We start from the raw sequence: 135,668 nt of genomic DNA, 5'->3' as shown, positions 1-135,668 counted from the left end.
AATAGAATCTCAATTTCTATGAACATACCCTTGTAGCTGCTTGTATTCTTATGTTAATTTTGGTCCCCAAAAGTGCTCACAAAAGTGTCCATATGTAAGATGCTCAGGGATGCTCCAGGTTGATTCTGACTGGTGAGTAAGATGCTGACAACTAATGGCTGGGCAGGGCAGGAAGAGGAGAGAGTTTTATGATTCACAGGCCGGGGAGAGATAAGGAGGAAGAGAAGGAGATTTGGCATGTGCTGGGGAGGGTCAGGAGATACCACCCATGAGAAGGTGAGGAATAAAGAGCATAGCCGCCATGTAGGAGACAGAGGATAGTGGCCCTGAAAGGGCTGCATGACTGTATAAAGGACAGCAAAGTTGGAATATAGAGTTTGGTAAGCAATAACTTAGGAAGATCAAAGGGAGATGGATTGACAATATAGCAGACAGGAAATGGCCCTGCCATTGAGTTGTTTTAGGCATGTAAAATATAACTGCTGTGTGTGTGTGTGTGTGTGAGTGTGAGTGTGTATTTCATTCAGGAAAGTAGAACATTGGGGCTGGCAGCTAGTAACTCAGAGCAGCTGCTGCCACTGGGATCAATTTGAGTAGTTTAATTGGGAACAGCTACAGTCCTTAACCTCTCCAACATGTTTAAAATTAGAAAAAATAAGGCTGCCACTCATCCTGGACCTGACATGCTTCTTACTGAGATAATGAAAAATCATCAATTCATCACAACTACAAAAACAAAGATCAAATGAGCATGTTATTGTTACTGATTAAGATATTGTTTTTATTATTCGGTATCCTGATACTAAGGAAATAGTTGCATTTTTAGCTTCATGCTCTCAATGGTCAAAGATCAATGTCCTTTGGAATCTTTAAAATGTAAGTTAAAAAATTATAAGAATGTAAACATGAGGCTTGGAAATTAGGGGCAAGTCTTTAATCTGACCACCTCTGGAGCACAAGCAGGAGGATCATAGACTTCAAAGTCAACCTGGTCTGTGTAGTAATGAATTCCAGGACAGCCAGGGCTACATGGAGTAACCCAGTCTCAATAATAAAAAACAAAAAGGAGAAGGAGGAGGAGAAGGAGGAAGAGAAGGAAGAAGAGAAGGCAATGATTGAGTTTTAATAAATAAAGTTTTATCTATGAAGATTGGAATGGCTGGATTTTTCCAGAATGGAAAGAGAAATTAGAAAGTTTATGCAAGTTGCAAGTGTCCAAGTAAGTTATTAAAGATATGTAAATGTTAAACCTTAGAGATGATAGACAGGAGCCGGGTATGGTGGCACACACCTTTAATCCCAGCACTTGGGAGGCAGAGGCAGGCGGATTTCTGAGTTCAACGCAAGCCTGGTTTACAGAGTGAGTTCCAGGACAGCCAGGGCTATACAAAGAAACCCTGTCTCAAAAAACCAAAGGAAAAAAAAAAGAAGAAGAAGAAGAAGAGATGATAGACAGGATATTTCAATTTGTAGCCAAGGACCAATGCATTTATGTCAAGCCTCTACTTAAATCAACAGTTTCCATTAGCTTTGACCAATCATGGTAACAGTTATAAACTCTTGCTTCTAAAGCTTTATGTGAGCTGTTTCAATTATCACAGATACAAAACAAAGATACATGCAAACAATCTAATTATTGTGTTTTAAACTTTGTTAGATTAAACGACTAAAAACAAAACCAACCCAACATTCATTTTAAAATGTCTGAGGTTCATCTGCATGTTGCACAGAGTTTAAGTGACGACACTGGGAAAGCTATGGTATTTCTATTTTTTTTTTTTTGAAACAGGGTTTTTGTGTATATCCCTGGCTGTCTTGGAACTCACTTTGTAGACCAGGCTGTCCTGGAACTCAGAAATCAGCCTGACTCTGCCTCCTGAGTGCTGGGATTAAAGGTGAGTGCCACCATGTCCGGCTGACTATCTTATTTCTAACAAACCTTTAAATATACAGCAAAGAGGACATAATGTTCAGAGAAGACATGTAGTGATTTTCCTTCCTAGTTCAGTCAAGATGGAGGACAATGACATCCCTCTGAGAAATGGTCTGTTTTAGAGAGGCCATGGAGACTATCGAGAGAATAAACTGTAACCAGCCTACACTTTACAGGAATTGAACTGTGGACCTGGGGCTATGTATGGGTGGTGCAATACATAGGTTATAATTGTGTGGGATTTGTGCTGGGTACCTTATTGTCAACTTGACACAAGCTACAGTCACTTTGGACTTTGTATAAGAGCAGACAGGAATTCACTGTCTCCTGGCTGAATGAAGTTCTTGTTCTCCTCTGGTCTCAGGTGTAGAATTCATTGCTTCCGTTCTTGTACATGAGTGTCTACTGAGTAAGCAAAATGCTGACACCACGTTAATCTCCTTGAAATATCTGTGTCATTAGGAAGCTGTGGTTTTCTTCTACAGGAGTAGCAATATTTGATCCATACTTTTCCCCTTTGTAGAGAGCAGCATTATAGATTGAGAAATGAACAACGTTGTTGTGCCTACATAGTTGGATCACAGGGTTTATCTGAGAACTTGCCAAGCTTATTAAGACTACTTCCAGTATGCTTTTGAGAAGATGTTGCAGCTATCCTCATTTGTTTTTGAAATAAACTAAAGTACCAGATTCAAGACAATTGATGGATTGGCATAATGTATAACAAAATTGTAATCATATTATGACTACCGTCAATTAAATAACAGGAAATGTTTAATAATGTGTTTTAACTATATGTTTGTAAATGGAAGCAACAGTAAAAATCCTGAATTAACTTTGACATTACCTTTGAGTGTGTTGTCTTAGAGATGTACTGGTGAAGAATTCTTGGAGACCCAGGGTTTCCATCTCTCATCATGGGGCTCCAACTCTTATCATGGGGTTTGTGAGAGAATCACCTGTCTTTAGCTTGTATAATGATTATCCTCTTAACAATTAATTATGTACAATTGCTACCTCTTCAGAAAAGGATTCATTGTTAAATTATCATTTTTGATGGTTTCATATTTAAATTTCTGATTTGTTTGAAAAATCTTGACAAGAAACTATCTTCTTTTTTCTCTTTCTATTTTGTATTTTTTTTGTACTGTAAATCCAGCAAATAAACCTGCAACTGACATGTACAATCGTGGAAATTGTCTAAAATTATTTAAAGAATTGTGATTCCACAGTATCTTCTGAGCATTTATATTCATACTCACAGACACTTTCTTGGTACCAATGAGCATGGGGCGGGGGGAATTAAAGGAGCTTGCAGCAGTGTTTAGAGACCTTGCACTCTTTCTTGTCTACTCCAGAAGTCTGTGTCCTTGACTCTCTGTCACCTCATGTCTAACACACAATGGCAGGTAAGGTCAGCAGGGACTTCCAGGGGACAGGAAACAATGGTAGTGTCGTGGATATGTCTTTTGAAATGGCATTTAGTTGTTTGTTTTTTTGTTTTCTCCTTTCAATTGTTCCTTCCTGTTTTAATTATGGTTTTACTGCTGTGAACAAATATCACGACAAAGGCCACTCTCATAAGGACAACATTTAATGGGGGCTCGATTACAATTCAGAGGTTCACTCCATTATCATCCATGCTGATGCATGGCAAAGCCCAGGATGGCATTGGGCTAGAGGAGCTGGGAGTTCTACATCTTGTTACAAGGTCTGTCAGGAGAAGACTGGCTTCTAGGCAAGTAAGACAAGGATCTTAAAGCACTGTCATTCATGGAAATGAATGAACAGAAAAAATTCATGTCATCCTCATATAATAGTTTCACCATGGGAAGGCAGAAAGAAATTAACAGAGGCCTTGAAATACATTTATGGTGGATTGAGACCCAAAAAGAATAGATTTGCGTTTGTAAAAAGGCTTTAGAATTTACTCTTTAGGAGGCTAAAATATTGTCAAGACAATATGGTCACATAATTAAAAATCATATCACACAGGTATGTGCCCCAAGGGCCCTGACTCAATTCTTGGGACTCCCAGCTGTGTCTGGATAACCAAGAGTCAGAACCTCACCCCCACCCTCCAGCCCAGGCCCCGGACCTGTCAGAGCCCAGGAACTCCCCAACCAGCTCTGGCCTGCCCCTCATCATGGACTGCATTTCCCATCCCTGAGCAGAGTCCTGGCTTCCCCTGAAGCCCAGAACCAGCCACGCTGCAGAAACGAAAAAAAGTCGGATATTCTCAGGTTCAGAGCCCAAAGAGGCTGAGCCCAGGGGAAGTGAATAAATGAATTGACAGATTCACTGACCAATTAGAGCCCCCATTTGCGCCTGCCAGTCAGAAAAGGAGGAGGGTTCTTCCGGAAATCACTTGGCAGGTTCCATGCCATTGTGAGAGTTTAAGTGAATTGGTGTGTTGTGCTTCGACCTCAACTGCTGAGTACTGAGGGAAGGCTAAGCAAGCTCTGAAGTTGCAGCATGGCGAGCACATGCTCACTGCCCACAAAGGTGAGGAGCGGGAGCCGCTGTGGTGGGTCCTGCTCAGGGCTGGGCGGGAGCCAGCAGCTTTATGCAGCCACGTGTGAGGTCTCTTAGTGTTAGCCATTCCTGGACCCAGCAGTGGCATCTGAAAAACTTCCCTGTCTGGGCTGAATCTGCGCAAAGCCTTTGAAGCAGGGCCTTGTGTATAGAAACATCCTTGACAGGATGCCAGTGGCAGACAGGCTTGATTCCTCTAGTAGAGTCTACAAGCTCTACTCCTCTATCATTTTTTGTTGCGATTCATTTGGAGTTAATTTTATCTAGTTGTAAAAGTCATCCATCCCATCTGTTGGGTGACTGAGAGCACGTTCTTTCAATATGTCTCAGTTTTTAAGGAAACAAAAAATAGATCCGTTAATTTTTGTACAGCTGTACAGCTGAAAGAGTTACAGAGATAAAGTTTGGAGCTGTGAGGAAAGGATGGACCATCTAAAGACTGCCATATCCAGGGATCCATCCCATAATCCGCTTCCAAACGCTGACACCATTGCATACACTAGCAAAATTTTGCTGAAAGGACCCAGATAGTGCTGTCTCTTTTGAGACAATGCCGGGGCCTAGCAAACACAGAAGTGGATGCTCACAGTCAGCTATTGGATGGATCACAGGGCTCCCAATGGAGAAGCTAGAGAAAGTACCCAAGGAGCTAAAGGGAACTGCAACCCCATAGGTGGAACAACATTATGAACTAACCAGTACCCCAGAGCTCTTGACTCTAGCTGCATTTGTATCAAAAGATGGCCTAGTCGGCCATCACTGGAAAGAGAGGCCCATTGGACTTGCCAACTTTATATGCCCCAGTACAGGGGAACACCAGGGCCAAGGGATTGGGGTGGGTGGGTGGGGCACTGGGGGGGGGGAGTGTATTGGGGACTTTTTGGATAGCATTGGAAATGTAATTGAGGAAAATACCTAATAAAAAAAAAAGAAAAGAAAAGAAAAGAAAAATGTTTCTGAGACGACAAGCTGTGTTGTCACGTGCATCCCAGTCCCATGCTCCACAGGGCAATGACCCTGCTTTCCTTTTTATTAGACTTCCTAAGTTCGAATGTTAAATGTATGTACAAGAGCGTTTTTAAAATCACTCATTCATGTTCTGTAATTAACTGTCCTTTGCAATGAAAGGAAAAGTGCGTTCCTGTGGAACATGTCTTCTGCCTTCAGACTAGAACAGGAGGAATGGTTTACTGTGTACACAGTAGGGTGAAACAATGTAGACAAGAGCTAGCTCACAGACTAAAGTTTAAGGGAGTCATCTGCAGGGGTCATCATTCTGAGGCAAAGTGAGTGATTGTTTTAAATTCCTCAGCATTTATTAATTCATGCATGTTTATAGAAATTGTACAGATTGGTGGGTATACAAGTTGGGGAGGTTCTGTGGGATCAAACTTTGTTGATGTAATTATGTCAGCTGAGAAGCTGTGTGTGTGTCAGGTTATAGATCAGCAGGTAATATTACACATAAGGACAAGATCATACATCATCTTATTGATGGCATTTCCTCAGCTGGGAATGGCCTGCTCTTCCTGAAAGTCACTATTGTTATGCATTTGTCCCTTGTTTTATTACCACCAGCCACAATGCATGTTTCATGGAAATTAAGTCCAGGGTTCAAAAGTAGATTTGAGTTTCAGAGGTTTTTCATGTGTTCATGGTGCTTGGCAGGAAGCAGACACTAAATTGCTCTTCCGAGTTGTTTTCTTTGTGGGTTTCAGAGGTCATGGGTTTCCCTAAGTCTCAAAGAGGCATGAGAGACTGCAGAGCCATAGCCACCATTCTGATCATCTCCATGCAGAGAGATCTGTAGAGCATGGGTCTCACTGTTTGAATGATGAGTAGTAGATTGACTGTGAGAGATTTAACAGTTAAAGCCACTTTGAGTTATTTTTGTGGGAGTTTGTGGGGGTTTTTGTTTTGTTCTGTTTTGTTTTTTAAGTTTCAATACACATGTGCTCATAGGTAACATTGTTCAAGTTCACATTTAAGGGACTATACCCTTATAAAGGATCCCTACAACCAATGCCCTATTGGTCATAAAACAGCACAGAATGACAGCTTAAGCAATGTCCTGCTGACTCTTTCTCCCATCTGATTTTAATCTTTTATAACACTGTTATTTCTCAGATGGATGTGAGAGCTTCAGCTGACTTGTCTACATTACAGGTTGAAATTGAAAATTCGGGGGCGAAAGCACAGAATGTAGCATCAGCTTTCACGTTCAAAATGTTTTTATAATATTCTTCTGGTTGGTATTTAGGGGAGAAAGAGTGAGTGTCAAGCTTTTTACACCAGAGTTGCCAGGTTATTGAGAAGCAAATAGGTCACATAGCAGACTGGAAGAATCCAGAAAGTTGTTCTATGTGGCTGCAAAGAGAACATTCTGCCCGTGAGTCACAGTGGATCAAAAAGTAAAAATGAGGTTAAGAATCAGACTGAATTGATTTTGCTTGAATTTAAATAATGGCAATAAATGATCATTGAGCAAAAGTGCAATACTTTAGACAAGTGACCCATTTCAATTCTTCTGAGTAAATAACCAGGCTTAGGTGGTCACACATTTTTGCTCTGGAGAATATGTTTGTAAATATTTCAGAGTTTTTTAAAAGATGTTATTTTATTTATTTATTTATTTATTTTATTTCATTTATTTTTTATGTATACAGTGTATTGCCTGCATGTATGTATGCAAGCCAGGAGAAGACTCCTGATCTCATTATACATGACTGTGACCTACCATGTGGTTGCTGGGAATTGAACTCAGGACTTTTAGAAGAGCAGCCAGTTCTCTTCTCCTCTGAGCCATCTCTTCAGCCCAACATTTAAGGTTTTAGCCCAGGAGTGTCTGTTAAGTGTAATATATAATTGTAATATCAATACCCTATAATTTATGTATGCATTTTTAATTTTTTGAATAGTTAAACATAATTTTTCATATTGGTAAGAGTGGTTGTTTAGAAATAAATGTGCAATTATTCTTCTAATTTCACAGTCCAAACTTATGAAAGACAACACAAGACAATGACCTGAGTCTCTTTCCTGTTTTATGTATGTGTGTGTACATTTTTACACGGGAGAGCGAGGGCGCGCGCACACACACACACACACACACACACACACACACACACACACTACTTGGCATGAACTCTTCTGTAACGATCATCCTCTTCAGAAAGAACATGAGAAATGTATCTGTCAAAAATCATGCTTTCCTAGTCTTCATCATTTTGAATTTCTTTCTTCATTGTATCTCTCCTTTGCATTTTCCTTTCTTTTTACTTTTCATTTTTTCTTTTGTTCTTGTTTTTGGAGATATTGTTTCTCTGTATAGCCCTGGCTGTCCTGGAACTCACTCTGTAGACCAGGCTGGCATGGAACTCAAAAATCCTCTTGCCTCTGCCTCCCAAATTCTGGAAAAAAAGGTGTGTGCCACCACATCCCAGCTCTTTGCATTTTCATTCAAGTAATACTTTGATTAATTTTTCATTGAAAGTAGATTCTTCTTCCCTCATACAGTATATCAGGTCTAAAGTTTCTAGTCCCTGAATTCCTTCCAGTTACACTGCCACCTCTTCTATCCTCCTCTCCCACAGATTTCCTCTCATTCTGTTTTCTGTTTAGAAGAGAGCAGGTTGCAAGGAGAGGAGAGCCAAGCAAAACAAAACAAGACAGAGAAGGCATGTTGAAAGCCCTCATTTTGGGGCTGTCCATGGCAAGCCAATAGGAAGAAAAGAACATGAAGTTCAAACAAAGGGGTCAGAGCCATAATTCCTCCCAGTGTTAGGGTTACCACACATCACCAAGCTAATCACCATAACACAGAAGCAGAGGACCTGGGTGAGACCCATGCAATCCCCATTTTGCCTATTTAAGTCTTTAAGTCTTTTCTGAAAACCCTGGCCATGTAAGGATTGCGTTCCCTCTGACAGCTCCTCAAGTTAAACCAAATAATGATTGGCCACTCAAAAAGGTTCAATATCAATTAGGCTCAGCACACTTTACAGACAAGAGTGTGTATATGGAGGTTTTATAGCTTGTATTGCTTTGAAGATTTTCTTTTTTGGCCTGTGGACTCTCTTGTCTCCACAAAGAAACTAGAACATAGGGGTGAAGGCTCCAAACCTACACAAACTTGATTTTCACATTTAGCTGATTGTGTGAATGTTGTCCAAAACAATGTGTCCCTTTGGTCTGGTTGCAGAGAGCAAAATGTTTTAGATGTATTCAGCATGGGTAGTTTTGAGCCATCCATGGCTCACAAATCAGTGAAATATAACCTGTTCCCAACACAGAATCCATGCTGCCTATAAAGGATGACCAGTTAAGACTTTGTCCTGAATTAGTAGGAATGGTCACCAGTGTCACCCTCAGAGTTCCCTGAAAGTTCCCAGGGCACTTTGCTCCTTTACAAACCTGCAATTGTCCCCTAATTCCACCTCTGTCTCCCTGAACTCTCTCCCTACATCCCCCCTCCAAATGATCCCTACCACTTTTTTTTTGCCATTTGCCTCAGTCTACCAAGAAAGTCTCTTCTATTTCTGCTTTCCAGAAATGTGTGTTTCCCCTCTACATCTCTTCTCCTTACATAACCTCTCTGGTTCTGTGGAGGATACGTAGATTAAACTTTACCTAAGAGCTAATATCCACATGTCAGGGAAAGTATAACTCTTCCGTCATTCTAAGTCAGGGTTACCTCAGGTAGGATGCTTTTACTGTAGTTCCAGTCATCAGCCTGTTGTCATGGATTCATTTTAAGTTACCATAGTTTTAGCAGCTGATTCATACTGTGTTATACAGACAAGCCACATTTTCTTTATCTGATCTTCCTCAGGGGGATACCTGTGTTGTTTTTACCTCCTGACTAGTACAAACAATGCTATTATGAATATAGGTGAGAATGTGTCCATCTGGGTTGCTGCATGGAGTACCTTTTTCATATGTGCCCAAGACTGATATAGCTTGGTCTTGAGGTAGTTGGATTCCCAGATTTCTGAGGAGTCATGATACTGATTTCCACATTGGCCATATTTGTCTGTACGCCTACAAGCAGTAGAGGGCCGCACACTTGCTTTATATTCTAATATGAAAATCATTTGTGTTATTCTATGTAACCATTCTGGCATGTTTCATATGGAATCACAAATTAGTTATCACTTGCAATTCCATAATGACTAAGGATGGTGAATATTTCTTTAAGAGTTTCTCAGCCATTTGAGATTGTCTGTTGAGAATTCATGGTTTAAATATGTATCCTATTTTTATATGGTGTTTTTGATATTAGAACATCCAGTTTTGTGAGGTATATATATATAAACATTATCAGACAATGTGGATATGGTAAAATTACTTTTCTCAATCCTTAGGTGGTCTTTTGTCCAATTAACTGGGCTTTTGCCTTACAGAAACATCACTGTTTCATTAGGTCCAATTTATGAATTGTTGATCTTAGTTTCTGCACTATTAGTATTCTGTTCAGAAGGGTGTCTCCTGTAACATTGAATTCAGTGAGGTTCTCCCTTTATACTTCTGTCAGGATCAATATGTCAGGTTATATTTTAAGTCTTTGGAAATCTATTTGGAAATGAGTTTTGTGCATTGAAAGAAGACAAATCTCTTTCCATATATCTCCATGTCGAACTACAGTGTAACAAGCACCACTTTGCTAAGGCAAGTGTGGCCCTGGTTGGCACAGGTAGACATGGTTCATGGCCTCCCCCCACCCCCACCCCCCCCAGGCACTGATGTGAGCTGTCATGAGTGTTGATGGCTGTTGTAGGTATAAGTAAGGCTTATTTGTGTAATCATGTACAAATTTTCTGGACCCACTCACAGAGGACTCTTTTCTCTGAAATCAGAGGATTTCATTTTCAGAGGAATGTCTTCCCTGTGAATGCTAATGACTCCATGCTGGTTAGAAACTGCTGGAGTCCTGGAGGTGAGGGTGTGGCTATGTCACAGCAAAGTTGTGAAAACTGAGATTTCAGGACAGCCTTTAAGGCTATGCAAAAAAGCTCTAAATACATGAGCTTGAAAATATATAATTTCTCAACTCTGCCAAAAATAAGGATGCAATATGAATCATATGAGGGGCTCCTTAAGGATTCTAAAGTAACCAAGTCAGTTACCCTGTGAGCCAGCAAGTGAGAAAGATGCAAAGGCAGGGAGATAAAAAGGCACGCACATTCCAGAGTTCAAGGCCAGTTTGGCAAGGGGAAAGGCCTTTCCCTGGAGAGGTAAAAATGGTAATTTGATGACTTTGTGCAATTGAACTGGCTTCTAAAGTATGCTTAAGAAAGGCTAATGGATCCCTGAATTCTTTTGCATTGTTAAGAAAAAAATGTATGCTTCTGGTCCCTTAAGAATCTAAGAACTTGAGCCGGGCGTGGTGGCGCACGCCTTTAATCCCAGCACTTGGGAGGCAGAGGTAGGCAGATTTTTGAGTTCGAGGCCAGCCTGGTCTACAAAGCGAGTTCCAGGACAGCCAGGGCTACAAAGAGAAACCCTGTCTCGAAAAACCAAAAAAAAAGAATCTAAGAACTTGTGCCTTGTGATGGTGATTCCTGAAATACTCAAGGAAACCTTGAATAAATGATTGGATTGATATGTAAAGTAATGATTAGATCTGGGTTTTACTGGAGTTGCTGTATCCAGACAAATGTTAAGGATAAAAAGAGAAAACTACTTGGAGATCTCTCTCTCTCTCTCTCTCTCTCTCTCTCTCTCTCTCTCTCTCTCTCTCTCACACACACACACACACACACACACACACACACACACACACACACACACAGAATAAGCATGACATGGACAGAGAGATCTCCAGGGAAGAAGCAGAAGAGAGAGAGCAGCAGACTTAAAAAGATGTCTCAAGCAGAACACAGGTCTTGAGCTAGAATCCACTGTTTGACTTCTTGTCATGTTTTTGCTGTTCCCAGGCACCCCTTGTCTCAGAACCCCTATCAGAGCCAATGTGGGTCATTGGCACCACTTGTTTAAGGTCCTGTTTTTCTCATTGTGTCTAGGTGGGTTCCTTTAGACACTCCAGGTGTCCATATGTGGTTTGAATTGTCTCTGGGTCTTCAACTCTATTCCATTATTCAAGCTGTTTGTCTGTATGACAGTGCCATGTAGTTATTTTCCTGATCCCGATTGTTGTAACTCTCCTGGGTTTTTGTCCTGGGAGCTGGAAATTGTCATTTCATGGTCTGTAAACTTTTTTTGGCATTTTTTCAGGGATTGTGTTGAATTTGTAGATTACTTTTGTGAAGATTTGTATTTTGACTGCATCAATCCTACCAATTCATGAGCATGAGAAAGTTTCCCATCTTCTTATGTCCACTTCAATTTCTTTAACTAATTCAACTTGTCATGCAAATCTTTCATTTGCTTTTTTAAAGTGACATTTCTTTTTAAATGTTACTCTTGACACATTTTATATGTTATTTATTATACTGTTGCTCTGATTTTTTTTCTCAGTCCATTTGTCAGTTTGATATATGAGGTAATCAGAAGGAATATTGATTTACTTTACAGTTTTCAGTTAATCTTGTACCAGCCAGTTTCCTGAAAGTGTTTATAAGCTATAGAAAGTTGGTAGTAGAATTTTTTGTATCAGTAAGGTCCTATCATCTCCCAGTTAGGATAATTTGAATTTTTACTCTTCAAATTATATCCCCTGGATCTCTTACAACATATTGAGTACAGATATAGAGACTGATCAGCCTTGTCTTGTTCCTCGTATTGAGGAATTCTTCTGAGTTTACCTTAATTCAATTTTATGTTGTCTGAATTTTGAGAGTTGATTTTCCTTAGTATGCTTTTTATATCCCTTGTGTCCCTAAAGCTTTTCTTAAATTCACAGAGGTCTTCCTCTCTTTTTGTTCTGAGTGCTGGGACTGACATGCACTTACATTCCCAGCTTAACCCCTCAGGTTTTATGATACTAATCTCTCTCTCTCTCTCTCTCTCTCTCTCTCTCTCTCTCTCTGTGTGTGTGTGTGTGTGTGTGTGTGTGTGTGTCTGTGCCTCTCTCTTTCCCTCCCTGTCTCTCCTAGCAAAAGAATTTAATCCTTATTTGTAGGAATATTTTGTCTATACACATGGTTTTGTACAGTGTTCATGCCTGTTGAGCAGGAAGGCAAGGAGGTTGTGTTAAAGCCCCTGAACCTGAGTAATATGTAGTAGTGAGATGTTTTGTGTCCTGGGAATGAAACATGGATGCTCTTGAAGAAACTTCTTTCTGCTTAGATGCTGTGGTTTTTCCATCCCCAATTTTTTTTTTTTTTTTGCATAGGCTATTGGGCACCCCCAATTTTCTATCCTTCATGTTTTCTACCCAAGGCGTTCTAGGTCACTTGGGCATCCAATCTTCTTGAGGGGCTCCCTTTAGGTATCAGACGGGGAAGCAAACCATGCTAAGAGATGAGAATGAAAATCTCATGCACAGTGACTTTGTCAACCTGGTGCAGACATGGGGGAATCTAATGCCAGCCAAATCATTGCCTACATATTTAAAATGCAATACAATTTTGGTGAAGATTTCCAGGAAACAAAGAGTCCAATCAGCCCAATTCTAGTTGTACAAGATGTTTTAAGTTTTGATGGCATTGAAATCATTTTAGACAGCAAATGATTTAGAAAGCAAGACTGGATTCTATATGTAAAATACCCAGAATTCAATGTGGTCTGTGACTGATGGCAGAGGTCATAAAGTACATTGGACAGTTCCCCTAGGGATGGTTAACAGTGTAGGGAAGAGTGTGGGATAATTGTTCTGCAGAAGTTGGCTAAGGTCTGCTTCTACAGCTAAAGGTAGGTAAGGTCAGTCTTCAAATAGCAGAGGTCATGAGGTCTTTAAAAAAATACATCTGAGCATTTTGAAATGAACGAAGGTTTTTTTTCTATCTCCTTCATTGAGTTCTGTCCTATGTGTGTTTACTATTCCTAGATTTCCTAGTGAACTGTGGGTGCAAAGAAATTTACCCCCAATGTCCTGTTGGTCATTACAGAGTGAAATTCTCCAGCAATCGGAAGAATTGGCGTTAGGGAATGATGACCTCCGCATTTGACTATGCATTGGAACATAGCCAGTCCTGAAGTCATTATACAGGCAAAACAAAATGTAGTCAGAAAATTTTATTCATATATTTGTGTATACTTAATCACACATTCTTTTTTATGTTTATTTATTTATTTGTTTTTATTAGATATTTTCTTTATATACATTTCAAATGGTATCCTGCAAGTTCCCTATACCCTCCCTCCACCCTGCTCCCCTACCCACCAACTCCTGCTTCTTGGCCCTAGCATGCCCCTGTACTGGAGCATATAAAGTTTGCAATACCAAGGGGCCTCTCTTCCCAGTGATGGCCAACTAGGCCGTCTTCTCCTATTTATGCAGCTAGAGATACGAGCTCTGGGGATACTGGTTAGTTCATATTGTTGTTCCACCTATAGGGTTGCAGACCCCTTCAGCTCCTTGGGTGCTTTCTCAAGCTTCCCCATTGGGGGCCCTGTGTTCCATCTTATAGATGACTGAGAGCATCCAATTCTGTATTTGCCAGGCACTGGCATAGCCTCATACGAGACAGGTGTAACAGGGTCCCTTCAGCACAATCTTTCTGGCATATGCAATAGTTAATCACATCTTTTTTTTTTTTTTTTTTTTTTTTTTTTTGGAGACAGTATTTCTCTGTATAGCCCTGGCTGTCCTGGAACTCACTTTGTAGACCAGGCCGGCCTCGAAGTCAGAATCCACCTGCCTCTGCGTACTGAGTGCTGGGACTAAAGGCATGTGCCACCATGACAGGATTTAATCACAGATTCTTAATAAGGAACAAATTACCTAAGGAAATTTGGGGAAGGGACTTAGTGAAGATCAAGGGGAAAACTGATCTAATATATTTTAATTAAAATATATAATTGTCAATGTTATATAAAAAGTGGCTGTCAATTTGAGTTTTAATTTTTTTGGCATTAGAGCATATTTCTTTGGAATTCTATTATTTTTGAAGATTACGTGAAATTTTCTGCCACCTGGGGCAGTTTAAACTAAACACTGTTGTCTTTTCGGCTTTCCATTGTTAGGCACCAATTCTTAGTCTACTCAACCACAGCCTCTGAGCCATTTAGAACACCCACCTTCTACATGCATCCTTTCATTTTATCAGTTCTCCTGATCTTTACTGGAACAGTAGTGGGTTGTGGTTTGTTCTTTAATGTTTGTTTTATTGTTCCTGCTGTTTGTATGTTTTTTAACCTTCCCATTAAGGAAGCTCTGTTCAGTAACAATAGTGCTCCACGGGTCTTTCATCTGTCTCCTGCTTTCCTCCCAGGGTTGTCTCATACATACCAGGTGAAAATGAGCTACAGTTTACCTCACCCATCATGAAGTTACAAAACTACAATCTCTCCTTAAATGGCAATATTCTAGGAAACAGCTCACACGCAGGACAGATAGGGTTATTTGTTTCTCTGGAGTCTTAACTTTTTATTTTTTTTATTATTTTTTTTTCTTTTAGTTTTTTTCGTTTTTATATAGCTCTGGCTTTCCTGGAACTCACTCTATAGACCAGACTTGCCTCGAATTCAGAGATGCCTGCCTCTGCCTCTCAATAACTGGGATGAAAGGCGTGCAACACCAGTGCCCAGCCCATTTGTCTATTCTTGATTTTAGAGCATAAGCCATTGATGTTTTGTTCAGGAATGTTTCCCATGTGCCCATGTGTTCGAGGCTCTTGCCCACTTTCTCCTCAATAAGTTTCAGTGCATCTGGTTGAATGTCCTTGATCCACTTGGACTTTAGCTTTGTACCAGGAGATAAGAATGAATCCATTCCCATTCTTCTCCAAGCCAAGCAACATTTGAAGCAACACCATTTGTTGAATATGCTGTACTTTATCCACAGGATGGTTTTGATGTCTTTGTCAAAGATCAGGTGACCATAGACCTGTGCGCTTATTTCTTGGTGTTCAATTCTTTTCCTTTGATCTACCCGTCTGTCTCTGTACCAATACCATGCAGTTTGTACCCGTCTTGCTCTGTATTACAGCTTGTGTTCAGAGATGATGATTCCCCCAGACGTTCTTTAATTGTTGACAGTAGTTTTTGCTATTCTGGGTTTGTTTTTGTTATTACAGATCAATGTGAGAATTGCTCTTTCTATCTGTGTGAAGAATGGAGTTGGAATTTTGGTGGTGTTTGCATTGAATCTGTAGCTTGCTTTTCGTAAGAGAGACGTTTTTACTATGTTAATCCAGTCGATCCATGAGCATCGGAGATCTTTCCAATTTCTGAGGTCTTCTTTGATTTCATTCTTCAGAGAGTTGAAGTTCTTGACATACAGATCTCTCACTGACTTGGTTAAAGTCACACCAAGATATTTTCTATATTTGTTTTGATTGTGAAGGCTGTTGTTTCCCTAATTTCTTTCTCAGCCCATTTATCCTTTATGTAGAGTAAGGCTACTAGTTTATTTGATTTAATTTTATATTCAACCACTTTGCTGAAGTTGCTTATCAGTTGTAGCAGTTTTCCTTCTTCCTTTTGCCTACTGACTTTTTTCTCCTTTGGATTGTTAGTTGATTATCTTTATTATTATTATTATTTTATTTTTTGCATTCCAGTCACTGCCCACCTCCTATATTTCCTCATCCTATTCCTTCTCCCACAGATTTCTCCTCTCTCCTCCTTCTGGCCAGTCCTCCACACTCCCTGGGCCTCAAGTCTCGGGGGGTTAGGTGCCTCTTCCCTTACTGAGCCCAGTCCTCTGGTCTCTATGTGGCAGAGGCCATGGAGCAGCTCATGTGTGCTGCCTTGTTGGTAGCTCAGCGAGATCTCAGGGTTCTGGGTTATTGGAGACTACCAGTCTCCCTATGGGTTTGCTCTGCTCCTCAGCTTCTTACAACCTTTCCCTAATTCAACTACAAGGCTCCCTGACTTCAGTCCAGTGGTTGGGTGGAAGTATCTGCATCTCTCTCAATCAGCTGCTCATTGGACCTCTCAGAGGACAGCTATGTTGTGCTCCTGTCTTCATTGATTATCTGTTAGGTAATAGCCAATATCCAGTTATAAGTGAATGCCTACTATATTTTTCATTCTTTGCCTATATTAACTCATTTAGTCTGATTTCTCTAGTTGCATTCAATTGCCTGTACATTTTATGCTCTCACTTTTTAAATGACTACCATTTTTGTAATATTCAAATGTGTTAATGTGCCTCATTTTCTGAATGCATTCTTCAGTTCCTTGACATCCAGGTTGTCTCCAGTGACAGTGTGGTGAATGTATAATTCTTTTCAAGCCCTTTAATAATGACCTCTGAGTTCTTTGTGGTTTGTTTGGTTGACTTTGCATGGCATACAGGTTCTTAATATATCTCTTGCTGTCCTATGATCACATAGACCAGGCTAACATCCAACTCCATAAAATATGCTATTTTTTTGTCTACCTAATGCTGGGATTAAATGCCTGAGCCATTCTAACCAGCGTGCTCATTATGTTTTTTCTTTCTTTACTTGAATTTTATCTTTTTAAGTCATTCAATTTACCTCATGCTTGTTGCCCCCTCCTGTCACCCCCTCTTATAATTCTTCCCCCATGCCCTCATCCCATTCTCCTCTCACTGGTGGAGATAACCCTTTGGTTATCCTGCATCTCTGGCAACTAGTCACTGAAAGGATACACACTTTCTATTGCACTGAGGTCAGACAAGGCAGTTTGGCTACAAGAACCAATCCTATATATAGGCAACATCTGTTTGCATATCCCCAGTTTCAGTTGTTTAGGACCCACATGATGGCAAAGCTGCACATCTCTGACAAATGAGCACGGAAGCCTAGATCCAGCCCATGTATGTTTTTTAGTTGAGGGTTCAGACTCTGAGAACAATAAAAGTTATTTGACTCAGTTGGTCTTCCTATAGAGTTCCTGTGTCCTGGGAAGACTGTAATACTGGCTCCTATTCTTCCAGTAGAATCCCCAAGCTCCATCTACTGTTTGGCTGTGGGTATCTGTATCTTTATGAGCCAGCCCCAGGGTGGAGCCACTCAGAGGACAGCATACTCCTGACTGTAAGCATAACAGAGTACTATTAATAGTGTTCGGGACTGGTGCTTACCCATGGGATGGGTCTCAATTTGTGCTGGTAATTGTTAGGCTATGCCCTCAGACACTCCTCCATTCCCCATGCACACATTTATTTTACACAGGGTAAATTTTGGGTTGAAATTTTTTGTGGCTTGGTTGGTGTCTCTAATGCTTCACTGGGGTTCCTGCCTGGCACCAGGAAGTGTCCTCTGCATGATCAATATCCCCATTGTAGTGAGTCACAGTTGAGGTCATCCCCATTGATTCTTTAGTTAGTTAGTTTGTTTGTTTTGTTTGTTTTCCGAGACAGGGTTTCTCTGTATAGCCCTGGCTGTCCTGGAACTCACTTTGCAGATAAGGCTGGCCTCAAACTCAGAAATCTGCCTGCCTCTGCTTCCGGAGTGCTGTGATTAAAGGCATGTTCTACCAAGCCTGGCTATCCCCATTGATTCTTGAGAGTTTGTGTTACACCAGGTCTCTGTCTATTTCTGGAGATGCCCAGCCACCTCCTCACCTTCATCAGTTGCAGATTTCTTTTTTGTTTTGTTTTGTTTTGCTTTTTTGAGACAGGGTTTCTTTGTATAGCCCTGGCTGTCCTGGAGCTCACTTTGTAGACCAGGCTGGCCTCAAACTCAGAAATCCAACTGACTCTGCCTCCCAAGTGTTGGGATTAAAGGCCTGTGCCACTACGCCCGACTCAGCTGCAGATTTCTAATCATATTCTTGGCCATCTAGTCATTTCTCCTGTCCTTCCCCAAAACTGATCCTGTACAGACTGTTCCATTTCCATGCTCTGCCAGTCTGATGTCCATCCCTCCATCTGGCTTTTATGACTATTATATTCCCCTTCTGAATGTGATTCAAAGATCTTCCTCATTTCGGCCTGTTTTCTTGCTTACTAACTTTTGGTTCTGTGTGGTATAACTTGGTAACTGTATTTTTTTGGCTAATATTTACATATAAATGAGTACATACCACGAAAGTCAATTTGATACTGTATTCCCTTGATAACAATGCTATTCTCAAGTTTCCTACATTTGGTAGCAAATCTCATGATATCTGTCTTTTCCATCACTGAATAGTACTCCATTGTGTAGATGTACATTACTTTTTTCCATTCTTTAGTTAAGGGACATCTAGGTTGATTCATTTTTCTTGCTCTTATGATTAAAGTTTCTGTGAACATAGTTCAGCAAGGGTCTTTGTAGAATGTTGGAGCATCATATGGGTACCAAGGAGTGGTATTGCTGGGTTTTGAGGTAGTACTCTTCTCAGTTTTCTGAGAAAGTGGCAAATTGATTTTCACAGGGGTTTTCTAAGCATGCATCCCCACCGACAATGAGCAGGTGGTCCAGGTTCTCCACATCCTTGCCAGCATGTGCTATATCTTGAGCTTTTGAACTTACCCATTCTGGCTGGTATAAAATGGAATCTCCGAATTGTCTTGCTTATCGCCTAAAGCACTGTAAAAACCTTTGACATAATCTAGCATCCCTTAATGTAAAAGGTTTAGAGAAATTAGGGATAAATATCAAAATCCTAAACAGAGCAATAAAACAACTCAAGGAGATGAAGGGGATACAAATTGGAAACGAAGAAGCCAAAGTATCGCTCTTTGTTGATGATAAGATACTATACATAAATGACCCCCCAAGATTCTACCAGAGATTTCCTGGGATTGATATACGCCTTCAGCCAAGTAGCTAGATACAAAATTAACTCAAATAAATCAATAGCTCTCCTTTATTCAAATGATAATTAGACCAAGAATATAATAAGGGAAATAACACCCTTTCTAGTAACCACGAATTATATAATATATCTTAGTATAACTCTATCCAAGCACTTGAGGGATCTGTATGAAAAGAACTTCAAATCTTGAAGAAAGAAAGTGAAGACTTAAAATTATGGAAAGATCCTCCATTCCCATGTATAGATAGGATTCCCAAAGCAAAAATGGGCATTTTACCAATAGTTTACTGCTTCTATTTTTTGACAGCCTATGAAATTATATAAAGAAAACTTTAAAATATACTTATAAAATATACTTACTGTAAATCATCTATCTTTGTTAATTTTTTTGTAGAACATGATTTTAACATTTTCTTTACTCTTTCTAAAATATCATTGGATTCATGTATTTTTCTTTTTTGTTAATCAAACATATTAATGATATTTAGAATTTTGATAAATAATATGTAAAAATTTAACTTTTATGTTTATATCCTTTCATACGCTAAACATATAATTAATGAATGTTTAATATTATTCATAACTGAGGATCCTAAATCTAATATTGAATACTACATTGTTTCAAAACATATATAATATTTTGTGGGAATTAACCATAGTAAAAGAGCATAAAATATTAAAAATGAATCATTAAAAATATTTTCAAAAGCCCTTATATGATTCCTCCTGACAAGTGGGTGAGTAGTTAAAATGCATTATATATTGGTGTATACTATGGAACACTCAGTTTACTTACAAAAGATTATCAGTGTTTCTAGGACAGAAATTATTTTATCAGTTAGTATATTTTGAAAATTTCGCCTGGAGTGGTGGCACATGCCTTTAATCACAGCACTCGAGAGGCAGAGGCAGGCGGATCTCTGAGTTCAAAACCAGCCTGGTCTACAGAGTGAGTTACAGGACAGCCAGGGCTACACAGAGAAACCCTGTCTCGTAAAACCAAAATATATATATATATATATATCAGAATAGGAAAAACTCATTGAAGTTAAACATTAAGAAAATGGTAATTTCAAGCACAGTGAGAAATATTATCAATGATACTTTTATGTTGTTTGTAAGAATGATTTTAATGTTTTCAACTGTTAATACTCAACAAACAGAATAGTTATTTTAAGGTATATTTTGTTGCTATGTTTATTTTTTATTTTTTATTTTATTAATTTGGATACTGTCTATGCCCTCTGGTTAATTTGACTAACACTTTATCTATCTTGTTGATTTTCTCAAAGAACCAGCTCCTGGTTTGGTTGATTCCTTATATAGTTGTTTTTGTTCTGTTTGGTTGATTTCAGAACTGAGTTTGATTATTTCCTGCAGGCTACGCCTCTTGGGTGCATTTGCTTCTTTTTGTTCTAGAACTTTCTGGTGTGCTGTCAAGCTGCTGGTATAAGCTCTCTCCAGTTTCTTTATGGAGGCACTTAGAGCTATGAATTTTCCTCTTAGCACTGCTTTCATTGTTTCCCATCAGTTTTGGTATGATGTGTCTTCATGTTCATTAAATTCTCAAAAGCCTTTAATTTTTTTCTTTATTTCTTCCTTGACAAAGTTATCATTGAGTAGAGTGTTGTTAAGCTTCCATGTGCATGTGTGCTTTCCTTTACTTTTGTTGGTATTTAACCATCATCAGTTATGATCTGATAGGGTGCATGGGATGATTTCAGTCTTCTTGTATCTGTTGAGCCTGTTTTGTGACCGATTATATGGTCAGTTTTGGAGAAGGTACTGTGAGGTGCTGAGACGATGGTGTATTCTTGGCCTTTAGGATGAAATGTTTGTTTCATAACTTCTGTTATTTTCACTGTGTCTCTGTTTAGTTTCTGTTTCTGTGATCTGTCCATTGCTGAGAGTGGGGTGTTGAAGTCTCCAACTATTATTGTGTGAGGTGCAATGTGCACTTTGAGCTCTAGTAAAGTTTGTATTATGAAAATGGTTGCCCTTGTATTTGGAGCATAGGTGTTCAGAATTGAGAGTTCCTTGCTTTTTGTAGTTTGTAATATTCATACAGAATCTATGGTGTCTACTTAGTGTTGTTGATCTGTTTACTTGTCTCTTCATATCTCTTAATTTGTACTCTTCTTGCAAATGCATGTCTCTTTCAAAAGGTGAGGAAATGCAAGATTGGAACCTCATTATTCAGTTTCTGTGTGAAATGACATTGAGATTACATTATAACTTCTGTGTTAGGATGGAGGGAAATGGTGAATAATTTGAATACATTGTTAATGAAATATATGTCCAATAAGTGAGCACCATGCTTTCTATTATGAACATGTATGGGATGTTCTAGAATGCAGTGACATATGAGGATGTGCATGTGAACTTTACTCGGAAAGAATGGGCTTTGCTGGATCCTTCCCAGAAGAGTCTCTACAAGGATGTGATGCTGGAGACCTACAGGAACCTCAGAGCTATAGGTAAGACTGTTCATGTGGTTTTCCTTTATAAGTTAGAGGGAAACTGTTTCCTTTGGTTTGAATGTCTGTTTGTCTTTTTGCTTGCTTCTTTTGTTGTTGATGCTCTTCTATAATTTACATTGAGAAGGAAGAATGAGGTGAATGAGTCAGACATGGTTCTAAGGTTCACTGAAGATAGTACGTTAAACTTTGCCTCAATTCCAATAATACATCATACATTTTCTGGTACTATGTTTTAGACTCTTATTGGGAAGACCACAGTAATGAAGAAAAGTCTCAAACTTCTAGAAGAAGTAGAAGGTAATTTTTATTTACATGCTGATCCAAATGTTCCTCAGAAGAAATCTTCATGTGCATGTGTTCTTGAAATTTTAGTTCGAGGCAACAGTGTATGTAAATAAGCATAACTTTGAAGATACTGAGTATTAAATTCTCACAAATGCATTTACCCCTATGTCATGTACTCTATTTCAGTTGGCAGGGCATTCTTCAATGTCCAATACTGCCTTAACAGATAGAACTATTTCAAGCACAGCCCCATTGGCACTAAAATGCAGACTTGCCACTCGGTTTAGTCTTATACTTCTTAGATATTGCAAAAAAGTATACACTTTGATCATATGATATGTTTATATCCAGAAAGTTCTCATAAACAAATAGTTCACAGTAACACATATGGAACTCATGTAGTTGTAGAAAGGTGCTTAAGTCTAGTGATAGTGGACGTTTATGAGGCTTGAGAAAGTTGAATAGAAACTTAATAGAAATACCTCACATGTCTCCGGAGAATAAAAATTCAAAATTTGTAAATGTAATGTTTTTCCATTTTATTTGTTCTTGTACCTTTCATAGGTATATTATAAGGCACATATCTATCTGTCTATCTATCTCTATCTTATATAAAGTTTCAGGACCCATTTACTAAACATATTAACAGAAACACTGAGTATCTTTTTGTCCAAGGACATTTAGAAAATATCTTGTAATCGCCACTTAGAGTATATTTATTGAACTAGATATCATTTTACAGTTAATTGATTTTCCAATCATTCGGAGTAAATCAACAAAATCGCACTACAAAAGATTCTTAGGTGTATTAGTAATGTAGAAATTTTCTGTTTTTTACTGGTTCACTGTCCAAATATAATATGGCTTAATCTACAGGAAAATTTATGAATGCAGTCATTGTTATAAAACTCTGAGTGCGTGGAGATTTTGTTACATATGTGAAAAAGCCCATATAAGAAATGATTGCCATGAATGTGAGCCATGATATAAATGATTTTACAATCACCATTATCTTTAAGTATTTAATGGAACCCATAATGAAATAAAACACCATGAATATAAACAAATTGATGAATCCTTATTATTTCTGATTTCTATTTCCATTTAGAAAATACTATACATTAATTCATACATATAAAAAGGTTCATTACTATAATACATGGGTAAACCTTTCAAAAGTGACAATTGCATCTATAGGCATAAAAGAATTTATAATGTTCAGAAAATTTCTGAACATATGCAAAATGCTAACGATTTTGTATGTCATAGGCATCTGCAAACGGAAGACAGAACTCACACTGGAGAGAAAACCTATGAAAGTGTGCAATGTAATGAAGTGCTTTCAAGTCACAATCATGCTCAGATATACAAAGGAATGCTTACTGGAGCCTTTGTACCTTATACTGGTGTTCAAATGTGTAGAAGAACACAGACAGGGGATAAACCCTGTGACTGTAACAAACACGGTAAAGCCTGTGCATGCAACAGCCATCTGCAAAGCCATAAAAGAACAGATACTAGAGAGAAGCCTTATAAATGTAACCAATGTGGTAAAGCCTTTTCATGTCACAGTTATCTTCAAAAGCATAAAAAAACACATAGTAGAGAGAAGCCCTTTGAGTGTAGCCAATGTGGTAAAGCCTTTGAATACCACAGCCATCTCCAAACACATAAAACATCACATACTGGAGAGAAGCCCTATGAATGTAACCACTGTGGTAAAGCCTTTACATATCACAGCCATCTTCAAAGCCATGAAAGGACACATACGGGAGAAAAGCCTTATGAATGTAACCACTGTGGTAAAGCCTTTGCTCGTCACTGCCATCTACAAAGCCATGAAAAGACACATACAGGAGAGAAACCCTATGAATGTAACCACTGTTTCAAAGCCTTTTCATATCACAGTACTCTTCAAAGGCATAAAAGAACACATACTGGGGAGAAGCCCTATGAATGTAACCACTGTGGTAAAGCCTTTGCTCGTCACTGCCATCTTCAAATCCATGAAAGGACACATACTGGAGAGAAGCCCTTTGAGTGTATCCAATGTGGTAAAGCCTTTGCATATCACGGTGATCTTCAAAGGCATAAAAGAACACATACTGGGGAGAAGCCCTATGAATGTAACCAATGTGGTAAAGCCTTTTCATGTCACAGTTATCTTCAAAGGCATAAAAGAACACATACTGGAGAGAAACCCTATGCATGTAACCAATGTGGTAAAGCCTTTGCATACCACAGCCTTCTCCATATACATAAAAAATCACATACTGGAGAGAAGCCTTATGAATGTAACCACTGTGGTAAAGCCTTTGCTCGTCACTGCCATCTACAAAGCCATGAAAGGACACATACTGGAGAGAAACACTATGGATGTAACCATTGTGGTAAAGCCTTTGCATATCAGAGTACTCTTCAAAGGCATAAAAGAACACATACTGGGGAGAAGCCCTATGAATGTAACCAATGTGGTAAAATCTTTTCATGCCACAGTTATCTTCAACAGCATAAAAGAACACATACTGGAGAGAAACCTTATGCATATAACCAATGTGATAAAGCCTTTGCATGTCACAGTAATCTTCAGAGTAACAAAAGAACACATACTTGACAGAATTTCTATGGATGTAAACAACGTGATAAAGCCTTTGCACATTTGGTCTTCAAGGGCATTAAAAACCTAGATTGCAATGAACTCTTATGAATGTAGTCAACTTGATTAAGACTTTGCATATCAGAGTCTCTTTTTGCATGAAAAGAATCATACAGCAGAGAAATTGTGTGTATGCATGTAACTCTTTTGTCTAATCGTCTCATGCTTTTTCTCCTAGTTAATTACCTTGCCTAGTTTTGAAATGAGAATTTGTGCTTTTTTGTTGTCATATGTTATTTCTTGTTCAATTGATATCCACAAGAGGCTGCCCTGCTATTTTTTTGAAGGGGGTTGTCAAGGAGTGGATCTTGGGATCATGGTAGGTTGGGAAAGTCAGGAAGAACTGAAGGGGAGGGGAAACAACCCAGGATTGGAACCTTCAGCCTATAAAGTTTCCTGCTTGCAAGGTGTACTGGGTCAATAGTAGCACAGAACTTGTGGTGGTAACCAAACATTGACTGGTTTAATTGGAGGCACATGAAAGATGAAGGAGCCTGTAAGTGACACTGGTTGATCAGAAAGTAGAAGCAAGATAAGCAAGGATCATACTTTAGAACCAAACATGACTGCCCCTTGCCCATCACCCACCCCCTCCCCCCCAAAAAAAGCTAAAAGATATTCTGCTCTTTTTATAGATTGCTATTTCAACTGTCATTAAAGTCTGCCTTCATCAGGGCCATGGGAATAGTATAAATGACCCACACCTAAAGTAAGCACATCATGACTACTGCCATGTAAATAAAAAGGAGAATTTTTTTATTATGCTAAAGAGCAGATTTTATTATTTTCCCAAAACACTAAAATAGCCCATGGCATAGTAATTTAGGACACAATATGAATGACATGTACAGTCAGGTCCCGCCAACTCCCCCATGATTCTTTTTAACACTGTCTGGGGTAGGGAGGCTTTAAAATGTCCGCTCTCTTTAAATTTCCTTTATTAAAGTTATCAAGAAGCCACAATGGGAGAGTTATTTTGGAGAAAAAAAAATCTTAATGTAAAAGAAATCACAAGTCCTGGGCCAGGATAAAGGAAAATTCTTCACTTGCCATCTGTGTTCTGTCGGCAGAAAAGTCTCAAACTCTTCTGTAATTTAAAATTATGCTAAATGTAATATTGCAACTTCTCCAAAGTGCCTCCATCAAAAACTGCAACTCGGGGAAGGAGAGGGGCATGTCAGAAGTGACCTCTAGCTTCAGGTCACTGAGTCAGTACAATGCAGAAATGGCAAGCAAGGCTCTTCATGACTGAAGCAAGGCTGACAAGAAGTGGAGGGCATAGCCTACAGGCCTCCACTTCCATCAGATGGCCAGAGGTGAGCTGAGGCAGGCTGCATCTCGATGCTAGCCCTTGAGGATGGGTCTCCATGATTTAGACCCCTGTGCTAAATTGTTCCTGTCTGATCATATATGGGATAGATCAATCATTTTCCCTGGGGGAGAGGTTTTCCCAGTTCTGAGAGTCATTCCGAAAAGATTGAAAACATGCTTGAAAGTGTTCTTCTGCATCAACCAGCGAGTGCCTGGTTCACAGAAAACAGCAAGAACTGAGCGGCTGCAGCATATGCCAAACTTAATGCAAAAGAAACTGTAAGACAACCTTTAAAATTAATCTGCTATTATTTGTTCTGCTTGAACCTTAACTATGGCATCAGAGACTTGCTAATCTGGAAGACTGCAGAGCCAGTGACCCCACGACTATGTGCAGACCACCTGAAGTACTTGAAAGAATTTTCTCATCTTCTACTGCTTCCTCTGAAAGCACGGGATTGAATAGGTCAAGGGACATACATCTTGTCTTGTCTTCTGGGAGAGCTTCATAATAGGGGTAAGCATATGGCAACTGGCACAGCTCAGAGTATCGGTGAGACTGTTATGAACCGATGCCTAGCCCTTGGGGACAGCACTTAGGGGTCCCACTTCCCTTACTTTTGGATGGCCTGGCTGTCCTGACACCCAGGACTCTCCTTTGAGGTACTGTTCACGGTTGTCTGTGGCTCTGGACTCTATTCCTGGCCAGTCACTTCCTAGTGCATCCCCGATGCCATGGGACACCCCGGCTAGTTGTTCTTCTGAAGGAGCAGAAGACAGAGCCACAGCCTTGCCTAGGGAGGCTGCTGGAGCTGAAATTCTCCCCATTGATCCCTTCAGTGACGGAAATACTTGAAGCCACTGTGAAGAGGTTGGCTTTGCTCTGACCATGCTTCATTTCTGAGGATGCTGCCTGCCTCCATGGCCCGTGACTTTCCATGGCTATCTACTACAGGCTGGTCTGTCCAAGAAGGCTCAACTGAGGGGCTGGGGTTCCTCTCCTGACTTCTTTTCTTAATACCACATGCTGTTTCTCCGGGTCATCTCCTTGTGACTGCTTTACACTGGCCAGGCAAACACTCAGGGTCCCTGTCCCAGCCGTCATGCTTTGTGCCCTCTGATGCAGTGAGTGGGGTGAGGCCTATCAGTCAAGGATGGACTTCAGTGGATCTCCATATGAACCTGCAGGCCACGTTGAACATCATGGACACCATGATGTAGAGGTAGGGAAAGTTGATGCACAGCGGCCAAGCCAGGTCAAAGAATATGAGCAGCAGCCCCTTGCAGACGACCCCATAGGAGCGGGCAGCAGCTGAGGGCAGCAGCTGGACAGACAGATCCGTGTAACAGAGCCAGGATGCTCCCACTACCTGGCTGCCCTCCCTCTCTGTACCCCATTGCCTAAGACCTCCTCCCCCAGGGCCAGTGCTCAACGATCTCAGGGACCAAGGGACACCAGCAGGTTGGCAGGCCACTTGGGAGCTGAGTCTGCACATCACTCTCCACAAGCTACCACCTGCGTTCCCAGGTGGGCTTCAGAGCCTAAACGGAGAAATTTTTAATGATGTGTTGAAAATATGAGTTATAAAAGAGAAAAAACAGTAAATGAACAAATTTTGACATTGGCTTTGTGTGTGTTGAATTACAAATGTACTGATTTTTTAAAAATATTTTCTATAATCATTTATTTGCTTTATGTATATTAGTACACTGTAGTTGTCTTCAGACACATGAGAAGAGGGCATCGATTCTATTGTAGGCGGTGTGAGCCACCATGTGGTTGCTGGGAATTTAACTTTGGAAGAGCAGTCAGTTTTATTTTCATTTTCTATTGATTTATTTTTGTAGAAAATGATTTTAATATTTTCAATTGTTAATATTCAATGAACAGAATAGTTATTTTAAGATATAGTTCCTTGTTATGTCTCCCTTTTCTTTTCTGATTTTATTAATTTGGATACTGTCTCTGTGCCCTCTGCTTAGTCTTGTTAAGGAATTATCTGTCTTGTTGATTTTCTCAAAGAACCAGCTCCTGGTTTTGTTGATTCTTTGTATGCTTCCTCTTGTTTAATGTTTGGTTGATTTCAGCCATGAGTTTGCTTATTTCCCATGGTCTACTCCTCTTGTACTTGCTTTTTTGTTGTTGTTGTAGAGCTTTCTTTCCTTTCTTCCTTCCTTCCTTCCTTCCTTCCTTCCTTCCTTCCTTCCTGCCTTCCTGCCTTTCTTCCTTTCTTTCTTCCTTTCTTTTTTTTTTTTTTTTTTTTTGGTTTTTCGAGACAGAGTTTCTCTATAGCCCTGCCTGTCCTGGAACTCACTCTATAGACCAGGTTGTCCTCCAACTTAGAAATTTACCTGCCTCTGCCTCCCAAGTGCTGGGATTAAAGGCATGAACCACTATGCCCAGCATTCTAGAGCTTTGAAGTGTGTGGTCAGGCTGCTAGTGTAAGCTGTCTCCAGTTTATCTTTGGAGGCACTTAGAGCTATGAGTTTTCCTCTTAGCTAGCACTGCTTTCATTGTTTTCCATAAGTTTTGGTATGATGTATCTTTATTTTTATTACATTCTAAAAAGCCATTAATTTCTTTTTTGACCAAGTAATCATTGAGTAGAGCGTTGTTAAGCTTCCATGTGTATGTGTACTTTCTGTTATTATTGTTGGTAATTAAGACCAGCCTTAGTCTGTGGTGATCTGGTAGGGTGCATGGGATTATTTCATTCTTCTTGTATCTGTTGAGGCCTGTTTTGTGACCAATTGTATGGTCAGTTTTGGAGAAGGTACCATGAGGTGCTGAGAAGAAGATATCTTCTTTTGCTTTAGGATGAAATGTTCTATAAATATTTGTCAGATCTATGTAGTTCATAATTTCTGTTCATTTCACTCTGCCTTTATGTAGTTTATGTTTCCATAATTGGTCCATTGCTGAGAGTGGAGTGTTGAAGTCTCCCACTACTATTGTGTGGGGTGCAAAGTGTGCTTTCAGCTTAGTAAAGTTTCTTTCATGAAACTTTACTAAATTCCCTTGCATTTGGAGCATCAATGTTCAGAATTGAGAATTCATTTTGGTAGACTTTTCTTTTGGCCAGTATGAAATGTCCTTCCTTATCTTCTTTGACCACTTTTGGCTGAAAGTTTATTTTCTATTAGAATTGCTACTCCAGCTCGTTTCTTGGGATCACTTCCTTGGAAAATTGTTTTCTAAAATTTTATTCTAAGGTAGTATCTTGTCTGTCTTTGTTACTGAGGTGGTTTTCTCGTATGCAGCAAAATGCTGGGTCCTGTTTACCTACCCAGTCTGTTTGTCTATGTCTTTTGGGGGGAATTGAGTCCATTGATGTTAATAGATAGCAAGGAAAAGTCATTGTCACTTCCTGAAATTTCTGTTGTTAGAGAAGGAATTATATTTGTGTGTGTCTTAGTCAGGGTTGTACTGCTGTGAACAGACACCATGACCAAGGCAAGTCTTATAAAAACAACATTTAATTGGGGCTGGCTTACAGTTCAGAGGCACAGTTTAGTATCATCAAGGTGGGAGCATGGCAGTATCCAGGCAGGCGTGGTGCAGGCAGAGCTGAGAGTTCTACTTAATCATCCAAAGGTGTTGGTGGAAGACTGACTTCTAGACAACTAGGGTGAGGATCTTATGCCTACACCCACAGTGACACACCCACTCCAACCAGGTCACACCTATTCCCACAAGGCCACACCTCCAAATGGTGCCACTCCCTGATCCAAGAATATACAAACCATCACATTCCACTCCCTGACCCCCATAGACTTGTTCAAATCCATGAGTCTATAAGGAGACCATACTTAAACATAGCATAATGCAAAATGCATTTAGTCCAACTTTCAAAGTCCTCATAATATGTAGCAGTCTCAACAATGTTAAAAGTCCAAAGTTCAAGGTCTCTTCTGAGATTCATCCCATCACTTTACTGTAATCCCCAAAGAAAGAAACGGAAACAGCTGGGCAAATTCCAAACTCTGCATCTCCATGGCTGATGTCAAAGCAGTCTTCAGATCTTGACTCCTTTTTCATCTTTGTTGACTGTAACAATCTGCTTTCTCCTGGGCTGGTTCCACTCCCTGTTAGCAGCTTTCCTCAGCATGTATCCCATGGCTCTGGCTTAACATCTTTGAGTCTCCAAGGCAATGTCAATGTTATACCTTCTTGTTTCCATGTCTGGGATTCCACTTGTTCTTTTGGACTCCTCCCAATGTCTGGCATCACATCTCGAGCTCTGCCCTCAGTAGCACTCTAAGCTCAGGTTGATCCATTCCACTATGGCTGCTGTTCTTGGTGATCATCCCATGGTACTGACATCTCCAATACACTGGGGTGTTCCACTCCAACTAGGCTTCACCAATAGCCTCTCATAGGCTCTCTTCATGGTGCCAAGCATCAAATCCTTTGCCCAACCCCTTCAGTGCTGGGCCATCAACTACAGCTGAAGCTATACCTTCTCCAATGGCCTTCCATGACCTCTCACAGTGCCAAGCCTCAGCTGTTCTTCATGACACCTTCATGCCTTCAAAACCAGTACCACCTGGGTGACTCTTACACATTACCAAGTCCAGCTGCAGCATGAGGTACTGAAAGACCCAAAGAGGAGCTCCTCGCTCAGGCCCCAGGACAATAGCGGACACCTAAGAACTGATGATGGACCAAGCTTGATGCAAACCACATGAGGCTTTATTCAGGGAAAGCCAGAGCTCTGGGGATGACTCATATCCCACGCAGGGGTAGAGGAGTCGACCTCGAGGTGAAAAAGGTCCCAGTTTTTATAGGCCCTCAGGGGAGAAAGAAGAAGGGGGGAGTAGGGGAATTCCAGATCTAAACAATATCTATTCTCAAGAAATGGGTATGGGAGGGGTACAAGGAAAGAGTCTGGTGCAGGTGTAGCAACTCCAGATTGGCCGGGCTGTGGTTGCTGGGGAGATTTTCTGACTTTTTCTCAGCAACCAATATCACAAACACCTACCTGGCAATGGGCTTTTTCAGTGGGCACAGACATGGGTTCAAGGAACGGTCAAAACATTGGCAGACACACGGTTCAAGGAGTGGCCAGAGCATTGTGCGCCTCTATTTTTCTAAATCAATGAAGCTAATTCTACTAACAAATCTATCTTGCCAATTTCAGGGCTTCTGTGACCTTTTACATTCTGTCAGGATCTTTCAGTACAACCTTGGCTATATCTGGAACACAGCTTCTTTGTGCTCCCAAAAAACAACTCCCAGATTTCAACTCAGTGATGCTGGTCTCTTCTTAATCATTGCTAATGTCTTAACTCCAGCTAACCAGCATCAATTGTCCCAGTAGTTCCTTCCATTCTTAACTCTAGAGCCAGAGCCACATGGCTGAAGCTGCCAAGTTCTGCTGCTTACAGAAACTAGAACATTATCCCCTTATACTATTACATTATCACTGGCTTTATGTTTTCCAAATTCTTCACTGCCTAAACTTGGCTATGCTGGTCCTTGCTCTGTAGATTGACCTTGAATGCAGAGATCAGCATGCCTGTCTCATGGGATTAAAGGTGTGTACCACCATGCCTTGATCTAAATTAAGATGGGTAGGATCTTGCCCCAAGGTCCCACTCCCTTAATTTGTTATTTCCTAGAACACAGGATTTTGCTCCATTTCACTTCCTGGTATGCCTTTAATACTCGAACCATATATTTTATATTTGGCCTTTCTAACCTTGCTATGCTTGTTCAAACTTCTCTTTGTGAGACTTAACCAGAGAACAAAGTCTCTGCTGGGCTTTTTTGAAGCTTCCTTTGTCAATGCAATTAATCCAAGTCCTTTCACCTTAGCCTCAGGCAGACTTTTCAGACAAGGGCAAAAAGTAGCCACATTCTTCACCAAAATACCACAAAAATAGTCTTTATGCCACATACTGAAAGTCTTCTCCTTTGTCATCTCTTGGGCCAGGTCAACACGGTTCAAGTTACTCCCAGCAACAAGTCTTCCATATTCCTACTAGTATGACTCATTAATCCCCATTTAAAGCATTCCCACTGAGTTCCAAATCCAAAGTCCAAAAATCCACATTCTTTCAAATAAAAGCATGGTCAGGCCTATCACAGCAATACCCCACTCCCAGTACCAATTTCTGTCTTAGGGTTTTACTGCTGTGAACAGGCAACATGACCAAGGCAAGCTTTATAAAAACAACATTTAATTGGGGCTGGCTTACAGGTTCAGAGATACAGTCCAGTATCATCAAGGAGGGAGCATGGAGGTATCCAGGCAGGCATAGCACAGGCAGAGCTGAGACTTCTATGTCTTCATCCACAGGTGCTACTTGAAGACTGACTTCCAGGCAACTAGGGTGAGGATCTTATGCCCACACCCACAGTGACACACCCACTCCAACCAGGTCACACCTATTCCAACAAGGCCACACCTCCAAATGGTGCAACTCCCTGATCCAAGAATATACAAACCATCACAGTGTGGCTATCTTCTTTTGGGTTTGTTGAAAGGTCACTTTCTTGCTTTTTCTAGGGTGTAGTTTCCTCCAGTTTTCCATCTATTATTCTTTGTAGGGCAGGATTTATGAAAAGATACTGTTTGTCATTGAATATCTTGGTTTTTCCAACTATGGTAATTGAGAGTTTTGCTGGGTATATTACACTGGGTTGGCATTTCTGTTCTTTCAAGTCTGTATGACATGTGCCCGGGGTCTTCTAGCTTTCACAGTCTCTGTCGAGAAGTCTGGAATAATTCTGATAGGTCTGCATTTATATGTTCCTTGACTTTTTCCCTTACTACTTTTCATATTCCTTCTTTGTTTACTGCATTTGGTGTTTTGATTACTATGTGACTGGAGGAATTTCAATTCTTCTCTATTCCATTCTGTTTGGAGTTTTGCATGCTTCTTGTATGTTCATGGACATCCCTTTCTTTGGGTTAGGGAAGTTTTCTTCTGTAATTTTGTTGAAGATATTTACTGGCCCTTTAAGTTGGGGGGAATCTTCATTCACTTCTATATCTATTCTCTTTATATTTGGTCTTCTCATTGTGTCCTGTTTTTCTCGGGTGTTTTTGGTTAGAAGCCTATTCCATTTTGCGTTTTCTTGGACTGTTGTATCCATGTTTTCTATGTTATCTTCTGCCCCTGAGATTCTCTCTTCTGTCTCTTGTATTCTGCTGGTGATGCTTGCATCTATGACTCCTGATCTCTTTCCTAGGTTTTCTAACTCCAGTGTTTACTCCCTTTGTCATTTCTTAATGTTTCTATTTCTATTTTTAGATCTTGGATGGTTTTGTTCATTTCCTTCACCTGTGTAATTGTGTTTCCCTGTAATTCTTTAAGGGATATTTATGTTTCCACTTTAAGGGCCTTTACCTGTTTACATGTGTTCTCATGTATTTCTTTAAGGGTGTTATTTATGTCCTTCTAAAAGTCCTCTCTCATCTTCATGAGAAGTAACTTTAGAACTGAATCTTGCTTTTCTGGTGTGAAGGTGTATCCAGGACTTCCTGTGGTGGGAGAATTGGTTTCTGATGATTCCAAATGACCCTGGTTTTTTTTTGCGTATGTTGTTAAGCTTGCCTCCTGCCTTTTGATTATTTCTAGTGTTTCCTGCCATGGCTATATCTGCCTGCAGACTGTTTTACCTGTGATCTTGGTTGTGGTAGAACTCCTCAGAGTTCAGCTATCTCTGGCATCCTTTGACCCTGAGATCCTGAGTCTGTCAATGCTCCTGGGAGTCAAGCTGCCTCTGGGACCCTGAGATCCTTGTGTAACCAAGCTCCTGGGATCCTGGGATCCCTTGTTCCTGAGGATGTTAGCACTTGGAAGTGGAGCTTCTTTGGGGTGTTGTGGGACTGGCTGCAGATTTTGCATCCAAGCTCTGTTTAGGGCACCTGTGATCTATTATCCTGGGCATGTTAGAGCACCTGGGAGTGGAGCTTCCTGTTAGTGTGTGGGGCTGGCTTTGGAGTTTGTGGCCAACATCTGCTCAGGGCACCAACCCAGACCTGAAGGAACCTGCTTCACTGGTCTGGCAGAGTTCCTTGTTGCAAGGGTTCTATTGGTCACAGTTTCTCCTGGTGTTGGGGCAGATGTTGTGTCCTCCTCACCTCTGATCCTGTGATCCTGGGAGTGTTAGAACAACTGAGACAGGATCTTCCTGTGGGTATTGTGGGATTGGCTACAGAGTTTGAACCCCAGATCTTCTCAGTGCACCATCGCAGACCAGAAGGCACCTCTGCTACTGCTCAGGTGGAGCTTCTGGTTGCCTGGGTCCCCCTGATACCCAAAATCAGTGCTCTTAATCACTGAGCCATCTCTTTAGCCCTGGTGAAGATCTCTTTATGATCCAGGTCATTAGACTCTCATTGGCTTCTGGGAAAGACACCTGTCTTTAGCTTGTATCATGATTATCCTTTTTTTTAAAAAAATTTATTTATTAGTTATGAAAACAACAGTTTTGTTTACTTTCTCAAACCATACTAATATTCTTTCAAGGACAAACACACAGCCAAGGATGCTACAGTGAGCGAATCTTATTTTTACAAAAGAGAATTCCCAAGGTGCTACTTCTTATCATTATTTTGGAAATCCAGGAAATATTCAGTCCCTCAAGCTACCACTTATGCCGCAAACTCCCATTTGAATCCTTTTAATATTACACTCGTGAAGGTGATGTTGCCTGCAAAGCTGCCCATGTAACTGCAAGCCTCATTGAGATCCTATGGATCCCTCAGCCCTCAGGTAGCAAGGTTCTTCCGCATCGTTTATAATGGCTTTCCTCCAATTTTTTGTTGTCTGTAATCTGGGAGTTCCATTTTCCCATGGCCATGGCCAAGTTCATGTTCATGTCCATGTTCATGTCCGTTCCCAGCATCCATGTCTTACCTCAATCTGAATTCCTGGGACACTCAATATTTAACCTTCCAGCTGGAGCCAACTGGAAATGGACAAATTAATTACCTGTGTGCAGTTATTACAGCTTAAGTTATTAGAAGTTCTTAGTTCCTGGGTAGGAACTTTTAACAGTTGTTTAAAAAGATGTAATTCTAAACTATCCACTGAATGTTTGTAATGATTCTCATGGACAAAGGTTACAGCCAACATTAGCCAGAGAGGTTGCCTATGCTATCAACTATGGTGAATGCAGAGACTCATGTCTGCTCACAGTATCATGCTACAGAACACCAAATTGCTTAACTCCAAACCAGAAACCTGAAAGACCCCCTATACAACTAAGTGCATTATAGAATATAGGGAGAAAGGGTGCAGGAGCCAGAAGATAAGAAGAAGGAATGGAAATGCAATATTGTGCTCATGCACAACCAAGGAAACCGTGGTCTGTCTCTCAACTCCGCAGGTATCTGCACAAGAGTGGAGACTTCACCAGCACAGTAAGGAACAATGAGGGGCTCAGTGGGCCCATCCCCCATTCTAGTGAACTTTTGGCTACTGACAGATCTTTGGAAAGAGGTCAGCATTGATTGGGCTCAAGTGGAAAGACTGAAACCCAGGATCCCACAGACAGCCTTGTTTAAACTCTGTGGGCTACATGATAAGACCTAAGATGTGACTGTAAGAAAGATCCTTGTAAAGAAGAATAATTTAAGGGATTGTAAGGGAAATAAAAGGAGTGATGGAGGGGGAAATCACAGAAATGAATTATACGTGTGTCTTAGTTAGAGTTTTATTTCTGTGAACAGACACTATGACCAGGGCTACTCTTAACAGGCTAGCGTTTATTTGAGGCTGGCTTACAGGTGCATAGGTTATCTATTATCATCAAGGCAAGAACATGTCACCATCCAGGCAGACATGATACAGGAAGACCTGAGATTTCTACATCTTCATCTGAAGGCTGCTAGCAGAATACTGGCTTTCAGGAAGGTAAGTTGAGGGTCTTAAAGCCCACACTAACAGTGACTCACCTATTCCAACAAGGTGACACCTCTAAGTAGTGCCAATCCCTGCGCCAAGCATTCCACTGCCTGGCTTCAATAGGCTCTTTCAAACCCATGAGTCTATGTGGACCACACCTACACACAGCATGATAAAAATATGCATTTAGTCAAACTTCCAAAGCACACAAAGTGTATACTATGTTTTATCAACAATGCAGTATGAACAATGTTAAAAGTCCAATGATAAAGTCTCTTCTGAGATTTATTCAATCACTTAACTATAATCCCCAAAGGAAGACAGGAAACCACCTGTACAAATCCAAACTCTGCATTTTCATATCTGAAGTCTAAGCTATCATATTCAAATGTCCAACTCCATTTTGATCTTTGTTGACTACAATAAACTTCTTTCTCCTGGGCAGGTTCTTCTTCCTATTAGCAGCTGTCTTCAGCAGGGATCCCATGGCCCTGGCATCTTGAATATTTTTGGGTCTCCAAAGCACCTTCAACCTCACAGCTTCATTCTCCAATGTCTGAGATCTACACATGATTTTCTGGGAACCTCCAAAGGGCTGGTATCACTTTTTCTTTTCTCCACTCTGTAGCACTTTAAGCTCAGGTTGATCCACTGACACTGCTGTTCTTGGTGAACATCCCACGGTACTGGTATCTTCAATACACTGGGGACTTCTGCTACCACTTGGATTCACCAAATAGCCTCTCTTCATGGTGCCAAGCCTCAACTCTTTTTCATGACTCCTTCAGTCCTGGGCCATCAACTGCAACTGAGGCTGTACTTTTCACCAATTGCCTTCCATGGTCTCTCACAGTGACAAACCTCAGCTGTTGTTCATGATGTCTTCATGCCTTCAAAACCAATATCACCTTGGCAATTCTTTCACCTAACCAAGTACAGCTGTAGGACAAGGTACTATCTTGGCTATCTCTAGAACAGAGTATCTCTGAGCTCTTACCGAACACTTCCCAGAAGATTTCACCTCAGTGATACCAGTCTCTTCTTAATCAACACCAATGTCTTAGCTCCAGCCAACCAGCATCAATTGTCTCTGTAGACCTTTCTATTCTTGATTCTATATCCAGAGCCACATGGCCAAAGCTGTTGAGTTTTGCTGCTTATTTGGGCTGGAATATGGCCCCTTTTTCTATCACATTATCACCAGCTTTCTGTTTTCCAACTCTCTCACTGCCTAAGTTTGGATTTACTGGAACTTACAGCGTAGATTGACCTTGAACTCTGAGATCTACATGGATCTGTCTCCTGTAATGCTGTCATTAAATGTGTGTACCACTATGCTTGGATTTAAGCATTTCTTTCCCTAGAATCTGCTTTGTACCAGATTGGCCTTGAACCTAGAGAACTGTTTGGCTTTGTTTTCTGGGATTAACGGTGTGTCCCACCATGCCTGGATGTAAATTTAGCTGGATGGAATTCAGTTCCAATTTACTTCCTGTTGCTTCTTTAATACTTGTATCCTGTATTTTATATTTTTCCTTTCTAAGCTTGCTATGTTTGTTCAAAATGCTCTTTCTGGAACTTAACCAGAGAATAATGATGACTCTGATGGGATTTTTTTTTTCTTGAGACTTTTTTATCAAAGCATTTAATATAAATCTCTGTACCTTAGACTCATCTAGACTCTTCTGACAAGGGCGAAAAGCAGCCACATTCTTCAACAAATTACCACAAAAACAGACTCTAGACCACATACTGAAATCCTTCTCCACTGAGCCCTCTTGGGCCAGGTCTGCACAGTTGAAATGAATATCACCAAAAAGTCATTCCTGTTTTTCCTAGTATATTGTGTTAAGCCGAACTTAAAGCATTCCACTGCTTTCCAAATCCAAAGTCTCCAAATCCACACTCTTCCTGACAAAAGCATGGTCAGGTGCATCACCCTAGTGATAGGCAAACCCTAGTCCCTGGTACCAGTTTCTGTCTTTTTAGTTAGGGTTTTGCTTCTGTGAACAGACACCGTGACCAAGGGCACTCTTATAAGGGCAATGTTTAATTGGTGTTGGCCTACAGGTCCAAAGTTTCAGTCCATTATCATCAAAGCAGGAACATGGCAGCACCATAGTCTAGGAGGAGCTGAGAGTTCTACATCTTCATTTAAAGGCTGGTAGCAGAATGCTGGCTTCCAGTTTGATATGATGAGGGTCTTAATGTACACACAGTGACATATCTACCCCACCAAGGCTGTACATGCCCATAGTGCCAATCTCTATATATATGCTAAACATATATAACTGATCACACTATGGAACTGTGTATTTTAAAAAATAAAAATTATATATATGTAACAGAAATATTTTTAAGATTTACTTATTTTATGTGAGTACATTTTAACTCTTCAGACACACCAATAGAGGGCCTCTGATCCCATTACAGATGGTTGTCAGCCACCATGTGTGTTGGTATCACCACATCTGAAACCCATGGCATCACATAGGGGGAACCTGCAGAGATGTTGCCAAAGCAACAGCCACCATATTTCCAGAATCTACTTGGCTCACTTCCCACCTTTACCTGTGATTACATCATCATCCATATATGAAGAAAGCAACTACCCCTTTTCTCTCTCTCTCTTTCTGCCTTTCTTTCCACTGCCACGTTGCCTCTCTCTCTCTCTCTCGATAAATCTCATGTGGAACGTTTTAGACTGGTGTCCTTCTGAAGCCATGCAATGTTCAAGATCATAGCAATGAGGTTGCTGGAAATTGAAATCAGGACCTCAGGAAGAACAGTCAGAGCTCTTAACCTCTAAATTTTTATGTAAAGTATGTAATGAAGAAAGTTTTTTTTTGTATTTGGTATCTGTCATATTGTAACTCAGCAATTATTTCAAAAACAGAATATAACAACAAACTAAATTATAGATACCAAGCCCCACACTAAGATCAGTACTGAATGTAGTTCATCTCATCTCTAATAATGATGAAAGGTAACTAATATTTTTGACCCAAAAATGGAGAATTTCCCCAAGATAATCTTACATTCATTGGTATCAATTTCTTCATCTTTTATTTTTTTTTTTCCTTTGGTTTTTTTTTTTTAGGATCCACTTTTTATTTATTTTTTTTTTATATTTTTATTACATATTTTCCTCAATTACATTTCCAATACTATCCCAAAAGTCCCCCATAGCGCCCCCCCACTTCCCTACCCACCCATTCCCATTCTTTTGGCCCTGGCATTCCCCTATATTGGGGCATATAAAGTTTGCAAGTCCAATGGGCCTCTCTTTCCATTGATGGCCGACTAGGCCATCTTTCGATACATATGCAGCTAGAGACAAGAGCTCCAGGGTTCTGGTTAGTACATTATGTTGTTCCAACAATAGGGTTGCAGATCCCTTTAGCTCCTTGGGTACTTTCTCTAGCTTCTCCATTGGGAGCCCTGTGATACATCCAATAGCTGACTGTGAACATCCACTCCTGTGTTTGCTAGGCCCCGGCATCATCTCACAAGAGACAGCTATATTTGGGTCCTTTCAGCAAAATCTTGCTAGTGTATGCAATGGTGTCAGCGTTTAGAAGCTGATTATGGGACGGATCCCTGGATACAGCAGTCTCTAAATGGTCCATCCTTTCATCACAGCTACGAACTTTGTCTCTGTAACTCCTTCCCTGGGTGTTTTGTTCCCAATTCTAAGAAGGTGCACAGTGTCCACACTTTGGTCTTCATTCTTCTTGAGTTTCATGCGTTTATCAAATTATATCTTATATCTTGGGTATCCTAAGTTTTGGGCTAATATCCACTTATCAATGAATACATATTGTGTGAGTTCTTTTGTGATTGTGTTACTTCACTCAAGATGATGCCCTCCAGGTCCATCCATTTGGCTAGGAATTTCATAAATTCATTCTTTTTAATAGCTGAGTAGTACTCCATTGTGTAAATGTACCATAATTTCTGTATCCATTCCTCTGTTGAGGGACATCTGGGTTCTTTCCAGCTTCTGGCTATTATAAATAGGGCTGCTATGAACATAGTGGAGCATGTGTCCTTTTTACCGGTTGGGACATCTTCTGGATATATGCCCAGGAGAGGTATTGCTGGATCCTCCGGTAGTACTATGTCCAATTTTCTGAGGAACCACCAGACTGATTTCCAGAGTGGTTGTACAAGCTTGCAATCCCACCAACAATGGAGGAGTGTTCCTCTTTCTCCACATCCTCGCCAGCATCTGCTGTCACCTGAATTTTTGATCTTAGCCATTCTGACTGGTGTGAGGTGGAATCTCAGGGTTGTTTTGATTTGCAATTCCCTGATGATTAAGGATGTTGAACATTTTTTCAGGTGCTTCTCTGCCATTCGGTATTCCTCAGGTGAGAATTCTTTGTTCAGTTCTGAGCCCCATTTTTTAATGGGGTTATTTGACTTTCTGGAGTCCACCTTCTTGAGTTCTTTATATATATTGGATATTAGTCCCTTATCTGATTTAGGATAGGTGAAGATCCTTTCCCAATCTGTTGGTGGTTTTTTTGTCTTATTGATGGTGTCTTGAGCCTTGCAGAAGCTTTGTAGTTTCATGAGGTCCCACTTGTCAATTCTCGATCTTACAGCACAAGCCATTACTGTTCTATTCAGGAATTTTTCCCCTGTGCCCATATCTTCAAGGCTTTTCCCCACTTTCTCCTCTATAAGTTTCAGTGTCTCTGGTTTTATGTGAAGTTCCTTGATCCACTTAGACTTGACCTTAGTGCAAGGAGATAGGAATGGATCGATTCGCATTCTTCTACATGTTAACAACCAGTTGTGCCAGCACCATTTGTTGAAAATGCTGTCTTTCTTCCACTGGATGTTTTTAGCTCCCTTGTCGAAGATCAAGTGACCGTAGGTGTGTGGGTTCATTTCTGGGTCTTCAATTCTATTCCATTGGTCTATTTGTCTGTCACTATACCAGTACCATGCAGTTTTTATCACAATTGCTCTGTAGTAGAGCTTTAGGTCCGGCATGGTGATTCCACCAGAGGTTCTTTTATCCTTGAGAAGAGTTTTTGCTATCCTAGGTTTTTTGTTATTCCAGATGAATTTGCAGATTGCACTTTCTAATTCGTTGAAGAATTGATTTGGAATTTTGATGGGGATTGCATTGAATCTGTAGATTGCTTTTGGCAAGATAGCCATTTTTACAATGTTGATCCTGCCAATCCATGAGCATGGGAGATCTTTCCATCTTCTGAGATCTTCGATAATTTCTTTCTTCAGAGACTTGAAGTTTTTATTATACAGATCTTTCACTTCCTTAGTTAGAGTCACGCCAAGATATTTTATATTATTTGTGACTATTGAGAAGGGTGTTGTTTCCCTAATTTCTTTCTCAGCCTGTTTATTCTTTGTGTAGAGAAAGGCCATTGATTTGTTTGAGTTAATTTTATATCCAGCTACTTCACCGAAGCTGTTTATCAGGCTTAGGAGTTCTCTGGTGGAATTTTTAGGGTCACTTATATATACTATCATATCATCTGCAAAGAGTGATATTTTGACTTCATCTTTTCCAATTTGTATCCCTTTGATCTCCTTTTGTTGTCGAATTGCTCTGGCTAGGACTTCAAGTACAATGTTGAATAGGTATGGAGAAAGTGGACAGCCTTGTCTAGTCCCTGATTTTAGAGGGATTGCTTCAAGCTTCTCACCATTTACTTTGATGTTGGCTACTGGTTTGCTGTAGATTGCTTTTATCATGTTTAGGTATGGGCCTTGAATTCCTGATCTTTCCAAGACTTTTATCATGAATGGGTGTTGGATCTTGTCAAATGCTTTTTCCGCATCTAACGAGATGACCATGTGGTTTTTGTCTTTGAGTTTGTTTATATACTGGATTACGTTGATGGATTTCCGTATATTGAACCATCCCTGCATCCCTGGGATGAAACCTACTTGGTCAGGATGGATGATTGTTTTGATGTGTTCTTGGATTCGGTTAGCAAGAACTTTATTGAGGATTTTTGCATCAATATTCATAAGGGATATTGGTCTGAAGTTTTCTATCTTTGTTGGGTCTTTTTGTGGTTTAGGTATCAGAGTAATTGTGGCTTCATAGAATGAGTTGGGTAGAGTACCTTCTGTTTCTATTTTGTGGAATAGTTTGTGAAGAACTGGGATTAGATCTTCTTTGAAGGTCTGATAGAACTCTGCACTAAACCCATCTGGTCCTGGGCTTTTTTTAGTTGGGAGACTATTAATGACTGCTTCTATTTCTTTGGGGGATATAGGGCTGTTTAGATCATTAACCTGATCTTGATTCAACTTTGGTACCTGGTATCTGTCTAGGAACTTCTCCATTTCATCCAGGTTCTCCAGTTTTGTTGAGTATAGCCTTTGGTAGAAGGATCTGATGGTGTTTTGGATGTCTTCAGGATCTGTTGTTATGTCTCCTTTTTCATTTCTGATTTTGTTAATTAGGATGCTTTCTCTGTGCCCTCTAGTGAGTCTGGCTAAGGGTTTATCTATCTTGTTGATTTTCTCAAAGAACCAGCTCCTTGATTGGTTGATTCTTTGAATACTTTTTCTTGTTTCCACTTGGTTGATTTCACCCCTGAGTTTGATTATTTCCTGCCTTCTACTCCTCTTGGGTGAATTTGCTTCCTTTTGTTCTAGTGCTTTTAGGTGTGTTGTCAAGCTGCTAATGTGTGCTCTCTCTAGTTTCCTTTTGGAGGCACTCAGAGTTATGAGTTTTCCTCTTAGAAATGCTTTCATTGCGTCCCATAAGTTTGGGTATGTTGTGGCTTCATTTTCATTGAACTCTAAAAAGTCCTTAATTTCTTTCTTTATTCCTTCCTTGACCAAGGTATCATTGAGAAGAGTGTTGTTCAGTTTCCACGTGAAGGTTGGCTTTCTATTATTTATTCTGTTATTGAAGATCAGCCTTAGTCCATGGTGATCTGATAGGATGCATGGGACAATTTCAATATTTTTATATCTGTTGAGGCCTGCTTTGTGACCAATTATGTGGTCAATTTTGGAGAAGGTACCATGAGGTGCTGAGAAGAAGGTATATCCTTTTGTTTTAGGATAGAATGTTCTGTAGATATCTGCCAGATCCATTTGATTCATAATTTCTCTTAGTTTCTCTGTGTCCCTGTTTAGTTTCTGTTTCCATGATCTGTCCATTGGTGAAAGTGGTGTGTTGAAGTCTCCCACTATTATTGTATGAGGTGCAATGTGTGCTTTGAGATTTACTAAAGTTTCTTTAATGAATGTGGCTGCCTTTGTATTTGGAGCATAGATATTCAGGATTGATAGTTCCTCTTGGAGGATTTTACCTTTGATGAGTATGAAGTGTCCCTCCCTGTCTTTTTTAATGACTTTGGGTTGGAAGTCAATCTTATCAGATATTAGAATGGCTACTCCAGCTTGTTTCTTCATGCCATTTGCTTGGAAAATTGTTTTCCAGCCTTTCATTCTGAGGTAGTGTCTATCTTTTTCTCTGAGATGAGTTTCCTGTAAGCAGCAAAATGTTGGGTCTTGTTTGTGTAGCCAGTTTGTTAGTCTATGTCTTTTTATCGGGGAGTTGAGTCCATTGATATTAAGAGATATTAAGGAAAAGTAATTGTTGTTTCCTGTTATTTTTGTTGTTAAAGTTGGCATTTTGTTCTTGTGGCTGTCTTCTTTTAGGTTTGTTGAGGGATTACCTTCTTGTTGTTTCTAGGGCGTGGTTCCTGTCCTTGTATTGGTTTTTTTCTGTTATTATCCTTTGAAGGGCTGGATTCGTGGAGAGATAATGTGTGAATTTGGTTTTGTCGTGGAATACTTTGGTTTCTCCATCTATGTTAATTGAGAGTTTGGCTGGGTATAGTAGCCTGGGCTGGAATTTGTGTTCTTTTAGTGTCTGTATAACATCGGTCCAGGATCTTCTGGCTTTCATAGTCTCTGGTGAAAAATCTGGTGTAATTCTGATAGGCTTGCCTTTATATGTTACTTGGCCTTTTTCTCTTACTGCTTTTAGTATTCTATCTTTATTTAGAGCATTTGTTGCTCTGATTATTATGTGTCAGGAGGTATTTCTTTTCTGGTCCAGTCTATTTGGAGTTCTGTAGGCTTCTTGTATGTTCATGGGCATCTCTTTCTTTAGATTTGGGAAGTTTTCTTCTATAATTTTGTTGAAGATGTTTGCTGGTCCTTTGAGTTGAAAATCTTCATTCTCATCCACTCCTATTATCCGTAGGTTTGGTCTTCTCATTGTGTCCTATATTTCTTGGATGTTTTGAGTTAGGATCTTTTTGCATTTTACATTTTCCTTGATTGTTGTGCCGATGTTCTCTATGGAATCTTCTGCACCTGAGATTCTCTCTTCCATCTCTTGTATTCTGTTGCTGATGCTGGTATCTATGGTTCCAGATTTCTTTCCTAGGGTTTCTATCTCCAGTGTTGCCTCATTTTGGGTTTTCTTTATTGTGTCTACTTCCCTTTTTAGGTCTGGTATGGTTTTGTTCATTTCCATCATCTGTTTGGATGTGTTTTCCTGTTTTTCTGTAAGGACTTCTACCTGTTTGATTATGTTATCGTGTTTTTCTTTAAGGATTTGTAACTCTTTAGCAGTGTTCTCCTGAAATTCTTTAAGGGATTTTTGTGCTTCCTCTTTATTGTCTTCTGCCTGTTTAGCAGTGTTCTCCTGCATTTCTTTAAGTGTGTTATTAACGTCCTTCTTGAAGTCCTCTATCATCATCAGGAGATATGCTTTTAAATCCGTGTCTAACTTTTCCGGTGTGTTGTGGTGCCCTGGACTGGGCGAAGTGGGGGTGCTGGGTTCTAATGATGGTGGGTGGTCTTGGTTTCTGTTAGTAAGATTATTACGTTTACCTTTCGCCATCTGGTAATCTCTGGGGTTAGTTGTTATCGTTGTCACTGTTTAAAGATTGGAGCAGAAGCTGTGTTCCACTCACCAGCAGTCTCTAAATCCTGCGGCGGGGGTCGTGGGTAGCTGACGGTACCCGGTGCTGGTCCAGCCGGAAGAGGCCTGTGGTCCTACTCAGGCCGTTTTTCTGCTTCCCTAACTAATGCAGTCTCTGGCCCCGCGTGCAATTGGATTGGAGCAGAAGCTGTGTTCCACTCTCCAGAAGTCTTAAGATCCTGTGGTGGGTGTTGTGGGTAGCTGATGAGTGTCAGCCGACCCTGCGCCCCAGCTGCCCCGGTGCTTTTCTGACCGGAAGAGGCTTGTGGCCCTATGTAGGCCGGATTTCTCTCTCCCCAACCAGAGCAGTCTCAGGTCCCGCGTGATTGGACTGGAGCAGAAGCTGTGTTCCACTCACCAGCAGTCCCAAAATCCTGCGGCGGGGGTCGTGGGTAGCTGGCGGGTGTCAGGCAACCCTGCGCTCCTGCTACCCCGGCGCTGATCCGGCCGGATGAGGCCTGTGGCCCTAGTCAAGCCGGTTTCTGCTTCCCTAACTAATGCAGTCTCAGGTCCCGAGCAATTGGATTGGAGCAGAAGCTGTGTTCCACTCACCAGCAGTCCCAAAATCCTGCGGCGGGGGTCGTGGGTAGCTGGCGGGTGTCAGGCAACCCTGCGCTCCTGCTACCCCGGCGCTGATCCGGGCCGGATGAGGCCTGTGGTCCTACCCAATTTCTTCATCTTGTCAGTGAGAACTTAAGCTATCATCCTGCAAATGTCATAGCTAATGAATCTGATTGGTGTTGGGAAGATCAGGTTCCAAGTCATTCTCAGCTAGATACTGTGTTTGAGGCTAACTGGGCTCCAAAAGACACTACATCAAAACAAAAACAATCAAACAGAAACCCATACATAATGAGTAACTGTAAACATCCCCATCAGCTCATTAAGTAAGTAGGATTTATGGAGAGTATCTCAGAGTTTCTGTTGATTGAACAACAAAAGTGACCAAAAAGCAAGTTGGGTAGGAAAGGATTTATTGAGATCAACTTAAGCATTGTAATGTTCATCACATAAGGAAAGTCAGGACAGGATCTAATGCAAGGCAGGAACCTAGAGGCAGCATCTGAAGGAGAGGCCATGAACAGTACTACATGCTGGCTGGCATCTCCAGAATTGCTCAGCCAGCTTGCTTTCTTTCTTTAAAAATAAAATATTTATTTTATGTTTATATGAGTATACTGTTGCTGTCTTCAGACACATCAGAAGAGGGCATTAGATCCAATTACAGATGGTTGTGAGCTACCATGTGGTTGCTGGGAATTTAACTCATGACATTTGCAAGAGCAGTCAGTGCTCTTAAGGACTGAGCCATCTCTCTAGCTGCTCAGCCTGCTTTCTAACAGCACTCTGGACACCAGCTCAGGGATGACACCACCACCATGAGCTGGGCACTTCCCCATCATTCACTAGTTAAGAAAATGCCCTACAGCTATTTTATGGAGGCTTTTTCTCCATTGAGGTTCCTTCTCTGATGATTCTAGTTTGTGATAAGTTGTCATAAACCTAGCTAGTACAGAGGGATCCTTCTCTGCTGATGGATCAGGAGTCTTAACTTGGGAATTTGGCTATAGTCAAAATAATAAAGACAGGATCCTTGTGATATGAAATGGCTCTTATGGCATTTCAGGGTAAACTCTGGATGTGAAGTCACCTAACCTCCAGGATTAACTCAGAGGAATAGAATTTGGCAAGAGGATCTCCAGAATAACCTTCTAAGATAAAGATGTTTGGGCTTTGTCTTATTTGGTTTTTTGTTTGTTTGTTTGTTCTTTTTTTGATTTTTGAGACAGGGTTTCTCTGTATAGCCCTGACTGACCTGGAACTCACTTTGTAGACCAGGCTGGCCTCGAACTCAGAAATCTGCCTGCCTCTGCCTCACAAGTGCTGGGATTAAATAGCTCTGATTTTTAACTTTCAATGAACCTGTGGAGCTGTGACAGTTCATGTATCTCTAGCCAGATAATTACTCCTAATGGACATGCATGTAAACATTCTGTGATGTAAACATTTTATTCAATTTCTAATAGTGAAATTGATAACTTATTGAAGTTGCGCTTAATACTGGGTGTGTTGTATGTGTGGACTATCTTCCATTTTTAGAGACTTAGTGATAACAATATCTAATTAAAATTGCACTTGCCCACAAGCATGATGTGATGTTGGGCATACCGATGGCTTGATGGGGAAAGACAATTTTGAATTCTCAGCAGGTCTTCCTGAGGTGTCAGGAATAGGAAGGGAAGGAGGAAACCAACACAGAGGCAAACAGACAAGAAGATCCTGATCTGCAGTGATTTTAAACAGCTGCAATTAGCTGAGATTTTCACAAGTGAAGAATTATTGGAGTAAAGTTTTATCATCATTAATTGTCTCTGAAATTTTTTATTGGCATCTTGTAAATCATGATTATATTGAAAAATATATCTAATTGGTTAACTTTTAAGCTTTAAGAGTCTTGTTTCTCCCAGGAAATTAGGTGGTGCTATGACTGATCATGGGGTGAATGGGAATTGCATGGTAGTGAGGTAAACTCGGGATGGGGACGGGGCCACTGGAGAGATGGTTAGCAGAGGGACTCTGAGTGAGATGGCATAGTGGAAGCCCTGTGGCCCCTCAGGGACAGACAGTTGGCAGGCAGAGGGACTGTCTAGTGAGAGCTCCTACAGGGCCACAGTGACTCCCTGTGGCCCTGGGCTGGAGCACTGCAGCTTGCTGGCTGCCTTGCAGGCACTAGCACTGGAACATGCAGGTTCTCTTTTTAAATATTTCCCACAAGAAGGTATGTGCTAAAGGGCCACTAAGGGTTTGGTTTTTGTTTTGTTTTTACATTTTTTCTTTTTTTTAATTAGATATTTTCTTTATTTACATTTCAGTTCTTTAAAAAAGAGTTTGTCTATTATATGTAAGTACATTGTACCTGTCTTTAGACACCAGAACAGGGCATAAGGGTTGTGAACCACCATGTGCTTCTTGGAACTTGAACTCAGGACCTCGTGAAGAGCACTCAGTGCTCTTACCTGCTGAGCCATCTCACCAGCCCCTGTATTTACATTTCAAATGTTATCCCCTTTCCTAGTTTATCACAAAAATCCTCTATCCCCTCCCTCATCCCTCTGCTCACCAACCCACCCACTCCTGATTCCTGGCCCTGTCATTGGCCTATACTGGGGCATAAAACCTTCCAGGACTAAGGGCATCTCCTCCCATTGATAAGACGATTAAGGTTTTATTAACTTAATACCCAGTCGATTGTGTGCATTTTTTGTGAAGGAGATTCAAAAGTAGACAACAGAACTCTTGTTTATTAGAGGGAAACTTCAACCAAGAAAGAAGAGACATCAGGAATATAGCCTAGAGCATAGGATGAGTGACTGTGGAGAAGGTGGAGCACTGCTTTAAATAGAATGTCCCTAAACCCTCAAGCATGTGACAAGTGAGCTGGGTTGAGTGGAGAGATCTGAACAGAGTGATGGATGCAGAGGAAACAGGTTTCTAAGATTGGTCTGTGAACCCAAAGAAGAATGAAGTAAAAGAAGTGACTTGTCCTGCGCTCAAAAATAAATTCTGTGTCTGAAGAATTTGTAGGAAACATTGTCTTATTAATAGTTTTACCCCACTGTGGTACCCGGGTGAACACCTTTAATCCCAGCACTTGGGACGCAGAGGCAGGCGAACTGTAAATCATAAAGCTGTTGCTTATCCTTTTGATGCTTTTCCTCAGAATAGGAAACTTATATTAAAATTTTTATTTTGCCAATACTTTTAACATTGAAGTGAGGTTATCACTGGAGCACTGAGCAGAGTGAGCAAGTGGTTGGCAATATGAATCATGTTATCAGGACAATAAAAACCAATTCCTGTTGAGGCAGAAACTGTATGTGATCAAAGGGACTGTGCATATAGTCATAATATCAATAAATGCCCTATCACTAGCTCTCAATCTCAGTTAAATCTGCAGATCACCTGGTGTGCCTGTGAGTGATCCAATTCAATGTCCCAGAGCTACAGTGTCTGGGGATCTACAGTATCAATAAAACTGGGGTGGAATGTGAACCCCTATATTCCACACGATAAGGAGACATAGACTTTTATATAGAAGCATGGATGTTGGTTTGTCACACAGGTATATAATACAAGGGAGATGAGGTGTTTATAAGGAAAATTCAACCTGAAATGACAAGAAAGAGTGTGCCTTTAGGAGTGAAATGTTCTGTGGAGAACTCAAGGTTCCAGTGTCCAGTGACCTAGCATGTCTCCCTCAGTGAAGTTAGGATGTTGAAGAGGGGACGGACCATCATCTTCTCCATCAATTGGCCTCAGTACTCCATCTTCAAATTTTTTGATAGCCTCACCTTAGTGGCTTCAGAAAAAATTATGTTTCATGGACCTGCACAGGATGCTTTGAAGTCCTTCAGATCTGCAGGGATGATCATCTCTTGTTATGAGAGCTTCTTCATTCATAGGATCTGCAAACGAGAACAGGGGATATCAGGGATGCAGACTTAATTGTATGTGGGTTTCTCAACTTTAAAAACAAGTGGTTAAATTGGTGGCAGGATTTGTGTTAGGTTAACAGTACTGGCTTGTTATTCAGGTTTTCTTCCTTCTCTAGTCCTGCATGTATGCTTGTTTCTTACTGAACCCTTTGTTGTGCTTCCCCATTGTGGTGACCCTCTTAGTCAACATGATGGCTTTAGGCCCACTTATTCATCATTGGAACAGCTTGGGAAAAGACCACGTACAGATGGTGATTTTCAGTTTTCCCCTAGGGTATGATCTGACTCTAAGCTGCTGTGGAGATGTCACTCAAATCAGGAGTCTGTTCTAATTTCAGATTCAGGCCTTGCTAGTGGCCTATAGACACTATAATATTCATAAGACTTCATATTTTTGGTATGCCTGGTTTTGTCAGAGTCCGATTGTATGGTGAGTGCATTTCATAAGTCCATGCAGTCAGCTTCATCTTTTAGGAATATGGATACAGTTATGGAGCATTCTCTGACCCTAAATGTAGGCTTAACACTTTGATTTCCAGCACTCTTTTTTTTTTTTTTGATTTTTAATATTTTTATTACATATTTTCCTCAATTACATTTCCAATGCTATCCCAAAAGTCCCCCATAGCACCCCCCACTTCCCTACCCACCCATTCCCATTCTTTTGGCCCTGGCATTCCCCTATATTGGGGCATATAAAGTTTGCAAGTCCAATGGGCCTCTCTTTCCATTGATGGCTGACTAGGCCATCTTTCGATACATATGCAGCTAGAGACAAGAGCTCCGGGGTTCTGGTTAGTAAAATCACCCTACCTGAGGTAACCCAGACTTAGAATGACGGTAATGTTATACATTCCCTCATAAGTGGGTATTAGCTCTTAGGTAAATTTTAATGGAGCTATCCCCCACAGGCCCAGAGAGGTTATGTAAAGAGAAGAGATGGAGAGGTGACACAGACATCTTTCTGTAAAGCAGAAATAGAATAGACTCTCTGGGTAGTCTGAGGTAAATGGGAAAGAAGTGGTAGGGGTCATTTGGAGGGGGGATGTAGGAAGAGAGTACAGTTCAGGGAGACAGAGCTGCAAGTAGGGGGCAACTGTGGGTTTGTAAAGGAACAAAGTGCCCTGGGAACTTTCAGGACACTCTGAGGGTGACCCTGGAGACCACTCCTACTAATAGAGGACAGGGTCTTAACTGCTTGTCCTTTATAGGCAGTGTGGATTCAGTGTTGGGAACAGATTACATTTCATTGAGTTGTTAGCCAAGGATGGCTCAAAACTACCCATGCTGATTCCGTGAAAAACATCTTGCTCTCAGCAACCCAAGCACGGGGAGTAATTGTTTGGACAACTTCCCCACAACTCACTAAATCTGAAAATCAACTTTGTGCTTGTTTGGAGCCTTAATCCCTATGTTCTAGTCTCTTTGTAGAGAGAAGGTAGTCAATAAGCCACAGAAAGAAAAGAAAATCTTGAAAAAAATACGAGCTATAAAACCTCTACATACACATTCCTGTCTGTAAAATGTGCTGAGCAAACTTGCTAATGAACCTTTTTGAGTGGCCAACCAATAAGTGGTGTAATTTGAGGAGCTGGACATCAGCGGGAACCCAATTCTTACATGGCCAGGATTTTCAGAAACTTCACATAGACTTAAATAGCAAAAATGGGTTTGCATGGGTCTCACCCAGGTCCTCTGCTTCTGTGTTATGGTGATTAACTTGGTGATGTGTGGTAACCGTAACACTGGGAGGAAGTATGGCTCTGACTCCTTTGCTTGATCTTAATATTCTTTTCTTCCTATTGGCTTGCCATGGACAGCCCCAAAATGAGAGCTTTCAACATGCCTTCTCTGTCTTGTTTTGTTTTGCTTGGCTCTCCTCTCCTTGCAACCTGCTCTCCTCTAAAGAGAAAACAGAATGAGAAGAAATCTGTGGGGTAGGAGGATAGAAGAGATGGCAGGGTAAATGGAAGGAATGTAGGGAGAGAAACTGTAGGCCTGACATAGTGTATCAAAGAATCATCTAGTTTCAATGAAAAATGAATTCAATAATTACTTGAATGAAAATGCAAAGAGCTGGACAGTGGTTGCATATTCTATTTAATCCAGGCACTTGAGAGGCAGAGGCACATGGATTTCTGAGTTCCAGGCCAGTCTGGTCTACAAAGTGAGTTGCAGGACAGCCAGGGCTATAGAGAGAAACAATGTCTCATAAAAATGGAAAAAAAAAAAAAAAAAAAAAAAGAAAGAAAAGAAAAGAAAACAGAATCTGCAAAGAAGGGAAACAGCAATGAAGAAATAAAACCAGAATAATGAAGACTATGAGAGCATGATTTTTGAAAGATACATTTCTCATGCTCTTTCTGAAGAGGATGAGCATCACAGAAGCGTTCATGCCAAGCCCATTCCTACACACAGTATAGACCTGTAAAATCATATTTTTACTCGACAATGTGAAATAGGTATGTATGCGTGTGTGTGTGTGTGTGTGTGTGTGTGTGTGTGTGTGTGTGTATATATGAAACAGACCAGACACAGGTCATTGTTTTGTGATGTCTTCTATTATATTGGACTGTGGAATTAGAAGAGAAAATGCACTCTTAATTCTAAACAACCACTCTTGCTTCTCTTTAAGAAAAATTAATGTTTGATTAACTATTTAAAAATAAAAATGCATAGATTAGATTTTAGGGTATTGATATTACAATTATAACAGACAGTAAACAGGAACTCCTGTGTAAAAATCTTAATTGTTGGGCTGGAGAGATGCCTGAGAGGTGAAGAGAACTGGCTGCTCTTCCAAAAGTCCTGAGTTCAATTTCTAGCAACTACATGGTGGGTCACAATCATATATAATAAGATTAGGTGCCCTCTACTGGCTTGCAGGAATACATGCAGGCAAAACACTGTCCTAAGCCTGGTTATTTACTCTTAAGAATTGAAATGGGTCACTTGTCTAAAGTATTACATTTTTGCTCAATGATCATTTATTGCCATTATTTAAATTCAAACAAAAGCAATTAAGTCTGTTTCTTAACCTCATTTTTACTTTTTGATCCACTGTGACTCATGGGCAGAAAGTTCTCCTTGCATCCAAATAGAAGAACTTTCTGGATTCTTACAGTCTGCTGTACTAGCTATTTGCTTCTCATCAATCTGGCCGCTCTGGTGTAAAAGCTTGACACTCACTTTTGCTTCCCCAAACACCTATTACAAGACATTATAAAAACACTTTGAACTTGAATGCTGATGCTACATTCTGTGCTTTCTCCCCCACATTTTCTTTTTTTTTTTAAAGATTTATTTATTTATTATTTATTATATGTAAGTACACTGTTTCTGTCTTCAGACCCTCCAGAAGAGGGCGTCAGATCATTACAGATGGTTGTGAGCCACCATGTGGTTGCTGGGATTTGAACTCCGGACCTTTGGAAGAGCTAAGAGCTGTCGGGTGCTCTTACCCACTGAGCCATCTCACCAGCCCCCTCTCCCCCACATTTTCAATTTCAACCTGTACTGTAAACAAGGTGCCTGAAGCTCTCACACCAATCTGACAAATGGCAATGTTGTAAGAGACTAAAATCAGAGAGGAGAAAGAGTCAACAGGACATTGCTTAAGCTGTCATTCTGTGCTGTTTTATGACCAATAGGGCATTGGTTGTAGGGATCCTTTATAAGGGTATAGTCCCTTAAATGTGAACTTGAACAATGTTACCTATGAGCACATGTGTATTGAAACTTAAAAAACAAAACAGAACAAAACAAAAACCCCCACAAACTCGCACAAAAATAACTCAAAGTGGCTTTAACTGTTAAATCTCTCACAGTCAATCTACTACTCATCATTCAAACAGTGAGACCCATGCTCTACAGATCTCTCTGCATGGAGATGATCAGAATGGTGGCTATGGCTCTGCAGTCTCTCATGCCTCTTTGTGACTTAGGGAAACCCATGACCTCTGAAACCCACAAAGAAAACAACTTGGAAGAGTAATTTAATGTCTGCTTCCTGCCAAGCACCATGAACACATGAAAAACCTCTGAAACTCAAATCTACTTTTGAACCCTGGACTTAATTTCCATGAAACATGCATTGTGGCTGGTGGTAATAAAACAAGGGACAAATGCATAACAATAGTGACTTTCAGGAAGAACAGGCAATTTCCTGCTGAGGAAATGCCATCAATAAGATGATGTATGATCTTGTCCTTATGTGTAATATTACCTGCTGATCTATAACCTGACACACACACAGCTTCTCAGCTGACTTAATTACATCAAAAAAGTTTGATCCCACAGAACCTCCCCAACTTGTATACCCACCAATCTGTACAATTTCTATAAACATGCATGAATTAATAAATGCTGAGGAATTTAAAACAATCACTCACTTTGCCTCAGAATGATGACCCCTGCAGATGACTCCCTTAAACTTTAGTCTGTGAGCTAGCTTTTGTCTACATTGTTTCACCCTACTGTGTACACAGTAAACCATTCCTCCTGTTCTAGTCTGAAGGCAGAAGACATGTTCCACAGGAACGCACTTTTCCTTTCACTGCAAAGGACAGCTAATCACAGGACTTAAATGAGTAATTTTAAAAACGCTCTTGTACATACATTTAACATTCGAACTTAGAAAGTCTAATAAAAAGGAAAGCAGGGTCATTGCCCTGGGGAGCATGAGACTGGGATGCACGTGACAACACAGCTTGTCTCAGAAACATTTTTTCTAAAAGGCTAAAGGTGCAGCTGTACAAAAATTAACGGATTTATTTTTTGGTACCTTAAAAGCAGAGACATATTGAAAGAACGTGCTCTCAGTCACCCAATAGATGGGATGCCTTTTACAACTAGACAACATTAACTCCAAATGAATCACAACAAAAAATGATGGATAGAGGAGAAGAGCTTGTAGACTCTATTAGAGGAACCAAGCCTGCCTGCCACTGGCATGGATGTTTCTATACACAAGCCCCTGCTCCTAATGCTTTGTGCAGATTCAGCCCAGAGAGGGAAGTTTTTCAGATGCCACCGCTGGGTCCAGGAATGGATTACACTAACAGGGACCTCACTCGCAGCTGCATCAAGCTGCTGGTTCCCGCCCAGCCCCGAGCAGGACCCACCACAGCGGCTCCCGCTCCTCACCTTTGTGGAAAGTGAGGATGTGCTGGCCATGCTGCAACTTCAGAGCTTCCTGAGCTTCCCTCAGCGCTCGGCAGTTGAGGTGAAAAAACAAGGCACAAAATCACGTAAACTCTCACAGAACCTGCAATGTGATTTCCGGAAGAACCCTCCTCCTTTTCTGACTGGCAGGCGCGTATGGAGACTCTGATTGGACAGTGAATCTGTCAGTCCATTTATTCACTTCCGTTGGGATCAGCCTTTTTGGGCTCCGTACCGGGGAATAAATATCTAGACTATTTTTTCTTTTCTGCAGCCTGGCTGGTGCTGGGCTTCAGGGGAAGCCAAGAGTCTGCTCAGGGATGGGAAATGCAGTCTTTGATGAGGGCCGAGGCCAGAGCTGGTTAGGGAGTTCCTGGTCTGTGACGCGTCCCAGTTCTGGGGAGGAGGGTGGGGTGAGGTTCTGACTCTTGAACATCCAGGCATAGCTGGGAGTCCCAGAAGAGCCAAACTGAATCAGGGCCCTTGGGGCACATATCTGTCTGATATGATTTTAAATTATGTAGCCATATTGTGTTTACAATATTTTAGCTTCGTGAAGAGTAAAATTTAAAGCCCGTTTCCAACCTCAAATCTATTCTTTTTGAGTCTCAGTTGACAATAAATGTATTTCAGGGCTTCTGTTAATTTGCTGCCCTCCCATTGTGAAGCTCTGTATTATATGAGAATGACATGAAGCTTTTCTGTTCCATGAATAACGGGGCTTTAAGATCCTTGTCCTAGATACCTGGAAGCCAGTATTCTCCTGACAGTCTTTGCAACAAGATGTAGAACTCCCAGCTCCTCTTGCACCATGCCAGCCTAGGCTCTGCCATGCACCAGCTTTGATGATAATGGAGTGAACCTCTGAATTGTAATCAAGCCCCAATTAAATGTTGTCCTTATAAGAGTTGTCTTTGAAATGGTAACTGTTCACAGCAGTAAAACCATCATTAAAAGAGGAAGGAACAATTGAAAGGAGAAAACAAATAAACAACTAAAGGCCATTTCAAAAGACATATCCAAAGACACTACCATTGTTTCCTGTCCAGTGGAACTCCCTGCTGACCTTACCTGCCATTGGGGGTTGGACCTGAGGTGACAGAGAGTCAAGGACACAGATTTCTGGAGCAGACAAGAAAGACAGTGCAAGGTCTCTAAACACTGCTGCAAGCTCCCTTATTCCCTCCACCCATGCTCATTGGTACCAAGAAAGCATTGGTGAGTATGAATATAAATGCTCAGAAGATACTGTGGAATTACAACTCTTTAAATAATATTTCAACAATTCCCACCATTGTACATGTAAGTTGCAGGTTTATTTGCTGAATTTACAGTACAAAAAAAAAAATACAAATTTAAGAAATAGAGAAAAAGAAGGTGGTTTCTGTTTCTTCTCAGGACAATGTATACAAAATAGAAATTTAAATATGAAACCATTAAAAATGGTAATTTAACAATGAATCCTTTTCTGAAGAGGTAGCAATTGTACATAATTAATTATTAAGAGGATAATCATTATACAAGCTAAAGACAGGTGATTCTCTCACAAACCCCATGATGAGAGATGAAGCCCCATGATGAGAGATGGAAGCCCTGGGTCTCCAAATATTCTTCACCAGCACATCTCTAAGACAACACACTCAAAGGTAATGTCAAAGCTAATTCAGGATATTTACTGTTGCTTCCATTTACAAACACATAGTTAAAACATATCATTAAACATTTCTTTTTATTTAATTGATACTAGTCCTAATATGATTACAATTTTGTTATACATTATTACAATCCATCAATTGTCTTGAATCTGGTACTTTACTTAATTTAAAAAACAATCCAATTGTGGATAGCTGCAACATCTACTCAAAAGTATATTGGAAGATGTCCTAATAAGCTTGACAGGTTCTCAGAGCAACACTGTGATCCAAGTATGTAGACACAACGTCATTCATTTCTAAATCTATAATGCTGCTCTCTACAAAGGGGAAAAGTAAGGATCAAGTATTGCTACTCCTGTAGAAGAAAACCCCGGCTTCCTAATGACACAGATGTATCAAGGAGATAAACGTGGTGTCAGCATTTTGCTTACTCAGTAGACACTCATGTACAAGAACAGAAGCAATGAATTCTAGACCTGGGACCAAAGGAGAACAAGAACTTCATTCAGCCAGGAGACAGTGAATTCCTGTCTGCTCCTATACAAAGTCTGAAGTGACTGTAGCTTGTGTCAAGTTGACAATAAGGTACCCAGCACAAATCCCACACAATTATAACCTATGTATTGCACCACCCATACATAACCCCAGGTCCACAGTTGAATTCCTGTAAAGTGTAGGATGGTTAGAGTTTATACTCTCGATACTCTCCATGGCTTCTCTAAAACAGACCATTTACCAGAGGGGGTCTCATTTTCCTGCATCTTAACTGACCTAGGAAGAGAAAACACTGCATGTCCTCTCTGAACATTACGTCCTCTTTGCTGTAGATTTCAAGGTTTGTTAGAAATACGATAGCTTTCCCAGTCTTGTCACTTAAACTCTGTGCAACGTGCAGATGAAGCTCAGACATTTTAAAATGAGTGTTGGGCTGTTTTTATTTTTAGAGTAGTTTAATCTAACAAAGTTTAAAACACAATAATTATCTTGACTGCAAGTATTTTTGATTTCTAGCCATGATACCTGAAACAGCTTATATAAACCTTTAGAAGCAAGTGTTTATAACTGTTACCATGATTGGTCAAAGCTTATGGGAACTCTGTTGATTTACGTAGAGGCTAGACATCAATGCATTGATCCTTGGCTTACAAACTGAAATATCCTGTCAATCATCTCTAAGGCTTATCATTTACATATCTTTAATAACTTACTTGGACACTGGCAGCTTGCATAAACTTTCTAATTTCTCTTTCCATTCTGGAAACATCCAGCCATCCTAATATTCATAGATAAAATTTATTTATTAAAAATCAATCGTTGCCTTCTCTTCCTCCTTCTCATTCTCCTCTTTGTTTTTTGTTACTGAGATAGGGATCCTACATGTAGCCCCGGCTGTCTTGGAATTCAGTACTAGGCAGACCAGGTTGACCTTGAACTCTAGTGGTCGGTTAAAGACTTGCCCCTTACTTCCCAGCCTTATATTTATATTCTTATAATTTTTTTAACTTACATTTTAAAGAGTCCAAAGGACGTTGATGTTTGCCAATTGACAGTATGAAGTTAGAATTGCAATTATTTCCTTAGTATCAGGATATAGAATAGTACAAAGCAATCTTTTAATCAGTAACAATAACATGCTCATTTGATCTTTGTTTTTGTAGTTGTGATGAATTGATGATTTTTCTTTTTTTTTTGTTTTTGATTTTTAATATTTTTATTACAAATTTTCCTCAGTTACATTTCTAATGCTATCCCAAAAGTCCCCCATAGCGCCCCCCACTTCCCTACCCACCCATTCCCATTCTTTTGGCCCTGGCATTCCCCTATATTGGGGCATATAAAGTTTGCAAGTCCAATGGGCCTCTCTTTCCATTGATGGCCGACTAGGCCATCTTTCGATAGATATGCAGCTAGAGACAAGAGCTCCGGGGTTCTGGTTAGTACATCATGTTGTTCCAACAATAGGGTTGCAGATCCCTTTAGCTCCTTGGGTACTTTCTCTAGCTTCTCCATTGGGAGCCCTGTGATACATCCAATAGCTGACTGTGAACATCCACTCCTGTGTTTGCTAGGCCCCGGCATCATCTCACAAGAGACAGCTATATTTGGGTCCTTTCAGCAAAATCTTGCTAGTGTATGCAATGGTGTCAGCGTTTAGAAGCTGATTATGGGATGGATCCCTGGATACGGCAGTCTCTAAATGGTCCATCCTTTCATCACAGCTACGAACTTTGTCTCTGTAACTCCTTCCCTGGGTGTTTTGTTCCCAATTCTAAGAAGGGGCACAGTGTCCACACTTTGGTCTTCATTCTTCTTGAGTTTCATGCGTTTATCAAATTGTATCTTATATCTTGGGTATCCTAAGTTTTGGGCTAATATCCACTTATCAGTGAATACATATTGTGTGAGTTCTTTTGTGATTGTGTTACTTCACTCAAGATGATGCCCTCCAGGTCCATCCATTTGGCTAGGAATTTCATAAATTCATTCTTTTTAATAGCTGAGTAGTACTCCATTGTGTAAATGTACCATAATTTCTGTATCCATTCCTCTGTTGAGGGACATCTGGGTTCTTTCCAGCTTCTGGCTATTATAAATAGGGCTGCTATGAACATAGTGGAGCATGTGTCCTTTTTACCGGTTGGGACATCTTCTGGATATATGCCCAGGAGAGGTATTGCTGGATCCTCCGGTAGTACTATGTCCAATTTTCTGAGGAACCGCCAGACTGATTTCCAGAGTGGTTGTACAAGCTTGCAATCCCACCAACAATGGAGGAGTGTTCCTCTTTCTCCACATCCTCGCCAGCATCTGCTGTCACCTGAATTTTTGATCTTAGCCATTCTGACTGGTGTGAGGTGGAATCTCAGGGTTGTTTTGATTTGCATTTCCCTGATGATTAAGGATGTTGAACATTTTTTCAGGTGTTTCTCTGCCATTCGGTATTCCTCAGGTGAGAATTCTTTGTTCAGTTCTGAGCCCCATTTTTTAATGGGGTTATTTGACTTTCTGGAGTCCACCTTCTTGAGTTCTTTATATATATTGGATATTAGTCCCTTATCTGATTTAGGATAGGTGAAGATCCTTTCCCAATCTGTTGGTGTTTTTTTTGTCTTATTGATGGTGTCTTGAGCCTTGCAGAAGCTTTGTAGTTTCATGAGGTCCCACTTGTCAATTCTCGATCTTACAGCACAAGCCATTACTGTTCTATTCAGGAATTTTTCCCCTGTGCCCATATCTTCAAGGCTTTTCCCCACTTTCTCCTCTATAAGTTTCAGTGTCTCTGGTTTTATGTGAAGTTCCTTGATCCACTTAGACTTGACCTTAGTACAAGGAGATAGGAATGGATCGATTCGCATTCTTCTACATGTTAACAACCAGTTGTGCCAGCACCATTTGTTGAAAATGCTGTCTTTCTTCCACTGGATGTTTTTAGCTCCCTTGTCGAAGATCAAGTGACCGTAGGTGTGTGGGTTCATTTCTGGGTCTTCAATTCTATTCCATTGGTCTATTTGTCTGTCACTATACCAGTACCATGCAGTTTTTATCACAATTGCTCTGTAGTAGAGCTTTAGGTCCGGCATGGTGATTCCACCAGAGGTTCTTTTATCCTTGAGAAGAGTTTTTGCTATCCTAGGTTTTTTGTTATTCCAGATGAATTTGCAGATTGCACTTTCTAATTCGTTGAAGAATTGATTTGGAATTTTGATGGGGATTGCATTGAATCTGTAGATTGCTTTTGGCAAGATAGCCATTTTAACAATGTTGATCCTGCCAATCCATGAGCATGGGAGATCTTTCCATCTTCTGAGATCTTCGATAATTTCTTTCTTCAGAGACTTGAAGTTTTTATTATACAGATCTTTCACTTCCTTAGTTAGAGTCACGCCAAGATATTTTATATTATTTGTGACTATTGAGAAGGGTGTTGTTTCCCTAATTTCTTTCTCAGCCTGTTTATTCTTTGTGTAGAGAAAGGCCATTGATTTGTTTGAGTTAATTTTATATCCAGCTACTTCACCGAAGCTGTTTATCAGGCTTAGGAGTTCTCTGGTGGAATTTTTAGGGTCACTTATATATACTATCATATCATCTGCAAAGAGTGATATTTTGACTTCATCTTTTCCAATTTGTATCCCTTTGATCTCCTTTTGTTGTCGAATTGCTCTGGCTAGGACTTCAAGTACAATGTTGAATAGGTATGGAGAAAGTGGACAGCCTTGTCTAGTCCCTGATTTTAGAGGGATTGCTTCAAGCTTCTCACCATTTACTTTGATGTTGGCTACTGGTTTGCTGTAGATTGCTTTTATCATGTTTAGGTATGGGCCTTGAATTCCTGATCTTTCCAAGACTTTTATCATGAATGGGTGTTGGATCTTGTCAAATGCTTTTTCCGCATCTAACGAGATGACCATGTGGTTTTTGTCTTTGAGTTTGTTTATATACTGGATTACGTTGATGGATTTCCGTATATTGAACCATCCCTGCATCCCTGGGATGAAACCTACTTGGTCAGGATGGATGATTGTTTTGATGTGTTCTTGGATTCGGTTAGCAAGAACTTTATTGAGGATTTTTGCATCAATATTCATAAGGGATATTGGTCTGAAGTTTTCTATCTTTGTTGGGTCTTTTTGTGGTTTAGGTATCAGAGTAATTGTGGCTTCATAGAATGAGTTGGGTAGAGTACCTTCTGTTTCTATTTTGTGGAATAGTTTGTGAAGAACTGGGATTAGATCTTCTTTGAAGGTCTGATAGAACTCTGCACTAAACCCATCTGGTCCTGGGCTTTTTTTAGTTGGGAGACTATTAATGACTGCTTCTATTTCTTTGGGGGATATAGGGCTGTTTAGATCATTAACCTGATCTTGATTCAACTTTGGTACCTGGTATCTGTCTAGGAACTTCTCCATTTCATCCAGGTTCTCCAGTTTTGTTGAGTATAGCCTTTGGTAGAAGGATCAGATGGTGTTTTGGATGTCTTCAGGATCTGTTGTTATGTCTCCTTTTTCATTTCTGATTTTGTTAATTAGGATGCTTTCCCTGTGCCCTCTAGTGAGTCTGGCTAAGGGTTTATCTATCTTGTTGATTTTCTCAAAGAACCAGCTCCTTGATTGGTTGATTTTTTGAATAGTTTTTCTTGTTTCCACTTGGTTGATTTCACCCCTGAGTTTGATTATTTCCTGCCGTCTACTCCTCTTGGGTGAATTTGCTTCCTTTTGTTCTAGTGCTTTTAGGTATGTTGTCAAGCTGCTAATGTGTGCTCTCTCTAGTTTCCTTTTGGAGGCACTCAGAGCTATGAGTTTTCCTCTTAGAAATGCTTTCATTGCGTCCCATAAGTTTGGGTATGTTGTGGCTTCATTTTCATTGAACTCTAAAAAGTCCTTAATTTCTTTCTTTATTCCTTCCTTGACCAAGGTATCATTGAGAAGAGTGTTGTTCAGTTTCCACGTGAAGGTTGGCTTTCTATTATTTATTTTGTTATTGAAGATCAGCTTTAGTCCATGGTGATCTGATAGGATGCATGGGACAATTTCAATATTTTTGTATCTGTTGAGGCCTGTTTTGTGACCAATTATGTGGTCAATTTTGGAGGAGGTGCCATGAGGTGCTGAGAAGAAGGTATATCCTTTTGTTTTAGGATAGAATGTTCTGTAGATATCTGCCAGATCCATTTGATTCATAATTTCTCTTAGTTTCTCTGTGTCCCTGTTTAGTTTCTGTTTCCATGATCTGTCCATTGGTGAAAGTGGTGTGTTGAAGTCTCCCACTATTATTGTATGAGGTGCAATGTGTGCTTTGAGATTTACTAAAGTTTCTTTAATGAATGTGGCTGCCTTTGTATTTGGAGCATAGATATTCAGGATTGATAGTTCCTCTTGGAGGATTTTACCTTTGATGAGTATGAAGTGTCCCTCCCTGTCTTTTTTAATGACTTTGGGTTGGAAGTCAATCTTATCAGATATTAGAATGGCTACTCCAGCTTGTTTCTTCATGCCATTTGCTTGGAAAATTGTTTTCCAGCCTTTCATTCTGAGGTAGTGTCTATCTTTTTCTCTGAGATGAGTTTCCTGTAAGCAGCAAAATGTTGGGTCTTGTTTGTGTAGCCAGTTTGTTAGTCTATGTCTTTTTATCGGGGAGTTGAGTCCATTGATATTAAGAGATATTAAGGAAAAGTAATTGTTGTTTCCTGTTATTTTTGTTGTTAAAGTTGGCATTCTGTTCTTGTGGCTGTCTTCTTTTAGGTTTGTTGAGGGATTACCTTCTTGTTGTTTCTAGGGCGTGGTTCCTGTCCTTGTATTGGTTTTTTTCTGTTATTATCCTTTGAAGGGCTGGATTCATGGAGAGATAATGTGTGAATTTGGTTTTGTCGTGGAATACTTTGGTTTCTCCATCTATGTTAATTGAGAGTTTGGCTGGGTATAGTAGCCTGGGCTGGAATTTGTGTTCTTTTAGTGTCTGTATAACATCCGTCCAGGATCTTCTGGCTTTCATAGTCCCTGGTGAAAAATCTGGTGTAATTCTGATAGGCTTGCCTTTATATGTTACTTGGCCTTTTTCTCTTACTGCTTTTAGTATTCTATCTTTATTTAGAGCATTTGTTGTTCTGATTATTATGTGTCGGGAGGTATTTCTTTTCTGGTCCAGTCTATTTGGAGTTCTGTAGGCTTCTTGTATGTTCATGGGCATCTCTTTCTTTAGATTTGGGAAGTTTTCTTCTATAATTTTGTTGAAGATGTTTGCTGGTCCTTTGAGTTGAAAATCTTCATTCTCATCCACTCCTATTATCCGTAGGTTTGGTCTTCTCATTGTGTCCTGTATTTCTTGGATGTTTTCAGTTAGGATCTTTTTGCATTTTACATTTTCCTTGATTGTTGTGCCGATGTTCTCTATGGAATCTTCTGCACCTGAGATTCTCTCTTCCATCTCTTGTATTCTGTTGCTGATGCTTGTATCTATGGTTCCAGATTTCTTTCCTAGGGTTTCTATCTCCAGTGTTGCCTCATTTTGGGTTTTCTTTATTGTGTCTACTTCCCTTAACAGTATGAAGTTAGAATTGCAATTATTTCCTTAGTATCAGGATATAGAATAGTATAAAGCAATCTTTTAATCAGTAACAATAACATGCTCATTTGATCTTTGTTTTTGTAGTTGTGATGAATTGATGATTTTTCATTATCTCAGTAAGAAGCATGTCAGGTCCAGGATGAGTGACAGCCTTATTTTTTCTAATTTTAAACATGTTGGAGAGGTTAAGGACTGCAGCTGTTCCCAATTAAACTACTCAAATTGATACCAGTGGCAGCAGCTGCTCCAAGTTACTATCTGCCAGCCCCAATGTTCTACTTTCCTGAATGAAATACACACACACACACACACACACACACACACACACACACACACACACACACACAGCAGTTATATTTTATATGCCTAAAACAACTCAATGGCTGGGCCACTTCCTGGCCCCTATATCGCCAATCCACCTCCCTTGGATCTTCCTAAGTTATTGCTACCAAACCTCTATATTCCATCTTTGCTGCCCATGACACAGTCAGGCAGCCCTTTCAGGGCCAGTATTCTCTGTCTCCTACATGGTAGCTATGCTCTTTATTCTGCAACTTCTCATATGTGGTATCTCCTGATCCTCACCCAGCACATGTCAAACCTCCTTCTCTTCCTCCTTATCTCTCCCCAGCCTGTGAATCATAAAACTCTCTCCTCTTCCTGCCCTGCACAACCATTGGTTGTCAGCATCTTACTTACCAGTCAGAATCAACCTGGAGCATCCCTGAGCATCTTACATATGGACCCTTTTGTGAGCAGTTTGGGGGACAAAAATGAACATAAGAATACAAGCAGCTACAAGGGTATGTTCACAGAAATCGAGATTCTCTTTTATTGGTGCCCATATCTTAGCACGTTGTAATCAAATAAGCAACTGTATGAGGATCTGTAGCCACAGAATGAAGGTATACTTACTAATTATTCATTATAATAAACACAGTTTGCATTTTCTTATGCCAATGAAAGAAATAGGTGGCGAAACTTCCTCATTGTCTGTCTAAGGCTTATTGTGGACAATAGCAACGCCCATTACGAACTGTGCAGGCTTTTGTCTCACAGTGAAAGAAGTTCGGAATGTGTGCTAAAGTTGGGGATTTCACGTTTAGACTTAGCAGTAGATGTAACAGGCTGGCAGGAAAGCAAGGGCTTGGCTTTGTTTAGTAACCCTTTAAAGATGGCAAGTCTTGATCCACAGTTTTGAAGTTTCATTTTTTAAGGGACTTAAGTAATTAAATCAATTTTCTTTATGATTTAAAGTTTATCCACATAAAAGGAAGGCAACGATTGATTTTTAATAAATAAATTTTATCTATGAATATTAGGATGGCTGGATGTTTCCAGAATGGAAAGAGAAATTAGAAAGTTTATGCAAGCTGCCAGTGTCCAAGTAAGTTATTAAAGATATGTAAATGATAAGCCTTAGAGATGATTGACAGGATATTTCAGTTTGTAAGCCAAGGATCAATGCATTGATGTCTAGCCTCTACGTAAATCAACAGAGTTCCCATAAGCTTTGACCAATCATGGTAACAGTTATAAACACTTGCTTCTAAAGGTTTATATAAGCTGTTTCAGGTATCATGGCTAGAAATCAAAAATACTTGCAGTCAAGATAATTATTGTGTTTTAAACTTTGTTAGATTAAACTACTCTAAAAATAAAAACAGCCCAACACTCATTTTAAAATGTCTGAGCTTCATCTGCACGTTGCACAGAGTTTAAGTGACAAGACTGGGAAAGCTATCGTATTTCTAACAAACCTTGAAATCTACAGCAAAGAGGACGTAATGTTCAGAGAGGACATGCAGTGTTTTCTCTTCCTAGGTCAGTTAAGATGCAGGAAAATGAGACCCCCTCTGGTAAATGGTCTGTTTTAGAGAAGCCATGGAGAGTATCGAGAGTATAAACTCTAACCATCCTACACTTTACAGGAATTCAACTGTGGACCTGGGGTTATGTATGGGTGGTGCAATACATAGGTTATAATTGTGTGGGATTTGTGCTGGGTACCTTATTGTCAACTTGACACAAGCTACAGTCACTTCAGACTTTGTATAGGAGCAGACAGGAATTCACTGTCTCCTGGCTGAATGAAGTTCTTGTTCTCCTTTGGTCCCAGGTCTAGAATTCATTGCTTCTGTTCTTGTACATGAGTGTCTACTGAGTAAGCAAAATGCTGACACCACGTTTATCTCCTTGATACATCTGTGTCATTAGGAAGCCGGGGTTTTCTTCTACAGGAGTAGCAATACTTGATCCTTACTTTTCCCCTTTGTAGAGAGCAGCATTATAGATTTAGAAATGAATGACGTTGTGTCTACATACTTGGATCACAGTGTTGCTCTGAGAACCTGTCAAGCTTATTAGGACATCTTCCAATATACTTTTGAGTAGATGTTGCAGCTATCCACAATTGGATTGTTTTTTAAATTAAGTAAAGTACCAGATTCAAGACAATTGATGGATTGTAATAATGTATAACAAAATTGTAATCATATTAGGACTAGTATCAATTAAATAAAAAGAAATGTTTAATGATATGTTTTAACTATGTGTTTGTAAATGGAAGCAACAGTAAATATCCTGAATTAGCTTTGACATTACCTTTGAGTGTGTTGTCTTAGAGATGTGCTGGTGAAGAATATTTGGAGACCCAGGGCTTCCATCTCTCATCATGGGGCTTCATCTCTCATCATGGGGTTTGTGAGAGAATCACCTGTCTTTAGCTTGTATAATGATTATCCTCTTAATAATTAATTATGTACAATTGCTACCTCTTCAGAAAAGGATTCATTGTTAAATTACCATTTTTAATGGTTTCATATTTAAATTTCTATTTTGTATACATTGTCCTGAGAAGAAACAGAAACCACCTTCTTTTTCTCTATTTCTTAAATTTGTATTTTTTTTTTTGTACTGTAAATTCAGCAAATAAACCTGCAACTTACATGTACAATGGTGGGAATTGTTGAAATATTATTTAAAGAGTTGTAATTCCACAGTATCTTCTGAGCATTTATATTCATACTCACCAATGCTTTCTTGGTACCAATGAGCATGGGTGGAGGGAATAAGGGAGCTTGCAGCAGTGTTTAGAGACCTTGCACTGTCTTTCTTGTCTGCTCCAGAAATCTGTGTCCTTGACTCTCTGTCACCTCAGGTCCAACCCCCAATGGCAGGTAAGGTCAGCAGGGAGTTCCACTGGACAGGAAACAATGGTAGTGTCTTTGGATATGTCTTTTGAAATGGCCTTTAGTTGTTTATTTGTTTTCTCCTTTCAATTGTTCCTTCCTCTTTTAATGATGGTTTTACTGCTGTGAACAGTTACCATTTCAAAGACAACTCTTATAAGGACAACATTTAATTGGGGCTTGATTACAATTCAGAGGTTCACTCCATTATCATCAAAGCTGGTGCATGGCAGAGCCTAGGCTGGCATGGTGCAAGAGGAGCTGGGAGTTCTACATCTTGTTGCAAAGACTGTCAGGAGAATACTGGCTTCCAGGTATCTAGGACAAGGATCTTAAAGCCCCGTTATTCATGGAACAGAAAAGCTTCATGTCATTCTCATATAATACAGAGCTTCACAATGGGAGGGCAGCAAATTAACAGAAGCCCTGAAATACATTTATTGTCAACTGAGACTCAAAAAGAATAGATTTGAGGTTGGAAACGGGCTTTAAATTTTACTCTTCACGAAGCTAAAATATTGTAAACACAATATGGCTACATAATTTAAAATCATATCAGACAGATATGTGCCCCAAGGGCCCTGATTCAGTTTGGCTCTTCTGGGACTCCCAGCTATGCCTGGATGTTCAAGAGTCAGAACCTCACCCCACCCTCCTCCCCAGAACTGGGACGCGTCACAGACCAGGAACTCCCTAACCAGCTCTGGCCTCGGCCCTCATCAAAGACTGCATTTCCCATCCCTGAGCAGACTCTTGGCTTCCCCTGAAGCCCAGCACCAGCCAGGCTGCAGAAAAGAAAAAATAGTCTAGATATTTATTCCCCGGTACGGAGCCCAAAAAGGCTGATCCCAACGGAAGTGAATAAATGGACTGACAGATTCACTGTCCAATCAGAGTCTCCATACGCGCCTGCCAGTCAGAAAAGGAGGAGGGTTCTTCCGGAAATCACATTGCAGGTTCTGTGAGAGTTTACGTGATTTTGTGCCTTGTTTTTTCACCTCAACTGCCGAGCGCTGAGGGAAGCTCAGGAAGCTCTGAAGTTGCAGCATGGCCAGCACATCCTCACTTTCCACAAAGGTGAGGAGCGGGAGCCGCTGTGGTGGGTCCTGCTCGGGGCTGGGCGGGAACCAGCAGCTTGATGCAGCTGCGAGTGAGGTCCCTGTTAGTGTAATCCATTCCTGGACCCAGCGGTGGCATCTGAAAAACTTCCCTCTCTGGGCTGAATCTGCACAAAGCATTAGGAGCAGGGGCTTGTGTATAGAAACATCCATGCCAGTGGCAGGCAGGCTTGGTTCCTCTAATAGAGTCTACAAGCTCTTCTCCTCTATCCATCATTTTTTGTTGTGATTCATTTGGAGTTAATGTTGTCTAGTTGTAAAAGGCATCCCATCTATTGGGTGACTGAGAGCACGTTCTTTCAATATGTCTCTGCTTTTAAGGTACCAAAAAATAAATCCGTTAATTTTTGTACAGCTGCACCTTTAGCCTTTTAGAAAAAATGTTTCTGAGACAAGCTGTGTTGTCACGTGCATCCCAGTCTCATGCTCCCCAGGGCAATGACCCTGCTTTCCTTTTTATTAGACTTTCTAAGTTCGAATGTTAAATGTATGTACAAGAGCGTTTTTAAAATTACTCATTTAAGTCCTGTGATTAGCTGTCCTTTGCAGTGAAAGGAAAAGTGCGTTCCTGTGGAACATGTCTTCTGCCTTCAGACTAGAACAGGAGGAATGGTTTACTGTGTACACAGTAGGGTGAAACAATGTAGACAAAAGCTAGCTCACAGACTAAAGTTTAAGGGAGTCATCTGCAGGGGTCATCATTCTGAGGCAAAGTGAGTGATTGTTTTAAATTCCTCAGCATTTATTAATTCATGCATGTTTATAGAAATTGTACAGATTGGTGGGTATACAAGTTGGGGAGGTTCTGTGGGATCAAACTTTTTTGATGTAATTAAGTCAGCTGAGAAGCTGTGTGTGTGTCAGGTTATAGATCAGCAGGTAATATTACACATAAGGACAAGATCATACATCATCTTATTGATGGCATTTCCTCAGCAGGAAATTGCCTGTTCTTCCTGAAAGTCACTATTGTTATGCATTTGTCCCTTGTTTTATTACCACCAGCCACAATGCATGTTTCATGGAAATTAAGTCCAGGGTTCAAAAGTAGATTTGAGTTTCAGAGGTTTTTCATGTGTTCATGGTGCTTGGCAGGAAGCAGACATTAAATTACTCTTCCAAGTTGTTTTCTTTGTGGGTTTCAGAGGTCATGGGTTTCCCTAAGTCACAAAGAGGCATGAGAGACTGCAGAGCCATAGCCACCATTCTGATCATCTCCATGCAGAGAGATCTGTAGAGCATGGGTCTCACTGTTTGAATGATGAGTAGTAGATTGACTGTGAGAGATTTAACAGTTAAAGCCACTTTGAGTTATTTTTGTGCGAGTTTGTGGGGGTTTTTGTTTTGTTCTGTTTTGTTTTTTAAGTTTCAATACACATGTGCTCATAGGTAACATTGTTCAAGTTCACATTTAAGGGACTATACCCTTATAAAGGATCCCTACAACCAATGCCCTATTGGTCATAAAACAGCACAGAATGACAGCTTAAGCAATGTCCTGTTGACTCTTTCTCCTCTCTGATTTTAGTCTCTTACAACATTGCCATTTGTCAGATTGGTGTGAGAGCTTCAGGCACCTTGTTTACAGTACAGGTTGAAATTGAAAATGTGGGGGAGAGGGGGCTGGTGAGATGGCTCAGTGGGTAAGAGCACCCGACAGCTCTTAGCTCTTCCAAAGGTCCGGAGTTCAAATCCCAGCAACCACATGGTGGCTCACAACCATCTGTAATGATCTGACGCCCTCTTCTGGAGGGTCTGAAGACAGAAACAGTGTACTTACATATAATAAATAATAAATAAATAAATCTTTAAAAAAAAAAAGAAAATGTGGGGGAGAAAGCACAGAATGTAGCATCAGCATTCAAGTTCAAAGTGTTTTTATAATGTCTTGTAATAGGTGTTTGGGGAAGCAAAAGTGAGTGTCAAGCTTTTACACCAGAGCGGCCAGATTGATGAGAAGCAAATAGCTAGTACAGCAGACTGTAAGAATCCAGAAAGTTCTTCTATTTGGATGCAAGGAGAACTTTCTGCCCATGAGTCACAGTGGATCAAAAAGTAAAAATGAGGTTAAGAAACAGACTTAATTGCTTTTGTTTGAATTTAAATAATGGCAATAAATGATCATTGAGCAAAAATGTAATACTTTAGACAAGTGACCCATTTCAATTCTTAAGAGTAAATAACCAGGCTTAGGACAGTGTTTTGCCTGCATGTATTCCTGCAAGCCAGTAGAGGGCACCTAATCTTATTATATATGATTGTGACCCACCATGTAGTTGCTAGAAATTGAACTCAGGACTTTTGGAAGAGCAGCCAGTTCTCTTCACCTCTCAGGCATCTCTCCAGCCCAACAATTAAGATTTTTACACAGGAGTTCCTGTTTACTGTCTGTTATAATTGTAATATCAATACCCTAAAATCTAATCTATGCATTTTTATTTTTAAATAGTTAATCAAACATTAATTTTTCTTAAAGAGAAGCAAGAGTGGTTGTTTAGAATTAAGAGTGCATTTTCTCTTCTAATTCCACAGTCCAATATAATAGAAGACATCACAAAACAATGACCTGTGTCTGGTCTGTTTCATATATATATACACACACACACACACACACACACACACACACACACACACGCATACATACCTATTTCACATTGTCGAGTAAAAATATGATTTTACAGGTCTATACTGTGTGTAGGAATGGGCTTGGCATGAACGCTTCTGTGATGCTCATCCTCTTCAGAAAGAGCATGAGAAATGTATCTTTCAAAAATCATGCTCTCATAGTCTTCATTATTCTGGTTTTATTTCTTCATTGCTGTTTCCCTTCTTTGCAGATTCTGTTTTCTTTTCTTTTCTTTCTTTTTTTTTTTTTTTTTTTTCCATTTTTATGAGACATTGTTTCTCTCTATAGCCCTGGCTGTCCTGCAACTCACTTTGTAGACCAGACTGGCCTGGAACTCAGAAATCCATGTGCCTCTGCCTCTCAAGTGCCTGGATTAAATAGAATATGCAACCACTGTCCAGCTCTTTGCATTTTCATTCAAGTAATTATTGAATTCATTTTTCATTGAAACTAGATGATTCTTTGATACACTATGTCAGGCCTACAGTTTCTCTCCCTACATTCCTTCCATTTACCCTGCCATCTCTTCTATCCTCCTACCCCACAGATTTCTTCTCATTCTGTTTTCTCTTTAGAGGAGAGCAGGTTGCAAGGAGAGGAGAGCCAAGCAAAACAAAACAAGACAGAGAAGGCATGTTGAAAGCTCTCATTCTGGGGCTGTCCATGGCAACCCAATAGTAAGAAAAGAACATTAAGATCAAGCAAAGGAGTCAGAGCCATACTTCCTCCCAGTGTTACGGTTACCACACATCACCAAGTTAATCACCATAACACAGAAGCAGAGGACCTGGGTGAGACCCATGCAAACCCATTTTTGCTATTTAAGTCTATGTGAAGTTTCTGAAAATCCTGGCCATGTAAGAATTGGGTTCCCGCTGATGTCCAGCTCCTCAAATTACACCACTTATTGGTTGGCCACTCAAAAAGGTTCATTAGCAAGTTTGCTCAGCACATTTTACAGACAGGAATGTGTATGTAGAGGTTTTATAGCTCGTATTTTTTTCAAAATTTTCGTTCTGTGGCCTGTGGACTACCTTCTCTCTACAAAGAGACTAGAACATAGGGATGAAGGCCCTAAACAAGCACAGAGTTGATTTTCAGATTTAGTGAGTTGTGTAGAAGTTGTCCAAACAGTTAGTCCCTGTGCTTCGGTTGCTGAGAGCAAGATGTTTTTCACGGAATCAGCATGGGTAGTTTTGAGCCATCCTTGGCTCACAACTCAATGAAATGTAATCTGTTCCCAACACTGAATCCACACTGCCTATAAAGGACGAGCAGTTAAGACCCTGTCCTCCATTAGTAGGAATGGTCACCAGGGTCACCCTCAGAGTGTCCTGAAAGTTCCCAGGGCACTTTGTTCCTTTACAAACCCACAGTTGTAAACCCCCTACTTGCAGCTCTGTCTCCCTGAACTGTACTCTCTTCCTACATCCCCCCTCCAAATGACCCCTACCACTTCTTTCCCCATTTACCTCAGACTACCCAGAGAGTCTATTCTATTTCTGCTTTGCAGAAAGATGTCTGTGTCACCTCTCCATCTCTTCTCTTTACATAACCTCTCTGGGCCTGTGGGGGATAGCTCCATTAAAATTTACCTAAGAGCTAATATCCACTTATGAGGGAATGTATAACATTACCGTCATTCTAAGTCTGGGTTACCTCAGGTAGGGTGATTTTACTCTAGCTGCAGTCATCAGCCTGTTGTGCTGCAGTCATTTCATGTTGTCATAGTTTTAGCAGCTGAGTGGTACTCCATTGTACAGACATACCACATTTTGTTTCTCCAGTTTTCAGCTGTGGAACATCTATGTTGTTTTTATCTTCTGTCTAATACTAATAAAGCTATTGTGAACATAGGTGAGCATGTGTCCTGGGTTGCTGGATGGAGTACCTTTTTCATTTATGCCCAAGACTGATATAGCTTGATCCTGAGGTGGATGCATTCCCAGTCTCCTGAGGAATCATGATACTGGTTCCCATATTGGCTATATTTGTCTGCACTCCTACAAGCTGTAGAAGGTGTCACATTTGCTTTATATTCTCACTAATATGAAAATCATTTGTGTTAGTTATCTTCACCATTGTGATGTGTGTCATGGACTCACAAAGTAGTTTTCATTTGAAATTCCATAATGGCTAAGGATGGCGAACATTTCTTTAAGAGTTTCTCAGCCATTATCAACAGATTGTCTGTTGAGAATTCAACAGATTCTCAACAGAGAATCTCAACAGATTGTCTGTTGAGAATTCATGGTTTAAATCTCTACCCTATTTTTTATTTGGAGTTTTTTATTTTAGATCATCTAGTTTTCTGAGGTCTGGATGTATTTTTGTATATTACAAGTTTATCAGGTGTGTTTAAATTGTACAAATACTTTTCTCATTCCTTAGACTGTCTATTTGTCCAATTGTCTGGGCTTTGACCTTAGAAAAACCTCACTGTTCCATGATGTCCAATTTATGAATTGCACTATTAGTATTCTGTTCAGAAGGTTGTCTCCTGTGACATTGAATTCAGTGAGGTTCTCCCATTATCCTTCTGTCAGGATCAATGTGTCTGGTTTTACTTTAAATCTTTGGAAATGAGTTTTGTGCAGGGCAAAGAAGATAGACCTCTTTCCATACATCTCCATGTAGAACTACAGTGTAACAAGCACCACTTTGCTAAGCCAAGTGTGGTCCTGATAGGCACAGGTAGACATGGTTCCTGCCCCTGGGACACTGGTGTGAGCCTTCATGAGTGTTGATGGCTGTTGTAGGTATAAGTAAGGCTTGTTTATGTAATCATGTACAAATTTTCTGGACCCACTAACAGAGGACTCTTTTCTCTGAAATCAGAGGATTTCATTTTCAGAGGAACTTCTTCCCTATGAATGCTAATGCCTCCATGCTGCTTAGAAACTGCTGGAGTCCTGGAATTGAGGGTGTAGCTATGTCACATTGAAGTTGTAAAAACTGAGATTTCAGGACAGCTTTTAAGACTATGGGAAAAAACTCTAAATACATGATTTTGAAAATATATAATTTCTCAACTCAGCCAAAAATATGGATGCAATATGCATCATATGAGGGGCTCCTTAAGGATTCTAAAGTAACCAAGTCAGTTACCCTATGAGCCAGCAAGTGAGAAAGATGCAAAGGCAGGGAGATTAAAAGGCAGGCACATTCCAGAGTTCTAGGTCAGTTTGGCCAGGGGCAAGGTCACTCCCAGGAGTGGTAAAAATGCTAATTTGATGGCATTGCGCAGTTGAAATGGACTCTGAAGTATGCTTAAGAAAGGCTAATGAATCTCTGAATTCTTTTGCATTGTTAAGAGAAAAAAAAGTATGTTTCCTGTGCCTTAAGAATCTAAAGACTTGGGCCTTGGGATGGTGATTCCTGAAATACTCAAAAGGAAACCTTGAATAAATGATTGGATTGATATGGAAAAGATTGATTAGGTCTGGAGTTTACTTCAGTTGAGGTATCTAGAAAAATTTTAAGGATAAAAAGAGAAATACTTGGATTCTCTCTCTCCCCATGGACAGAGAGAGATCTCCAGGGAAGAAACAGAACATAGAGAGCAGCAGACTGAAAACGCTGTCTCAAGCAGAACATCAGCTAGAATCCATAGTTTGACTTCGTGTCTTTGTTGTTGTTGTTGTTGTTGTTGTTGTTGTTGTTATTCCCAGCACCCCTTGTCTCAGAACCCCTTTAAGGTCTTGTTTTTTTCAATGTGTCTAGGTGGATTCCTTAAGAAACTCCAGGTATCCATATGTGGTTTGAAATGTCTCTGGGTCTTCAACTCTATTCCATTAATCAAGCTGTGCGTCTGTATGCCAGTACCAATGAAAAAGTATGACATAAAATCAAAACTCTAGGCCTTTAGGCCCAGGCTTGCGAATGTGACCTCTGTGACTTAATGCTGGAAGGTATACTAATTATAAGACAGATAGAGGCATTCCTCCACCCACCCGATTCCTGGGTTCAAGGAGTGTTCTTTCTAAGAAAGTCATCCTGACCCATCCTGACTATTGCTGGAGCCCGCTATGCAAATGTGCTAGTGTTAGGGGTTCTGAGAAACTGTCTTGAGAAATAACCCGCACAATCACCAGGTATTCCTTGTGACTCTTGTGACTTTGCACTTCCTTGTGACTCTTAACTGGTAATTTTGGTATTTTCCAACAATGCCCTTCCCACCCCCTTGAGTTGTGATTTCTTCCTTTAAATACCCCCTTACACAGCTACTCAGGGCACCACAGTCCTCTATCCCTGAGTGGTGTATGACCTTGGGCCCAAGAGTGCTCTTGAATTAAAAGTCCTCTTGCTGTTTTCGCAAGACTGTTTCTCCTGAGTGATTTGGGGTGTCGCCTCTCCTGAGTCAGAACGTGGGGTAGTCCTCACGTTGTGGGTCTTTCACATGTAGTTATTTTCCTGATCCCGATTGTTGTAGCTCTCCTGGGTTTTTGTCCTGGGAGCTGGAAATTGTCATTTCAAGGTCTGTAAATGTTTTTGGAATTTTGTCAGGGATTGTGTTGAATTTGTAGATTGCTTTTGTGAAGATTTCTATTTTGATTGCCTTAATCCTACCAATTCATGAGCACGAGAAAGTTTCCCATCTTCTTATGTCTACTTCAATTTCTTTAAATGATTGAAATTTTCATACAAATATTTCATTTGCTATTTTTAAAGTAACTTGTCTTATTTATTTTTTTCCCATTTTTTAAAAAGATTTATTTATTATTATACATAAGTACACTCTAGCTGTCTTCAGACACACCAGAAGAAGGTGTCAGATCTCATTACAGGTGGTTATGAGCCACCATGTGGTTGCTGGGATTTGAACTAAGGACCTCTGGAAGAACAGTCAGTGCTCTTAACTGCTGAGCCATCTCACCAGCCCAATGTTGACCAGGTAGACTAATTGAACCATTATTCATTATTTATTTATTTACTTATTTTATTTTATTTTTGGTTTTGTTTTTTTGTTTTTCGAGACAGGGTTTCTCTGTGTAGCCCTGGCTGTCCTGGAACTTATTCTGTAGACCAGGGCGGCCTCGAACTCAGAAATCCGCCTGCCTCTGCTTCCCAAGTGCTGGGATTAAAGGCATGTGCCACCACTGCCCGGCTTCCAATTTTTTTATTAGGTATTATCTTCATTTACTTTTCAAATGCTATCCTGAAAGTCCCCTATTCCCTCCCCCTACCCTGCTCCCCTACACACCCACTCACTCCCACTTCTTGGCTCTGGTGTTCCCCTGTACCTGCATCATATAAAGTTTGCAAGACCAAGAGACCTCTCTTCCCAATTATGGCTGACTAGGCCATCTTCTGCTACATATGCAGCTAAAGACACAAGCTCTGGGGTACTGGTTAGTTCATATTGTTGTTCCACCTATAGTGTTGCCGACCCCTTCAGCTTCTTGGGAGAGTTTCTCTAGCTCCTCCATTGGGGGTCCTGTGTTCCATCGAATAGATGACTGGGGGCATCCACTTCTGTGTTTGCCAGGCACTGGCATAGCGTCACAAGAGACAGCTGTATCAGTGTCCTGTCAGCAAAACCTGGCTGACATATGCAATAGTGTCTGTTTTTGGTGGCTTATTATGGGATGGATCCCCGGGTGGGGCAGTCTCTGGATGGTCCATCCTCTCATCTCAGCTCCAAACTTTGTCTCTGTAACTCCTTCCATGGGTGTTTTGTTCCCAATTTTAACAAGCAGGGGCAAAGTGCCCACGTTTTGGTCTTCATTCTTCTTGCATTTCATGTATTTTGCAGATTGTATCTTGTATCTTGGGTATTCTAAGTTTCTGGACTAATATCCACTTATCAGTGAGTACATATTGTGTGAGTTCTTTTGTGATTGGGTTACCTCACTCAGGGTGATGCCCTCCAGGTCCATCCATTTGCCTAGGAATTTCATAAATTCATTCTTTTTAACAGCTGAGTAGTACTCCATTGTGTAAATGTACCACATTTTCTATATCCATTCCACTGTTGAGGGTCATTGGGTTCTTTCCAGCTTCTGGCTATTATAAATAAAGCTGCTATGAACATAGTGGAGCATATGTCCTTCTTACCAGTTGGAACATCTTCTGGATATATGCCCAGGAGAGGTATTGCAGGATCCTCCGGTAGTACTATGTCCAATTTTCTGAGGAACCACCAGACTGATTTCCAGAGTGGTTGTACAAGCTTGCAATCCCACCAACAATGTTGGAGTTTTCCTTTTTCTCCACATCCTCGCCAGCATCTGCTGTCACCTGAATTTTTGATCTTAGCTATTCTGACTGGTGTGAGGTGGAATCTCAGGGTTGCTTTGATTTGCAATTCCGTGATGATTAAGGATGGTGAACATTTTTTCGGTTACTTCTCAGCCATTCAGTATTCCTCAGGTGAGAAATCTTTGTTTAGCTCTGAGCCCCATTTTTTAATGGGGTTTTTTGATTTTCTGGAGTCCAGCTTCTTGATTTCTGTATATATATTGGATATTAGTCCCCTATCTGATTTTGGATTGGTAAAGAACCTTTCCCAATCTGTTGGTGGCCCTTTTGTCTTATTGACGGTATCTGTTGCCTTACAGAAGCTTTGCAATTTTATGAGGTCCCATTTGTCGATTCTCCATCTTACAGCACAAGCCATTGGTGTTCTATTCAGGAATTTTTCCCTTGTGTCCATTACTTTTGAGGCTTTTCCCCACTTTCTCCTCTATAAGTTTCACTGCCTCTGGTTTATGTGAAGTTCCTTTATCCACTTAGATTTGACCTTAGTACAAGGAGATAGGAATGGATCACTTAGCATTCTTCTACATGATAATCACTAGTTGTGCCAGTACCTTTTGTTAAAAATGCTGTCTTTTTTCCACTAGATGGTTTTGGCTCCCTTGTCAAAGATCAAGTGACCATAGGTGTGTGGGTTCATTTCTGGATCTTCAATTCTATTCCATTGGTCTACTTGTGTGTCCCTATACCAGTACCATGCAGTTTTTATCACAATTGCTCTGTAGTATAGCTTTAGGTCAGGCAAGGTGATTCCCCCAGAGGTTCTTTTATCATTGAGAAGAGCTTTTGCTATCCTAGGTTTTTTGTTCTTCCGGATCAATTTGCAGATTGCCCTTTCTAGTTCATTAGAGGATTGAGTTGGAATTTTGATGGGGATTGCATTGAATCTAGATTGCTTTTGGCAAGATAGCCATTTTTACTATATTGATCCTGCCAATCCTTGGAGATCTTTCCATCTTCTGAGATCTTCTTTAATTTCTTTCTTCAGAGAATTGAAGTTGTCATACAGATCTTTCACTTCCTTAGTTAGTCACACCAAGGTATTTTATATTATTTGTGACTATTGTGAAGGGTGTTGTTTCCCTAATTTCTTTCTCAGCCTGTTTATCCTTTTTGTACAGAAAGGCCATTGACTTGTTTGAGTTAATTTTATATCCAGCTACTTCACTGAAGCTGTTTATCAGGTTTAGGAGTTCTCTGGAATTTTGAGGGTCACTTATATATACTATCATATCATCTGCAAAAAGTGATATTTCGACTTCTTCCTTTTCCATTTGTATCCCCTTGATCTCCTTTTGTTGTTGAATTGCTCTGGCTAGGATTTCAAGTACTGTGTTGAATAGGTAGGGAGAAAGTGGGCAGCCTTGTCTAGTCCCTGATTTTAGTGGGATTGCTTCCAGCTTCTCACCATTTACTTTGATGTTGGCGACTGGTTTGCTGTAGGTTGCTTTTATCATGTTTAGGTATGGGCCTTGAATTCCTGATCTTTCCAAGACTTTTATCATGAATGGGTGTTGGATTTTGTAAAATGTTTTCTCAGCATCTGACAAGATGATCATGTGGTTTTTGTCTTCGAGTTTGTTTATATACTGGATTACGTTGATGGATTTCCATATATTAAACCATCCCTGCATCCCTGGAATGAAACCTACTTGGTCAGGATGGATGATTGTTTTGATGTGTTCTTGGATTCGGTTAGCGAGAATTTTATTCAGTATTTTTGCATTGATATTCATAAGGTAAATTGGTCTGAAGTTCTCTATCTTTACTGGGTCTTTCTGAGGTTTAGGTATCAGAGTTATTGTGGCTTCGTAGAATGAATTGGGTAGAGTACCTTTTGCTTCTATTTTGTGGAATAGTTTGTGAAGAACTGAAATTAGATCTTCTTTGAAGATCACCTGCAACTGAGGCTGTACTTCTCACCAATTGCCTTCCATGGTCTCTCACAGTGACAAGCCTCAGCTGTTGTTCATGATGTCTTCCTGCCTTCAAAACCAATTTCACCTTGGCGACTCTCTCACCTTACCAAGTACAGCTGTAGCACAAGGTACTATCTTGGCTGTCTCTGGAACAGAGTATCTTTGTGCTCTCACCAAACTCTTCCCAGAAGCTTTCACCTCAGTGATACCAGTCTCTTCTTAATCACCACTAATGTCTTAGCTCCTGCTAACCAGCATCGATTGTCTCAGAAGTTCTTTCTATTCTTTTTTTTTTTTTTAAAGATTTATTTATTTTATGTATATGAGTACATTGCAGCTGTCTTCACACCAGAAGAGTGCATTGGACCCCATTACAGATGGTTGTGAGCCACCATGTGGTTGCTGGGAATTGAACTCAGGACCTCTGGAAGAGCAGTCAGTGCTCTTAACCACTGAGCCATCTCTCCAGCCCCGGTTCTTTCTATTCTTAACTCTATAGTCAGAGCCATGTGGCCAAAGCTGTTGAGTTTTGCTGCTTATTTGGGATGGACATGGCCTTTTTTCTATTACATTATCACCAGCTTTCTGTTTTCCAACTCTCTCAGTGTCTAAGTTTGGATTTCTTGGAACTTACAGTGTAGATTGACCTTGAACTCAAGAGATCTGCATGGATCTGTCTCCTGTAATGCTGGCATGAAATGTGTGTACCACTATGCTTGGATTTAAGCATTTCTTTCCCTAGAACCTGCTTTGTACCAGATTGGCCTTGAACCCAGAGAACTGTTTGGCTTTGTCTTCAGGGATTAATGGTGTGTCCAATCATGCCTGGATTTAAATTTATCTGGATGGGATCTTACTCCAATATCTCTTGATCTGTTAACAGTCTCCTAGAATGTAACATTCAGTTCCAATTTACTTCCTGGTGTTGCTTTAATAATTGTATCATATATTTCATATTTATCCTTTCTAAGCTTGCTATACTTGTTCAAAATGCTCTTTATGGGACTTAAGCAGAGAACAATGACTCTGCTGGGATTGTTTTGAGACTTTGTTTGTGAAAGCATTTAATATAAATCTCTGTACCTTAGACTCAGGTAGACTCTTCAGACAAGGGCAAAGGGCAGCCACATTCTTCACCAAATTACCAAAAAAAAAAAAAAAAAAAACCAGACTCTAGACCACATACTAGAATTCTTCTCCACTGAGCCCTCTTGACCCAGGTCTGCACAGTTCAAATGAATATCACCAAAAAGTCATTCCTATTCTTCCTAGGCTATTGTATGAAGCCGAACTTAAAGCATTCCACTGCTTTTCAAATCCAAAGTCTCCAAATCCACACTCTTCCTGACAAAAGCATGGTCAGGTGTATCACCCTAGTGATAGGCAAACCCTAGTCCCTGGTACCAATTTCTGTCTTAGTTAGGGTTTTGCTCCTGTGAACAGACACCGTGACCAAGGGCACTCTTACAAGGGCAGTGGTTAATTTGTGCTGGACTACAGGTCCAAAGTTTCAGTCCATTATCATCAAGGCAGGAACATGGCAGCATCCAAGCAGGTATAGTCTAGGAGGAGCTGAGAGTTCTACATCTACATTTAAAGGCTGGCAGCAGAATGCTGGCTTCCAGTTTGATATGATGAGGGTCTTAATGTACACACAGTGACATACCTACTCCAACAAGGCCATACCTCCCTATAGTGCCAATTTCTGGGCCAAGCATATATAAATGATCACACTATGAATCTGTATATTTTAAAAAATAAAAATTATAAATATAAAACAAATATTTTTAACATTTATTTTATGTGAGTACATTTTAACTCTCTTTAGACACACCAATAGAGGGCTTCTGATTCCATTACAGATGGTTATCAGCCACCATGTGTGTTGGTATCACCACATCTGAAACCCATGACATCACATGGGGGGGCTTGCACACATGTTGCCAAAGCAACAGCCACCATATTTCTAGAATCTACTTGACTCACCTCCCACCTTTACCTGTGATTACATCATCATCCATATATGAAGAAAGCACTCACCCCCTGTTCTCTGGCTCTCTTCCCGCCATTCTTTCCACTGCCACCTTGCCTCTCTCTCTGTCTGTCTCTCTCTCAATAAACCTCATGTGGAACTTTTTGGAATGGTGTGGTCCTTCTGAAGCCATGCAGTGTTCAAGATCATAACAATGTGGTTGCTGGAAATTGAAATCAGGACCTCAGGAAGAGCAGGCAGAGTTCTTAACCTCTGAGCCATCTCTTCAGCCAGAAACAGAAATTTTTATGCAAAGTATGTAATGAAAATTGTTTTTATTTGGTATCTGTCATATTGTAAATCAGCAATTATTTAAAAAACAGAATATAACAGCAAACTAAATTATAGATACCAAGCCCCAAACTAAGGTTAGTAAGTACTGCATGTTAGTTCATCTCATCTCTAATAATGCTCAAAGATAATTAATATTTTTGACCCAAAAATGGAGAATTTCCCTAGATAATCTTGCATTCATTGGCTACTAGTGGCTGTATGTGTACTTTGACAGGTCTGTCCCTTGCGTTTCTAGTATTTACTGTCATAACTTCTTCATTCATTCTTTTTCCACAAACGGAATGTACTCATCAGTAATATGCATGTTTTTAAATATCTTAAACATTGATGCATAATGTAAGAAAATATCCTGTTTGGCTCTTAGTTTAGACTCCATGTTCCTGTTGGCCCTTTTCAGTCATTTCTTCTAGCCCCTCTCCAGTCTTTTGTGATTCTGCTGACCACAGAATCCCTCTCTAGCAACGACCCACAGCTGCCATAGTAGGCTAGTACTTAGCTAGGAAACCTTCATTCTCCTTTCTGCCCTCCACTCTGGACTCTCTAGAGTTACTACCCTCAGTCCTCCTGCTGCCTGCCCACATGAGCTGCCCAACTACCAAACCTATTCTCCACTCCCTAGGGACTCAGGCTTTGGGCAATGATGCAGAGATGTCCTAGCTCATTGCTGCCACCTATAGTAAATTCTCCATCTGGCCTTATTCCCATTCACTTCTCAGTCAGTTTATCTTGTCTTAATTTACTGGGATAGAGTCTTAGCAGGATAAATTTGCCCGAAATCCATCTTGTCTTGACTACCTCCCAACCTGCTGGAGTTAAGACAGGATACCACTACATTTGGCTTAATGTTTAAAAATTGTATGTACTCCCAGCACTTGGGAGGCAGAGGCAGGCGGATCTCTGAGTTCGAGGCCAGCCTGGTCTACAGAGTGAGTTCCAGGACAGCTGGGCTACACAGAGAAACCCTGTCTCGAAAAACCAAAAAAAAAAAAAAAAAAAATTGTATGTACATAGAGAATTTAGGAAGATTGTCATGGTGGTTTGAATATGCTTGACAGAGAGAATAGTAGAATTAGGAGATTTGTCCTTGTTTGGGGAAGTGCATCACTGTGGGAGTAGGCTTTGAAGCTCTGTCCAGTGCAGAAGAGACAGATTTCTCCTAGCAAACTTCAGAACAAGATGTAGAAATGTCAGCTACACCTGAGCCATACCTGCATGGATGGTGCAATACTCCTGCTAACTGATGATGGACTGAACCTCTGAACTTATAAGCCAGCTCCAATAAATGTCCTTTGTAAGAGTTCTGAGTCATAGGGCCTCTTCACAGCAATAAATCCAAAACTAGGACCATGTATATATTTGTGAGACCAAGTCTCTTGGCTTGTACTCAGTGGTTATCCAGACTGATTTGGCAGTGATTTCCATGCCACTGCACTGTCCCAGCATTATAGTTGCAGTGTGGCCACCCTCATGCTGGTGTTCAGTGGTTGCACATGCATGTGCAGCAAACAGTTCAGTGACTGAGTTTTGTCTTTCTCCTCAGTTGTCCTGGTCTGTTCTTCTGGGTTAATGGTTAGACCACGTGTGAGAGCCAAACCCTAGGAGAGCCACACTGAAACAGACGCTCCCAGCATGAACTCAGAAGGAACATAAGTGATCACTGTGTGTCAGGCCCTGACTCTGTGGCCTTCTGCTGTCCTGACCTTCTTAATCACTTCCAGAATCCAGTACCAGAGAGAAGAGAAATGGAGTAATCACCTTGACAGCTTTGATGATTAGAGCCTCTGCAGGAAGTGGAAGACATACTCCAGAGACTCTACAAGTAAATGCTTGTGTGTCAAGAGTTCCCTGTCTGCTGTTTTTCCCTTCCACTCCTCCCTGGCATCAGTAGAATAGCTCACTACGAACGCAGTAGATTCATATGCATTTTTTTATAATAATTTCTATTTTATAAAATGAAATGGTATTTTCACTAATAGCTGTGAAGGACTGGGATAATAACGCAGACTACTAGGTTGGAGTTGAGCTTAATTCTCCCAATTATGAGGAAATATAGATATTTGAAAAATGTCCTTATTTTCTCTGGGAATTTATTTCATGGTGTCCATGAGAGACATGATTAGGCATTGCTGACATGACATTTAGTCTATACGTTGACTCTCTTTTTTCTTCCTATATTTTCCCCTCTCTCTTTGTTTTTAAAGTAATGTTAAATGATACATGTCATTGCTTTGGGAACACAAGAACATGCCAAACCAAACAGCAACAGAAGTGAAGTAAGAACAGGGTAGAATTTAATGACAGTGAAACAGAAAAAATACACAATGACTACATCAAACAATAAAATGTTGAGCTGGTTGTTGGAAGAGATAATTCACTGTTAGCAACCTCACCAAAGAAAAGTACATAGCAATAAAATTAGAGACAATGATGAGATATTAAAATAGATATTAATAAAGATTAGAAATTTATAAGGGTATATCTTAGTAACTTACGTTCTCCATTCCAAGTAGAGGGAAAAATCAGTCTTACATTCTAGCTCAGGCTGGTTTGCAACTCTCTATGTAACACAGGCTTTCATTCAACTTGCAAACCTTGGGTCTCAGGGTATGAGTTCTGAGCCTATAGTAGTATATCCATAGTACTGCCCTTTCTGAAGTACTGTAATTGTTCCATTAAAAAAAATGAGAGTTTCACAATTTCAGATGTGTCACATTGTAAATGTACCTCAAGCTGTCTATGAGATTTTCAATACTGTGTCAGTGTGTCTGCATTTCTGTCCATACTGTGGAATCAATCATGGTATTTTCCTTGTTCCCTCACTGAACCTGAGGAATGACCTGAAGCTTTGTAATTCAGCTAAAACACTGACCAGCAAGCCCCAGGGACACTTCTGCCTCCCTCTTCCAATTAGCAGACTTTCCCTGGATCCTGGCATCCAAACTCAGTACCTCATACCTACCCAGTCAGGCAAGTCCCTGCCCCTGCCTCCCCTTTCTTTGTGTGTATTTGGACTCCAACAAAAGGTAACTTCAACAAATGCTTATAAATCTTTAGTTCTTTGTGAATTTCTAGAATTTTATACATATGATAGATTTTAATTATAGTCAACCTCACTCAGCCTTCAGTCACCTTCTGAAAGGATTCCCCTCAGAGTCCCACACCAACTGCAACTTCCTCCTCCTCCTTTTCTTTGTCTCTCTTTCCTTCTGCCCTCCCCATCCCCATTCCTCTCCTTCTTTTTCAGTAACCCACAAAGGGGTCCATTTAGCACTGCCCATAAGAGTACTGTCCTCAGAGTAAAATCCTCCCCTGGGTAGCCAACACACCAAGGATCACTGTCCTAAAGAAAACTGACTTTCACTCCCCTGGCAGTCAGTCATCAAGTGTCCATATCTCCTCATCTAGGGGTGGGGTGTAGGGTGAGGAGAGGTCCAGGGGCAGGGGCAATTTGTATGTCCTTCCCCAATCCATGCTAGAATGTTAAAACTGATTGAGTAGTGAAACTTACTCTTCAACCTTTAACTTTACCTGGTCTAGGATGTGTCCGATGCTGTACAAACAGCACAATCTTATCCATGTGAGCAGTCCATGCTTAATCACCCTGCCCTCCTCTTGTTCTCTTGGAGATAAGAATTCAAATTTTAGCCAAGGTGCACAATCCCAATTCCCCTCCTTAGCTTCTCAGTTACAAAGATTACAATCATGAACACTGAATTGTTTCTCACATGTGATCAATAGACTACCCAATACCAAGGATGTCCATGAGCTAAAGACAGTGTATTGTTCTCTTCATAACTGTGTCCATTATAAAGAAGTTGTGTGTGCACATGTACATATATACATTTATGTATGTTTGTGTGTGTAAGTATGTACATAAAGCTGTGTGTATATTTATGTATGTTTGTGAATGTCTGCATATGTGGATTTGTATGTATAAGTATGTGTGTGTGTGCATGCACACATGTGCAGATGTATAGGTGCTATCACACAAGCTTGGACTAAGTCTCTGAGAGAACAACCTTCAGCATTGGTCTTCACCTTTATCTTGTTGGAGACAGAGTCTCTGATTGTTCACTGCTGTGTATGGAAGGTTAGCAGCCTCATAGCTTCTGGAGATTCTCCTGGCTCTGTCTCCTTTCTCCACAGTGCACTACAGTTAGAGATTCCCTCCATCACTCCCACCTTTATGTTAGTTCTGTGGGTTAAACTTCAGTCCTATCCCATGCACTGCAAATGCTTCCCCTATTCAACCAGCCTCATATTATTCTACCTACAGAGATTCATGATTACAGTGAAATTAATGGAATGGAGACCAAATGAACAACATGCCAGGAACCATCATATAACAAGCTATTGACTAATAGATTATCTTCCTGAGATGGGTCTGTCTTGGATCAAAAAAAAAAAAAAAAACAAAAAAAAAACATAACATTTTGCTCTGATAGGCAATGCCCTGGAACAATCCATTTAGGACAAATTATTGCTATTAATTTGAGTTTCCTGTTATTATTAAATATATACTAATTACTAGGTATTAACCCACCCTTTTGAACAGATCTCTGAAGAAGTAGGAACACATACTGTCTTGTATTGATGCTTTATATGCGATTAGATGTCTACTTAATACTTTGTTTTGTTTTGTTTTTTAGAGACAGGATTTCTCTGTGTAGCCCTGGCTGTCCTGGAACTCACTCTGTAGACCAGGCTGTCCTGGAACTCAGAAATCTACCTGCCTCTGCCTCTCGAGTGCCGGAATTAAAGGCGTGCGCCACCAACGCGGATGTCTACTTAATTCTTCATGATTGTCCCATAAGAATTCCTAAAATTATATCAGTATCGATTAAGCTCTCCTATAGGAGGATGGTTATTAGGTCTTTCTGATATTCAAAACAGCAATGAGAACTCGGCCAGTCTAAAAGTGTCACCAGTGAATTGGTTTCAGATAGTAAGCAGGGATTCTACTATTCACAGGATATTCCAAAAGGCTAAAACTATTAATCAAATGTCATGAAAAGGGAACTATGATTTATTATGTGTTATAAAAGAAGATTAAATATTACAGGGTTTATGTAATTAAACATTTACTAATAATTTTGTTCTGCTTTTTGACTATCCATGAACCTGTAGAGCTGTGACAGTTCATGAATGTTTAGCCAGATAATTACTCCTAATGGACATGCATGTAAACATTCTGTGATATAAACATTTTATTCAATCTCTAATAGTGAAATTGATAACTTTTGAAGTTGAGCTTAATACTGGGTGTGTTGTATGTGTGGACAACCTTACATTTTTAGAGACTTAGGGATAACAATGTCTAATTAAAAATGCACTTGCCCATAAGAATTGTTTTGTGTATATATATATATATATATATATACACACACACACACACACAGATATGTATATATATCTATCTATATACATGTGTATATATATATGTGTGTGTATGCATATATATCTATATATACATATCTATCTCTCCATATATATATATATATATTTATTTATATATGTGTGTATAGATAGATAGACAGACAGACAGACAGACATAACTCTCCATAAGCAGTTTCCTGCAGTTTTTGTTGTCAAAAGCAGCTACTTTCTGTGTTAGGGCGTCAGTGACTGACTACATGATGTTAAGGTGGAAATTAAGCTGCAGAGCAGTCTAAACAATGATTAATTCTGGGAATGGAAAATGATCCAACAGGGAAAAGTGTTCTAACATGGCCATTTCGTTTTCTCCTCTCCCTTCTTCATTTCTTTAGAGATATGCGGGTCTTTGAGTGTGTTAATTCATCCCCTAGAATACATGACTTGAAAATGACCAAATAGTAACTGTTATTAACATGGCTTCATGTCAAACCTGACCTGAGCCTCACTCTACTGTCTTGTTAGGAGAGAAACCCCCATCTTCTCCCAGGTGCCCATATTTTGGCTCTTTGTGATAGTGATATAACATAATGGTATATTGCTGGAGTAAGCTAGTTCACCAATGACAGTTACTATGTTCGTGTTGATACTGATGATCATTGGTGCTTTAGCCTAGATGCAAAAGGACCAGGATAGCAATGGAGCTGGTCACTGAGCATCCCTTGTTGTTCATGGATGAGCTCACCACTGACTTAGACTTCAGAACTACAACTGATATCATCTTAGTCCTGGAAGGTGTTGGAGGATATTCTCTGTCCACTCACATTAGGGCAGTGGAAGGCCTGTCATTGGATAGGAGAAGGGAGGCTGAGCTAGGAGTTGGCAGGACTGGGAGAGAGATCTCAGGAGGAGGAGGAGAAGGAGGAAGCCAACAGAGAGGCAGACAGACAAGAAGAACAGCTGCAATTACCTGAGATTTTCACAAGGGTAGAATAATTGGGGTAAAGCTTTATCATTATCAGTTGGTTCTGAAATTATTTAGTGGCATTTTGTGAATCATGATTATATTGAAACATAAATCTAATTGGTTAACTATTAAGCTTTAAGAGTCTTGTTTCTCTCAGGAAATTAGGTGGTGCTATGGCTGATCATGGGGTGCATGGGCGTTGCTTGGTAGTGAAGTAAACTCGGGAGGGGGAGGGGGCACCGGAGAGATGGTTAGCAGAGGGACACTGAGCGAGATGGCACGGTGGAGGCCCTGTGGCCCCTCAGTGCCAAAGAGTTGGCAGGCAGAGGGACTGCCAAGTGAGAGTTCCTGCAGGGCCATAGTGACTCCTTATGGCCCCAAGCAGGAGCTCTGTAGCTGCTGGTTGCCTTGCAGGCATTAGCACTGGAACATGCAGGCTCTCTTTTTAAATATTTCCCAGAAGGTATGTGCTAAAGGGCCATTAAGGGTTTGGTTTTTCTTTTGTTTTTACATTTTTCTTTTTTTTAATTAGATTTTTTCTTTATTTACATTTCATTTTTTGTTGTTTTGTTTTGTTTTTGTATGTTTTTCAAAACAGGGTTTCGCTGTGTATCCCTGGCTGTCCTGGAACTCACTCTGTATACCAAGCTGGCCTCAAACTCAGAAATCTGCCTGCCTCTGCCTACCAAGTGCTAGAATTGAAGGCGTGCACCACCATGCCCGGCCATTTGTTTTTTTAAAGAATTTATTTATTATGTGTAAGTACATTGTAGCTGTCTTTAGACACCAGAAGAGGGCATCATATGTCAGTATGGATGGCTGTGAGCCACCATGTGGTTGCTGGGTTTGAACTCAGGACCTCCTGAAGAGCAGTCAGTGCTCTTACCCACTGAGCCATCTTAACAGCCCCTCTATTAACATTTCAAATGCTATCCCCTTTCCTAGTTTCCTCTTGAAAATGTCCTATCCCCTCCCTTATCCCTCTGCTCATCAACCCACCCATTCCTGCTCCTTGGCCCTGGCATTCCCCTATACTGGGGCATAGAACCTTCCCAGGATCAAGGGCATCTCCTCCCATTGATAAGTCCTTTAAGGTTTTAGTAACTTAATACCCAGTCGATTGTGTGAATTTTTTGTGAAGGAGATTCTAAAGTAGACAACAGACCTCTTGTTTACTAGTGGGAAACTTCAACCAAGAAAGAAGAGACACCAGGAATATAGCCTAGAGCATAGGATGAGTGACTGTGGAGAAGGTGGAGCACTGCTTTAAATAGAACGTCCCTAAACCCTCAAGCATGGGACAAGTGAGCTGGGGCTGAGTGGAGAGGTCTGAACCGAGTGATGGATGCAGAGGAAACAGGTTTCTAAGATTGGTTTCTGAACACAAAGAAGAATGAAGTAAAAGAAGTGATATGTCCTGCGCTCAAAAATGAACTCTGTGGCTGAAGAATTTGTAGGAAACATTGTCTTATTAATAGTTTAACCCGGGCGTGGTGGTGCACCCCTTTAATCCCAGCACTTGGGAGGCAGAGGCAGGCGAAATGTAAACCATAAACCTGTTGCTTGGCTTTTTTGATGCTTTTCCTCAGAATAGGAAACTTATATTAAAAGTTTTATTTTGCCAATAGTTTTAAAATTGAAATGAGGTTATCACTGGAGCCCTGAGCAGAATGATCAAGTGGTTAGCAATATGAATCATATTATCAGAACAATAAAAACCAATTCCTAGCAGGGCGTGGTGGCGCACGCCTTTAATCCCAGCACTCGGGAGGCAGAGGCAGGCGGATTTCTGAGTTTGAGGCCAGCCTGGTCTACAAAGTGAGTTCCAGGACAGCCAGAGCTACACAGAGAAACCCTGTCTCGAAAAAACAAAAAACAAACAAAAAAAAAAACAAAAAACAAAAAACAAAAACCAATTCCTGAAGAGGCAGAAACTGTATGTGATGAAAGGGACTGTGCATACAGTCATAATATCAATAAATGCCCTATCACTAGCACTCAATCTCAGATAAATTTGCAGATCACCTGGTGTTCCTGTGAGTGATCCAATTCAATGTCCCAGAGCTACAGTGTCTGGGGATCTACAGTATCAATAAAATTCTGGTGGACTGTGAACCCCTGATATTCCACATGATAAGGAGCTATAGACTTTTAAATAGAAGCATGGATCTTGGTTTGTCACTCAGGTATATAATATAAAGGAGATGAGATGTTTATAAGGAAAATTCAACATGAAATGACTAGAAAGAGAATGCCTTCAGGGGTGAAATGTTCTGTGTAGAATTCAAGGTTGCAGTGTCCAGTAACTTAGCATGTATCCCTCTGTTAATTTGAAGAGGGGATGCACCGTTATCTTCTCCATCATCCAGTCTCAGTACTCCATCTTCAGATTTTTTGATAGCCTCACCTTAGTGGCTTCAGAGAAAATTATGTTTCATGGACCTGCACAGGATGTTTGAAGTACTTCAGATCTGCAGGGATGGTCATCTATTGTTATGAGAGCTTCTTCATTCACAGGATCTACAAAGGACAACAGGGGATTTCAGGGATGCAAACTTAACTGTGTGTGGGTTTCTCAACTTTAAATACCAGTGATTAAATTTGTGGCAGGGTTTTTGTTAGGTTAATAGTCCTGGCTTTATATTTAGGTTTTCTTCCTTCTCTAGTCCTGCATGCATGTTTTTTTCTTACTGAACCGTTTATGTTTCCCTGTTTTGGTGACCCTCTTAGTCAACATGCTGGCTTCAGGCCCACTTATTCATCCTTTGAACAGCTTGGGAAATGACCAAGTAGCAGATGGTTATTTTCAGTTTTCCCCTAGGGTATGATCTGACTGTAAGGTGCTGTGGAGATGTCACTTAACTCATGAGTCTGTGCTAATTTCAGATTCAAGCCTTGCTTGATGGTTATAAAGATTAAATCTATACCTCACACTATCCCCTTTTTGGGTCTCCTATCTGCATGGAACGGGTCTCTGGTTGTGGGTGGATAAGGAGTCAAAGAATGAGAAACAGAGGCGACACACGAGATTGTGTATAATCTGAATGTAATTTGTCAAATCGAGTATCAAACTTTTTATGCAGTAGAAAATAGGGAAGTTGGGTGACCCACCGGCCAGCTACAAATAAATAGGTTTTAGGATTCTTACACAAAACAGGAATGCAACCATGGAAGGACTGGCAGGAACCAACTGGGCTAAAATTCAATGTTTAACAACTGGTATCAAAAACAACTCCACGTAAGGTCCACTTGATCTTAGAAGCCAGGGTCAAGGGCCCTTGCCATAGTTCCTATTCTAGTCTATTGTATAGTCCACGTTCCCTCTAGAACATTGTATATACTTGTTGTTTTGTTTTGTTTGTTTTGGGGGGGGGGTTTCGAGACTGGGTTTCTCTGTATAGCCCTGGCTGTCCTGGAACTCACTCTGTAGACCAGGCTGGACTCAACTCAGAAATCCGCCTGCCTCTGCCTCCCGAGTGCTGGGATTAAAGGCTTGGGCCACCAAGCCTGGTGTAAATAGTTGTATATGGGTGTAACTCAGCTATCTATAGTTCTAAGTATCTACTCTGGTTCCTCCTTAGGTTACACACTTCCTTCTTCCTAGATAATGGTAAATTTCTGTGTAGAGCAGTGACTCAGCTATCCATGCCCAAGGTCGGATCAAGGACTGCCTAGAATCTAAGTTAGCTATATGTCAAAAAATCAATCCTTAGGAGCACTTGTGATAAAGCAATATTAAGGGAAAGCACACAGATCTGTTTACGAACTAAAGCAAGGACATTGGAGCATTCTTTATACAGGATGACACGATTCCCAGAGACTAAGTGTCCATGAACTTTTCGCCTAGGGACAGTGCCCAGGTTTTCAGGGCCTGTTGCGCTTGTCACTACTGGAGTGGATGTAGCAAATCTGACTTCATATTTTTGGTATGTCTGGTTTTGTCAGGGTCAGATTGTATGGAGAGTGCTTTCCATGCAGTCAGCTTCATCTTTTAGAAATGTGGATACAGTTATGGAGGAGTCTCTGACTCTAAATATAGGCTTAACACTTTGCTTTCCAGCACTGTTTATTTGTTAGTGATTAATCATTGTCATTGTAAATGTGCAATATGTTTGAATCTATGGAGTCAAATAAAAATGTATGTGGAGTTCAAATGTTTGTTTCCCAGGAAGACTACGAATGTATACATCAAGGCTACATCTATTGTAAGTCTGTATCTAGTCTATGTCTATTTATTGTATTGAAAGATCCTGACAGAATGTAAAAGGTCACAGAAGCCCTGAAATTGCAAAATAGATTTCATTGTTAGCAGAACTAGCTTCACTGATTTAGAAAAATAGAGGTGCACAATGCTCTGGCTGCTCCTAGACCCCCTGTGTCTGCCAATGTTCTGACCGTTCCTTCAACCCATGTGTGTGCCCACTGATGATCCTTGAACCCATGTGTGTGCCCACTGATGATTCTTGAACCCATGTGTGTGCTCACTGATGATCCTTGAACCCATGTGTGTGCCCACTGATGAGCCCTTGCCAAGTGTTTGTGATATTGGTTGCTAGGATAGAGTCAGAAAATCTCCCAAGCAACCACTGCCAGAGCCAATCCAGAGTTGCTGCACCTGCACCAGACTCTTTCCTTGTACCCCTCCCATACCCATTTCTTGAGAAATCATTTTAGAATAGACATTGTTTAGATCTGGAAATCCCCAATTCCCACCTTCTTCTTCCCCCCCTGAGTGACTATAAAAACTGGGACCCCTTTTTCCTCAGGGTCAACTCCTCTATCCCTGCGTGGGATACGAGTCGTCCCCAGAGCTCTGGCTTTCCCCCAATAAAGCCTCCTATGGTTTGCATCAAGCTTGGTTTCTCGGGGGTCCTTGCAGAATCGCTGCCGCAGACCCTCTGGGCCCCTTTGTCTGCGTGGAACGTGTCTCTCGACGTGGGTGGGCAAAGCGTAGGATGGGTGACAGACAGATGCACACAGGAGAGGTTCTGTGTAATCTGAATGTATTGACAACTCGAGCATCAGACTTTTTTTTTTTTTTTTTTTTTTTTTTGGATTTTCGAGACAGGGTTTCTCTGTATAACCCTGGCTGTCCTGGAACTCACTTTGTAGACCAGGCTGGCCTTGAACTCAGAAATCTGCCTGCCTCTGCCTCCCAAGTGCTGGGATTAAAGGCGTGCGCCACCACCACCCGGCGCATCAGACTTTTTATGCAGAAGACAATAAGGAAGTTGGGTGACATACCCACAAGTTACAAATGAGGTAACTGGAATTTTACATAAAACAGAGGAATGCAAACACGAAAGGCCTAACGGAACCACCTGGAATAGCATTCATTGATAACAACTGGGATCAACAAGGGCTCCACCTAAGATTCACTAATCTTAGAAGCCAGGGTCAAGGGCTTCGCACCCTTGCCATAGTTCCTATTTTAGTCTATTGTATAGTCCACCTTACCCTTAGGCCATTGTAAATATGTGTGTATGGGTGTAACTCTGCTATAGTTCTAAGTATCTATTCTGGTTTCTCCTTCGGTCTGAAACTTCCTTCTTCTTTAATGATGGTAAATTCCTGTGTAAGGGAGGGACTTAGGCTTTACATTCTTACTGAATTTCAAGCCCATGGTCTTGCTCAAGGACGTTCTAGTGAAAGACCCACAACGTGAGGACTCCCCCACGTTCTGACTCAGGAGAGGCGACACCCCAAAATCACCCACAAGAAACGGTCTTGCTGCAAATTGCAAGAGGATTTTTATTCAAGAGCGCTCTCGGGCCCATGGTCATACACCACGCAGGGGTAGAGGACCATGGCACCCCGAGTAGCTGAGTAAGGGGGTATTTAAAGGAAGAAACCACAACTCAAGGAGGTGGGGAGGGCGTTGTTGGAAAATACCAAAAATACCAGTTAAGAGTCAAAAGGAAGTATAAAGTCACAAGTGTCAGGTTATCTCTCAAGACAGTTTCTAAGAGCCCCTAACAATCTAAGAGCCCCTAAAGATAGCACATTTGCATTGCAGGTTCCAGTAATGGTCAGGGTGCCATTCTTTGAATGAACACTCTTTGAACCCAGGAAGTGGGTGGGTGGAGGAAGGAATGTCGCTATCTGTTTTATGACCAGCACCTGGAGCACTAAGCCACAACAGCCACACTCCCAAGCCTGGGCCCAAAAGCCTCGAATTTTGTTACTTCTTCACTAGGACTGTTGGAACACTGGTGGAAGACTTTAGCTATGTCAGAATTCAATCTTAAAAGGCACTTATAATAGGAAAATATTGAAAGAGAGCAGGTGGATCCATACACTAGACTAACTCGGGAATGGAAAATTAATGTATGGGTTAGAGGGAACGCCAGACTCCAGGAGGGAGTTTCTGTGAAACTCTTTTGGCTCCAGAGTTCTTTTTAAGCCTCTCAGCTTGTCAAAACTGACTCGAACAGAGCGCTTGGCAGGGATCCACTATTATCCCAAGGCTTGAGTGAGGGGCTCCCTTCGGGGTCTGTCAGTATATGTGTATATGTATAGATAGTATCAGCATAAACATGTGGGCACCTTTCAGAGCCCAGAGCTGCCAGTGTCTTATGAGAGAGGATTACAAATCTATGAAATGCAGTTCTCCAGTGACTCAGGTGCATTGGGTTGAGGGTGAAAGATAATTGAATGTGTACATATAAATAAATGGGAAAAGAGTCTGTGATTGCTCCCATTTTTTTCTCCTGTGTGATTGTGATGAGTAATGGGGGAAGAATATGGATAAATAACAGTACTTATACCCCGTAGGATATATGGTGGAATTTCAAAAGGAGTACACAAGAGATTGTGATGTCAAACTGTGTCCTGGAGGTCTCTTGAAATCCTGTGTAATAGACTGGCCTTTGTGTGGGCTGTGCTGATCCAAACCACAGCTTTCCCTAATGCTGTAGCTCCTGTTGCTTGTCAGCCTGTCCTGTCCACTTCAGTTTCTCTGTTGGCTTTTGCTCAAGGGAGTTGTTTGCCTCTTAAATTTCATATGCATCTGCAACAATTACAGTCTTCACCCAAGAAATTGAAACTGAGGCAACATTGAAACACATTTGTGAGCTTTCATTCCCCAGTGTGCTCTTGAGCATGAGCAGCAACTTGGGCAGCTTCTGCAGGGGATCCTCCTCCAGCCTCTATCTTGTTCCTGGAAGTTGGCAGCCATCCATGGCTTAGTACCCAGCAGCAAGCAGGCTTCCCCCAGCTTGAGGCTGTGTAACTTGTGCATACATAACCAAAGTTTGTCTTCACCTTAAAGCACTTTTCATTTCACCATGAAGTTGGATATGATCCTTTCATGTGAATAAACTTAAAATCTTAAAAAAAAATTGGTTTAATTACTTAGGTCTCTTAAAAATGAAACTTCAAAACTATGGCTCAAGACTTGCCATCTATAAGGGTTAATAAACAAAGCCAAGCCCTGGATTCCCAGCCAGCATGTTGCTTGTACTGCCGTTTGAATGTGAGGTCCCCAACTTTAGCACACACTTGGAACTTCTTTCACTGTGAGACAGAAGCCTGCAGAGCTCTTCATGGGCGTTGTTCTTGTCTACAACAAGCCTTAGCCAGAAAATTAGGAAGTTGCGATCACCTATTTCTTTCATAGGCATTAGAAAATGCAAACTCTGATTATTAAAATGAATAATTAGTAAGTAAACCTTCATTTTGTAGCTACAGATCCTCATACAATGGCTTATTTGATTACAACGTGCTAAGATATGGACACCAATAAAACAGAATCTCAATTTCTATGAACATACCCGTGTAGCTGCTTGTATTCTTATGTTAATTTTGATCCCCAAAAGTGCTCACAAAAGTGTCCATATGTAAGATGCTCAGGGATGCTCCAGGTTGATTCCGACTGGTAAGGAAAGATGCTGACAACTAATGGCTGGGCAGGGCAGGAAGAGGAGAGAGTTTTATGATTCACAGGCTGGGGAGAGATAAGGAGGAAGAGAAGGAGATTTGGCATGTGCTGGGGGAGGGTCAGGAGATACCACCCATGAGAAGGTGAGGAATAAAGAGCATAGCCACCATGTAGGAGCCAGGGAATAGTGGCCCTGAAAGGGCTGCCTGACTGTGTGACGGACAGTAAAGTTTGGTAAGCAATAACTTAGGAATGTCAAAGGGAGGTAGATTGGCCATAGAGGGGCCAGGAAGTGGCCCTGCCATTGAGTTGTTTTAGGCATATAAAATGTTCCTGGTGTGTGTGTGTGTGTGTGTGTGTGTGTGTGTGTGAGTGTGTGAGTGTGAGGTTTTAGGCATATAAAATGTTCCTGGGGTGTGTGTGTGTGTGTGTGTGTGTGTGAGTGAGAGTGTGTGAGTGTGTGAGTGTGAGGTGTGTATTTCATTCAGGAAAGTAGAACATTGGGGCTGGCAGCTAGTAACTCAGAGCAGCTGCTGCCACTGGGATCAATTTGAGTAGTTTAATTGGGAACAGCTGCAGTCCTTAACCTCTCCAACATGTTTAAAATTAGAAAAAATAAGGCTGCCACTCATCCTGGACCTGACATGCTTCTTACTGAGGTAATGAAAAATCATCAATTCATCACAACTACAAAAACAAAGATCAAATGAGCATGTTATTGTTACTGATTAAGAGATTTTTTTTTATTCGATATCCTGATACTAAGGAAATAGTTGCATTTTTAGCTTCATGCTCTCAGTGGTTAAACATCAATGTCCCTTGAACTCTGTAAAATGTAAGTTAAAAATTTATTAGAATGTAAACATAAAGCTTGGAAATAAGTGGCAAGTGTTCAATCTGACCACTCCTGGAGCAGAAGCAGTAGGATCATAGACTTCAAGGTCAACTTGGTCTGTGTAGTACTGAATTCCAGGACAGCCAGGGCTACACGGAGCACCCCTTTATCAATAACAAAAACAAAAACGAGGAGGAGGAGGAAGAGAAGGCAATGATTGAGTTTTAATAAAGTTTTATCTATGAAGATTAGAATGGCTGGATGTTTCCAGAATGGAAAGAGAAATTAGGAAGTTTATGCAAGTTGGAAGTGTCCAAGTAAGTTATTAAAGATATGTAAATGATAAACCTTAGAGATGATAGACAGGAGCTGGCCATGGTGGCAAACGCCTTTAATCCCAGCACTTGGGAGGTAGAGGCAGGTAGATTTCCGAGTTCAAGGTAAGCCTGGCACACAGAGTGAGTTCCAGAATAGCCAGGGGTATACAAAGAAACCCTGTCTCAAAAAAACAAAAAAAAAAAAAAGAGAGAGAGATGATAGACAGGATATTTCAATTTGTAAGCCAAGGACCAATGCATTGATGTCAAGCCTCTACTTAAATCAACAGAGTTCCCATTAGCTTTGACCAATCCTGGTAACAGTTATAAACACTTGCTTCTAAAGCTTTATGTGAGGTGTTTCAGTTATCACAGATACAAAACAAAGATACATGTAAACAAGATAATTATTGTGTTTTAAACTTTGTTAGATTAAACTACTCTAAAAACAAAACCCACCCAACATTCATTTTAAAATGTCTGAGCTTCATCTGCATGGTGCACAGAGTTTAAGTGACAACACTGGGAAAGCTATGGTATTTCTTTCTTTTTTTTTTTTTTTTTTTAGACAGGGTTTTTCTGTATAGCCCCTGGCTGTCCTGGAACTCACTTTGTAGACCAGGCTGGCCTCGAACTCAGAAATCAGCCTGTCTCTGCCTCCCGAGTGCTGGGATTAAAGGTGTGTGCCACCTCGCCCGACTTGCTATCCTATTTCTAACAAACCTTGAAATCTACAGCAAAGAGGACATAATGTTCAGAGAGGACATGAAGTATTTTCTCTCCTTAGGATAGTCAAGATGCAGGACAATGACACCCCCTATGGTAAATGGTATGTTTTAGAGAGGCCATGGAGAGTATCCAGAGAATAAACTCTAACCATCCTACACTTTACAGGAATTCAAATGTGTACCTGGCGCTTTGTATGGGTGATGCAATACATAGGTTATAATTGTGTGGGATTTGTGCTGGGTACCTTATTGTCAACTTGACACAAGCTATAGTCAATTCAGACTTTGTATAGGAGCAGGCAGGAATTCACTGTCTCCTGGCTGAATGAAGTTCTTGTCCTCCTCTGGTCCCAGCTCTAGGATTCATTGCTTCTGTTCTTGTACATGAGTGTCTACAAAATAAGCAAAATGCTGACAAAACGTTTATCTCCTTGAAACATCTGTGTCATTAGGAAGCTGGGGTTTTCTTCTACAGGAGTAGCAATATTTGATCGATACTTTTCCCCTTTGTAGAGAGCAGCATTATAGATTGAGAAATGAAGAGCATTGTTGTGTCTGCATAGTTGGATCACAGTATTGCTCTGAGAACTTGCCAAGCTTATTAAGACTACTTCCAGTATGCTTTTGAGTAGATGTTGCAGCTAACCCCATTTGTATTGTTTTTGAAATTAACTAAAGTACCAGATTCAAGACAATTGATGGATTGGCATGATGTATAACAAAATTGTAATCATATCAGGACTACTGTCAATTAAATAACAGGAAATGTTTAATAATGTGTTTTAACTGTGTGTTTTTAACTAGAAGCAACAGTAAATATCCTGAATTAGGTTTGACATTACCTTTGAGTGTGTTGTCTTACAGATGTGCTCGTGAAGAATTCTTGGACACCCAGGGTTTCCATCTCTCATCTTGGGGCTCCATGTCTCATCATGGGATTTGTGAGAGAATTCCCTGTCTTTACCTTGTATAATGATTATCCTCTTAACAATTAATTATGTACAATTGCTACTTCTTCAGAAAAGGGTTCATTGTTAGATTACCATTTTTGATGTTTTCATATTTAAATTTCTGATTCGTTTGAATTATCCTGACAAGAAACAGAAACCATTCTCTTTTTCTCTTCTGTATTTTGTATTTTTTTTGTACTCTAAATCCAGCAAATAAACCTGCAACTGACATGTACAATGGTGGGAATTGTCTATAATTATTTAAGAAGTTGTGATTCCACAGTATCTTCTGAGCATTTATAATCATACTCACAGATGCTTTCTTTGTACCAATGACCATGGGGGGAGGGAATAAAGTACCTTGCTTGCAGCAGTGTTTAGAGACCTTCCACTTTCTTTCTTGTCTGCTTCAGAAGTCTGTGTTTTTGATTCTCTGTCACCTCACTTCTAACCCACAATGGCAGGTAAGGTCAACAGGGAGTTCCAGGGGACAGGAAAGAATGGTAGTGTCTTTGGATATGTCTTTTGAAATGGCCTTTAGGTGTTTGTTTTTTTTGTTTTCTCCTTTCAATTGTTCCTTCCTGTTTTAATTATGGTTTTACTGCTGTGAACAGATATCATGACAATGGCCACTCTCATAAGGACAACATTTAATTGGGGCTCGTTTACAGTTCAGAGGTTCATACCATTATCATCAATGCTGGTGCATGGCAACGCCCAGGATGGCATGGGGCCAGAGGAGCTGGGAGGGAGTTCTACATCTTGTTACAAGGACTGTCAGGAGAAGACTGGCTTCCAGGCAGCTAGGACAAGGATCTTAAAGCACTGTCATTCATGGAACAGAAAAACTTCATGTCATCATATAATAAAGAGCTTCACCATGGGAAGGCAGAAAGGAATTAACAAAGGCCTTGAAATACATTTATGTGGATTGAGACCCAAAAAGAATAGATTTGCGTTTGTAAAAAGGCTTTAGAATTTACTCTTTACTAGACTAAAATATTGTCAATACAATATGGTTACATAATTAAAAATCATATCACACAGGTATGTGCCCCAAGGGCCCTGACTCAGTTCTTGGCTCTTCTGGACTCCCAGCTGTGTCTGGATGACCAAGAGTCAGAACCTCACCCCCACCCTCCAGCCCAGGCCCGGGACCTGTCACAGCCCAGGAACTCCCCAACCAGCTCTGGCCTGCCCCTCATCATGGACTGCATTTCCCATCCCTGAGCAGAGACTTGGCTTCCCCTGAAGCCCAGCACCAGCCACGCTGCAGAAACGAAAAGAAGTCGGATATTCCCAGGTTCTGAGCCCAAAGAGGCTGAGCCCAGCGGAAGTGAACACATGAACTGACAGATTCACTGACCAATCAGAGCCTCCATATGCTCCATCCAGTCAGAATAGAAGGTGCAAGGTTCCATGCTATTGTGAGAGTTTAAGTGAATTGGTGTGTTGTGCTTCTACCTCAACTGCTGAGTATTGAGGGAAGGTTAAGCAAGATCTGAAGTTGCAACATGGCCAGCTTATGCTCACTGCCCACAAAGGTGAGGAGCTGGAGACATTGTTGTCGGTCCTACTCAGGGCTGGGCGGGAGCCAGCAGCTTGATGCAGCCACGTGTGAGGTCTCTTAGTGTTAGCCATTCCTGGACCCAGTGGTGGCATCTGAAAAACTTCCCTCTCTGGGCTGAATCTGCACAAAGCCTTTGAAGCAGGGCCTTGTGTATAGAAACATCCTTGACAGGATGCCAATGGCAGACAGGCTTGGTTCCTCTAGTAGAGTCTACAAGCTCTTCTCCTCTATCTATCATTTTTTGATTCATTTGGAGTTAATTTTGTCTAGCTGTAAAAGGCATCCCAACTGTTGGGTGATTGAGAGCACGTTCTTTCAATATGTCTCTGTTTTTAAGGAAACAAAAAATAGGGAATAAAAATCCATTAATTTTTGTACAGCTGCACCTTTAGCCTTTTAGAAAAATGTTTCTGAGACAAGCTATGTTATAACAGGGATGCCAGTCCCATGCTCCCCAGGGCAATGACCCTGCTTTCCTTTTTATTAGACTTCCTAAGTTCGAATGTTAAATGTATGTACAAGAGCGTTTTTAAAATTACTCATTCAAGTTCTGTAATTAACTGTTCTTTGCAGTGAAAGGAAAAGTGCGTTGCTGTGGAACATGTCTTCTGCCTTCAGACTAGAACAGGAGGAATGGTTTACTGTGTACACAGTAGGGTGAAACAATGTAGACAAGAGCTAGCTCACAGACTAAAGTTTAAGGGAGTCATCTGCAGGGGTCATCATTCTGAAGCAAAGTGAGTGATTGTTTTAAATTCCACATCATTGATTAATTCATGCATGTATATAGAAATTGTACAGATTGGTGGGTATACAAGTTGGGGAGGTTCTGTGGGATCAAACTGAAAAAGGATAATGTAAAAGTAAAATGCTAGGCCTTTAGGCCCAGGCTTGTAAATGTGACCTCTGTGACTCAATGCTCCAAGGTTTGCTAATCATAAAACTGATAGTGACATTCCTCCACCCACCTGCTTCTTGGGTTCAAGGAGTGTTCATTCAAAGAAAGTCACCCTACCATTACCGGAACCTGCAATGCAAATGTGCTATTGTTAGGGGCTCTTAGATTGTTAGGAGCTCTTAGAAACTGTCTTGAGAGATAACCTGACACTTGTGACTTTGCACTTCCTTGTGACTCTTAACTAATATTTTTGGTATTTTCCAACAACGCCCCCACCTCCTTGAGTTGTGGTTTCTTCCTTTACATACCCCCTTATCGAGCTACTCGGGGCGCCACGGGAGCGCTCTTGAATAAAAATCCTCTTGCAGTTTGCAGCAAGACCGTTTCTTGTGGGTGTTTTTGGGGTGCCGCCTCTCCTGAGTCAGAACGTGGGGGAGTCCTCATGTTGTGGGTCTTTCATTTGGTGTGTTGGCCGGGAAACTCGACCACCCCTCACACCCGAGAACCGACTTGGAGGTATGGGGATCCCCTCTTGTGTGTGTGCCGGCAGGTGTCTCTGTTTTGAGTGTCTGTTTTTTGAAACGAACATTGGAACATGTGCTTGTTGTGTTGGGTTGTTTGTGTCTTGTCCTATGTTTCTGAAGCACGGCGAAGTCTGAGTTTGGATCCATCTGATTTTATTGAATTTGTGTCTTGGTTTCAGGGTTATGAGATCGTGGGTTCGAGTCCCACCTCGTGCCTTGGTTTTAGGACTGCGAGATTGTTGGTTCAAGTCCAACCTCGTGCCTTGGTTTTACATCTGGCAGAGTGAGGAATGAGTGTGCTTCTCTGGTTTTGGTCGTCTAGGTAGAGGTGGATGACGGTGTTTCTAGAGGATGGGGTAATGGGGTTTTCTGAAATGCACAGGGTCTGTATTTGCAGCTGTCCTTTTGCGCCGTAAGGACCAGAGGACTGTGGTTGGCAGATGTGCTAAGAGTACCACAGGCTGCCACCCTGGGAGACGCCCTGGGAAGTAAGGAGAGCCAGGGACGCCTGGCCGTCTCCGGGGATCAGTCAGAGGGACCGAGTTCTGTTGAAGCAGAAGCTTCCCCCTCCAAAATCGTCTAATTCTTTTGCCTGCTTGTGGAGGACAAGAAAGGGTCGAGTGTGTCTGGATCTATTGGTTTCTGTTTTGTGTGTTTTTGTGTATGTGTTTAGAGCTATGTGAAAATCTAGAGAAGCAAAGGTAATTCTCATAGGTGCTTTATACCCTGACTAGAGATAGTTTACACCTGAGACGTGAGAGAATGGGTTTTGAGAAAAGCAGTACTCTCCGACTATCTGGGGAAAATTTGGTAAAAATAAAATAAAATAAACAGTATCAATTGGTCTTTGGAGTCCTGCACCTGTAGTTAGGAATCTAGTGTGGCTGGAGAAGTCCTGCTAGGAGCTGATTATAAACGCTGCTCTTATAGGGACCAGCAGCTTCTCAAGTTCTATGGTAAGAGAACAGATGGCTGTTTTTCCTACAAAAATCTCTGTGCTTGTGATTATTGGATTCATCAGGTGACAAGGTGCTCCTCTCTTGAAATATCAGCTAGAAAAATTAAGAATTTTGTTTGGTTTAAATGGGCAAATGTATACGGCCATTTCATTTTTGTTTCTAAATAGTTTCAAAAGTATAAATATGTTTTAGATGTCTTGGTTATAGATTATGATTAGAAATTTGTAACATTGGTAAAAAAAAAAAAAGTTGACTTAAAACTGGTAACTCTGGGTTAGAGTAATTCAGAACATGTGGTATGAGCCAACCCATGGGAACAGGTCTCTAAAGATAGCCTGAATTGGGTAATATTCTCTGTAATTCTTATCCTAGAAACCCGATTTATAACAGATATATTGGCGGCTACACCTTCTTGTGTTTCTGTGCAGGAACAGGCAGCCATACTTTGTAGCAAGTAATGTTTTTGGAGTTCATTTTTAAAGAAAATAGATTGTTTACACTGTTAAAATTGGGTTTTGCTTCTCAAAATTGTGGCTGTACTCTCGTGTTACAAGAAAAATTGAAGGCTTCTCCTGAATCAGAGGCACCAGCTAAACCCATCAGCTCCTCCAAAATCTATAAAGCCTCCTGAGTGGCCTAGTTCACTGCCTCCCCCTTATCCACAGCCTCAACCCCAGCCGCCGAGGGAACCCCAAACCCCTCGGGGCGTCGAGAGGCAGACCGCTGTGGGTACATGGAGCCGCAGAGCACAGAGTCCGGGTGGACTCTGGACCTGCCCAAACTTCAAACCCTTCAGTACTGGTCATTTTCCTCTGCTGATCTTTATAACTGGAAAACTAACCACCCCCTTTCTCAGGATCCCCAATGTCTCACAGGGTTGGTAGAGTTCCTTATGTTCTCTCATCAGCCTACTTGGGATGATTGTCAACAGCTGTTGCAGATGCTCTTAACAACCGAAGAGCAAGAGAGAATTCTGTTAGAGGCTAGAAAAATAGCCTGGAAGCCAACAGGCGGTCTACACAGCTACAAAATGAGATCAACGTGGGATTCCCTTGACTCGCCCCCGTTGGGACTGCAGCATGGCTAAAGGTAGGGAGAGCTTAAAAATCTCGCCAGGCTCTGGTCTCCAAGGTGCCTCAAGACGGCCCACTATTTTGGCTAAGGTAAGAGGTAATGCAGGGGCCAATCGAACCTCCCTCAGTGTTCCTTAAAAGGCTTATAGAAGCCTTCAGGCAATTCACTACCTTTGATCTTACCTCGGAAGCCCAGAAGGCCTCAGTGGCCTGGCCGGCCTTCATAAGGCAGTTGGCCCCCGATATCAGAAAGAAACTTCAGAGGTTAAAAGGTGTATTACAAGAGGGAGACAGTTATGCGGTCTAGTGAAAGAGGCAGAGAAAGTGTGTGTGAGAGAGAAAGAGAGGCGGGAGGCAGAAGAAAGAGAAAACAGGAGGGATCGTAGACAAGAAAGAAATTTGCCACAGTAGTAGGAGAAAAAGAAAAGACAGGATCTAGACAGGAAACCTGAGCAACTGAAGAGCCTCAGCTAAAGAGGCTCAGCTGTGTCAGACTCAAGTTACTTATTTGGAATACTCCCTTCGAGACGGGAAGCAGTGCCTAAAGAAAGCCAGGAAAAAGACTAACTCATATCCCCACCCCGACTACACCAAGGCAAGTAAGAGGACTCTTGGGTACTGCTGGCTTCTACAGACTCTAGATACCTGGGTTGGCTACCTTAGCTGCCCTGTTGTACCCCCTAACCAAGGAAGGGGATATGTTTTGTGGACCCCATATCACCAGAAAGCCTTTAAATGTAAAAGAGAGAGCAGGGGTCGCCAGAGGAGTCCTTACTCAGACTTTAAGACCTTGAAAAAGGCCAGTGGCTTACCTATCCAAGAAGTTACACCCTGTTGCCAGCAGGTGGTTTTCTTGCCTGAAAGCTATTGCTGCCATAACACTGCTTGTCAAGGATGCTTATAAGCTCACTCTGGTACAGCAAATAGCTGTAGTGGCACCCCACGCTCTTAAAAGCATTATCCAAAAGCCTCCTGACTGGATGACTACCAATGGTCTTGTGACACATCAGAACTTTTTGTTGACTGAACGAGTGACCTTCGCTTCATTCCACCTGCTGTCCCACTGTGTGAGACTGCACCTACTCATCAGTGCGCTGACATTCTGGCAGAAGAAATGATCTGAAGGATCAAATCAGCCTTGGTCTGAGAGTAGTAAACTCGCGGTTGAAGGTAAGCAGAAGGCGGGGACAGCAGTAAGGTGGTGAACAGAAAGCAAGTGATCTAGGCCAGCAGCCTCCCTGAAGGGACGTCGGCCCAGAAAGCTGAACTTGTGACAAGCTCTATGAATGGCAAAAGAAAAGTCTACACTGACAGCAGGTATGCTTTTGCCACTGTACGGAGCAATATACAAAGAGGGTTGTTGACATCTACAGAAAAAGACCTAAGATGCTGTGGCTGAGGAAAATCAGATGGCAGATCTAATGGCCAAACAGGTGGCCCAAGGAGCAATGATCCTGGCAGTCAAGGAGCCTAAAGATTATTATGACCTCAGAGAGACCAGCTTTAGATACACCCCTGAGCACTATCAAGTTATGGACAGTATTTGACCCACCTGGGGGCCAAGAAATTAAAAGGGGTGGTTAGGTCCTTTGACTACTATGTTACAGGACTCTCTGACTTGGCAGAAGAAATAGTCAAAAGCTTCAAGGTCTGTGCTATGACGAGGTAAAATTTCTAAAAGAAATCTTCCCAAGGTAATTGGGTCCAATAACGGACCTGTCTTTGTTGCCCAGGTAAATCAGGGACTGGCTAAGATATTAAAAAATGATTAAAAGTTACATTGTACATGCAGGCCCCAAAGCTCAGGACAGGTAGAGAGAATAAATAGAACCATTAAGAGATCCTTACCAAATTGACAGCGGAGGTTGGCGCTAATGATTGGATAGCTCTCCTACCCTTTAGGGTTAGAAACACCCCTGGACAGTCTGGACTGAACCCCCCTATAAATTACTCTACAGGGGGCCCCCTCCACTGTTAAAAATAGCCTTTGTACATAGTGCTCACATGCTGCTTTCCCAGCCTTTGTTCTCTAGATGTATTCAGCATGGGTAGTTTTGAGCCATCCATGGCTCACAAATCGGTGAAATATAACCTGTTCCCAACACAGAATCCATGCTGCCTATACAGGATGACCAGTTAAGACTTTGTCCTGAATTAGTAGGAATGGTCACCAGTGTCACCCTCAGAGTTCCCTGAAAGTTCCCAGGGCACTTTGTTCCTTTACAAACCTGCAATTGTCCCCTAATCCCAGCTCTGTCTCCCTGAACTCTCTCCCTACACCCCCCCTCCAAATGATCCCTACCCCTTTTTTTTGCCATTTGCCTCAGTCTACCAAGAAAGTCTCTTCTATTTCTGCTTTCCAGAAATGTGTGTTTCCCCTCTACATCTCTTCTCCTTACATAACCTCTCTGGTTCTGTGGAAGATACGTAGATTAAACTTTACCTAAGAGCTAATATCCACATGTCAGGGAAAGTATAAGTCTTCCGTCATTCTAAGTCAGGGTTACCTCAGGTAGGATGTTTTTACTGTAGTTCCAGTCATCAGCCTGTTGTCATGGATTCATTTTAAGTTACCATAGTTTTAGCAGCTGATTCATACTGTGTTATACAGACAAGCCACATTTTCTTTATCTGATATTCATCAGGGGGATACCTGTGTTGTTTTTACCTCCTGGCTAGTACAAACAATGCTATTATGAATATAGGTGAGAATGTGTCCTTCTGGGTTGCTGCATGGAGTACCTTGTTCATATATGCCCAAGACTGATATAGCTTGGTCTTGGGGTAGTTGGATTCCCAGATTTCTGAGGAGTCATGATACAGATTTCCACATTGGCCATATTTGTCTGTACTCCTACAATCAGTAGAGGGCAGCACACTTGCTTCATATTCTCTCTAACATGAAAATTATTTGTGTTATTCTTCGTAACCATTCTGGCATGTTTCATATGGAATCACAAATTAGTTATCACTTGCAATTCCATAATGACTAAGGATCGTGAATATTTCTTTAAGTGTTTCTCCACCATTTGTTGGAATAGGTGTGACCTGGTTGGAATGGGTGTGTCACTGGGTGTGGGTATAAGATCCTCACCCTAGTTACCTAGAAGTCAGTCTTCCACTAACAGCCTTTGGATGAAGATGTAGAACTCTCAGCTCTACCTACGCCATGCCTGCCTGCATACTGCCATGCACCCACCTTGATGATAATGGACTGAACCTCTGAATCTGTCAGCCAGCCCCAATTAAGTGTTGTTTTATTAAGACATGTCTTGGTCATGGTGTCTGTTCACAGCAGTAAAACCCTAAGACAGAATCCAACTACCTCAAGACCAAGCTCTGTCAGTCTTGGGCATACATGAAAAAGGTACTCCATGCAGCAACCCAGAAGGACACATGCTCACCTATATTCTCACTTTTTAATTACTACCATTTTTGTAATATTCTAATGTGTTAATATGCCTCATTTTCTGAATGCATTCTTTAGTTCAGGGACATCTAGGTTGTCTACAGTGACAGTGTGGTGAATGTATAATTCTTTTCAAGCACTTTAGTAATGGCCTCTGAGTTCTTTACTTTGTAGTTTGTTTGGTTGACTTTGCATGGCATACAAGTTCTTAATATATATATCTGGCTGTCTGAGAACTGATCACATAGACCAGGCTAACATCCAACTCCATGAAATATGCTATTTTTTGTCTACCTAGTGCTGAGATTAAATGCCTGAGCCATTCTAACAAGGGTACTCATTATATTTTTCCTTTTTTAAATTTTAATTTTCTCTTTTAAGTTATTTAATTTACCTCATGCTTGCTGCCCCCTCCTGTCACCCCCTCTTATAATTCTTCCCCCATGCTCTCATCCCATTCTCCTCTCATCTGGTGGAGGCCCCTTTGGTTATCCCCCGTCTCTGGCAACTAGTCACTGAAAGGATACATAATTTCTCTAGCACTGAGGTCAGACAAGCCCCCCCCCCGCCCCCCCCCCCCCGTCCCCCGCCCATCAGTTGCAGATTTCATTTTGGTTTGGTTTTGGTTTGGTTTTTTGAGACAGGGTTTCTTTGTATAGCCCTGGCTGTCCTGGAGCTCACTTTGTAGACCAGGCAGGCCTCAAACTCAGAAATCCAACTGACTCTGCCTCCCAAGTACTGGGATTAAAGGCGTGCATCACTAGCCCTGGCTCAGTTGCAGATTTCTATTCATATTCATGGCCATCTAGTCACCTCTCCTGTCTTTCCCCAAAACTGATCCTGTACAAACTGTTCCCTTTCCATGCTCTGCCATTTCGATGTCCCTCCCTCCATCTGGCTTTTGTGACTATTCTGAGTGAGATTCAAAGATCCTCCTCATTTGGGCCTTGCTCATTGACTTTTGGTTCTGTGTGGAATAGCTTGGTAACTGTATTTTTTGGCTAATATTTACGTATAAATGAGTACACACCATGAAGGTCAATTTGATATTGTGTTCCCTTGGTAAGGATGCTATTCTTAAGTTTCCTCCATTTGATAGCAAATCTCATGGTATCTTTTTTTTCCATAGCTGAATAGTACTCCATTGTGTAGATGTACATTACTTTTTTGCATTCTTTAGTCAAGGGACATCTAAGGTGTTTTCGATTTTCTTGTTCTTATGATTAAATTTGCTGTGAACATAGTTCAGCAAGGTTCTTTGTGGAATGTTGGAGTATCGTTTGGGTATATACCAAGGAGTGGTATTGGTGGGTTTTGAGGTAGTACTCTTCTCAGTTTTCTGAGAAAGTGGCAAATTGATTTTCACAGGGGTTTTTCTAAGCATGCATTCCTACCAACAATGAGCAGGTGGTCCAGGTTCTCCACATCCTTGCCAGCATGTGCTATATCTTGAGCTTTTGGACTTACCCATTCTGGCTGGTATAAAATGGTATCTCAGAATTGTCTCGCTTATCGCCTAAAGCACTGTAAAAAACCTTTGACATAATCCAGCATCCCTTAATGTGAAAGGTTTAGAGAAATTAGAGATAAAGGTCAAAATCCTAAACAGAGCAATAAAACAACTCAAGGAGATGATGGGAATATAAATTGGAAACAAAGAAGCCAAAGTATCGCTCTTTGTTGATGATAAGATACTATACATAAGTGACCCCCCCTCCCCAAGATTCTACCAGAGAATTCCTGGGATTGATATATACCTTCAGCCAAGTAGCTGGATACAAAATTCACTCAAAGAAATCAGTAGCCCTCATTTATTCAAATGATAATTAGACCAAGAATATAATAAGGGAAATAACAGCAATTCTAGTAACTATGAATTATATAATATATCTTAGTATAACTCTATCCAAGCACCTAAGGGATCTGTATGAAAAGAACTTCAAATCTTGAAGAAAGAAAGTGAAGATTTAAAATTATGGAACGATCTTCCATTCTCATGTATAGATAGGATTCCCAAAGCAAAAATGGGCATTTTACCAATAGTTCGCTGTTTCCTTTTTTTATAGACTGTGAAATTATATAAAGAAAACTTTAAAATATACTTATATAAAATATACTTACTATAAATCATATATCTTTGTTAATTTTTTTGTAGAACATGATTTTAATATTTTCTTTTCTCTATCTGAAATATCACTTGATTCATGTATTTTTCTCTTTTTTTACATGAAACATACTAATTATATTTGGAATTTTGAAAAATAATCCGTAAAAATTTGTTTAAATTTTCTGTTTATATCCTTTCATACCCTGAAGATATCATTAATGAATGTTTAATATTATTCATAACTGAAGATCCTAAATCTAATGTTGAATACTACATTGTTTTAAAATATATATAATATTTTGTGGGAATTAACCATAGTAAAAGAGCATAAAATATTAAAAATGAATCATTAAAAAAATATTTTCAAAAGCCCTTATATGATTCCTCCTGACAAGTGCGTGAGTAGTTAAAATGCATTATATATTGGTGTATACTATGTAACACTCAGTTTACTTACAAAAGATTATAAGTGTTTCTAGGACATAAATCATTTTATCAGTTAGTATATTTTAAAAATTTCGCCTGGCTTGGTGGCACACCCCTTTAATCCCAGCACTCAGGAGGCAGAGGCAGGCGGATCTCTGAGTTCCAGACTAGCCTGGTCTACAGAGTGAGTTCCAGGACAACCAGGGCTACACAGAGAAACCCTGTCTCATAAAAACAAACAAACAAACAAACAAACAAAATCAAAATAGGAAAAAACTCATTGAAGTTAAACATTAAGAAAATGCTAATTTCTGCCGGACTTGGTGGCATACGCCTTTAATCCCAGCACTCCTGATGCAGAGGCAGGCGGATTTCTGAGTTCTAGGCCAGCCTGGTCTACACAGTGAGTTCCAGGACAGCCAGAGCTATACAGAGAATGCCTGTCTTGAAAAACAAAAAACAAAACAACAACAACAACAAAAAAAGAAAATGCTAATTTCAAGGACAGTGAGAAATATTATCAAGGATACTTTTATGATTGTAAGAATGATTTTAATATTTTCAACTGTTAGTACTCAACAAACAGCATAGTTATTTTAAGGTATGTTTCGCTGTTATGTTTCTTTTTTATTTCTTATTTTATTAATTTGGATACTGTCTCTGTGCCCTCTGGTTAATTTGGCTAAGAGTTTATCTATCTTGTTGATTTTTCTCAAAGAACCAGCTCCTGGTTTGGTTGATTCTTTATATAGTTCTTTTTGTTCTATTTGGTTGATTTCAGCCCTGAGTTTGATTATTTCCTGCAGGCTACGCCTCTTGGGTGCATTTGCTTCTTTTTTTCTAGAACTTTCAGGTGTGCTGTCAAGCTGCTGGTATAAGCTCTCTCCAGTTTCTTTATGGAGGCACTTAGAGCTATGAATTTTCCTCTTAGCACTGCTTTCATTGTTTCCCATCAGTTTTGGTATGATGTGTCTTCATGTTCAGTAAATTCTCAAAAGCCTTTAATTTTTTTCTTTCTTTCTTCCTTGACCAAGTTATCATTGAGTAGAGTGTTGTTAAGCTTCCATGTGCATGAGAGCTTTTCTTTGCTTTTGTTGGTATTTAAGACCAGCCTTAGTCAGTGGTGATCTGATAGGGTGCATGGGATGATTTCAGTCTTCTTGTATCTGTTGAGCCTGTTTTGTGACCGATTATATGGTCAGTTTTGGAGAAGGTACTGTGAGCTGCTGAGACGAAGGTGTATTCTTTGCCTTTAGGATGAAATGTTTGTTTCATAACTTCTGTTATTTTCACTGTGTCTCTGTTTAGTTTCTGTTTCCATGATCTGTCCATTGCTGAGAGTGGGGTGTTGAAGTCTCCCACTATGATTGTGTGAGGTGCAATGTGCACTTTGAGCTCTAGTAAAGTTTGTATTATGAAAATGGTTGCCCTTGTATTTGGAGCATAGGTGTTCAGAATTGAGAGTTCCTTGCTTTTTGTAGTTCTTAATTATTCATACAGACTCTATGGTGTCTACTTAGTGTTGTTGATCTGTTTGCTTGTCTCTTTATATCTGTTAATTGGTACTCTTCTTGCAAATGCATGTTCCATTCAAAAGGTGAGGAAATGCAAGATGTGAACCACATAATTCAGTTTCTGTCTGAAATGACATTGTGATTACATTATAACTTCTGTGTTAGGATGGAGGAAAAGGGAGAATAATTTGAATACATTGTCAATGAAATATATGTCCAATATGTGAGCACCATGCTTTCTACTATAATCATGTTGTATGGGATGTTCTAGAATGCAGTGACATATGAGGATGTGCATGTGAACTTTACTCGGGAAGAATGGGCTTTGCTGGATCCTTCCCAGAAGAGTCTCTACAAGGATGTGATGCTGGAGACCTACAGGAACCTCAGAGCTATAGGTAAGACTGTTCATGTGGTTTTCCTTTATAAATTTGAGGGAAACTGTTTCCTTTGGTTTGAGTGTGTGTTTGTCTTTTTGCTTGCTTCTTTTGTGGTTGATGATGATCTTCTATAATTTACATTGAGAAGGAAGAATGAGGTGAATGAGTCAGACATGATTCTAAGGATCAATGAAGATAGTACGTTAGATTTTGCCTCAATTCCAATAATATAACATACATTTTCTGTTACTATGTTTTAGGCTGTTATTGGGAAGACCACAGTAATGAAGAAAATTCTCAAACTTCTAGAAGTGGAAGGTAATTTTTATTTACATGCTGATCCAAATGTGCCTCAGAAGAAATCTTCATATGTTCTTGAAATTTTAGTTCAAGGCAACAGTTTATGTAAATAAGCATAGCTTTAAAGTTACTGAGTATTAAATTCTCACAAATGAATTTACCTCTATGTCAGGTACTCTATTTCAGTTGGCATGGCCTTCTTCAAAATAGAATACAGCCTTAACAGATAGAACTATTTCAAGCACAGCCCCATTGGCACTAAAATGCAGACCTGCCACTCGGTTTAGTCTTATACTTCTTAGATATTGTAAAAAAGCATACACTTTGATCGTATGACGTATATATATCCGAAAACTTCTCGTAAACAAATGGTTCACAATAACACATATGTAACTCATGTACTTGTGGAAAGGTGCTTAAGTTTAGTGATAGTGGACGTTTATGAGGCTTGAGAAAGTGGAATAGAAAGCTTCATAGAAATACCTCACATGTCTCTGGAGAATAAAAATTCAAAATTTGTGAATGTAATGTTTTTCCATTTTATTCGTTTTTGTACCTTTCATAGGTATATTATAAGGCACATATCTATCTACCTACCTACCTATCTATCTATCTACCTATCTCCATCTTATATAAAGGATCCAGGCCCTATTTACTAAAGATATTAACCGAAACACTGAGTGTCTCTTTCTCCAAGGACATTTAGAAGATACCTTGTTATCGCCATTTAGAGTATATTTGTTGAATTAGATATGATTTTTTACAGTTAATGGATTTTCCAACTTCATTGGGAGTAAATCAACAAACACACTACAAAAGATTCCCAGGAGTATTAGTAATGTAGAAATTTTCTGTTTTTTACTGGTTCACTGTCCAAATATAATATGGCTTAATCTACAGGAAAATTTATGAATGCAGTCATTGTAATAAAACTCTGAGTGTTTGCAGGTGTTGTTAAATATGTGAAAAAGCTATATATAAGAAAAGATTGCCATGAATGTGAGCCATGATATAAATGCTTTTACAATCACCATTATCTTCAAATATTTAATGGAACCCATAATGAAAGAAAACACCATGAATATAAACAAAGTAATGAATCCTTATTATATCTGATTTCTATTTCCATTTTAGAAAATACAATAAATTAATTCATACATATAAAAAGATCCATTACTATAATACATGGGTAAACCTTTCAAAAGTGACAGTTGCATCTACAGGCATAAAAGAATGTATAATGTAGAGAAAATTTCTGAATATATGCAAAATGCTAACGATTTTGTATGTCATAGGCATCTTCAAATGGAAGACAGAACTCATACTGGAGAGAAAAGCTATGAAGGTGTGCAATGTAATGAAGTGCTTTCAAGTCACAATCTTGCTCACATATATAAAGGAATGCTTAATGGAGCCTTTGTACTTTATACTGGTGGTCATATACACAGAAGACCACAGGCAGGAGATAAATGCTGTGACTGTAACACACTTGGTAAAGCCTGTGCATGCAACAGTCAACTGCAAAGCCATAAAAGAACAAATAATAGTGAGAATCCTTATAAATGTAACCACTGTGGTAAAGCCTTTGCTTGTCACAGGGATCTTCAAAACCATGAAAGGACACATACTGGAGAGAAGCCCTATGAATGTAACCACTGTGGTAAAGCCTTTGCATATCACAGTGCTCTTCAAACGCATAAAAGAACAGATACTGGAGAGAAGCCCTATGAATGTAAACAATGTGGTAAAGCCTTTGCTCTTAACAGCTATCTCCATAGCCATGAAAGCACACATACTGGAGAAAAGCCCTTTGAGTGTAGCCAATATGGTAAAGCCTTTTCGTGTCCCAGTAATTTTCAAAATCATAAAAGAACACACAGTAGAGAGAAGCCCTATGAATGTAACCAATGTGGCAAAGCCTTTACTCGTCACAGCCATCTTCAAAGTCATGAAAGAACACATACTGGAGAGAAGCCCTATGAATGTGACCAATGTGGTAAAGCCTTTTCATGGAAGTATTATCTTCAAATTCATAAAAGAACACATACTGGAGACAGGCCCTATGAATGTAACCAATGTGGCAAAGCCTTTCATCGTCACCAAAATCTTCAAAACCATGAAAGGACACATACTGGAGAGAAGCCCTTTGAATGTAACCAATGTGGTAAAACCTTTGCTTATCACATAGATCTTCAGAGGCATGAAAGCACACATACTGGAGAGAAGCCCTTTGAATGTAACCAATGTGGTAAAACCTTTGCTTGTCACAGAGATCTTCAGAGGCATGAAAGGACACATACTGGAGAGAAGCCCTATGAATGTAACCACTGTGGTAAAGCATTTGCATATCACAGTGCTCTTCAAACCCATAAAAGAACACATACTGGAGAGAAGCCCTATGAATGTAAACAATGTGGTAAAGCCTTTGCTCTTAACAGCAATCTCCATAGCCATGAAAGGACACATACTGGAGAAAAGCCCTTTGAGTGTAGCCAATGTGGTAAAGCCTTTTCGTGTCCCAGTAATTTTCAAAGCCATAAAAGAACACACAGTAGAGAGAAGCCCTATGAATGTAACCAATGTGGCAAAGCCTTTACTCGTCACAGCCATCTTCAAAGTCATGAAAGAACACATACTGGAGAGAAGCCCTATGAATGTGACCAATGTGGTAAAGCCTTTTCATGGAACTATTGTCTTCAAATTCATAAAAGAACACATACTGGAGACAGGCCCTATAAATGTAACCAATGTGGCAAAGCCTTTCCTCGTCACCACCATCTTCAAAACCATGAAAGGACACATACTGGAGAGAAGCCCTTTGAATGTAACCAATGTGGTAAAACCTTTGCTTGTCACAGAGATCTTCAGAGGCATGAAAGCACACATACTGGAGAGAAGCCCTATGAATGTAACCACTGTGGTAAAGCCTTTGCATATCACAGTACTCTTCAAAGGCATAAAAGAACACATACTTGAGAGAAGCCCTATGCATGTAAAAAATGTAAAGCCTTTGATTACCACAGCTACCTGCCAAGTCATGAAAGGACACATGCGGTAGTGAATCCCTATGAAAGTAACCGGTTTGGTAAAGCCTTTGTCACAGCCATCTTCAAAGCCATAAAAGGACATATACTGGATAGCAACCCTATGATTGTAATCAGTATGGGAGAGCATTTGCATGTCACAGCAATGTTCAAAGGCATAAAAGAACACGTACTGGAGAGAATCTCTATGAATATAAATAATGTTGTAAAGCCTCTGCATGTCACAGTGTTCTTCTTCTTTTTTTTTCATCAGATTTTAATTTTAATTTACCACGTACGTACAACGAAGCACTGCCTTTTCCTTAAACAATGAGCACACCAGGGGTAAGACAACTGTTTTGAATTTCTTAACTATAAGATTTCTTCCTAACAGAACTGTGAACTTTGGATCACCTACAGCAAAATACTGGAGAGAGAGCCACTGTGAGTTTTTCTTGGTTGTCTTTTTTTTTTCTTTTTTTTTTTTTGCTGTTGCTAATCTCAAAAGTCCATTGAGCCCTTTGGTGTGATTACACTGAGACCTTGGATGGAAAAAATAAACCCCCAAGCAGTAAACAAACTCCCAAGTGCTCAGGCTGAAAAGAGTCATTCCAACCCAATAGCGGCTATGCGGTTGAAGAGAGTTGCCAAGTCCCCTAGCATGCTGAAAACGCTTCGCCCAGGCTGGGGCAGGATTTTAACCTCATCTGTACTTCCTTAACAGATATGGCCTGTAAGCAGATGCTCTTGGCTGTATGCACGGGACTAGGTGGCAACGTTCTAAAGGCTAGTCATCTAGACATTACACACCAAGGCGACAGCAGAAACAAAATTCACTGCCAATGCCTACAGATGTTTAATCTCTAGAACTGCTTTAAACCACATGAAACGGCACTGGTTTTGAAAGGATTTCCAGAGCCTAAGCAACAGGAGACAATCCAAGTTTTAGGATTTAGGAAAAAAAAAGAGTTCAATGGCTGACTAGACTAAAAGAACCAACCACACATTCAAGCAGCCCTTTGGACAAACACAGCTTTTCTGATATACAGTTTCCACAGCAGGGCATGCCAAAGGTCTGACTGACAGTAAAACCCACGAATGAGCCCACACAGAGGTGGAGCAGACAGACACCTGCCCGCCCCCTCGGGTGTCTGTGCTGGTTCTGCGCTCCTTCGGTGACTGCTGCCGGCGCCCTGTACAAACTCAGGGACATTCCTAAGTAGGCAGCCAGCATGTGACCTGACTGAAGTAATACAATGGAATTGAAATGGTATCGTCTTACATTAAAGGCTCAAAGTGTCAATGTCACTAGCAGTTGCCCAGAAGGTAAGGATTCATAACTACTTAAAAACATACAGAATGCAGATGAGGGTTAAACCCAGGCCAGCCGCAATAGTATTGCTCCGAGAGCTAACTCAGCCTTAGAAATTGTCAAGAAAAAAAAAGTTGCTCTACTCTAGGAGACTAGTTCCACAGATAACGGCAGCACTGTGTTTCACAGCAGCAAGAATGGACTCAGGACCTTTGAACTTCCTCCCATCCCCCCACCCTATTTAAGATTCTGAGGCCTTGTCACACTGAGGAGGGGAAGGAAAAGGGCAGAGAGGAAGGAGATGGCAAGGAGACCGCTATTTCCAAACGGCTGAAGGCTTGACACAGATTTGTTCTGTTTGTGTCCAGAGAGCCAATCGAGAAAGGACTTGGCTGAATACAAGAAAAACAAAGCCAAAGAGCAGGTGTGTTCACAAATGCTCTGTCCCACGTGGCCGGCAAGTGAGCGGGTCACCCCCTACCCAAGGCCAGATCTGGTTATCCAAGCAGCCTTCCACCAGCCCAGGACGTTACAGTAGGTGACTGCTACCTCCCCCACACCAGACCTCCAGAAGCAAGGCCATTGTGGGGAGCAGGTGTGGCAGCAGTCCCAAGAAGGCACCAGGGACTGCAGCTAAGTCGTATGACTTGCACCTGACTTCCTCATATAAACCACAAACATCGTGAGAGCTGCGCAGGTGTACCAGGTTGCTGGCAAGCCATTTTGGTGGAGATATGCCCCTGCTGCCCTGATTAGCTGAAGCTTCATACCTGGTGAGGTGATGTGGCCTGCTGTGAGTGGATGGGAACTGATAGTATATAAGAGTGAGAGGCCCAGGGCTCGGGGTCTTTCGCCTATACAGTCAATGCTCTCCCAATAAACGTGTGCAGAAGGATCCTATTGTGGTGTCTTTCTTGCTGGCGAGACGGGCGCTCACAAAATGGTGCCGAAACCCGGGAAGTAACATCTTCGGGCATGAGCGAAGACCCCACGGGGAAGAAGAGGTTAATGAAGTGTTCCCGCAACACAGACTGTTGAGAAGGATTCAACTGCGTGGATTCAGAACTCTTCAGCTGGGGAACAGTGGTACCGGTAAGTAAAAAGAAATTAATGTGAGTCTCTGAGAGGTATGCTTTCTTACGCAGTAGGTCTGGTAATTGTCGCTTGCCTTGATAAGGGTAGCAACTTTTGCAGGAGCACCAGGGAAGCATATCAGAAACAGAGAGAAATTAAAAAGAAGGCATGCGCAGAAATATAAGTAAAATAAGAAATATAAGAAGAGAAAAATGAAAATAAGCTATTTCATAGCTCTCCTAAGGACAGAAGGAAAACGTGAGACATCCTGTTTCCTCTCTGGCAGTAACGATAAGGTTCCTGGTTTTGGGACAAGTTAAGGTTCACGGTTTTGGGACAAGTTAAGGAACTATGATAACCTCAGTGTAGTGATCAATAGATCCTCGCTGTGTAGTTATGCTTTTTTCTCCCATTGACCCTTTGTGGGTAGGTCTGATAATATTGGTCTTGTTTGTTCTGATATATGGACTCTGTTACTGTTTAAATCGAGAGGCAGTCAAGACAGGTCACAAAATCCTTACAGAGCAACAAGAAAGTATATCAGAGGAGGAGAAGGTCTTAAAAAGAAAAAGGAAAAAGAAAGGAGACACAGTGTTATCAGGTGGTCAGAAAGGACAAAACAAAAGAGCCGAGGCGGAGGAGGAAGGCAAATTGGCTTCTGCGCCCCCTCCCTATGCCTCCTTGGCAGCTGCCTATAAGCAGACCTTCTGTCTGGAGGTTTGGAGAGAGGATAGATTCTCCTTGCTGGGATGTCCTATATTCACTGACCAAGCAGGGCAGAGATATCATGAGCCTCTAGATTTCAAAGTAATCAGGAATTTGGCTGAGTCCGTACAGATGCACGACTTAACTGCCTTCTATATTGTAGCTCAAGTAGAGGCATTGAATAGACACTGCATGACACCGTCTGATTGGGCAGTCTTGGTGAAGGCATGCCTTTCACCTGGGCAGTATTTAGATTGGAAAGCCTTCCATATTGAATTTACAAATGAACAGGCAGTGGCTAACGTTGCTGCAGGAAATCCAGCATGGGACAGGGATATGCTGCTTAGTCAAGGTCGCTTTGCACAACAACAGACAGGATATCCAGTGCAGGTGCTTGAGCAGGTGAATCAGATTGCCATAAGGGTGTGGAAATCATTGCCTACCAGTGTTGAAGGTGTTGCAGAACTCCAGAGAGACAATGAGGCGCTGAATCAGGTAAGAGAGGAGTGCTCTCAATTGGTTTGGGAGAGAGGGTCTGTTTGTGTTTCCTCAGGATCACCGACAACAGCTGTGGGTCCCAGATGTTTCTGTGGCTGGGAATGCTCCCGCTAGTGAGAACTGAAGAGCTACATTGGGGCTGTGTTCCTGAAACCCATGTCATTGACACATTCAAGTGTTTGCTCAATTCTTTACATCTAATGCTTCGCTACAATTGCCTTTTTTCTATGCTGCTTCAGCTAAAGGGATTGTTGTATTTTCAGATGATTCAAAATATTTCACAGATGAGTGATTGTGTTCAGCTGTATCTACTAAAGTTAATGTTACCTGGATTCGAGGGGTGTGGCCTGCCAGTATATCCAAGGGCATTGGCACTATACCCTCCCAACCTAGATGGGCCCCCCTTTCGTTTTTGTAGGAGTGTTCCTGATTCCCTTCCACCTTGGGCAGTGCCCCTTATATGTATGGTTGTTATGTGGGGTGAATGGTAGTTGCACTGATCTTTCCCCCTTAAGCCAGGTGGCGGGAGGGGCCTGGGATAATGCAAATTTTATTGGAATGGTTCTAATGTGTTTAAAACTTCTGTATTTCAATTTGCTGGAGGAAGGAATGTTTCTTTTCTGGCTATGCCTGTTTATGTGATTTCCTTTTGTGTTTATTGTTTATAAGAATGTTAATTGTAATAGTGATATTCGTTATATCATTTGGATGTTGTGACTAGGATACCTTGCTTTGTACCTTTGCCTTTTCAAGTTACTTTGTTTACAAACTGTCAATCCCTTTCCTCAAGGCTGATGGGAGCTCTAGGATGTATGCTTGTAATAGTGTGTGTGTTGTGTGTTTGGCACATGTGTTAGGTGCAGTGTGTGCAGGCCTGCACCTTCGCCATGGTGGCGTAGGCTTTTGCTGCAGTGGAGGCGGGACAATCTCCTCAGATTCGGTTTGCCACTCTAAAAGAAATTATGCTGCATTTTGCCGTGGGTTGCGAGGCTAAGCACTGCACAGAGGATAGCTTGCTGTTGGCATCCTCTGGAAGGCACGTCTGATTGTATGAAGGTTCAGTGTCCTAGTTCCCTTCCCCCAGGAAAAACGACATGAGAGCTGGCCAAGACCTCCCTGGGTGATGAGCCCAAGGGATGGTTTTGTGTAAGGCCCCTATGCTTGCACACTGGGGATCAGACATCTACCTTCACCCATGAGGCTTGCTTGCAGCAATTAAGATCTGGCCATAGATTAATCAACATCCTGGCCTTTTGATGCACCTGCCGCAAGCAAAACACAATCTCCCCAAGTGTGGCTTGGTATGACAGAGAAGTAGTCAGTGACGGATAAGACTCCCTGGGCATGTCACCAACCTAAGACAGGGATCAAACCAATGCTGTTTGTCTCCCAAGGACGGGTAAGGGACATTGTTGCGGGGGGCAATCTAAGACAGACATTCTCTCTGCCAAAAAAGAAAAAAGGGGGAGATGTGAGGAGCAGGTGTGGCAGCAGTCCCAAGAAGGCACCAGGGACTGCAGCTAAGTCGTATGACTTTCACCTGACTTCCTCATATAAACCACAAACATCATGAGAGCTGCACAGGTGTACCAGGTTACTGGCAAAGCCATTTTGGTGGAGATATGCCCCTGCTGCCCTGATTAGCTGAAGCTGAGTAACTGGTGAGGTGATGTGGCCTGCTGTGAGTGGATGGGAACTGATAGTATATAAGAGTGAGAGGCCCAGGGCTCGGGGTCTTTCGCCTACACAGTCAATGCTCTCTCAATAAACGTGTGCAGAAGGATCCTATTGTCGTGTCTTTCTTGCTGGCGAGTCAGGTGTCCCACAGGCCATATTCTTAATAGCAACACCTCCCATCTCTCTCTCTCTCTCTCTCTCTCTCTCTCTCTCTCTCTCTCTCTCTCTCTCTCTGGAGCCATTATATCAGAAGGCCAGCTACTGAGTAACTTCAGATCAGCCAGGCATGACTGCTGTAGTTTACAAAAAAAAAAAAAAAAAATCATTTGCAAAGTCAGCACTTTAACAAAAGCCAGCGACACAGCAAACTACTAAAGCACTCTGTCACTGGGACAGCGAATTCGTGCTCTCAGACACAACACTCCTACTTCACCCAGCTAGTCCCCCGCATCACTTTCCTAAAGAACAGTCCAAATGTCGGCTGGTTAATAAACTCCAAACCCAGAGAAAGGAGAGCTGAGTTCCTGAAGGTCGAGAGCCTTTAGGCCGTCCTGCAAGCTGACACAGGAAGTTCCTTGTGCTGCCCCAGCACTGTGAACAGGATTGGCCAAACTCCCCTGCCACACAGCAGGAATGGAGGGGAAAGCCTGCCTTACCTTTATTCCCAGGCATCCATTCTTCCTATTGTCTCTCTCATCTCTGCCAGCCCTGCAGTGTTCAAAGGGCTGCCTCTAGCCTGGCTTGGGTGCCCCTGCCAATTCTGCCCAGCCCACAAACTTATACATCAGAACAGCTGATTCTCTTGCCTATTCAAATTCTGAAGTGACAACATGGTCTGAAAATCTAGCCCTCTGAAGAGTGGCAGGCAGTCCCTGACTAGAAGGAGCAGTCTAACAATCCACTGAAAACTCGGTAAGGAAAATCCCAACAGTCCACAACTCTAAGGATCCCCAGACACGGAGAACCACCAGGAGCCTGAAACCCAGGAATGGTATGCCTATCCAAGTCACCACTTTCTACCTTAACAAAACATCTCGTGCCACCGGCCCTACGGGCCAGGATTTACCTTTCTAAACATGAATGATGTCTGGGAAGTTGGCCAGGTGCCCCTGATACAGTGCTAACAGATCCATGACTGGGTCCAGGTCCTGCCTGGGCTGCTCGGTGAAGAGTTCACCAATGGGTTGTAGGCGTCTCCAGTGAAGGCAATGGCCTGATTCAGACCCACGGAGAAGGCCTGCTGATCCAGCTCAAAGGCTTGGCTGAGGCCCCGGAAGGACTGGCCCACCTTCTGATACTCCTTGAAGCCAGTCACCTGATTGCGCCGCAAACTCGTTGGCGGTGTGGTTGAGCTGCAACGCGCTGTCGTCCATCTTCTTGGTGAAGCATTTGAAGCCATCGATCTTGCTCTCCACCTCCTGCAGGTCCAGGGCGGCAGCAGGTGGGGTGCTCAGAGTGAGGAAGAAGTTGGCGCCCACCATCTCATCCTTCTCAGCCTTCCGCTTACCCTGTTTCCAGGCCTTCTCATCAGTGCTGCTGGGGCAGGTCAGGAAATGCTTGAAGACGTCGCACTGCGCCAGCACAGGGTGGCTGGCCATGTGGTTCATCCACCAGATCAGACCCTTCCTGCGCTTGGAGATGAAGTCCTCTTCGAAGCGCCCGGTGGCCTGCTTCTCAGGCAGATGGGGCACCGAGATGACTGGGAATTTCTCCGCCAGGCGCGCATACAGCCAATCGAAGTGCTTATAGCGCCTGTGCACGGGCACCTGGGTATGCGTGGGCACCAGCTTGTAAGAGATGTAGTTCTTCATACCCTTGAACTTGGTCTGCTTGGTGGGGTCGTCGATGGTGCACTGGAAGGGGTAGGGGTTCTCCTGCCACTCGGGGCCGTAGGGACCCAGCACCACGCACAGCTTGTCCCCATCCTTAACGAAGCCTGACGCCTCTCCCAGCACGAAGGCCTCCCCGCCCGACTTGAGGAAGGTGGAAAAGCGATTGAGGTTGCAGCTCACCGTGGCCGAGCACTTGGCTCCAGACGCTTGGTGCGAGCCCAGAGACAGGTCCGAGCGGGTGGACAGGCGGTAGCGGCCGGCCGCACCGCCGCCCGCCGCTGACGAGCCATCGAGGTCCGGGTACGCGCCGCTGCCCAGCGCGCCTGGCTCGTCGGCCACTGTGGAGCTGTCATCCCACTCATCGTCCCAGTCATCGTCGCTGCCCAGGCTGGCCTGGTAACCACCGTAGAGCTGCTGGGGCGACGGCTGCAGGGCGCCCCCGCCATAGGGAAAGCCGGCTCCGGCGGCTGGAAGGAACCCGGCGACGCCTGCGGCTGCAGCAGCGGCGGAAAGGCGGCGGGCAGAGGCTCGAAGCCGCCGGGCGGCACGTTTTCGTAGCGGGCCGGGGCTCCAGGGCCGCCTTTGGCCAAAGGGCCAGGCTCGGGCGCACGGATCACCTGCACCACGTAGGAGGCCGGGAAGAGGCCGCGGTCGCCGCGGCTGTTGGTCCCTTCGAGCCAGCCCTCGATGTCCTGCTCACTGCACAGGCTCAGCACTTTGTGCTCCCGCAGGGAGATCTCACCGGGGTTCTCGTACTTACTAGAGCGCCCGGGCGCGCAGCGCCATGGTCCCTAGCCCGGCGCCCCGAGCCCGGCGCCCCGAGCTCGGGCCTGTCCGAGGGCCCTTGTTGTCAGGATCCGTGCCCCTGAACGCTGAAGGGAAGCCTGGAGGGCAGCGCACCGGTCCGCCCCCGCTCCACTCTAGCCCTCCATGCAGCTCGGCTCGCAGCAGCGACTGCAGCTCTGGGCCGCCGCCGGCCGGGGGCGGGGCCCGGAGCCACAGTGTTCTTCAAAGGCATAAAAGCTCACATTCTGGAGAAAAGCCTTGTGAAAGTAAACAATGTGGTAAAGCCTTTGCTTGACATAGCCATCTTCAAAGCCAAAGAAGAACACATACTGGAGAGAAACCTTATGCGTGCAACCACTGTGGCAAAGCATTTGCAGAAAACACTAATCTTCAAAAGCATAAAAAACCCTACACCAGAAAGACTCTCTATGTATGTAACCAATGTGATAAAGCCTTTGCTCATCACAGCTACCAAATCCATGGAAAGACACATAGAGGAAATAAACATTAGGCATGTACCCAGTGTCATAAAGTGCTTTCACATAACAGTAATCCTCCATGCCATAAAAGACACATACTTGATAGAAGCCCTATAAGTGTAACCAGTGTAGTAAAGCCTTTTCACAGAAGAGTTTTCTTCAGAGTCATAAAAGAACACATAGTGGAGAGAAGCCCTATGAATGTAAACAATGTGTTAAAGCCTTTGCTCGTCACAGCCATCCTCAAAGCCATAACCGGACATATACTGGAGAGAAACACTATTCATGTAACCAGTGTGTTAAAGTGTTTTCACATAACTAATCTTCAGAGTCACAAAAGAACACATACTTCACAGAATCTCTATGGATGTAAACAACATGGATGTAAACAGCCTTTGCACATGTCTTCAAGGGCATTAAAAACCTAGATTGCAGTGAACTCTTATGAATGTAGTCAACTCGATTAAGACTTTGCATATCAGAGTCTCCTTTTGTATGAAACAGATCATTCAGCAGAGAGATTTTGTGTGTGTGTGTAGGCCTGTAACTCTTTTATCTACTTGTCCCATGCTTTTTCTCTAGTTAATTACCTTGCCTATCTTTTATATGAGGAATTGTGCGTTTGTTATTGTCATACGTGATGTCTTATTTAGTTGATATCCACAAGAGACTGCCCTGCTTCTTTTCGAAGAGGATGGGCAAGGAGTGGATCTTGGGACCATGGTAGATTGGAAAAGTCATGGAGAACTGAAGGGGAGGGAAAACAACCCAGGATTGGAACCTTCAGCCTATAAAGTTTCCTGCTTGCAAGGTGTACTGGGTCAATAGTAGCACAGAACTTGTGGTGGTAACCAAATATTGACTGGTTTAATTGGAGGCACATGAAGCAAGAAGGAGCTTGTAACTGACACTGGTTGATCAGAAACTAGAAGCAAGATAAGCAAGGATCATACTTTAGAACCAAACATGACTGCCCCTTGCCCATCACCCCCATCCCTACAAAAAAGCATAGTGGCGTTCTGCTCTTTTCATAGTTTGGTGATTCATCCAACTGTCATTAATGTCTGCTTTCATTAGGGCATGGGAGTAATATAAATGACCCACAACTAAACACTAGAAGCCAGGTTTCCAGTCTCTATTGTTTTCTTTATCTATAAGACTGGGGAACAGCAGAGAAGAGGGGAAGAAGGAATTGTGGAAACCAGAGGTGTCAAAGACACAAGAAGAGCACAGGCAACATAATTACCTGACTTGGATGCCTGGAGTTTCCCAGATGTTGAAGCACAATTTTGGAGCCTATACAGGTCTACACTAGGTACCCTGCATATATGCTGTTGTTCTTGGATGGTGGTTTTCTTTGTGGGAGGTGTTGAGTAATACTGAGAGTAGGAGTGAAGGTTTCTTTTACTCTTTTGCCTGCTCTTAGGACTCCTGTCCTCAAGTCTTGAAATGAGGGTTTGTGCCTGTTCTAGTTTCATCTAATCTCGTTTTTTCATTCCTGTGTCTGGTAGACCTAGTTTTTCCTGTGGTTCTTGGAAAGAGTTTAGTTGGGGAGTAATTTTGAGTGCTAGAAAGAGGGATAGTTCCAGTTGGACTGGATTGCATTAGGTAAGAATTAATAATAATAAGACTAGGGAAAATAGGCAAAAAAAAAAAATAGAGATAAAAGGCTTTAAAGTTTACAGCAGATAAAGTTTAAATATAAGAGATTTGAGCATCATTTGTACAGTTGCATGAGTGGCTTCAATATGAGATAACTTGAAAATCTAGTGTGCAAGTCTTTAACCTTTAATTGAGCTGTGATTAGGCCAAGTGTTTTGTAGGAAGAAAGTGTGGTTTTAGGATCTTCTGATTCCAAGGCAGAAGAGATAGTCACACCAGGACCACAGGAGCATGAAGGAAGAGACAACACCTGTGAGAAGTAGGTGAGGTAAGGGGAGAAGTAAAAATTAAGGGTGATCTAAAGAGTATCCGTGGCTTCCAAATGGAGCGAATAGGGAACAGAATAGAAAAATAAAGACCCTCCACCCAGTGATGGTTCCCATAGCCTAGAAGCCTCGGGGCGGGGGACACTGAGACTTTATGGCACATAGCAGGCAATTTGCAGTGAGAAATGAGCGCAGGGTTGCAATACTTAGGCCAGGTGCTTGTGAAGATAGATCAGGTAGCTCTGAGGAGGAGGAGGAGGCAAGGATATGGTCACTTGTACAAGAGGGCAGAAGGAAGATGGAGGGCTACACGTCCTAGATGGAAGGAAGTTGAAGCCCCATGGATTAGCTCAACAAAGATTTCAGAAATATAAATGCCATAGTGTCTAGAATTTATATCTAGGGCAGCCCCAAAAAGAAAAAGAGACCTGAAGGAGAGAAGTGTCTCAAGTCACAGAGGAGAGTCATCTCTATTCATGTTAAGTGGGCAGGACTAGAAGGAATCCTAGTACACCAGTGTGACTTTTATAATACTAGTAAGGAAAATAGGAAGTTCTGAATTGACACTTAACACTAGAGGAGGACTTCTTGAGATCCTGGACAGATGAAGTTCCTGTCCATCTGTTTGAGGTGTTTGAGGAGAAGCCTAGACACAGTTTGCTTCCCCCACCTCAGTTCTATTTCCCAAGGTGGGAATCTGTGAGTTATATTGTTTGGATTTATTTCTGTTTCCAGTCATGACGTGGCTATTTTGTACGTGTGTTTCTGTCAGTAGTATCTTTAGTATTTGTCTTTTTGTTATATTAGACCGTGACAGACACGACGGGACAGACTGACTCTCATTCTCATCCCTCTCACCCCCTTAACATCGTCTTGGCTCATTTTAAAGAGGTGAAGACCAGAGCTCACAATGTCTGGATGGATGTGAGCAAGAAGAAAATGGAGACATACTAAAGCTCAGAGTGGCCCACTCTCAGAGTAAAATGGCCAACAGATTTGGAATTATCCATCTTCTCACAGTGTTAGCAGTAGAAAGCAAAGTGTTCCAGAAGGTGGGGGAATATCCAGACCAAGCCCTTACATTCTAGTCTGGAAAGATTTGGTTACCAATCCTCTACCATGGGTGAAATCCTGTCTATTGCCCTTGACTTATGTTACTTTACCACCAGAAACTATGCCTACTCTGTTGGCAAAAGAATGAAAACGGAAAGATTCCAAGCCTCCAAAGGTTCTCTATCCTTTTCTACAGGACAGTACACTAGAGGAGGTCACATTTCCTCCCCCTTTTACTTGACTGCCAGTGCAGCCTGGGGGCGGTAGCTGCACTGATGGTTGATGGCAGGTTGGGGCAGGTGTCTTGGGCAGAGGCCCATTATTCACCACTAGATGCCCCACCCATGCCTGGAAGTCCCGCACAAGCTGTTCCATCCATGCCCTGGCCAGCAGTTCCACCATCGCCACAGGTGTACCACCCACAAGGGAGCCCTCCAACAAAGCAGGTGGCCCCTGCACCAGTCATCTTTCCACTACTTGAGGCCCCTCAGAGCCCCTTAGTGTCCACATGAGAGTGGAGGGAAGGCAGGCCCAGGGCAGGAAGCAGACTGCCATAGCACTTCCCCAAGCCACAGCACCAGAGGCAAATTCCACTGTCCTACCCCTGAGAGCCACCGGTCCAAAAGATGACCACGGTATCCAGAAACATGACTACTGGGCCTTCGCCATGGATGACCTTTAATAATTGGAAAAGAGATGGGTTTACTAGACCCCATTCTTTTTACCCTTCAGCCCTCTTGGGATGATTGTCAACAATTGTTGCAGATTCTCTTTACCACAGAGGAGAGGCCTATCATCATCCTGGAGGGCCGGAATCCTACTTTTTGGACACAAAGGAGGGGAGGCTGTCTCCTCAGAATGTCCTCATTAAGGGGGAGTTTTATGGGAAGTACCATTCTAATGCTAGGGGAGGGGGAGTGAGCCCCAGGCTGCTGCAGGAGGACCCAGCACAGAAAGTAGCTGTTTGCCTATTGTGCTTGCTGCAGGCTGGAGGGAGGATGGGAGCTTCAGGGGGCGAGGGGGTGTGGGGAATGAAGAGGGAAGCTGTCTGTACATAACACTGAAATCTCTCTAGTATCAGTAATTCGGGGTTTACAACATCCTCCCCTTTTGGTGACTCTAGAGGCCAGTCTTGGACTCTTTATAGGTCTTAATTGTCTGTGCTAACTGGATGGTACTGGGATCTCATCACCATCAATTGAATAGTCCCTAACCTCTGCTTTATAGGCTACAAAAGCTTACTGATTATGCATGGCCTGAATGTGAGCTGTAACAGAAGAACCATCAGGGGGCCTGTGAATGTTGAAGTGAGGGTAGTTAACCATGGAAACTTATAGAATAGTGAATGATAGCGGCTTTTGGAGTTTTCTCATTCTCTTTGGCACCTCTCTATGCTTTCTCTAACCTTAGCTAGTGATTCTCTTATTATTCCAGAGTGATTTACATAAAAGCAACATTCTCCTTCTAGCAGGAACACTACTCTAATCCTCGTCCATTCTGCAGAACTACCTCAGCCAGGGAATCTATATTAAATGCTAGGTGTACGATGGATTTTGCTAAGCTTTGGATATCTTGATCTATATCTAATTTAAGGCTGTTATAGTTCTTCTCTTGCAATGTTAGGGCTGCTAACCTGGTGTCGGCTCCCAGAATTACAGCCAAAGTTGAGGAAATAGGTTCTCTCTTCTGCCTCATCAGGTCTCTCCCAACATGTCCCATTAGGTTCTTCAGCACTATTTCTTCTGAATAATAGGTTATGTGTGGCACCAACTGGACTAGAATACAGAACTCCTTTGCAGTAGGGGAATTAAGGATCTCTCTGTGCACCCACAGCGTCAACTCTGTTGAACAGGTCCACCAAGCCTGCTCAGGGGGCTGGGGGGATGACCCATTTGGAATGAACTGTGGGGGTTGTTTGATTACAAAAGTGCTGGCGTGACAAGGGAACTTCTCCCAGACAGGTCCCCTGTCCTGATATGTCTTCAGGGTTAAGGCTGGGCCTTCTTGGGATGATCTGCATGCAGTGTCTTTCTCAGATTCATATTTAGATATAAATCCAACACCTTCATAAAAGGGGGTCTGGAATTATAGCACAGCCAGCAGGAGGTGGTTAGCTCTGGGTGGGAGCCTTTCAAAATCTGAAAGGTGTTTAGCATCCTTGACCTGGGCAGACCTACTGGCTCCATATGATTCAAAAAAGATCCTCTCTCTTTACCCAGAAGCCAGAACCTCAGCATCCAGCAGTGATTTGGTGATCTAGGGCACAGTGCAGACTGCCCGGCCTTCTGGATCTTGCCCAGCTCTCACAATCTTGCAGACCCCATGGCACCCGGACCACTTAGTGCACAAGAACACAGACTCCCCACCCCAGGGCGTGCAACCTCCAAGCCTCTCTTCCTGCTCTGCCAGATCACAGGCAGGTCTTCCTTCCCTGGGCAGAGGCTTCAGGCTTGCTGGGCAGCAGGGTGAGTCCCTCCTCTTCCCCATACATCTGCCTGTAGTGACTGTGGGAGAGCAGGGCTGGCGTTATTATTCCAGAATTAACTAGGACACCTCACCAGCTTCCAGTGCACAGTGTGTGCCTCTGGATGCATTCAGAGGTGCACAAGCATGTTTCCAGCACCTACTCAGCTTGGTTAAACCTGAAGATGCTTTTCTGCAGAATTTATTGGTCTTTTCAGTATGTGGGGGAGGGAAATTGTTCCTCCTATACATTTAGTTGTATAGGATATGTAGCCTATGAGCTGACCCTGATAAAGTTACAGCAGCAAGAGTGAAATGTAGTGAGCTTTGCCTGCCATTCAGGGTCTTCCCTCTGCCTCAAACTCTGGAAGTCTTCAAGAAATCAAAGGTTTCTCTCTCTCTCTCTCTCTCTCTCTCTCTCTCTCTCTCTCTCTCTCTCTCTCTCTCTCTGTCTCTCTCTCTCTGTCTCTCTCTCTGTCTCTCTCTCTCTCTCTGTCTCTCTCTCTCTGTCTCTCTCTCTCTCTCTCTCTCTCTCTGTGTTTGTTTGTGTGAGTGTAAAATGTCCTATCCAGAGATATGTCCTGCAGTGAAAGAAACACATATTTCAATATGTTGGAAAGGAAATTTCATTTTTGTCTAATGCTATTAAAATGAAAATAGAATGTAAATATTATTTAGTGTATTGTTTTAATGTTACAATACCCTCCGTTTTTTACTATTGTTTTCATCAATTTGATTTTGATATATAAAGTAGCAGGAAATATGCTGGTATGTTAATTCTCTTATGGATGTTCAAAATAATAATGAATACTAGCAACACAATTTTGTGTTTTGAATTGCAGATAAGAAAACTTGTGTGGAGAGAGATCTTATTTCTCATGTCTTCCTTCACCTGGTGTAGTTTGGCTTCTTTCAAATACAACTTTCCTACCACTTTGTGGTCAGGAGTGGGTAAAGTGAAAGAAGAGGAGACCCTCCACAGGTTTGTCCTCTCAAGAGGGAGAAATCTGCTCTTTCGGCCTATTTGTGAACTGCTAAATCCTAAGCCATGCCAGGCAACACAGAGTCACAGGGTTGGAGAGACACAGGCAGCCATTGTAGCTGTATGCAGAATTCTGAACAGCAGCTCCCATCCAAACCTGTCAGACCCATTGTATGCTGCTGGGTTCCCACTACTACCACAGGTTCAGTCTGTCACCAATGCTGCTGGGGATATCCTGTAGGCAAGCAGGTGTGTTGTCACTTCAATCTTAGGACAGGAGCAGACAGCCATTCACTGACACTGGGCTGAAGGTGTTGATCTCCTATGATACCAGGTCTAGAATTCCATGCTTCCATTCTTGTTCATGACTGTCTACTGAGTCAGCAAAATGCTGCCAAATTTTATCTCCTTGGAATGTCTGTGTTATTAGGAAGCTGGGTTCTCTGTTTCATGAGTTACAATATTTGATCAATACCTTTGCCCTTTGTAGAGAGCAGCATTGTAGATTTAGAAATGAACAACATTGTTGAATCTACAGAGCTGGAATATAGTGTGGCTCTGAGAATTTCCCAAGTGTATTAGGACTACTTCCAGTATGCTTTTGAGTAGATGCTGCAGCTACACCAATTTCGATTATTTTTGAAACTAATTAAAGTAACAGACTCAATTTGATAGGTTGGCATAATGTATATCAAAATTGCAAGGCTATAATGACTACTGTCAATTAAATAAAAACAAATGGTTAATGGTGTGTTTTAACTATGGGTTTATAACTGGTAGCAACAGTGGATCTACTGAATAAACTTTGACATTACCTTTGTGTTGTCTTACAGATGTGCTGGTGAAGAATTCTTGGAGATCCAGGGCTTCTGTGTCTCATCGTAGGGCTTCTGGGAGAATCACCTGGCTTTATCTTGAATACTGATTATCCTCTTAACAATTACTGATGTACAATTGCTACCTCTTAAGAAAAGGATTCAGTGTTAAATTACCATTTCTGTGTTTCCATATTTAAATTGTCTTAAATTTAATTTTATTTTTAATTCATTTTTTATACTCCATATTCCATTCCCTGTGCCCCCCTCCATCCACCCTACAACTCCACATCCTACCCCTCCTCCCCACCCCACCTGACCTCTAAACTCCCTGGGGCTTCCTGTCTCTTGAGGGTTAGGTGCATCATCTCTGAATGAACATTCATATTAATTTCTAATTTGTTTGAATTATCCTGACATTAAAAAAATGCTATGTTCTTTTTTTCTGTTTCTTTTTATTTGTATGTTTTATACTGAAAATACAGAAAATAAACCTGCAGCTGAGAAGATCCTATCATGGAAATTTTCTGCAATTATTTAAAGAGTTGTGATTCCAAAGTATCTTCTGATTATTTATTGTGATACTCACAAACAAGTGCTATATCCGGCATTACCCAGATAGGATCCTTCTGCTGTGAACTATGGTGAATGCAGAGACTTATGGCTGCTCACAGAACAAGGCTAAGGGACACACGAGTGCTTGTCTCCAACAGAACACCTATAGCACAGCCTCTATAGCTCAGAGCATTGTGGAATATGGGGAGAAAGAATGCAGGAGCCAGAAGATGAAAAGAAGGAATGGAAATGCACTATTGCCGTCATGAACAGACATAGCAACCATGGTCTGTGTCCCAACTCTACAGCTTAACTACACAAGACTTGTTCCCTCACCATTGTTGGAAGTAACAGAGGGAGCTCAATGGGCTCATTTCCCATTCTGCTCAACTATTGGCTAGTGGCAGATCATGGGACAGAGGTAGTCATTGTTTCACATTTATACTCATATCTGAGCCTACAGCACTCCAGTGGAAAGTCTGAAACCACGGATCACACAGACAGCCCTGTGTGTCACAAGACAAACTCAAAGTTGTGATGGTGAGAAAGAGACTTGGAGAGAGGAGTATGTGAAGGGAGTGTATGGGAGATGAGAAGGTGGGACAGAGAGGGGATAGCTGAAATGCACTATATATGTATATGGAGTTGTTAATTTTTAAATAAAATTTACAAATATAAAAAATTGCATAAATTAATAAAGATTTTTGTTTGTTCTCTATTATACTGTAAATCAGCAATTAAGATATTTTTAAGAAATCACAAAATAGTAACAAAGTAATTATAAGTAAAAGAGTGTAAGCCCCAAACTACTACAGAGACACTTGCTCATCCCTTGTGTTTCTGCGGTGCATGAAATACAAACATCAACAACCAAGACAATAAGCCTCCTCCAGAATTCAGCAACTCTATCAAAACATGAAAATTGATCAATAGGAAGATTCAGTTGAGGACCATCTTAATGTATTAGTGCTCAATGACATAAGTAAATGAGGTCTTCAGCAATGGGGTCCTACTATCAAGTTATGGACAGTGACCAATAGGCTTGGTAATAGTCTGTGATGTTTGTGGAAATCCATAGAATCCCCTTTGACAAATGACTGACCATGAAGTAATAGATTCCTAACACTGGAAGTGATAGACATCTTGGTAATATAAGCTGGCTTATTGAGCCCTTGTCTCCTCCATAATATAGTGACTCTATTTAAATTCCTTTCATAAATATATAAAATATAGTATGATACTGTGGTATGTAGCCACAAAAGTATCTCCTGCAAGAGGACCTAATTGCAGACAGCCTGAGAGACCAGGAATTGCTGGGACAGACAAAGCCAACCACTAAGGAGCTGCCTTTTGGCATGTGTGGTGGCACATGCCTTTAATCCCAGCACTCAGGAGGCAGAGGCAGGTGGATCTCTGAGTTTGAGGCCAGCCTGGTCTACAGAGTGAGTTCCAGGACAGCCAGGGCTACACAGAGAAACCGTGTCTCATAAAACCAAAAAAAAAAAAAAAAAAAAAAAAAGGAGCTGCCTTTTAGGAGAGGTACATTCTTGGTACCAATGGGACTTGGGTGGAGAGTATTAAAAGGAGCTAGCAGCAGTGTTCACAGAACTTGCTGCTGTCTTTCTTGTCTGCTGGCAAAATCTGTGTCCTTGATTCTCACTTCACCTTCAAACCCCTAGGGCAGATAGGGTAAGCAGGGAGTAAATAGTCCAGGGTACAGGAAACAATGATAATGTCTTTGGATATGTCTTGCCTTGCCTTCCCTTGCCTTGCCTTCCCTTGCCTTCCCTTGCCTTGTCTTGCCTTGCCTTCCCTTGCCTTCCCTTCCCTTGCCTTGCCTTCCCTTGCCTTCCCTTGCCTTCCCTTCCCTTCCCTTCCCTTCCCTTCCCTTGCCTTCCCTTCCCTTCCCTTCCCTTCCCTTCCCTTCCCTTCCCTTCCCTTCCCTTCCCTTCCCTTCCCTTCCCTTCCCTTCCCTTCCCTTCCCTTCCCTTCCCTTCCCTTCCCTTCCCTTCCCTTCCCTTCCCTTCCCTTCCCTTCCCTTCCCTTCCCTTCCCTTCCCTTCCCTTCCCTTCCCTTCCCTTCCCATTTTTTCTTTTCTTTTTAAAATTTATTTATTTTTATTTATTTATTTATTTATTTATTTATTTATTTATTTATTTAATGTATGTGAGTACACTGTCCCTATCTTCAGACACACCAAAAGAAGGCATCAGATCCCCATTCCAGGTGGTTGTGAGCCACCAAGTGGTTGCTGGGAGTTAAACTCAGGACCTGTGGAAGAGCAGTCAGTGCTCTTAACCAACTAAGCCATCTCTCTAGCCTGCTGGATATGTCCTTTCAAATGGCCTTTAGTTGTTTGTTTGTTTATTAGTTATGGCTTTACTGTTTTGAACAGATGCCATGACAATGGCAACTCTCATAAAGACAAAACTTAATTTGGGTGTAGTTACAATTCAGAGGTTCACTCTGTCATCATCAGTGCTGGAACATGGCAGAGCCAAGGCTGGCTTGATGCAGGAGGGACTGTGAGTTCTACATCTTGTTACAAGGCTGCCAGGAGAAGACTGGCTTCCAGGCAGCTAGGACAAGGATCTTAAAGCCCTGTCATTCATGGAACAGAAATCTTCATAATGTCATCCTCATAGAAATCAGAGCTTTTTCATGGGAAGGCAGCAAGAATTTTCTTTTTTTCTTTTTTTTTTTTTGTTGTTGTTGTTGTTTTTGTTTTTTTGAGACAGGGTTTCTCTGTATAGCCCTGGCTGTCCTGGAACTCACTCTGTAGACCAGGCAGGCCTTGAACTCAGAAATCCATCTGCCTCTGTCTCCCAAGTGCTGGCATTAAAGGCTCCCTGGCTGGCAGCAAGAAATTAACACAGGCATTGAAATATATTTATTTGAACTGAGACCAAAAAAGAATAGATTTGAGGTTGCAAACACTCTTTAGTATTACTCTTTAAGAAGCTACAATACTGTCAACACAATAATGCTTACAAAATTTAAAATCATATCACACAGAAGAGAATTACATGTTCCACAAAAATATAAGCCATGACTAAAATGATGTTTTGACTCTGGCTAATGAAGAAAAATCATTTCTTCTGGGGGGGTCAAAAGTAAGCATCAGTTCAAGTCAAGTTTCAGAGAAGATATGGCAACCTGACTGGAAAAAACAGTCAACAGCACACTGGAGTGTCTGGCACCGTGTTGGCTATTTCTAAGCTAGACTGTGATATACCCTGAAAGAGTTATACAGAGTGGAAAATAATTAATTAGATATTAATAGTTAATCTGGGCAATCAGTAATAAAATCAGTAATAAAATAAAACAAAATAAAATATGGATTTAAAAAAATAAACATTATTGAAATAATAGTACTTTCCAGATTTCCTAATGTGTCACTTTAACAACATTGAAGACTTATTTACTCAAAGATTTAACCTATCTGGTATTTATGTTGACATTAATTTCTCAGTGTTCTCAGACTAACAAGTTACATCTGGCTGATATTTTTTTTCATGTTTTCTTTCTAAAAAAAACATTGTGGATGATATACTATGGAACTCATTCATACTTAAACATTGGAAATTTTTACCTTTAATGAGAACATATGAACATAATTTATTTCAAATATTCAAAGTATACTTTCCTTCATTCAGTTATATTGACTTGTTGATAACATCATAGGACTTTTCTAAAACAATTAAGTGTATTACTTTCAATATGCATTTAATTAGTACTGTCATATGTACATCACATAATTATTTATATCATAGTGCCTTCTTCATTTAATACAGAGCTCCACCATGGGAAGGTAGCAAGAAATTAACAGAGGCATTGAATTATATTTATTTAAACTGAGACCAAAAAAAGAATAGAGTTGAGGTTGAAAACAATCTTCAGTATTTACTCTTTAAGAAGCTAAAACAGGGCTGGTGAGATGGCTCAGTGGGTAAGAGCACCCGACTGCTCTTCCAAAGGTCCAGAGTTCAAATCCCAGCAACCACATGGTGGCTCACAACCATCCGTAACGAGATCTGGCGCCCTCTTCTGGAGTGTCTGAAGACAGCTACAGTGTACTTACATATAATAAATAAATAAATCTTTAAAAAAAAAAAAAAAAGAAGCTAAAACATTGTGAATACAATAATGGTTACATCATTTAAAATCATATCACACGGATATGTGCCCCAAGTGCCCCCGACTTCACTCTTGGCTCTTCCAGGACACCAAGCTGTGCCTGGATGTCTAAGAGTCAGAACCCCATACCCACCCTCCACCCCAGGCTTGTGCTTTGTTGCATCCCAGAAAATCTCCCAATCAACTCTGGCTTTGCCCTTATCTAAGACTGCATTTCCCATCCCTGAGCAGAGTCTTGGCTTCCCGTGAAGCCCAGCACCAGCCATGCAGCAGAAAGGAAAAACACAGTCAAGGTATTCCCAGGTTCGGGGCCCCAAGAGGCTGTGGCCAGCAGAAGTACAGACATGAACTGACAGATTCACTGCCTCCATAAGAGCTTTCCCACCAGAAAAGGAGGAGCGTACTTGTGGATATCACATTGTGGGTGCCATGCTATGGAGCTGGTTTAAGTGATTTGGTGTGTTGTGCTTTGACCTCACCTGCTGAGTACTGAGGGAAGCCTTTAACAAGCTCTGAAGTTGCAACATGGCCAGCATATGCTCACTGCCCACAATGGTGAGGAGCAGGAGTTGTTGTGGTGGGTCCTACTTGGGACTGGGTGGGAACCAGTAGCTTGGTGCAGCCATGTGTGAGGTCTCTTAGTGTTAGCCATTCCTGGACCCAGCAGTGGCATCTGAATAACTTCCCTCTCTGGGCTGAATCTGCACAAAGCATTTGGAGCAGGGGCTTGTGTACAGAAACATCCTTGACAGGATGCCAGTGGCAGACAGGCTTAGTTTCTCCAGTATATCTACAAGCTCTTCTCTTCCATTTAACATTTTGGTTGTGATCCATTTGGAGTTAATTTTGTCTAGGTTGTAAAAGGCATCTCATGTCTTTTGTGACTGAAAGCACATTTTTTCAATATTTCTCTGGTTTTTAAAGAAACAAAAATAGACGCATTAATTTTTGTACAGCTGCACCTTTAGCCTTTTGGACAAATGTTTCTGATTCAAGCTATGTTATCACATTGATCCCAGTCTCATGCTCCCCAAGGCAATGATCCTGCTTTCCTTTTTATTAGACTTCCTAAAATCGAATGTTATAGGCATATACAAGATTTTTTTTTAAATTCCTCATCTCAGTCATGTAACTAAGTGTCCTTTGCAGTAAAAGGAGAAGTGCGTTCCTGTGGAACATGTCTTCTTCCTTCAGATGAGAACAGAAGGGACAGTTTACTGTGTACACAGTAGGGTGAAACAATGTAGACAAGAGCTAGCTCACAGATCAAAGTTTAAGGGAGTCATCTGTAGGGGTGACCATTGGGAAGAAGGACCTGATGGGGCAAAGTGAGTGATAGTTTTCAATTCCTCACCATTTATTAATTCATGCATGTGAATAGAAATTGTCCAGATTGGTGGGTATACAGGTTAGGGAAGTTCTATGGGATCAAACTTTGTTGATGTAATTATGTCAGCTCAGAAGCTGTGTGTGTGTCAGGTTACGGATTTCAGCAGCTAATATTACACAGAATGACAAGATCATACATCATCTTACTGATGGT

The 135,668-nt window shown here is 41.3% G+C and overlaps 2 protein-coding genes and 4 pseudogenes across 4 annotated transcripts; 3 read left to right on the top strand and 3 right to left on the bottom strand.

Moving 5' to 3' along the window:
- Positions 1-21,587: 21,587 nt before the first annotated feature.
- Positions 21,588-24,625, top strand: LOC110294909 (uncharacterized). Of its 2 annotated transcripts, XM_085836945.1 has the most exons (4): positions 21,588-21,723; positions 21,963-22,016; positions 22,198-22,205; positions 23,597-24,625. In XM_085836945.1, the coding sequence occupies exons 1-4, from the start codon at positions 21,690-21,692 to the stop codon at positions 24,623-24,625; spliced, it is 1,125 nt and encodes a 374-aa protein (XP_085693071.1). In that variant the 5' UTR covers positions 21,588-21,689. The 2 variants fall into 2 exon arrangements, with proteins under 2 accessions (XP_085693071.1, XP_085693070.1); XM_085836944.1 differs by lacking the exons at positions 21,963-22,016; positions 22,198-22,205 and having other exon boundaries at positions 21,588-21,724; positions 23,221-24,625.
- Positions 24,626-26,310: 1,685 nt separating this feature from the next.
- LOC110293827 (protein FAM220A-like) lies at positions 26,311-27,083 on the bottom strand (annotated as a pseudogene).
- A 7,444-nt stretch (positions 27,084-34,527) lies between these two features.
- Positions 34,528-34,842, bottom strand: LOC110293891 (NADH dehydrogenase [ubiquinone] 1 beta subcomplex subunit 3 pseudogene; annotated as a pseudogene).
- Positions 34,843-67,294: 32,452 nt separating this feature from the next.
- Positions 67,295-130,605, top strand: LOC110287941 (uncharacterized). 2 transcript variants are annotated; one of them, XM_085836942.1, is made up of 9 exons: positions 67,295-67,427; positions 78,302-78,399; positions 82,316-82,416; positions 110,398-110,524; positions 110,767-110,824; positions 112,102-116,233; positions 127,393-127,638; positions 128,479-128,618; positions 129,452-130,605. In XM_085836942.1, the coding sequence occupies exons 2-6, from the start codon at positions 78,324-78,326 to the stop codon at positions 113,780-113,782; spliced, it is 2,043 nt and encodes a 680-aa protein (XP_085693068.1). In that variant the 5' UTR covers positions 67,295-67,427; positions 78,302-78,323; the 3' UTR covers positions 113,783-116,233; positions 127,393-127,638; positions 128,479-128,618; positions 129,452-130,605. The 2 variants fall into 2 exon arrangements, 1 of the variants encoding a protein (XP_085693068.1); XR_015046962.1 differs by lacking the exons at positions 78,302-78,399; positions 110,398-110,524; positions 110,767-110,824; ... (2 more) ...; positions 128,479-128,618; positions 129,452-130,605 and having other exon boundaries at positions 82,138-83,298.
- Positions 115,379-121,713, bottom strand: LOC110288374 (sorting nexin-18-like; annotated as a pseudogene).
- Positions 121,712-122,620, top strand: LOC147005316 (uncharacterized; annotated as a pseudogene).
- Positions 130,606-135,668: the final 5,063 nt, after the last annotated feature.

This window comes from Mus caroli, unplaced genomic scaffold (genome assembly GCF_978045245.1).
Source record: "Mus caroli unplaced genomic scaffold, Mus_caroli_1 scaffold_4, whole genome shotgun sequence".
In the NCBI taxonomy this organism is placed as follows: domain Eukaryota; kingdom Metazoa; phylum Chordata; class Mammalia; order Rodentia; family Muridae; genus Mus; species Mus caroli.
This window is presented reverse-complemented; position numbering and strand designations above follow the sequence as displayed.

What these genes read in the sequence shown, in the direction of transcription:
- LOC110294909 (XM_085836944.1), top strand. Translation starts at nt 21,690, where the DNA reads ATGCTGGAGACCTACAGGAACCTCAGAGCTATAGG. An exon ending in AGGAACCTCAGAGCTATAGG is followed by an intron (nt 21,725 to 23,220) that starts TAAGACTGTTCA and finishes GCATAAAAGAAT; the next exon opens with TTATAATGTTCAGAAAATTT.
- LOC110287941 (XM_085836942.1), top strand. Translation starts at nt 78,324, where the DNA reads ATGATGTCTTCCTGCCTTCAAAACCAATTTCACCTTGGCGACTCTCTC. An exon ending in ATACTCCAGAGACTCTACAA is followed by an intron (nt 82,417 to 110,397) that starts GTAAATGCTTGT and finishes GGGATGTTCTAG; the next exon opens with AATGCAGTGACATATGAGGA. An exon ending in CAGGAACCTCAGAGCTATAG is followed by an intron (nt 110,525 to 110,766) that starts GTAAGACTGTTC and finishes ACTATGTTTTAG; the next exon opens with GCTGTTATTGGGAAGACCAC.